Raw genomic sequence first — 144,179 nt, 5'->3', positions numbered from 1 at the left:
CCATAACACTTACCGGTCCCCGCGATCCCTCCTGCACTCTGTCTCCTGCCGCTATTCCATCCGATGATCGCTGAATCCTCCCGGTGACCGGCACTGCCAGCAGAGAAGCAGGACCTATCGTGACGTCAAAATAGCCATGTGACCAGTCACGTGGCTATTATCTCATTGGCTACAGACTGGTCACATGACTATGACACGTCATGTAGGACCTGCGAGTGCATCTCTCCGGTACACGGTGCACATTTGTGTATCGCCGTGTACCGGCGATATGCTCTAGCACACGGTCGACTCCCCGTTCCGTTAGGGACCGGCTGACACAGCCGGTCATTAACGGAGATCACCGTTGCCATAGCAACGCAGTTAGCGGTGACGTCACCGCTAACCGCGGCTCCTGGAGCACCGTTGCTATGGTAACGCGTTTGTCAGCGTTACCGCTGTTACCGCTAGCAGCACTGATCACTCACGGAGTGAAGGCTGCACGCTGCTTCCCGATTGTAGTGAGGATTGTAGTGAGGATGAGGTGCCCCAGCCCATGATGGGCTGGTGCACCTCATCCTCACTACAATCGTCACTACTACTACACTAGTGAGGATTGTAGTGAGGATGAGGTGCCCCAGCCCATCAAGTAATGGGCTGGGGCACCTCATCCTCACTACAATCCTCACTACAATCCTGAAGTGCAGTTTCTTCAAAATCATTTAAAGGCACTTGGAACGCTGAAATTGCTGCTTATAATTTAAGCCTCTATTAAAAACCTCTTATCAGCGCTGGTTTATTGGGGATTTATTGGGCTGACAGGGGGTAATAAAGATGGAGTCTCTAATGTGTCTGTGTATTTATTTCTATTAAAGTATTTTTTCTCTGTGTGGTGTCTTTTTTTTAACCCTTTATTGGAGATTCTTAATTGCCGGGTCAAACGTGCCTGACATTAAGAATCTCTGGCTTAATACTGGCTAGTAAAACAAAGCCAGTATTAACTCATGATTACCCAACAAGCCACCCGGCTCCAGGGCTGTTGGAAGAGTTGGATACAGCGCCAGATGATGGCGCTTCTATGAGAGCGACATTTTCTGGGACGGCTGCGGACTGAAATTCGCAGCCGAGGCGCCCAGAAACCTCGGGCTAACCTGTGCTGCGGATTCCAATCCCCAGCTGCCTAGTTGTACCCGGCTGGACACAAAAATGGGGCGAAGCCCACGTCATTTGTTTTTTAATTATTTCATGAAATAAGTGAAATAATTAAAAAAAAAAGGGCTTCCCTATATTTTTGGTTCCCAGCCGGGTACAAATAGGCAGCTGGGGGTTGGAGGCAGCTCGTGGCTGCATGCTGTACCTGGCTAGCATACAAAAATATGGCGAAGCCCACGTCATTTTTTTGGTGGGCAAAAAACTTCTGCATACAGTCCTGGATGGAGTATGCTGAGCCTTGTAGTTCTGCAGCTGCTGTCTGCTCTTCTCCATACAGACACACAGCAGCTGCAGAACTACAAGGCTCAGCATACTCAGCATACTCCATCCAGGACTGTATGCAGAAGTTTTTTGCTGAAAAAATTATGTGGGCTTCGCCATATTTTTGTATGCTAGCCAGGTACAGCAGGCAGGTACGGCTGCCCCCAACCCCCAGTTGCCTATTTGTACCCGGCTGGGAACCAAAAATAAAGGGAAGCCCTTTTTTTATTATTTCATGAATTTCATGAAATAATTAGAAAACAAATGACGTAGGCTTCGCTCCATTTTTGTGTCCAGCCAGGTACATCTAGGCAACTGGGGATTGGAATACGCAGCACAGGTTGGCCTGAGCTTTCTGGGCCCCACTGCTGCGAATTGCAGTCTGCAGCCGCCTCAGAAAATGGCACTTTCATAGAAGCGCCATCTTCTGGCGCTGTATCCAACTCTTCCAGCACCTGCCTGATATACCTGGCTAGCATACAAAAATATGGCGAAGCTCACGTCCTTTTTTTGTAGTTTTTTGGCCAAAAAATTAAAAAATACTTCCCTGGATTTTCCATTGCCAGTGAAGGTAACACCAAGCAGTGGGGGTTAGCAGCCAGTAGCTGCTTGGATTACCCTTAGCTAGCAATACAAAAAATGCAGCGGGAGCCCATATATATTTTTTTTAATTATTTATTTAAATAACTAAAAACAAAATGGGCTTCCCTGTATTTTGATTGCTGGACATCACAGTGCTGTAAAAATAAATCTTTAAAAAAAATGACATAGCGCTCCGCGGTATTTTTGATTCTCAGCGCAGATAAAGCAGACAGCTATGGGTTGCCACCCCCATCTGCCTGTCGTTACCTTGGTTGGCAATCAAAATACAGGGAAGCCCATTAATGTTTTCTATTTAAAAAATAGTTAAAAAAAAAATGACGTTGGGTCCCCCCATTTTTGATAGCCAGCTAGGGTAAAGCAGACGTCTGTAGCCTGAAAACCACAGCTGGCAGCTTTACCGTGGTTGGGGATCCAATGTGGAGGTCCCCCCAGGCTCTTTTTTTATAATTATTTTATAAATATTAATAATTACAAAAAAAAGTAGGGTCCCCTCCAAATTGGATCACCAGCCAAGGTAAAGCGGACAGCTGTGGTCTGGTATTTTCAGGGTGGGAAGGTCCATAGTTATTGGGCCTTCACAGCCTAAAAATAGCAGGTCGCAGGCACCCCAGACGTGGCGCATCCACTAGATGCGCCAATCCTGGCGCTTCACCCCAGCTCATCCCGTGCCCTGGTGCAGTGGCAAACGGGGTAATAAATCGGGTTGATACTAGCTGTAAAGTCACCTGAGATCAAGCCCAGCAGTTTGTGATGTCATGGCGTCTATTAGATACCCAACATCATAAACTGTCAGTACTAACAAAAACAAAAAATCGACAAAAGAAATTTATTTGAAAAAACAGTCCCCAAAACATTTCCTCTTTCACCAATTTATTGGAATATAAAAAATAAAGGGGTCCCACGACGACTCTGGACCGTCTAGAATATGGGGGGAGACACTCAGGGAACGTATCCCCCATTTTCTAGGAGTGCGGACCCTTCATGTGAGGAGTGTGGGTGCAATGAATCTGCACTCACTCTCCCCGGGTCCACAGCAGCAGAGTCCATGTCGTAATGGTTGCCACCAAAGCTGCAATGCCCTGCTCATGAGGTAAGGGCATGCCTAATCAGGAGAACTACTGTAGAGGAATCTCTGCTCACTGGTATATAGGTGCTCAGAGGTAATAATAGATAAAATTAGTGAGTAACCTCGGCACTCTAAATCTCCCAGACTAAGTCAGTAAGTCACAACGGATAGTAATGCAAAATCACTCTTTATTGGTCCGTATTAAGAAAAAAAAAATTTTCATAAGCATATATGTTTTTGTCCAAAACAAGTTACAAATGACGTTTCGGCCTGAGCCTTCGTCAGATTGGACTTATCTGCATGTAATCATGAAAAATGACAATAATCAGTATCACATTAATGTGAGAGAACAATAACATAAACTCGAACAATGTAGAGGTACAATTGGGATGCAGCAAAAAAATTGCAACACAGCAAGAAATGAAACACATGATACAAATGTCATAATACAGTACAAGGACAATATAGTAATGACAAATATGGGGTCAGAGTAGGCTTAGACAGCTCTGGTACGAAAGAGATGTCAATCATAAAGTAACATGTGCAGTAGGTGTAGAGCTACACTATGCATGGCAGAGCTAATGGGTAGACCGACCATAGAAAAAGAACGGAGAAAAAGTGGAGAAAAAGGTGAGAAAAAGTGGAGAAAAAGTGGAGAAAAAATGGAGAAAAAGTGGAGAAAAAGTGGAGAAAAAGTGGAGAAAAAATGGAGAAAAAGTGGAGAAAAAGTGGAGAAAAAGTGGAGAAAAAAGTGGAGAAAAAGTGGAGAAAAAAGTGGAGAAAAAATGGAGAAAAAGTGGAGAAAAAGTGGAGAAAAAAGTGGAGAAAAAGTGGAGAAAAAGTGGAGATAAAAGTGGAGAAAAAGTGGAGAAAAAATGGAGAAAAAGTGGAGAAAAAGTGGAGAAAAAGGTGGAGAAAAAGTGGAGAAAAAATGGAGAAAAAGTGGAGAAAAAGTGGAGAAAAAATGGAGAAAAAGTGGAGAAAAAATGGAGAAAAAATGGTGAAAAAGTGGAGAAAAAGTGGAGAAAAAATGGAGAAAAAGTGGAGAAAAAGTGGAGAAAAAGTGGAGACAAAAAGGAGAAAAAGTGGAGAAAAAGTGGAGAAAAAGTGGAGAAAAAATGGAGAAAAAGTGGAGAAAAAGTGGAGAAAAAGTGGAGAAAAAAGTGGAGAAAAAGTGGAGAAAAAAGTGGAGAAAAAGTGGAGAAAAAAGTGGAGAAAAAGTGGAGAAAAAGTGGAGAAAAAAGTGGAGAAAAAGTGGAGAAAAAATGGAGAAAAAGTGGAGAAAAAGTTGAGAAAAAGTGGAGAAAAAATGGAGAAAAAGTGGAGAAAAAGTGGAGAAAGAGTGGAGAAAAAATGGAGAAAAAGTGGAGAAAAAGTGGAGAAAAAGTGGAGAAAAAAGTGGAGAAAAAGTGGAGAAAAAGTGGAGAAAAAGTGGAGAAAAAGTGGAGAAAAAATGGAGAAAAAGTGGAGAAAAAGTGGAAAAAAAAGTGGAGGAAAAAGTGGAGAAAAAATGGAGAAAAAGTGGAGGAAAAGTGGAGAAAAAGTGGAGAAAAAGTGGAGAAAAAGTGGAGAAAAAAGTGGAGAAAAAGTGGAGAAAAAGTGGAGAAAAAGTGGAGAAAAAAGTGGAGAAAAAGTGGAGAAAAAGTGGAGAAAAAGTGGAGAAAAAGTGGAGAAAAAATGGAGAAAAAGTTGAGAAAAAGTGGAAAAAAAAGTGGAGGAAAAAGTGGAGAAAAAATGGAGAAAAAGTGGAGGAAAAGTGGAGAAAAAGTGGAGAAAAAGTGGAGAAAAAGTGGAGAAAAAAGTGGAGAAAAAGTGGAGAAAAAGTGGAGAAAAAATGGAGAAAAAAATGGAGAAAAAGTGGAGAAAAAGTGGAGAAAAAATGGAGAAAAAGTGGAGAAAAAGTGGAGAAAAAGTGGAGAAAAAGTGGAGAAAAAAGTGGAGAAAAAGTGGAGAAAAAGTGGAGAAAAAAGTGGAGAAAAAGTGGAGAAAAAATGGAGAAAAAGTGGAGAAAAAGTGGAGAAAAAGTGGAGAAAAAAGTGGAGAACAAGTGGAGAAAAAGTGGAGAAAAAGTGGAGAAAAAAGTGGAGAAAAAGTGGAGAAAAAATGGAGAAAAAGTGGAGAAAAAGTGGAGAAAAAATGGAGAAAAAGTGGAGAAAAAGTGGAGAAAAAGTGGAGAAAAAATGGAGAAAAAGTGGAGAAAAAGTGGAGAAAAAGTGGAGAAAAAGTGGAGAAAAAAGTGGAGAAAAAGTGGAGAAAAAATGGAGAAAAAGTGGAGAAAAAGTGGAGAAAAAAGTGGAGAAAAAGTGGAGAAAAAGTGGAGAAAAAATGGAGAAAAAGTGGAGAAAAAGTGGAGAAAAAGTGGAGAAAAAATGGAGAAAAAGTGGAGAAAAAGTGGAGAAAAAGTGGAGAAAAAGTGGAGAAAAAAGTGGAGAAAAAGTGGAGAAAAAATGGAGAAAAAGTGGAGAAAAAGTGGAGAAAAAAGTGGAGAAAAAGTGGAGAAAAAGTGGAGAAAAAGTGGAGAAAAAAGTGGAGAAAAAGTGGAGAAAAAGTGGAGAAAAAATGGAGAAAAAATGGAGAAAAAGTGGAGAAAAAGTGGAGAACAAATGGAGAAAAAGTGGAGAAAATGTGGAGAAAAAGTGGAGAAAAAAGTGGAGAAAAAAAGGAGAAAAAGGTGAGAAAAAGTGGAGAAAAAGTGGAGAAAAAATGGAGAAAAAGTGGAGAAAAAGTGGAGAAAAAGTGGAGAAAAAATGGAGAAAAAGTGGAGAAAAAGTGGAGAAAAAGTGGAGAAAAAAGTGGAGAAAAAGTGGAGAAAAAAGTGGAGAAAAAATGGAGAAAAAGTGGAGAAAAAGTGGAGAAAAAAGTGGAGAAAAAGTGGAGAAAAAATGGAGGAAAAAGTGGAGAAAAAGTGGAGAAAAAAGTGGAGAAAAAGTGAAGAAAAAGTGGAGAAAAAGTGGAGAAAAAGTGGAGAAAAAGTGGAGAAAAAGTGGAGAAAAAATGGAGAAAAAATGGAGAAAAAGTGGAGAAAAAGTGGAGAAAAAATGGAGAAAAAGTGGAGAAAAAGTGGAGAAAAAGTGGAGAAAAAAGTGGAGAAAAACGTGGAGAAAAAGTGGAGAAAAAGTGGAGAAAAAGTGGAGAAAAAAGTGGAGAAAAAGTGGAGAAAAAGTGGAGAAAAAGTGGAGAAAAAAGTGGAGAAAAAGTGGAGAAAAAATGGAGAAAAAGTGGAGAAAAAGTGGAGAAAAAAGTGGAGAACAAGTGGAGAAAAAGTGGAGAAAAAGTGGAGAAAAAAGTGGAGAAAAAGTGGAGAAAAAATGGAGAAAAAGTGGAGAAAAAGTGGAGAAAAAGTGGAGAAAAAATGGAGAAAAAGTGGAGAAAAAGTGGAGAAAAAGTGGAGAAAAAATGGAGAAAAAGTGGAGAAAAAGTGGAGAAAAAGTGGAGAAAAAGTGGAGAAAAAGTGGAGAAAAAGTGGAGAAAAAGTGGAGAAAAAGTGGAGAAAAAAGTGGAGAAAAAGTGGAGAAAAAATGGAGAAAAAGTGGAGAAAAAGTGGAGAAAAAAGTGGAGAAAAAGTGGAGAAAAAGTGGAGAAAAAGTGGAGAAAAAAGTGGAGAAAAAGTGGAGAAAAAGTGGAGAAAAAATGGAGAAAAAATGGAGAAAAAGTGGAGAAAAAGTGGAGAAAAAATGGAGAAAAAGTGGAGAAAATGTGGAGAAAAAGTGGAGAAAAAAGTGGAGAAAAAAAGGAGAAAAAGTGGAGAAAAGTGGAGAAAAAGTGGAGAAAAAATGGAGAAAAAGTGGAGAAAAGTCGGAGAAAAAGTCGAGAAAAAATGAAGAAAAAGTGGAGAAAAAAGTGAAGAAAAGAAAGCAGATAGGAGCAAAGAAAACAGAAGAGAAGAGAAAGCAAGAAAAGAAAAGAAGAAAGAAAAAGAGAAGAAAAAAGAAAGAAAAGAAGAAAGTGGAGAAAAAGTGGAGAAAAAAGTGGAGAAAAAGTGGAGAAAAAAGTGGAGAAAAAATGGAGAAAAAGTGGAGAAAAAGTGGAGAAAAAAGTGGAGAAAAAGTGGAGAAAAAATGGAGGAAAAAGTGGAGAAAAGTGGAGAAAAAAGTGGAGAAAAAGTGAAGAAAAAGTGGAGAAAAAGTGGAGAAAAAAGTGGAGAAAAAGTGGAGAAAAAGTGGAGAAAAAATGGAGAAAAAATGGAGAAAAAGTGGAGAAAAAGTGGAGAAAAAATGGAGTAAAAGTGGAGAAAAAGTGGAGAAAAAGTGGAGAAAAAAGTGGAGAAAAACGTGGAGAAAAAGTGGAGAAAAAGTGGAGAAAAAGTGGAGAAAAAAGTGGAGAAAAAGTGGAGAAAAAGTGGAGAAAAAAGTGGAGAAAAAGTGGAGAAAAAATGGAGAAAAAGTGGAGAAAAAGTGGAGAAAAAGTGGAGAAAAAATGGAGAAAAAGTGGAGAAAAAGTGGAGAAAAAGTGGAGAAAAAATGGAGAAAAAGTGGAGAAAAAGTGGAGAAAAAATGGAGAAAAAGTGGAGAAAAAAGTGGAGAAAAAGTGGAGAAAAAGTGGAGAAAAAAGTGGAGAAAAAGTGGAGAAAAAGTGGAGAAAAAGTGGAGAAAAAATGAGAAAAAGTGGAGAAAAAGTGGAGAAAAAATGGAGAAAAAGTGGAGAAAAAGTGGAGAAAAAGTGGAGAAAAAAGTGGAGAAAAAGTGGAGAAATAAAGGAGAAAAAGTGGAGAAAAAGTGGAGAAAAAGTGGAGAAAAAATGGAGAAAAAGTGGAGAAAAAGTGGAGAAAAAGTGGAGAAAAAGTGGAGAAAAAATGGAGAAAAAGTGGAGAAAAAGTGGAGAAAAAAGTGGAGAAAAAGTGGAGAAAAAGTGGAGAAAAAGTGGAGAAAAAAGTGGAGAAAAAGTGGAGAAAAAGTAGAGAAAAAAGTGGAGAAAAAGTGGAGAAAAAGTGGAGAAAAAATGGAGAAAAAATGGAGAAAAAGTGGAGAAAAAGTGGAGAAAAAATGGAGAAAAAGTGGAGAAAATGTGGAGAAAAAGTGGAGAAAAAAGTGGAGAAAAAAAGGAGAAAAAGTGGAGAAAAAGTGGAGAAAAAGTGGAGAAAAAATGGAGAAAAAGTGGAGAAAAAGTGGAGAAAAAGTGGAGAAAAAATGGAGAAAAAGTGGAGAAAAAGTGAAGAAAAAGTGGAGAAAAAGTGGAGAAAAAAGTGGAGAAAAAATGGAGAAAAAGTGGAGAAAAAATGGAGAAAAAATGGAGAAAAAGTGGAGAAAAAGTGGAGAAAAAATGGAGAAAAAGTGGAGGAAAAAGTGGAGAAAAAGTGGAGAAAAAAGTGGAGAAAAACGTGGAGAAAAAGTGGAGAAAAAGTGGAGAAAAAGTGGAGAAAAAAGTGGAGAAAAAGTGGAGAAAAAGTGGAGAAAAAGTGGAGAAAAAAGTGGAGAAAAAGTGGAGAAAAAATGGAGAAAAAGTGGAGAAAAAGTGGAGAAAAAATGGAGAAAAAGTGGAGAAAAAGTGGAGAAAAAGTGGAGAAAAAATGGAGAAAAAGTGGAGAAAAAGTGGAGAAAAAGTGGAGAAAAAATGGAGAAAAAGTGGAGAAAAAGTGGAGAAAAATGTGGAGAAAAAGTGGAGAAAAAGTGGAGAAAAAGTGGAGAAAAAAGTGGAGAAAAAGTGGAGAAAAAGTGGAGAAAAAGTGGAGAAAAAAGTGGAGAAAAAGTGGAGAAAAAGTGGAGAAAAAATGGAGAAAAAATGAGAAAAAGTGGAGAAAAAGTGGAGAAAAAATGGAGAAAAAGTGGAGAAAAAGTGGAGAAAAAGTGGAGAAAAAAGTGGAGAAAAAGTGGAGAAATAAAGGAGAAAAAGTGGAGAAAAAGTGGAGAAAAAGTGGAGAAAAAATGGAGAAAAAGTGGAGAAAAAGTGGAGAAAAAATGGAGAAAAAGTGGAGAAAAAGTGGAGAAAAAGTAGAGAAAAAGTGGAGAAAAAAGTGGAGAAAAAGTGGAGAAAAAAGTGGAGAAAAAGTGGAGAAAAAAGTGGAGAAAAAGTGGAGATAAAGTGGAGAAAAAATGGAGAAAAAGTGGAGAAAATGTTGAGAAAAAGTGGAGAAAAAATGGAGAAAAAGTGGAGAAAAAGTGGAGAAAAAGTGGAGAAAAAAAGTGGAGAAAAAGTGGAGAAAAAGTGGAGAAAAAGTGGAGAAAAAATGGAGAAAAAGTGGAGAAAAAGTGGAGAAAAAGTGGAGAAAAAAGTGGAGAAAAAGTGGAGAAAAAATGGAGAAAAAGTGGAGAAAAAGTGGAGAAAAAAGTGGAGAAAAAGTGGAGAAAAAATGCAGCCTAAAAATAGCAGGCCGCAGCTGCCCCAGAAGTGGCGCATCCATTAGATGCGCCAATCCTGGTGCTTCGCCCCAGCTCATCCCGCGCCCTGGTGCGGTGGCAAACGGGGTAATATATGGGGTTAATACCAGATGTGTAATGTCACCTGGCATCAAGCCCTGGGGTTGGTGAGGTCAGGCGTCTATCAGATACCCGACATCACCAACCCAGTCAGTAATAAAAAAAAATAGACGACAAACACATTTTTATTTGAAAAAACACTCCCCAAAACATTCCCTCTTTAACCAATTTATTAGAAAGAAAAACAAATCCAGGTCTGGTGTAATCCAAGGGGTTGCCATGACGATCCACACTGTCCCAGTCAATGAAGAGCAGGATGTTCCCCATTGGCTGGGAGAGCAGTGCAGTGACCTGAGCTAACATCAATGGGTCAGCCCAGGTCACTGCAGGGGATGACAAGTGCTGCTGTCAGCGAGGTACATTACCTGCGCTGATCTCCAGCACACTGACAGCCCCTGTCACTGAGTTCAATGACCGGCGCCTTCACACCAAGTATCGCGAGAGGCCCATGACGTCACCGCTAGTCAGTCTCGGGTCGGAAGCGAGAGAAGGTGATGTGACAAGCGGCGGCCATGGAGGACAGTGACAGCGCTGAGGTCGGGATGGCGGGACTTCATCACCGCAGGTAAGCCGAGTGGGACCATGTGTGTGTGTGTGTGTGTGTGTGTGTGTGTGTGTGTATGTGTACATGCCGCGGGCAGGAGGGGGCGGAGCGAGCTGATCGGGGAAGTGTGGGCTTCCTGCACTTAACTAGGATAAACATCGGGTTACTAACCAAAGCGCTTTGGTTGGATACCCGATGTTTATCTTGGTTACCAGCTTCTGGCAGGCTGCCAGCGATGGCTCCTGCACACTGTAGCTGTAAAAAGCCCTGCTTTTTGCTGCTAGAACCGTTCTCGAACGTATCTAGAACTATCGAGCTTTTGCAAAAAGCTCGAGTTCTAGTTCGATCTCGAACAGCCCCCAAAATCACTCGAGCCTAGAACTGGAGAACCTCGAACCACGAACCGCGCTCAACTCTAATCAGGAGGAATGCAACTTTTTGGCATTGCAGAACTTACATGATGATTTGGTGTTGGAATTCCCTTGGTTGCAGTCCCATAATCCGGTCCTAGATTGGAGATCTTTGTCTGTTGTTAGTTGGGGCTGTCAGTGTATGCATAATGACCTGTTTTGTCTATTTCTTCTAAACTAGATGGAGTACCTGAATTTTTGGTGCAGGCTTTTTCTTTGTGGCCAAGAAGGATGGATCATTAAGACCCTGCATTGATTATTGCCTGCTTAATAAAGTCAATTTGAAATATCGGTATCCATTGCCTCTTGTGTCAGACTTTTTCTCTAGAGTAAAGGGTGCTAAATGGTTTACCAAACTTGACCTTAGGGGGTGTATAATCTTATTCAAATTAAGGAGGGTGATGAATGGAAGATGACTTTTAACACCCCTGAGGGGCATTTTCAGTGCCTAGTGATGCATTTTGGGCTCACTAATGCCAGTCATTCGTGAATGATATTTTGTGGGAGTTTATTGGTAAATTTCTGGTTGTAAATTTGGATGATATTTTGATCTTCTCTGATGACTAGGGGTCTCATGTTAAACAGGTTCGTATGGTTTTTCAGGTACTCAGGGAAAATGCATTGTATGTTAAGGGGTCTAAATGTCTCTTTGGCGTACAAAATATTTTCTTTTTGGGGTTTATTTTGTCCCCGTCTTTTATTGCGATGGATCCAGTCACGGTTCAGGCCATTTATGACTGGGTTCAGCCCACATCTTTGAAGTCCCTTCAGAACTTTTTGGGCTTTGCTAATTTCTATCGAAGATTTATAGAAAATGTCTCTAGTATTGTCAAGCCTTTGACTGATTTGACTAAGAAGGGGGAGAATGTTGAGAATTGGACTCTGGAGGCTATTAAAGCCTTTCAAGAGCTTAAGGAGAGGTTCTCCTCTGTTCCAGTCCTGAGGCAACCTGATACTTCTCTTCCATTTCAAGTGGAGGTTGATGCTTCAGAGATTGGAGCAGGAGCTGTTTTGTCTCAAAGAGATCCTGTAAGTTCTAAAATGAAACCTTGTGCTCTTTTTTCCTCATAAATTTTCTCCATCTGAACAAAACTATGATGTGGGTAATCGGGAATTATTGGCCATGAAGTGGACTTTTGAAGAATGGATATATTGGCTGGAAGGGGTGAGACATCAAATTGTGGTGCTCACCGATCATAAAAATCTGACTTATCTTAAATCAGCTAAGAGACTAAATCCTAGGCAGGCTAGGTGGGCCTTATTTTTTACTCGCTTTGATTTTGTGGTCTTTTTTCTTCCGGGTAGCAAGAATGTTAAAGCTGATGTTCTCTCTATAACTTATTTGGCTGATTCACTCGATGTCGGTGAGCCATCTGCCATCTTGAGATTTAAGGTTAGAACTTGAAAAATTCCAGAGGAAAAACCTGAGAGATGTCCTGTAGGAAAATTGTATGTTCCTGATCAGTGGAGGAGTAGAGTTATGTCCGAGGTTCATTGTTCGGTTTTGGCTGGTCATCCAAGGATTTTTGCTACTAGGGATTTGGTGAGCAGGTCTTTTTGGTGGCCTTCTTTATCTAAGGATGTTAGGGGTTTTGTGCAATCTTGTGAGATTTGCTCAAGATCCAAGCCTTGTTGCTCACGTTCTAGTGGGTTGTTGTCACCATTGCCTGTACCCAGGAGACCTTGGACTCAAATTGCTATGGATTTTATTTCAGATCTTCTGGTTTCTCAAAGGATGACAGTTATTTGGGTTATTTGTAATAGATTTTCTAAGATGGCCCATTTGGTACCAATTGCCCAAGTTACCGTCTTCTTCAGAGTTGGTTCCTTTGTTTTTTCAACATGTGGTTCGTTTCCATGGGATTCCTGAGAACGTTGTGTTAGATAGAGGGGTTCAGTTTGTGTAGGTTTTGAGAGCATTTTGTTCCAAATTGGGAATTGAGTTGTCCTTCTCTTCTGATTTTCATCCTCAGACCAATGGTCAGACTGAGAGAACAAACCAGACTTTGGAAACTTTTTTGAGGTGTTTTGTACCGGCGGATCAGGATGACTGGGTTTCTTTTTTGCCATTGGCAGAGCTTGCTCTTAATGATAGGGCTAGCTCTGCTACTTTGATGTCTCCTTTTTTCTGTAATTTTGGTTTTCACCCTAGGTTCTCTTCCGGGCAGGTTGAGGCTTCAGCCTGTCCGGGAGTTGATACTGTGGTCAACAGAATGAAACAGATTTGGGATCAAGTAATGGACAATTTTTTTTGTCCGAGGAGAATGCTCAAAGGTTTGCCAACCGGCGTAGGACTTTTGGTCCCCGGTCTAAAATGGGGGACATGGTTTGGCTTTCCTCTAAAAATATTCCTATGAGGGTTTCTTCTCCTAAATTCAAGCCAAGATTTATTGGTCCTTACAAAATTTTGGAAATCATTAATCCTATATCTTTTCATTTGGCTCTTCCCGAGTCTTTTAAGATTCATAACGTTTTTGCAAGTCTTTGTGGAAGAGACATGTTGAACCTGCAGTTCCTACTGCTGCAACTCCTGACCCTGTGTTGGTAGAGGGAGATCTGGAGTATAAAGTGGAGAACATTTTGGATTCCCGTTTTACTAGACAGAGGCTTCAGTACTTTGTTAAGTGGAAAGGTTACGGCCAGGAGGACAATTCTTGGGTATTCGTTTCGGACATTCATGCTGACAGATTGATTTGTGCCTTCCATCATGCCCATCCTGAGAGGTCTGATTGCTCTAGTGAGGGTTCGTTGAGCCCTCTTTAAGGGAGGGTACTGTTGTGAATATCATCAGAGATGGTGCTGTTCCCAGGAGTGTTTCTCGGCTCCCTCTGGTGGCTAGTGCTCGTAGTGAGTCTGATTCTGCATCTGTCGCTCAGACAGGTGTTGGAGATGATTGCTGTTTCAGGAAGCCTATGGAGTCCAGCCTTGGTGGGATTTTGGAAGGCATTCTCTGTTTAACCTTTTCCGGTGAGAATTTTTTCTGCTCCATGTTAAGATATCCTGAATTTGTCCTCCAGCCTTTAGGCTTTTGCCTTTTCCTGTAGGTTTTGTTTTGCCTTTTTTCAGAGCCTTTTTGGATATTCCAGGAATGATTTCCATAGTGGTTTTTCATTCCTTTGTATCAGTTTTGTTTCCATGTCATCCTGAGTCTGCAGCTATGCCTGATAAGTATTTTATTCTTTTAGTCTGGGCTTGGTTAAAGGCTGAATTTGCACTGAAGGGCGTTTCTGCTTAATCTATGTATGTTTCTAAATCTGTGTTTGAGAATATTTTGTTTCTTGCAAGTGAATAAGTGCTCTTCCTGCATTATTTTTTGAAGACTATTTATTACCAGCAAGAAAGGGAGTTTTTACTCCCTGTTTGATCAGGAGTTTGGTATTTTTGTATCTCATTTGCTTTTGTAGTTAAGATATTTTCTATTATGTCTGCATTTTCTATTTAAATGTATTTGCACAAGAATTTATGATATAGTGGGAGTAAGATCGTGTGATCTTTAGGGCTCATTCACATGACCGTTCCGTCTATCCTGGTCAGTTCCTGTTTTTTTTGAGGACCCACGGACAGGACCATCTTTTCAATGTCTTTTGTGTAGGACCGGATGGCATACGGTAGCACTTCCGTGTGCATCCGATTCTACAAAAAAAAATACATCGGATGCCGTATGTCAGTTCCGTTATTATGGAACATGTCCTATTTTGTTCCGTAATAATGGACCATGATTCAATACAAGTCAATGGGCCCGCAAAATCTCTGGAAGCCACAAGGAAGCACTTCCGTGTGACCTCCGTCGGGTGCCCCTGGAGTCTGTGTCCCACTCCCCCACCAGCCCCGTGGCTGTTCGCACTACAGTTTGTCAGCATCTGCCCACACTGCAGTGTGTCAACATCTGCCCGCACTGCATTGTCATCAGCTGCCCGCACTGCAGCGTGTCAGCGTCTGCCCACACTGCAGTGTGTCAGCATCTGCCCGCACTGCAGTGAGTCAGCAACTGCCCGCACTGCAGCGTTTCAGCATCTGCTCGCACTGCAGCATGTCAGCATCTGCTGCCGGAATGCAGCGTGTCAGCATCTGCCTGCACTGCAGCGTGTCAGCATCTGTCCGCACAGCAGTGTGTTCGCAGCTGCCCGCACAGCAGTGTCAGTCGCAGGGATTATGAGCATTGCCATCAAGATATTAGTAAAGTTCATTACCTGCAGTGATGAACTCCTGCACTCCTGACATCAGCGCTCATCACTGATAGCCACATTCTCACATCACCTCTCGCGGGCGGCCCGAGACTGTGACTAGCGGTGATGTCATGTGCAGTTCGCGAGAGGTGATCTGAAAACGCGGCAGACATAGAAGTCAGTGACCAGCACTGACATCAGGAGTGCAGCTGCTACTATCACCGCAGGTAATGTACCTCGCTAACCTCCTGAAGTCATCACTGGTCATGCCCTGCAGTGACCTGGGCTGACCTATTGATGTTAGCTCAGGTCAGTGCACTGCACTCCCAGTCAATGGGGAACGTTATATTCTTCATTAACTGGGACAATAAGAATGGATCATCGTGGGCCCCCTTATTGGATTACACCGGACCTGGATTTGTTTTTTCTTTTCAATAAATTGGTGAAAGAGGGAATGTGTTGGGGAGAGTTTTTTTCCAAATAAAAATTTGTTTGTCATCTATTGTTTTTTTTTATTACTGACTGGGTTAGTGATGTTGGGTATCTGATAGACGCCGTGACATCACTAATGCCAGGGCTTAATCCCAGGTGACATTACACATCTGGAAACAACCCCATATATTACCCCGTTTGCCACCGTACCAGGGCATCGGGATGAGCTGGGACAAAGCACCAGGATTGGTGCATCTAATGGATGCGCCACTTCTGGGGCGGCTGTGGCCTGCTATTCTTAGGCTGGGGAAGGTCCAAGAACTGTGGACCTCCCTAGTCTGAGAATACCAGGCCACAGCTGTCCGCTTTACCTTGGCTGGTGATCCAATTTGGAGGGGACCCCACGTGTTTTGTTTTAAATTATTTATTTAATTTAAAATAACAGTGTGCGGTTCCCTCTGTATTGGATTACTAGCCAAGGTGAAGCTGCCAGCTGTGGTCTGCAGGCTGCAGCCATCTGCTTTACCCGAGCTAGCTATAAAAAATAGGGGGGCCCCATGTCTTTTTTTTAATTATTTATTTATTTTTTGGCTAAATAGAAGGCTAAGCACTGTTTTGTCCCACATGAAAAGGCACTAAAGGGTGCAAGAATTCAAAATGCTGGGGAGTGGAACATTATATATGTCTTTCTCATATATTATCTATCTATCTATCCATCTAGCTATTTCTCTATCTATCTCTCTATTCATTCATTCATTCATCCCTCTATTTATCCCTCTATCTATCTCTGTCTATCTAGCCCTTCATCTATCCCTCTATATATCTATATCTATTCATCTATTATCTATCTAGCTACTTCCGTGTTTTGTGGTCCACAAAAAAAACGGAAGGCACACGGATGACACAGATGACACACGGCCCATATACGGAATCGAACGGATGTCATACGATTACCACACGAAAACATCCGTGAAAAAACAGCACCGTTTTTTGCGGACCGCAAAAATGGGACAGTCGTGTGAATGTAGCCTCAAGGGAATTTTTGATTATTAGGTGTTGGAATTATTCATGCTTTTTACTGGCAGCAACCAGCAATCTATCATATACTTTTGTATCTAGCTAGCAGGGCCTCACTTTGCTTAATTCTATATCTACTATCTGTGTGTTGTTTTTTTCTTACATCACCGTCATTACATGTTGGGCATTTGCTTTCCTTTGGGGCTGCTCTAAGGCAAGTCAGGATTCCTCATTTCATCTTTGAGGTTAGTTAGTTCTCCTGCGGTGATGAGGCGTCTAGGTTTGTTATGAACACTCCACCACTACATCTAGTTGTGTTTGTGTAGTCAGTGGATTGCAGCCAGCTAAGTTTCCAACTACTCTTGTGTATTATCTTCTACCATTTTTATGGGATTTTTTCAATATCTTTTGTTGTCTCCTGACCATAACAGGTTGGCATACGATGGTGCACACCGTACCCCCATTGCAGTACTAGATATTTTTTCTATAGTAGAAAGATATAGGTCAAAGATAAAATAATTTTTTTTCTAATACCAGAAAAACGTCCAAAAGCAAGCAATCATGTTTTCTATTTCCAGTTGCATATTATTCTAAGAAATCTCATGCTTTAATACCCAAATCATGCTGGAAACTTGTATATAGTGACACCACATCAAGTATAACCAAGATAGTATTGGGAGTAGAGACAAGCAAATCGTCTGAGGCTCGGTTCTGATTCGCCAAGCTCACCTATGTTCGCCGAATGGATTGATGAACCTAGCCAAACCCATTGAATTCAATGGGAGGCAAAACATAGATATAGACAACACCTTTTGGGCGGGGCCCAAAAGCTACCAAAACAGCTCAAACTGTTTTACAGTGGAGCCACACTGTTGTAGCACAGCCATTAACCTCCTAGACTATTAACATAATAAATATTAGATGAGTGACAGGCGTAGGCCTGTTGCTCTGAGAACCCTCCCATTACAGACAAGATACAACTTTGAGACCCATATTGGAGTCACCAGAGGCCCCCAGTGTCCAGCGAGCAACATGTAATACCCTTGGCTATGCTTGCTCGTCCAGGTTTTAGTGGTAAAATACACCGTGTCAGTCATAGAGTTTTTGGAGGAACGGGTGAAGTTGTCTGCGACATGCTGGTGTAGCACAGGCAGAGCTTTATTAGAGAAGTAATGGTAACTGGGAAAATGGTATTGAAGGACTGCCACAGCCATCAGATTTTGGAAACCGTCTGTATACACCAGGCGGAAAGGCAGCACCAATAGTTTAAATATGATAAAGTTCAAGCTCTTAGCTTTGGCATATGTAGGAGGATGTTTGTAAAGGAATCCAGCTCACCCACGTCTGACCTCACCGCACCTCAGACTCGGATCACTCAGCTGGATCGCTTTCCTTCATTTCTCATATGTAGGAGGAAATGGTCTTTTACATGACCACAATTGCGGACCCTTGAAATAAACTCGGCACTCAAATAGTAAATTCTGAAAAAAATATATATATTTTTTTATTTCTGCAATCACAAATAGTCGATGTTTCAGCTATTACAACATAGCCTTCATCAGAACATACAGTAACTGACCGGGAACGTCATCAGACTGGGAGGGAGAGGAGAGCGCCGACACTACTCACCCCGAGAAGGGGTTTCCTGGTGAGCACACGCAGCGGAGGGGAAGTCCCGAAGCGTGGTCACGGTGAGCGGAGCTTCTGCAGAAGCCGGTGCAGTACTCTGGAGGAGGGTAACGAGCGGGTGCCCTGAGAACAGCGGCGAGGAGCGGCAGTCTGAGGCCCTGAGAGAGGAGGAATGCCGACACCACTCACCCTGAAAAGGCCTGGTCTCCTGGTGAGCACATGCGGTGGAGGGGAAGTCCTGGAGCATGGTTGCAGTGAGTGGAGCTTCTGAGGTAGCCGGTGCAGTGATCCAGAGGAGGGGAGCGAGCATGTGCCCTGAGAGCAGCGGCGAGGAGCAGCAGTGTGAGGCCCTGAGCGGGGTAGAGAAGAGCTGCGGTGCGGCTGTCTGCCATCCTGACCTGGGGGCCTGAGCATAATCTCATAGCGGTACAGGGAGAGGGGCGCTCCAGCTCCCTCTTCCCTGATATAAGTGAGGAGAAGAGAAGGAGGAGAACTCGGGGCAGTGCCACAGAAGTGTTTTTCAGAGCCCGCCATTTCTATATATAAAAACTCCTCACTTTCTGCATCATACTCTACTGCCACCTGGTGGTCATTGGAACACTAGCCTGCTGTAAAGAGATTACCACAGGAGGGAGCTATGAAGGAGATATACACCCCTGTATAATGTCTGCGTAGAGGGGGGGGCTCACCTTACCGCCCATATAGAGGACATAAGTGGACAGCTACAGTTTTAATAGTCTTACATAAATAAGCAATATTAAAAGGAGATATATCACACTGCACAGACTGGGTGACGATCTGACTGGGCTAAGGAGGAGAAGAGGTCCAGGCTGGTCGTACAGATTAAGAAGGGGGCAGCCGTTTGTGACCCATCTGGACAAGTTTCTTACTAAGAGAGACTGTGTTGCGAGTGACCCCTAAAAATAAAACTGCGTGGACGGATGCATTGGATATGGACCTAAACTCTACGCCCTCACTATCTGCTATAGTGTCTCAGCAGGAGGACTGGGGAGGGTCACGTGACTCCCCATCAGAGACTGAGTTGGTAGATATGGAACACCACTTTGACCATAGAAGATTAAACAAGTATCTGGATCTCCTTCCTACCAAGGAAGACTTCAAATCCCGGATCTCAGAAGTGAAAGAAACCTGTAAGTCAGAAATTAACTCAATCCGCCAAGATGTTGGGCTACTAGCAGATAGAGTAGACTCAGTGGAAAGGGATCACTATGCCACTAGACAGTACATTATCAAATTACAGAAAAACGTGACTTCCTATGCTCAAGCTCTGAGTGAACCTAACAAACATCTGGAAGACCTGGATAACAGAGGACGCCGTAACAATATCCGAGTGAGAGGTATCCCTGAGGCCATGGGTAATAAGGTTGTCCATGCCATACTTGAAACCATATTCAACACTGTGTTGGAGCGCCCTACAACCCACAGGATAAAATTGGACAGAGCACATAGAGCATTACACCCCAAGGGGCCTCAAAATCAGTCTCGTGACATTATTTGCTGTGTCCATGACTTCCAACTAAAAGAGTCCATTATGGCTAAAGCCCGTACTTAAGAGAGAATTGAATATCAAGGGACTCGGATCCAATTATTCCCTGATCTATCTTGGATTACCCTACAGAAAAGGAGACACCTGCAGCCACTCCTTGCATCCTTAAAAGACAAGGGCATCCGATATCGCTGGGGGTTCCCATTTGCCCTCATAGCCTCAAAAGATGGTTGTACGGCTGTGCTACGCTCTACTCGGGATTTCCCAACCTTCTGCACTGACCTGGGAATCCCTCGACCCTCCCTGGTAGACTGGGAATTACAGATGCCATCCAATCCACCCCATCCGGTCTGGCAGCAAGTGGACCCTAGTGGGGGGATCTCCCTCATCCCAGCCTAAGGCACAACCGGCTCTGACCTGAGATGACTATTTTTTTTTTTTCTGGGAACTGGAGCCCCTTTTCTGAATCTCTGGTTTCAAGCTGCGGCCCCCTTTGGGGTAATGGGGGGGTGGGTTCATGCCCTCCCTTGTTTATTACAGGGACTCTGGTTTGTCCTTCTTTTATAAGTAGATGTTCACTTTCTTTTTTTTTTATATTAATATATCTGGTTATGACTCCTCATAATATTTGCATTGGTTTGCTAATAGGGCGGCGAGAATTGAATACTCCCCTCTCTTAGATATTATGAATTTAGCCTCCGACACTGACTGTGATGGTAGAGTGTCCATAGCTGCAAACCTCTTTTAAGGGTTAGAGTTAACCTGGTTCCTCCTACAGAAGAGTCGGTAAAGGAGGTTAGGGTTTAGATATTGGTAAAGTTTTATGTTATGCCAAGTTTTTCTTCTTTGACCCTGGCCAGAGAGGACGGTGGCGGACGTGAAGGCTTTTGCCCGTGGCCTCATTCCTCTCCGATAACATTTGTGACATGTAAATGTTATGCTCTATGTGTTATGTATTTTGTCATTGTATTTTCCCATTCCTTATGTGTCTACCCTGATTGTGGTGAGGGAATCTTCTGTACCCTATTGAGAGCCATCCAGCATGGGCCTTTGGGCAATTTTGAGATGGGCAATATCTGGTTAGCCTTTGTATGTAATGCTAATTTTGCTTTATTCTACTACAACTTAAAATATGGTTAAAATTTTAACGTTAAATGTTAAGGGTTTAAACTCAAACATTAAGAGGCATATGGCACTTGGTGAGATGCGGACCCAATGAGCTGATGTGGTTTTCTTGCAGGAAACGCACTTGAATCTCAATGGAAACTGCAATTTTGCTAAACATCTATACCCTACGATTTTTTTAGCCTTCCAGGAAAGGAAAAAAGCCTGTGTGGCAATTTTGATATCAAGGACTTGTCCCAATCAAGTTACTACCTCCTTGGCCGACCCACAGGGTAGGTACTTAATCCTACAAGGGGCATATGAGTATGTTTCGATCATTTTGTGTAACGTTTACGCCCCTAATACCTCCCAGATCCTCTTTTTGAACTGGGTATTCCTCAAACTAACACGCCTTCCCTCCTCAGCGTGGATTGTGGGAGGAGATTTTAACACTATTTTCTCTGACTCTTTAGACAGGTTGACCATTAACAATCAATTGTCGAGCCCGTCTCAGCGTAAATTGACAGCTGCCTTTCGAAGACTGATCCGCAGGTTTGCCTTATTTGATTTGTGGTGAGTTAATATCTCTCAGAAAAAAACTTTACCTTCTACTCTCCCCCTCATGGTACACACAGCAGGATCGATTTCCTCTTTGGTAACATTCAAGCCCTTAGATTGACGAGCAATGTGGATATTGGTACAATAACGTGGTCAGACCACGCGCCAATGACTCTCACCCTAGATCAGACAACTTCACATACAAGAGTCTGCCACTGGAGGCTCAATGAGTCCCTCCTCAAGAGAACACCCTACAGAGACAAACTGGAAGCAGGGCTGATAGAATACTTCGAGAATAATGAGGGGTCAGTGCCTAATTTTTCTACTGTTTGGGAAGCCCATAAGGCCGTCTTTAGAGGGCAATGCATAGAATTCAGCTCCCGTATCAAAAAAGATAGACTATATCAAAGAGATCAGCTTCTCAGAAGTCTCAGAGACTTAGAAAATAGGATGGCCCTTAACCCATCAATACGTACCCTTAGAGGTAAAGTAAAGACTCGTGTCCAACTGAAAGACCTAGCGGTCAATACAACAGAAAAATGACTACTTTATAGCAGGCATAAATACTATGACAAAGAAAATAAATCTCACTCCCTTTTAGCTCGCCAACTTAGAGATGATAGTGGGAACTCATCCGTTTATGCTTTGAGAGATTCGGGGGGGAATATTTTCTATGACCCCACTAAAGTTGCAAAGATCTTTCAAGATTATTTGTCGAGACTGTACTCCTTGCCTAGCTCTCTTCCTGCAGCCCCAGGAAAACAGAGGGAGCTGATCCACTCTTTTCTTGAGCAGTGTAAGCTGCCTACTCTTACTAAGAGTGCTGTAAATACACTGAATAAAGAAATCACGTGGGAAGAGGTAGGAGAGGTGCTCCAGTTACTTCCTAATGGAAAATCAGTGGGCCCAGATGGTCTGACATACTTTTACTACAAGGCATTCGCGGATCGACTCACCCCCTATTTAGTTAAATTATTTAATAGCATTGCATCATTTTGGAAATTCGGGTGCATTTATTACTGCCCTGAAAAGTTTATATTTATGCCCCTCAGCATCGGTCAAGCTTCCTTATGCCACATCTCAATCCTTTCAAATACACAACAGCACTCGTCAGGGATGCCCTTTGCCCCCCCTTCTCTTTGTTATGTGCATTGAGTCATTGGCTGCTGCTATTCACATTGACCCTAATATACATGGAGTAATGGTGCGAGACAAGGATTTTAAGCTATCTTTATATGCGGATGATGTCTTATTGATTTTGTCCCAACCACATATCACCCTCCCGAATTTGCATTCCCTACTACTACATTTGGGAGGCTGTCAGGGTATAAGGTCAACCAGAGCAAAACGGAAGCTCTGCCTCTTAATTAGAGTTGAGCGCGGTTCGTGGTTCGTGGTTCTCCAGTTCGAGGCTCGAGTGATTTTGGGGGCTGTTCTAGATCGAACTAGAACTCGAGCTTTTTGCAAAAGCTCGATAGTTCTAGATACGTTCGAGAACGGTTCTAGCAGCAAAAAAAACAGCTAATTCATAGCTGGCTTTCCGCTGTAATAGTGTAAGTCACTCTGTGACTCACACTATTATGACATTTCAGTGTAGTATAGTGTGCGGGAACAGCGCATTCAGATCACTGCTGTTTGGATAATGGCTATCGCCATTTTTTTTTCCTTGTCTTCCTTCCCTAAGCGCACGCGTGTAGTGGGGAGGGCCAGCATGTCAGCCAATCCCAGACACACACACAGCTAAGTGGACTTTTAGCCAGAGAAGCAACAGCATGTGTGACAGGATGTCCATGTCACATGTCCCTGCATTATAAAAACGGACATTTTCCTCCAGCACGCCATTATCTGCCTTCTGCGTCCTTGGTGTCAGACATCACTGGCGCAGCTCCTATCGCCGATACAGCTGTATTACGCTCCATACACAGCGCTGGACAGCATAGGGATAGCACTTTCTATCAGTCCTTTTAAGGGCTCATACCGGCAGGGTCAGAGCCATAGGTGACAGGTCCTGAAAACAGAGTTTAACAGCTACACAAGATGACAGCGTCTGTGTAGCTAAGGTCAGGGATTTCCTCGCTGCATTTCCCCATTAGGAGGGATAGAAAGGCAGGCTTCCTTTCCTCTACCCAGAGACCCACAACCCTGCCACTGTACCCTCCTGCCCTTTGCACACTCCAACTCATTGTTACTAAGCCATTATACTAGCAAACACTGAGTGAACTTAGTGGCATCCTTAACGTGGCTGTTGGACTGCTGTATTGCCCCAGTAGTGCACAGATATTTGCAGCACGTCTGCCTGCATTGCACATTCAAACTCATTGTTACTAAGCCATTATACTAGCAAACACTGAGTGAACTTAGTGGCATCCTTAACGTGGCTATTGGACTTCTGTATAGTCCCACTAGTGCAAAGATATTTGCAGCACGTCTGCCTGCATTGCACACTCAAACTCATTGTTACTAAGCCATTATACTAGCAAACACTGAGTGAACTTAGTGGCATCCTTAACGTGGCTGTTGGACTGCTGTATTGCCCCAGTAGTGCACAGATATTTGCAGCACGTCTGCCTGCATTGCACATTCAAACTCATTGTTACTAAGCCATTATACTAGCAAACACTGAGTGAACTTAGTGGCATCCTTAACGTGGCTATTGGACTTCTGTATAGTCCCACTAGTGCAAAGATATTTGCAGCACGTCTGCCTGCATTGCACACTCAAACTCATTGTTACTAAGCCATTATACTAGCAAACACTGAGTGAACTTAGTGGCATCCTAAACGTGGCTATTGGACTTCTGTATAGTCCCAGTAGTGCACAGATATTTGCAGCACGTCTGCCTGCATTGCACACTCAAACTCATTGTTACTTACTAAGACATTATAATACCAAAAATTGAGTAAGCTTAGTGGCATACAAGAAGTGGCTGTTGTACTCCATTAGTGCCCCACTGGTGCAAATCTATGTGCAGCACCTGTGCAGGACACCCTCCTGCTCTGTTTTTAATAAGCTATATTGATAGCAAAAAATACTGCCATTTAGTGGCATCATAGAACTGGATGTTGTATTCCATTATTGTCCCACTGGTGCCAAGCTATTTCTAGCACCTGTGCAGGACACCCTCATGCACATTTTGCTACGCTAATGTTATAGCAAACTCAGGGAATTCATTGCTGCATTTGATCATTCGGAGGGATAGAAAGTGGGCTTTCTTTAGCTTTTCCTTCTGTTCATAGACAGCATCTCCAAGTCCACACCCGAAGAGCAATTTCTCCTCCACGTCTAAGTGTGGAGAGGCAGCTAGTGCGAATGCGTGTGCCGATTTACCCCAGCTGCAGCCTAACTACAGTGTTTCACCTAGTGAGTATGCTCAGCCTGACTGTGCCATTCCTGAGGCTAAGTCTTCATTTCGGGATACCTTGCATGCTCCCACACTTAGTGTGAAAAGCCTCTTTGCACAGGTACTTGCATTCCGTGCCGGGTCTAAGTCCTGTTTTGTGCCGAGACACCATGCTAAAGCTGATAGTCTTTTTATAGAGACTCTATTTCATGCAACTGACCATGCTCAGGCACTTACTGCATCAGAAACTAGGTCCGGTAATGAACTCTTTGGCCCTGCCCCTGATGTGGGGGGCCCATATAGACCACAGGGCATCAGGTGTCCTGACGATGTGGCCAGGCCACTCCCAAATGGCTTGCAGAGGCCCGCCCCTATGACTTGTCACCTCATTATTGATGGTCAGACGATGACTGGTGAGGTGTTTGTGTCGTGGCAGCCATGAGGTTGTCACGCTCCCCGTGTCCCAGCACCACTCCTTACCCACTGATCCAGTCCATGTGTCCACCAGTCATGGCTGCCGCTCCCGCTCTTGCTCCCCTGAGTCCTGTTCCTGGTCTCAGGAGTCTGACTCTGAGTCTTAGCCACATGGTTCTGTATAGGACCAGGCCGCGCCCACTCTCCTGGTCTTATAGGCCCAGCACACCTGCAGCAGGAAGTGACATAGGGCTGTGCTGGGTATATAAGACTTGCCTTTCCATGTGGGCGGGGCCTGATCAACGTGTCTTGTAGCTAGTCTTATGAGCTAGGTGCTCAGGTCCCCTGGTACCGTGTCCTACTGACTTCTTGTCCTTGCACTCTGGTACCTGTGCCTGTTTACATTATTGTCCTAAAGAACTCTGTGACTCTGATGACCTGCTTATACTCGTCCCTGCCACGTCAGTGCTCCGGCTGCCGTGTGCCCTGCCCTCCGGTGGGGTGCAAGGTCCAGTGGATCCACCTCCTGGGCCCACCAGTACTCCCGGCCCTGACAGTTTGATCAGGCCATGGATCCCGCTGGAGCACAAACATCGGAGCTGGCTGAGCTGCGCCAGGAGCTGGCACAACAGCGTGAAACCCTGAACCGGATGCTGAAATTCATGACGTCCGTGGACCACCGGTTGTATACGCTGCAGACTGCCGTCTCGTCCACGCAGCAACCACTCTCCAGGTCCGAACCAGTTTCTTCCACGGCCTCGCAACTTCGCCTCGCTGCTCCGCCTCGCTATGCAGGGGATCTCAAGTCCTGCCGCGGTTTCCTGAACCAGTGCTCCCTGCACTTCCAGTTGCTCCCGCACTTGTTTGCCTCAGACCAGGCCAAGGTGGCGTTCCTGATGTCACACCTGGAAGGCGAAGCCCTGGCCTGGATTAACCCCCTGTGGGAAAACGAGGATCCAATGATCACCGACATCCAGGAGTTCCTGCGAGCCTTCAGAGGCATCTTCGACGAACCCGGACGAACTACCGCAGTGACCTCTACGCTCCTCCGGCTACGCCAAGGGACCCAAACAGTCGGCCAATACGCCATCCAGTTCCGCAAGCTCGCTTCGGAGCTGGGCTGGAACAATGAGGCCTTAACAGCGGCCTTTTGGGAGGGTCTCTCTGGTCGTATTAAAGACGAACTAGCCGGCCGTGATGTCCCTCACACCCTGGACACTTTGATTTCCCTGGCCACCCGGATTGATCTTCGCTTTCAGGAGCGTACCAAAGAGAGAGTCCGGGAGAAGCGACCACCTTGCCATGCCTTGCCCTCGCAGAGACCTACCGTTCCCTCGTCCCTGCCTTTCCGTGACTTATCGCCAGAACCCATGCAGGTGGACCGTCTGACCCAGGCCAAGCAACGCCGTGCAGAACGGCTTGCCCGGGGCCTGTGCTTCTATTGCGGAGACGGGTCACATATGCTACGTTCTTGCCCGGAGAAACCTGGTAGACCCCAGGTCCAAGGGGAGGTGGGAACCGCCACCCTTGGCACCGGAATCCCCTCCGTTCCAGTTACGCAGACTGTCCAGGTGACGACGGAGAAGATCAGGTTCACAGCAGAGGCCCACATTGATTCTGGGGCAGCGGGTAATTTCATACACCAGTCTGCAGTGAACCGATACCAGGTACCTGTGATCCCACTTGCCAAGCCCCTCTGGTTCGCCTCCGTGGATGGTAAACCACTATACGAACCTGTCCGGTATACCACTGAACCCGTGAGACTCCAGGTTGGCACTTTGCATACTGAGACCATTGCCTTCTATGTCATCCCAAGAATGGCTCCTGAGCTCCTGCTGGGTCTGCCCTGGCTTCAAATCCATGACCCTGCCATTAGTTGGCGCTCTGGCGCTATTACTCGCTGGGGGCCCTTGTGTCATGACCACTGCCTACAGCCCGTTCCTCGGCCCCTGTCACCTGAACCTGTTATGCCGCAGGAAGAGGAAGAGGTGACGACGCAGTCCAGTGCCGTACCACAACTCCTGTCACTTGTACCTGTGGTGCCACCGGAACCAGAGGAGACGACGCACTCCAGCGACGTTCCACCATCCCTGACGATTGAGACTGTGGTGCCACCGGAACCAGAGGAGGCGACGCACTCCAGCGACGTTCCACCGTCCCTGACAACTGAGACTGTGATGCCACCGGCTACCGAGGAAGAGACATTGTCCTGTATCGGGTCCGAGGCGCCCAATCCGGTCGTCCAGGACTCCAGTCCTGTTTCTGACTGTCTCCCCCCGCTTCCCGTTGCCCCCGTTGCCACTGCTGGTAGATCGGCTAGGCGTCGTGCGGCCAGGAAGGCGGTACGGGATCAGCGGTCCTTCCCTGCCTTTGTGTTGGATCCTGGTCCGGTGACTCGATCCGGGGTGCCCCTGGGGTTCTGTGCACGGAGGGGGGGGCATAGAGGGGGGGTACTGTCACGCTCCCCGTGTCCCAGCACCACTCCTTACCCACTGATCCAGTCCATGTGTCCACCAGTCATGGCTGCCGCTCCCGCTCTTGCTCCCCTGAGTCCTGTTCCTGGTCTCAGGAGTCTGACTCTGAGTCTTAGCCACATGGTTCTGTATAGGACCAGGCCGCGCCCACTCTCCTGGTCTTATAGGCCCAGCACACCTGCAGCAGGAAGTGACATAGGGCTGTGCTGGGTATATAAGACTTGCCTTTCCATGTGGGCGGGGCCTGATCAACGTGTCTTGTAGCTAGTCTTATGAGCTAGGTGCTCAGGTCCCCTGGTACCGTGTCCTACTGACTTCTTGTCCTTGCACTCTGGTACCTGTGCCTGTTTACATTATTGTCCTAAAGAACTCTGTGACTCTGGTGACCTGCTTATACTCGTCCCTGCCACGTCAGTGCTCCGGCTGCCGTGTGCCCTGCCCTCCGGTGGGGTGCAAGGTCCAGTGGATCCACCTCCTGGGCCCACCAGTACTCCCGGCCCTGACAGAGGTCATTATTGAAGTTGCGGTTCCAAATAGGACGCTAGTTATGCCACTCATGACGTGTCACTCTGCTTTTGTCTCCAGGAGGTGCATTGTGGTCCACCCTGGTTTGGGGCAGACCCAGGTTATAAAACGGGCTGGAGCCAACAAGGAGGTGCGCAGTCTTCTATTATGCTCCGAAAGAGCACACCTCCATGTGTTGAACCCATTGCGGCTTTAGGCCAGAGGTAGGCAGGGATAGGGCGTCGATGCAGGCCTCCACCACAGTTGGTAACGCAGAACGGTTAAGACCAGCTCCTGTCCTACAAGTCCTGCTTGTGCAGCCCAGTGGCATTAACAGGCCTGCTGATGCGCCTGCTGTCCACAGGTGTGGCCCCAATGCACACGGTCAGCGTACTGAATGGCCCCTGTGATGTTAACAGGGAGTTCCTGGGCTGGGTGGGCGTGTGGACCCAGTGACGCTAACAGGGCTCCCAGTCTCAAGATCCGAGTGGCAACTAACTCGGTTCAGGCAACTATTAGTTTCATAGCCACACAGATCTGTATCCTCCACCTAACCTTCCAGTTGCCAACCTCTCCTTTTCCATCTGGGAGCACGGTGGACATTGACTGCTGATGGGGATATATACCTTTCTCTTTCTTTTCTTATTAATTTTCGTTATATAGAGGTAACATAGTATATACCACCTTATCCAAATCTGCCAGTCCCACCGTAACAGATGGTGTTTCTTCATCAAATGTTACTTTTGCTTAACCACCAAACCCACGGACAAAAACTTTTTTCCCCTTTCCAACACACCTGTTCCCCTTTCCACCAGCATTTGTCCTTTTTCAACTCATTTGGTATATGACCAAAAGTGCAACTCTGCAGGGACACCGTACTCAATGCCATCTCAGCACAGCAGCCAGCCCTCGGTCCCTCAGATGTGGACAAGTAAAAGACCATTTCCTCCTATCCATGAGAAAGCGTTGAGATTCACTCTGTGCAGCACTAGTGTTTACTGGAAAAGCAGATCTAAGAATCCGTACCACCTTCTGCAGATACTCCTGTATACGTGCGTCCCTTTCTATGGCAGGAATTATTTCGCCAAATTTTGTCTTGTACCGGGGATCTAACAGTGTGGCAACCCAGTAGTTAGCATTACTTCGAATTCGTACAATCCGAGGGTCATGTTGTAGGTAGTGCAGCAAGAAGGCGCTCATGTGTCTTGTGCATCCAGGAGGACCAAGTCCTTGGTGTGTTGGTGGAAGAGAGGTGAGAATCGTGCCTCCTTCCTCTGCCCTCTCCCCCCAACCTCGCACAACCGAAATGTGAGCAAGCTCTCACTCATCTGCTGAGTCTTCCATGCCCATCGCCAGTTCGTCCTCCATTTCTTCATGGGCTCCTGCACCTTCCTCAACAATTTTTGCTGATACTATGCGCCCTTGTTAATCCCTATCCCCCACCATGACTGCCGCCTAGGTGCCACTCAACGTATGGACCTTGTACATCTTATTATCCCTTCTGCATATGACTCCTCCTGTACTTCCTCCCCTTCCTCTTGGACCAACACCTGACTCCGAATAATGCTTACAGTGTGCTCCATCTTGTAGATGACCAGAATTGTCACGCTGAGAATGGCATCGCTAGTGCTAAACATTTTCGTCGACATTTGTAAACTGTGTAGAAGGGTGCATAGGTCCTTGATCTGACACCACTCCAGCAGCGTGATCTGCACCACCTCTGGATCAAGTTAACCCAGGGTATACATCATACCGTATTTCAGCAGGGCTCTGCGGTGCTGCCACAGACGCTGCAACATGTGCAGATTCCAATTCCTGCGTGTTGGAACATCGCATTTCCGGCGTTTAACCGCCAGACCCTAAGACTTCAGGAGCGATGAAAGTTGTTGAGCTGCTGGGTGCGAAGGATGAAAGTGAGCACATAGCAGCGTGCCCGCTGCACAAGGCCATGTAGGCCGGGATGGTATTTTAAAAATTGCTGGAGAATCAGATTCAACACGTGAGCCATACAAGGCACGTGTGTCACATTGCCCTGACGAAGGGCCGCAGACAGGTTTGCATCATTGCCGCACACAGCTGTTAAGTCACCAACGTAGTCCACTCAATCAATTTGTACTCCGGTCGCCAGGTGACAACGTGTTCCTTTCGTGCATAGTGCTGATGATGGGAAAGGAGTCGATGCCAGCGGCGCAGGTGGACGCAGGTTATGGTCACCCACTGGGTTGCGTTACCTTGACAGATACAGAACCACAGGCTGAATGTAGGTGGTGGGTATCTCACAGATGAAGTACCATCATTCAGCTACAACCAATGGGAAGACACCACACCCTTTTTTAGGCCCCTCCTGTCTGCAGACCACTGCCAGACAAAGCTATGAACCTTTTGTTACTGTTACCCCCAGTTCAGTTTTATGAGTTTGTGTGCTTGTTACCTGACTACTTTTCCTGCTTGCTGTTAATGTACCTCGTTGGCCGATCCGCATTTCACCTCTGCTTGTTTTCTGATTAAGTCCTGGCCATCCCATTCTGTTCCTCTTCCTCAATTAATGTTTTTGACCCTGCATGACTACTATTCTCTAGAACTGCAGCCTTCCACAGGTATTGATCAACTTGGGCCCTGTGTAATTCCAAATCACTGTATAGGGGTTAAAGGGTTTCAGGGTTCTGGGTGTCCAGCTTGGTGAGTGGCTTGCCTCTAGCCTATCCTTTACAGCCCATCTGAGTGTGTCGATCCAGGCAGGCGTTACACCGTGCCCTGGTCAGAAGGCCATGTAGGCTGGGATAGTGTTTTAAAAATTGCTGGACAACCAGGTTCAACACGTGAGCCATACAAGGCACGTGTTCCACATTGCCCTGAAGAAGGGTCGCAGACTGGTTTGCATCATTGTCGCACCCGACCTTCCCTGGCTGCTGGTTGAGTGGAGAAAACCATTGATGAAACTCGGTCTCGCTCTCCAGAGCTAACCGTCCACAATTCCTCAGCGGTGTCTCACATTTCCCCTACATTTCAAAGTAAACATTTGACCGCCTGATGGCCTTGAGCTGTGCTGCCAGCATAGTAAGGAGGTGTGTGGGATTCCTTGGGCGCAGTTACAAGGAAGGGTGGACTGACCACACAGGGTTTGGGCCCAGGTGGAGGACCCACACGAGGTTGAGGAGGCAGAAGCAGTGGAGGAACTTGTACATACAGAGGAAGGATTGACACACAAGTCGTGGGGACGGCAAGACTTGTACAGCAAACCCTTCTCCATCTCTCACCATAGTTACCCAGTGCCCAGTCAGCAACATGTAACTCCCCTGTCCATGCTTACTGGTCCAAGTATCTGTGTTGAAATGCACCCTGTCACACACAGAGTTTCTCAAGGAATCGGTGAGGTTGTGTGCGACCTACTGTGGTAGCGCGGGCACGCCTTTCTTGGAGAAGGAGTGACGACTGGCCATCGGCTCTTGGGGCACTGCAATGGGCATAAGGTCTTGAAAATCCTCGGTCTCAAAAGGGTGTAAAGGCAGCCTTTCTGTTGCCAACAAGTTGCAGATGATGAAACTCTACCTCTTAGGCATGTCATGCCCTTCGAAAATCATGTAAAACACAGTGAGGGGACTCCAAACACAGTCTCCCTCAATGCCACTAATTGAGCCACACACACCCCACTTGACTGACATCAGTTGACCCCCCTTTTTTTGAAAAAGAAAAAGATGCTTTGCATGAAGCACTCTCAAAAATACGCGTGCCTTTCCCGTCCCCTGGCTGACCCAGGGGAAGAAAAGTCCTCTGAGAGCCATGACTTGTTCATCTTGGTTCTTTTAGAAACACAGCGAGGGGACTCCAACCACAGTCTCCCTCGTTGCCACTAATTGGGCCACACACACCCCACTTGACTGGCATCAGTTGACCCCCCTTTTGAAAAAGAAAAAGATGCTTTGCATGAAGCACTCTCAAAAATACGCGTGCCTTTCCCGTCCCCTGGATGACCCAGGGGAAGACAAGTCCTCTCATTGCCATGACTTGTTCATCTTGGTTCTTTTAGAAACACAGCGAGGGGACTCCAACCACAGTCTCCCTCGTTGCCACTAATTGGGCCACACACACCCCACTTGACTGGCATCAGTTGACCCCCCTTTTGAAAAAGAAAAAGATGCTTTGCATGAAGCACTCTCAAAAATACGCGTGCCTTTCCCGTCCCCTGGCTGACCCAGGGGAAGAAAAGTCCTCTGAGAGCCATGACTTGTTCATCTTGGTTCTTTTAGAAACACAGCGAGGGGACTCCAACCACAGTCTCCCTCGTTGCCACTAATTGGGCCACACACACCCCACTTGACTGGCATCAGTTGATGCCCCTTTTGAAAAAGAAAAAGATGCTTTGCATGAAGCACTCTCAAAAATACGCGTGCCTTTCCCGTCCCCTGGATGACCCAGGGGAAGACAAGTCCTCTCATTGCCATGACTTGTTCATCTTGGTTCTTTTAGAAACACAGCAAGGGGACTCCAACCACAGTCTCCCTTGTTGCCACTAATTGGGCCACACACACCCCACTTGACTGGCATCAGTTGACCCCCCTTTTGAAAAAGAAAAAGATGCTTTGCATGAAGCACTCTCAAAAATACGCGTGCCTTTCCCGTCCCCTGGATGACCCAGGGGAAGACAAGTCCTCTCATTGCTATGACTTGTTCATCTTGGTTCTTTTAGAAACACAGCGAGGGGACTCCAACCACAGTCTCCCTCGTTGCCACTAATTGGGCCACACACACCCCACTTGACTGACATCAGTTGATGCCCCTTTTGAAAATGAAAAAGATGCTTTGCATGAAGCACTCTCAAAAATACGCGTGCCTTTCCCGTCCCCTGGATGACCCAGGGGAAGAAAAGTCCTCTCAGAGCCATGACTTGTTCATCTTGGTTCTTTTAGAAACACAGCGAGGGGACTCCAACCACAGTCTCCCTCGTTGCCACTAATTGGGCCACACACACCCCACTTGACTGACATCAGTTGATGCCCCTTTTCAAAATGAAAAAGATGCTTTGCATGAAGCACTCTCAAAAATACGCGTGCCTTTCCCGTCCCCTGGCTGACCCAGGGGAAGAAAAGTCCTCTGAGAGCCATGACTTGTTCATCTTGGTTCTTTTAGAAACACAGCGAGGGGACTCCAACCACAGTCTCCCTCGTTGCCACTAATTGGGCCACACACACCCCACTTGACTGACATCAGTTGATGCCCCTTTTCAAAATGAAAAAGATGCTTTGCATGAAGCACTCTCAAAAATACGCGTGCCTTTCCCGTCCCCTGGCTGACCCAGGGGAAGAAAAGTCCTCTGAGAGCCATGACTTGTTCATCTTGGTTCTTTTAGAAACACAGCGAGGGGACTCCAACCACAGTCTCCCTCGTTGCCACTAATTGGGCCACACACACCCCACTTGACTGGCATCAGTTGACCCCCCTTTTGAAAAAGAAAAAGATGCTTTGCATGAAGCACTCTCAAAAATACGCGTGCCTTTCCCGTCCCCTGGCTGACCCAGGGGAAGAAAAGTCCTCTGAGAGCCATGACTTGTTCATCTTGGTTCTTTTAGAAACACAGCGAGGGGACTCCAACCACAGTCTCCCTCGTTGCCACTAATTGGGCCACACACACCCCACTTGACTGGCATCAGTTGACCCCCCTTTTGAAAAAGAAAAAGATGCTTTGCATGAAGCACTCTCAAAAATACGCGTGCCTTTCCTGTCCCCTGGATGACCCAGGGGAAGACAAGTCCTCTCATTGCCATGACTTGTTCATCTTGGTTCTTTTAGAAACACAGCAAGGGGACTCCAACCACAGTCTCCCTCGTTGCCACTAATTGGGCCACACACACCCCACTTGACTGGCATCAGTTGACGCCCCTTTTGAAAAAGAAAAAGATGCTTTGCATGAAGCACTCTCAAAAATACGCGTGCCTTTCCCGTCCCCTGGATGACCCAGGGGAAGACAAGTCCTCTCATTGCTATGACTTGTTCATCTTGGTTCTTTTAGAAACACAGCGAGGGGACTCCAACCACAGTCTCCCTTGTTGCCACTAATTGGGCCACACACACCCCACTTGACTGACATCAGTTGATGCCCCTTTTGAAAATGAAAAAGATGCTTTGCATGAAGCACTCTCAAAAATACGCGTGCCTTTCCCGTCCCCTGGATGACCCAGGGGAAGAAAAGTCCTCTCAGAGCCATGACTTGTTCATCTTGGTTCTTTTAGAAACACAGCGAGGGGACTCCAACCACAGTCTCCCTCGTTGCCACTAATTGGGCCACACACACCCCACTTGACTGACATCAGTTGATGCCCCTTTTCAAAATGAAAAAGATGCTTTGCATGAAGCACTCTCAAAAATACGCGTGCCTTTCCCGTCCCCTGGCTGACCCAGGGGAAGAAAAGTCCTCTGAGAGCCATGACTTGTTCATCTTGGTTCTTTTAGAAACACAGCGAGGGGACTCCAACCACAGTCTCCCTCGTTGCCACTAATTGGGCCACACACACCCCACTTGACTGACATCAGTTGATGCCCCTTTTCAAAATGAAAAAGATGCTTTGCATGAAGCACTCTCAAAAATACGCGTGCCTTTCCCGTCCCCTGGCTGACCCAGGGGAAGAAAAGTCCTCTCAGAGCCATGACTTGTCACTTTCCCATGTGTTTGTGTTGTGTTGTGAGTTGTTTGTCACCTTTTGGACACCTTTGAGGGTGTTTTCTAGGTGTTTTTATGTGTTTGTGAATGCCTGCCATTGTTTCCTATGCGGTTCAAGTTCGGTTCGTCGAACGTTCGACGAACCGAACTCGAACGGGACCTCCGTTCGACGAACCGTCCTCGAGCCGAACCGGGACCGGTTCGCTCATCTCTACTCTTAATATCCCACAGGGGCGAGTTTCCTCTTTACAGAAAAACTACAACAATAAATGGAAAAATATATCCTTGACATACCTGGGGATACAATTAACATCTAAGTATAAGCTTTTATACCAGCAAAACTATCCTAGCTTATTTACTGAGCTAAAAAGACTCCTACTCAATTGGAACAAGCTCCCATTGTCTCTGTTTGGAAGAATCTCTACAGTCAAAATGTCTGTTCTGCCAAAGCTACTTTATTTATTTGAGACCCTTCCGGTGTGTGTACCATACAAAGAGTTGTGCAACATTCAGTCCATTATACTTCAATTTGTTTGGGCCCCCAAGAGACCTAGAATTAAGAAAACGACTTTGTTTGACAGTAAACTGAGAGGAGGCTTAGAGGTCCCTGATATTACTAGGTACTACTGGGCAGCACACTTACGTCACATCCCTGCATGGTCTAATCGCTGTGCCTTCTCTAGATGGATGGAAATAGAGAAGTTAAGGCTCGTCCCAATACACCCCATCTCTTACCTTTGGGGCACCTCATCTAACAAGCCTGACCCACATACCCTGGGCCCTATAGCCTTCACTAAGAGGATATGGGACTGTTGTGTTAAAAAGTTTCCACTTAAATCTGAACACTCTCCTTTGACTTCTTTTCTATTTAACGCCAGAATGCCAGACGGTATGCAGGGTACAGCGACTAAAACATGGTTTGACAGGAAACTCTTTTGCTTTGCTGACATAGTAGACACACACTCCAGGGTCCTTCTCCCCTACGCCACCATATCTGCTAAATTTAATCTCCCTGGCAATTCCCAATATCGGTACTTACAAGTTAGACACCTGATGCACTCCCTTTTTACCTCCCTAGAAGGCTCTATCCCTACACTTTTTGAAAGATTATGCAGAGTTGGGGAGCCACTAAAGGCCTCATCTCAGATAAATATCGTATTTTAATTACCTCCCACCCAGAAGACAAGCCAAATCATATATATATGAGGAAATGGGAAGATTTCCTTGGTGAGACCATTCCCTTGTGTATGTGGAGACGGATCTGGGATACTGCCTCAAAGACATCTTCGTGCTATGTCTATAAGGAAAATTAGTACACATTATTCATGTACTGGTACCACACCCCTTCATTACTACATAAACTAAATCCAGCTATACCCGACAATTGTTGGAGGTGTGGAACTACAGGAGGAGACATACCGCACATATTCTGGGTATGCCATAATATTCAGTGCTTCTGGAGGTTGGAGCAATCTCTTATCTATAAAGTAATTGACCTTCAGGTACCCCTGGATCCTAAATTCTATCTATTAAATATACAATTTAGTGATGAGCGAGTACTAAAAAGCTCAGGTGCTCGAGGTTCGGGCCGAGCATCCCAAGATACTCGTGTACTCGGCCCGAGCACCGAGCCCAATGTTATCCTATGGGAGACCCGAGTATTTTTATGAAATGACCCCCGGCAGCATGTAGAAACCCTAAAAATGTCACAAAAGTCTCAGAAGAGTGCTCAAATGACATGGCAACAGCATGGGGAACACCCCTTGAAGCATTTATCACTCAAAAGTCACAGCTGTGAACAATTTTGTCCGCGTTTTACGCCATTTTTACGGACTCACCAGAAAACCTTCAAAAATGACACCAAAATGAATTTTCATGGCGGAAATGTTAAGGGCACATACCCAATAGTGAGATAGAGCTGGTGTATGTTACTTTTGGAGATTACATGAAAGATTTTACGTGAAAACATTGTGTGGCACTCCGATGTCCCTGAGAAGAGACGTACATGAAGGCCTCTTGAGTCTAATGTGCCCATTTTGAGGAAGTGAGTCTTTGTAGTATTTTCCTTTGCCAGGGCAGTCCAAAATTGTGAAGTTCACCAATGCCCCTGCATACAGACGTGCATGAGGGCCTGTAAACCTGAAGTGCTCATTGTAAGGAAGTGGGTCTATTGTAGTACAGCCCTTTGGCAGGGCAGCCAAAAATTGGGAGGCTCCACATTGTCCCTGGATAGAGACCTGTTAGGTTCTTAGTGCATCTGTGCTTGCATTTAAAAACCGCACGTGTGTGCCTGTTGGTGGCAGCGTTCAGGTGCACTTGTGTGCGTTTTGCACAAACTTGGATATAACGCACAAGTCTAGTGAATACACATCAGCACAGCATTGCAAAATGCGCAAGGGCGTTGGCAACGAACAAGGAAGTGGACGTGATGGTGGTGCAGGCAGAGACCGAGGTCGTGTGTAAGCTCTAATTTCGCCACAACAAAGGGCCACATCTACTCGCTCGCACGTCCTGTCCCAAATTCTTGGGGACCGCAGCAGTACACCGCTCTTGAACCAAGACCAGTGTCAACAGGTTGTTAGTTGGATAGCGGATAATGCTTCCAGTCAGATTGGCACCACCACAAACACTCTGTCTTCCACACGGTCAAGTGTCAGTAGCCGTGATACTGCACCGCACATTTCAGAACCTGATCCTCCTTCCTACCACCAGGCCGAGTACACGTCCACGGACATTACTGATCCCACACTTGGACACTCGGAAGAGCTGTTCACGTTTCCATTCATACATTCTGGCCTCTCGCCAGCTCCTGTTGAAGTGGGCCATGACGAGATTGTATGTACAGATGCCCAAATATTTGAGCAGCCACGTTCTCACGAAGTTGGCAACGTGTCTCAACAAAGGGTGGACGATGATGAGACACAATTGTCAGGAAGTCAGGAGGAGGAGCAGGGTGCGGAAGAGGAAGACGATGTGGTGGATGATCCAGTAACTGACCCAACCTGGCAGGAGGATATGCAGAGCGAGGACAGCAGTGCACAGGGGGAGGGAGGCGTAGCATCCCAACAGGCAGTTAGAAGCAGGGTGGTGGCCCCAGGCAGACGTCAGGCAACCGTTCCCCGGAACAACAACACGACACAAGGTGCCTGTACAAATGTTAGGTCTTCCCGAGTCTGGCAGTTTTTTAAGTTGGCTCCAGATGATTCTAAAAAGGCCATTTGCAACACCTGCCATGCCAGCATCAGCAGTGGTACCAAAACTAGCAGCCTGACCACCACCAGCATGATCAGGCACATGTCAGCCAAGCACCCGACTTTGTGGGATGTACAACAGAGTCGAGAAGCAGTGCTTGCTGATGTCACTGCTACGTCTTCGCTTGTTGTGCATGCGAGCCAATCCCCTGTCCATGCTGCCCGCGAACAAGCCTCCTCCGGCCCTGCACCTGCAGTTGCCCACGCAGAAATAACACCATCATCAAGCACGTCCTTGTCCCAGCGCAGCGTTCAGTTATCCATTCAGCAAACCTTTGAATGCAGGCGCAAATACACTGCCAACGGCCCACATGCCACACTTCTAAATGCTAACATTTCGCGACTGCTTGCGCTGGAAATGTTGCCTTTTAGGCTGGTGGAGACAGAAGCATTCTGCGACCTGATGGCGGCAGCTGTCCCACGTTACTCGGTCCCCAGCCGCCACTATTTCTCCCAGTGTGCCGTCCCCGCATTGCATAACCACGTGTCACAAAACATCACACGTGCCCTGAACAACGCTGTTTCAGCCAAAGTCCACCTAACCACAGACACGTGGACAAGTGCTTGTGGGCAAGGCCGCTACATCTCGTTGACGGCACACCGGGTTAATATTGTGGAAGCTGGGACCCAGTCTGAGCGAGGGACGGAACACGTCCTTCCCACACCAAGGTTTGCAGGCCCTACCTCAGTCAGGGTTTCACCTACACTCTACAGCTCCGGAATGTCATGCTCCTCAGCCTCCTCCTCCTCCTGCGCATCCTCATCCACTTTACCCTCCACACCAGTCCCAAGCTGGAAGCACTGCAGCACTGCCTCGGCGAAGCAGCAACAGGCTGTGCTGAAGCTAATCTGCATAGGTGACAAACCCCACAATGCAAGAGGTGTGGACAGCTCTGAAACAGCAGGCAGATCACTGGCTCACACCTCTGAACCTAAAGCCAGGAAAGGTCGTGTGTGACAATGGCCGGAACCTGGTGGCGGCTTTGAGGCGAGGCCAGCTGACACATGTTCCATGCGTGGCCCATCTGCTCAACCTCGTGGTTCAGCGGTTTCTAAAGTCATACCCAGAGCTGTCTGATCTGCTGGTAAAAGTTCGCCACCTGTCTGCACATTTTCGAAAGTCACCTAATGCTTCAGCCGGCCTTGCCGGCTTTCAGCGCCATTTGCATCTTCCGGCTCACAGACTGGTGTGTGATGTCCCCACGCGTTGGAATTCAACTCTGCACATGTTGGTCAGGATATGTGAGCAGAAGAGGGCAGTTGTTGAGTACCTGCATCACCTAAGCCGTCGGGAAATGGGTCAAACTCCACACATAACACCTGAGGAGTGGAGATGGATGTCCGACCTATGTACCATCCGCCAAAACTTTGAGGACTCCACTAAGATGGTGAGCGGCGATGACGACATTATTAGCGTCACCATACCGCTTCTCTGCCTTCTAAAATGGTCTCTGCTCAAAAACAAACATGATGCATTGCAGGCGGAGCGCGATGAGTTGGAGCAAGAAACAGTAGTGGGTGTGGGTGATAACACACAGCCCAGCCTCGTCTCATCACAACGTGCAGTGGAGGACTATGACGAGGAGGAGGATGAAGACATGGAGCAACTCTCCGGCCAAATTGAGGATATGACATGCAGTCATATCCTCGGTTCAGCGTGGCTGGCCAGAGGACAGGGTAGATGATGATGAGGAGGAGGAGGAGGACAGCATGTTCAGTCATCGTGTTAGTCAGGATACTGAAGTGATGGCTGTTAAGAGTCTGGCGCACATGGCTGACTTTATGGTAAGCTGCCTGTCTCGTGACCCTCGCGTTAAGAACATCTTGGCCGACAATCATTACTGGTTGGTAACACTGTTAGACCCATGCTAACAGGAGAACTTTATGTCTCTTATTCCCGAGGCGGAGAGGTCAGGCAAAATGCAGCAGTTCCAGAAGGCCATAGTCACGGAAGTAGGCAAAGCATTCCCCTCACAAAACGCTAGCGGCATAGGTCAGGAATCAGTGGACAACCAAGGCGTACAGCCGAGAGGGGCACAAGTCCAATCCGCCAGAGGTAGGGAACAGTCTTTAAGATGTGGGACAGTTTTCTCAGCCCCTCACATACCACAGCCCCTGAGGTGCGGGGTAGTGCCACAAGAAATTCTAAGTTTGCCCAGATGCTCAAGGAGTACCTTGCAGATCGAACAACTGTACTCCGACATTCCTCTGTGCCTTACAATTAATCGGGTATCCAAGCTGGACACGTGGCATGAATTGGCTCTCTACGCCTTGGAAGTCCTGGCCTGCCCTGCCGCTAGCGTTTTGTCAGAGCGTGTTTTTAGTGCCGCAGGTGGAATCATTACAGATAAACGCACCCGCCTGTCAACTGAAAATGCTGACAGGCTGACTCTGATCAAGATGAACAAGGGTTGGATTGGGCCAGACTTCACCAGCAAATGACAGCGGAATTTAAAGTTTGCAACGGGAATTTGACATGTACCTCCACTCACCCATGGGTACACACTTCTGGACTTTGGCTAATCGCTGGACTGCTCCTCCTTCTCCTCATGCGCCACCATGATGACCGTTACAATAGTTAGGCCGTTGTTTCAGATATAACCCAGTGGTAAATTTTTTCGCCCATTCTTTCAGAATGGGCATTACAATGACAGCAGACCCGCTCCTTTGCAATGGGAACAATGTTTTGAGGCCCTCATGCACGTCTCTATCCAGGGACAATGTGGAGCCTCCCAATTTTTGGCTGCCCTGCCAAAGGGCTATACTACAATAGACCCACTTCCTTACAATGGGCACTTCAGGTTTACAGGCCCTCATGCATGTCTCTATTCAGGGACAATATGGAGCCTCCAAATTTTTGGCTGCCCTGCCTAAGGGCTATACTACAATAGACCCACTTCCTTACAATGGGCACTTCAGGTTTACAGGCCATCATGCACGTCTCTATCCAGGGACAATGTGGAGCCTGACGCTGCCACCGACTGCCACACACGTGCGGTTTTTAAATGCAAGCACGGACGGAATAAGAACCTAACAGGTTTTTAGGAGCGACAATTACTGAGAAGTCTGACACTATCAGACACTGCTGACGTGTATTATTCACTAGACTTGTGCGTTATATACTAGTTTGTGCAAAACGCACACAAGTGCACCTGTACGCTGCCACCGACAGGCACACACGTGCGGTTTTTAAATGCACGCACGGACGCACTAAGAACCTAACAGCTTTTTAGGAGCGACAATTACTGAGAAGTCTGACACTATCAGGACTGTTTTAGACTGTGTACACCAGCCCCAGATATGATGAAGGCTGGTATACGGTCACCACTAGGAATGGCTATATACCCTGCCTGCCTGCCTGTATACAGCTTCAATAGTCCTGAGAAGGACTCTTCTGGTCACTAGCCTGTATTCCGACCTGGCTATACCCTGCCTGCCCTGCCTGTATACAGCAACAATAGTCCTGAGAAGGACGCTGCTCCTGTACTCCGACCTGGCTATACCCTGCCTGCCTGTATACAACTACAATAGTCCTGAGAAGGACTTCTGGTCACACTGTTTGCAGCCCTGCTACGGAAATAACTATAAAGGGCCGCAAACCTTTCCCTGAAGCAGCAACACTCTCCCTGCACTGACTGTCTGGATGGCTGTGTGCAGAGCACAGCACGCCCGCCGGTATAAAGGCTCGGTCACGCTGTGCAGGCCGGCCAATCACTGCAATTCCACAACTAACAGGGCTGTGGCATTGCAGTGCTCTGCCAGCCAATCCCTGCATGAGGGCTGGCTCTCAAAAGAGCGCCAACATGCAGGGATGAAGACCACGAGTACAGCACGAGTATCGCGAGATTACTTGGTCCCCGCCAATAGCCCGAGTACAGTGATACTCGTGCGAGTACCGAGTAGTGACAAGCATACTCGCTCAACACTAATACCATTTATTCAGCTGGGGAAAAGAGTGAAGGTTACTGTTACACATAACTACAGCAGCTAGGTGTCTAATTGCCCATAACTGGAGGCTGGCCCATCCACCCTCACTTACCGCTCTGCATTCTCGGATCCAAGATGTGAAAAGGATGGAGTATCTATCTGCCTTGTCAAATAATTATACGGTGGATCATTTTGAGAGTGTTTGGTCATTTTGGGACACTTATTGGGCCAATAAAGAATAATAGCGAGGTATGGTCTTGATGGAAGTCTGATATACTCACCCTCCCCACTCCATTCCCTCCTTCCTTATATATCCCTGTCTAGTATTGTATTGTTTGTCTTGTCACATTCCCTGTTTTTATTGTATCAGTGAATAATAAGATATGTATCCTGATTTTTGGTTTACAGTCATTGCTCACATGCTTGTGGGACATATCCATGTATTTTTTCCGTGTTTGTTTAAAAAAAATTAATTAAACATTCAGTTATAAAAAAAGAACATGCTGTAACTGAAACTGAAACAAAATAATATATACAAATAAATAAAAAGTGCAAGTATGAGTCTGGATATAATGAACATAGAAATAATGATAAATTATTTCACTAGACTATTTCAAACAGAGCTTGCCCTTTTATCTTTCATGATTAGGGCTGAGCGGACCCAGACTGTTATTGTCCGAATCCACACAGTTTCAAAGATGCCCGGGATTCCAGGTATATGATCTGGATTCGGCACTGGGGAAATTAAAGAAAAATTAAAGAAAATAAGGAAAAAAGAATTAAGTGAGCGTTTCATACTTACGGAGACTTGGTGTCATGGCGGCAAACTGCTTCCGGGTCGCACATTCACTTCCTGTACTGCGCATTAGGCTCATCGCCTACACACAGCCTTCCGTGCTTTTCCCACCCACCGACCATCCTGTCGTCTGTGATTGGTTGCAGTCAGACGCACTCCCAGCCTGTGACAGTGTCTGCCTGCAGTCATCGCTCATCGCGGCTCAGTCATTGTCTACACTCACAGCTGGCAGTCATGTTCTATGGTCGCTCGCTGTGCAATGTAGCAGAGCTGGAAGCGGCGTGGGATCTCGTGTGGATTAAGCTGGATCTGCAGGGTGTGTTGGGGGTTAATAAAGTGGTGAAAGAGGGTGTGTTTTTGTATTTTATTCCAAATAAAGGATTTTTTTTCTCTGTTTTGTACTTATTTACTTTCATTTACAGGTTAGTGATGCAGGTATCTCATGGACAACTGTGCCATCATAAACCTAGGGCTTAGTAGCCCTAACAGCTGTGCACTGTTATTAACACCTGCTATTACCCCGATTGCCACCACATCAGGGTAATGGGAAGAGCCGGTAAAGCTCCGAAATTGTCACATTTAATGGATGCAGCAATACCGGGCGGCTGCGGGCTGAGAATACCAGCCCCCAGCTGGCTTTATCTTGGCTGGGTATCAAATTTGGGGGACTGCACACCGTTTTTGTTAATTGTTTATTTATATTACTGTATGATATAGACCCACCCACCGGCAGCTGTGAATGGTTGCAGTCAGACAGCTGTCACTCAGCGTGGGGGCGCATATGACTTCAACCAATCACAGTTGTTGATGACTGGGGGAAGCAGTTAATAAGTATGAGCCTAATGAGCGACCGGCTCAGGAAGAACAAACAGCTGCCGCGGGAGCAGTGTGGCAGCCGCCCCAGTGATTGGTGAGTATTTAGCACTTGGAGAGAGAGAGACACCGACCCCCTAAAATCACTCCAGCATTGATTTTGTAACGCTGGAACTAAGCTTGTGAACTGCATTTTTGTTTAAAAAAACGCGGGTAAAATGTAGGCAAAGCGCAAACAATTTGTAACAATGAGTTTTGCCATGTGTTTTTCATTCTCTGATTGATATTAATGGATGACAAAAGTTGACAAAAACGCCAGAAGAATGAACATGCTGCTTCTTTTTTGTCACAAAATTTGGTAAAAAAAAAACTGCTGACAAACTGCAACGTGCGCAAAGCAAATCTGACTTCTCATAGACTTTGCTGGGAAGTGAAAGTGAGAAAGTTCTGACAACAAAAGTGCACCAAAAAACGCTACAAACACTGCAGCGTGTGCATGTAGCCTAAAGGTGGCTTTACACGCTACGATATCGCTAAAGCGATCTCGTTAGGGTAACGGAATTTGTGACGCACATCCGGCCGCTTTAGCAATGCCGTTGCGTGTGACACCTATGAGCGTTCAAAATCGCTCATCAGTGACATCCCCCCCTCTTCCCAATTATCGTTGCTGCTGCAGTAACGATGTTGTTTGTCATTCCTGCGGCAGCACACATTGCTATGTGTGACGCCGATGGAACGACAAACATCTCCTTACCTGCGTCCACCGGAAAAGGAGAAAGGAAGGAGGTGGGCGACATGTTCAGGCCGCTCATCTCCGCCCCTCCTTTTCTATTGGGTGGCGCTTCAGTGACGCTGCTGTGATTTCGCTGTGACGCTGAACGAACCGCCCCCTTAGAAAGGAGGCGGTTCGGCGATCACAGCGACGTAGCAGAGCAGGTATGTGCGTGTGACGCTGCCATAGCGATAATGTTTGCTACGGCAGCGATCACCACATATCGTGCCACCGACGGGGGCAGGTGTTATCGCACGCGACATCGCTAGCCGATGCTAGCGATGTCGCAGCGTGTAAAGCGGCCTTAAGGCTATGTGCCCACGGGACCTTGTACCTGCTGATATATCAGCAGGTATGTCCGCAGGTTTCCCGCAGCAGCTCCCCGGAATCCGCAGCTATCCATAGCTGCAGGATTCCAGCAAAATATCTGCGGAAAACCTGTGGACATTCATGCGACTTACCTGCGGATGTCCTGGCCTTTAACCCCATAGTGGAGAGCCGGGATTTCCGCAGGAAAATCCGCATGAATAATTGACATGCAGTTACGTGCGGCTGCAGGACATCTGCAGCATATTCCGCAGCCGCACATTCCGCAGCATGGCACAGCACTCCCCATGTCCCCATAGGGTAACATGGGGAGTGTCTGTACTTGCTAAAACCTGCGCATTTAGCTGGAAAATCCAGATAAATCCGCAGGTACTAGGTCCCGTGGGCACATAGCCTAAAGCCTGCTTTACACGGTACGACCGATTGTGCGATTTCACAATCGATCGTACCCGCCCCCGTCCTTTTTGCGTCACGGGCAAATCGCTGCCCGTGTCGCACAAAGTTAGTAAACGCCGTCACACATACTTACCTCTCGTGCGACCTCGCTGTGGGCGGCGAACGTCCACTTCCTGGAGTGGGAGGGACGTTCGGCGTCACAGCGACGTCACACGGGCGCCGGCCAATAGAAGCGGAGGGGCGGAGATGAGCGGGACGTAAACATCCCGCCCACCTCCTTCCTTCCACATAGAGACGGCGGCGGCCGCGGGAGGCAGGTGAGCTGATCATCGTTCCCGTGGTGTCACACGGAGCGACGTGTGCTACCATGGAAACGATGGTCAACTAAAGTAACCGATATTATGGAACCTAACGAGCAGTACCCGACTCACGATTTGTGAGCGATACTGCGTCGCTAGGAGGTGTCACACAGGCCGGCATCGCCAGCGATGCCGGATGTGCGTCACAAAATCCGTGACCCCGACGATCTATCGCACGATAGATTGCCTGGTGTAAAGCAGGCTTAACACTTCTGATGCTTGCTCTATTAAAAATGTGAGCAATTCTCTTAAAAATCATTAAAAACCCATGAGATCACTATGATTAGGCAATGTGCGCACGTTGAGTATTTGGTGCAGAAATTTCTGCATCTCTTGGCAGGAAAAACACTGTGCTTTTTCAGCATTTTCAGTACATTTTTATTTATATGCGCTTTTCATGCATGTGGGGTGGAAAAAGCTGAAAATATTCCTGCAGGTTTTTTCAACTAAAATTCTGCATGTAAAAAACGACAAAACAAAAAACACCGTTCACAAAACTTCAGGATTCTCATTGACTTTGCTGGCATAAGGATTTATTGCAGGTTTGTGACAAAAGTGCATCAAGAAACACAATAAGGCTGCATTCACATCAGCGTTTTTTTGCTGCTCGGCAAAAAAAACACAAAACGCATATGACTGGATCCTTTACATTGTGTTGTCATTTCAATGCATTTGAATGGAATAGCGGCAATATGCGGTCACTTTCGGTTACGTGAGGCACACACTGAATCCGGTAAGGGTACTTTCACACTTGCGTTCAGCGCAATCCGCCGCTTTGGAAAATAGTGCTGTCCATTAACGGACTGCGCTATTCTCCATAGACTTTTCTTGGCGACGCACTGTGGCGCAAGTGTCTGCGTTGTATCCACTGGCCGACGCTGAGTTGTTTATTTTAAAGCAGCACCGGGCGGATGGAACTCTGCATGTAGCATTTTTGAGCTCATTAAAACAACGCATCGTGGCAGATTCCGTTGGAGTCCGCCAAGGTGTCTAATGAGTGTCTATGGTGGCGGATTCTGCCGCTATGCATTAAGTGGCGGAATCCGGTAACGGATTCCGTTAATTCTTTTTAAAAGAATGCCAATTATCTTGTTAGCTCCAAATTAGGAAAGGGCTATATATATATATATATAAGGCCAAATGTCAGACACAGACAATGCTCTATGAACCTGCTACTGAGAAGGACACCCCAGGACCATCCCAGACAAGGAGACCCGGAGCATCCCAGACAAGGAGACCCGGAGCATCCCAGACAAGGAGACCCGGAGCATCCCAGACACGCGGAGGAACAAGGATTGACTGGGTGAACAAAATCTGAGACCCATGGTCTGTCATTTGATCTCTCCTTTTCTTTTAATTTCTAATGTATGCCTTCATTAATGAATTTTATAAAATAAAGAACTTTTTGCTCCTTTTTTTACGCTTTAAAAAAAAAATATATATTTTTTACATAGTTACTTAGGTTGAAAAAAGACCTAAGTCCATCTAGTTCAACCTTCCTCAACCAGCTCTACATTTGGTCACTAAGTCATTTATAACCAACAATGTAGTGTGTACTGAGGAAATCATCCAGCCCTTTTTTAATAGCTGTTCTAGTATCTGCCATTACTACCTCTTGTGATAGGGCATTCCACAGTCAGACTGCAGATAAAAATCTTACCAATTTGTGTAGGTTGCCTAATTTTCTGTCTGTTTAGCTGTATTATTTGATGTAAATTCTGTTTTTTTATGCATTTATCCCCATGTGTGGAAATTGATGTGTTAATTTAAAATTTCAGAGGAATTAAAATGTGGGTTAGGGAGGGGGATATTGAGTGGTAATGGAACTACTGGTGGAGGTGAGTTTTGATGGGGATTTTTAATGGTCTTGGGTTATTGGGGTACTTAGGTTTGGGATATTGAGTGGTAATATGATTATTAGGGTTAGCTGGGTTATAATAGGGATATTGAATGGCAATGAAACTATTAGAAGGTGGGGGGATTTTGAGTGGTAGTCGATTAGGGTACTTGTTATATTTTTTGTTATGTTTTTGTTTGCTTTTCCTGATTTTTTTTTTTTAAACTTTTATAAATTATTTACAATTACCCTGTATTTACTAGTTACCTTTTTGTTTTCTTTTTCCAAATAGCAAACAGTTAATCCCACAAGCCAAAACTTGATAAATTAATTGCAGTTAACAGACATGTAAGTACATTTTACTGTCAATTTTAACTGTTTAGTAGTAAGAAGCTTTTTTTCTAATTTTTTTTATTTTTTTTTTTCCCAATAGCTCACACGGATTAATCATGTCTTCTTCTGATAACCCCCCTCCAAGGCGTCAGCGATTGCAGGTAATTTCCACTACATTTATTATTTTTAATGTGTTAACAGAAAATCCTAATAAATTTTTTTTTTTTGGATTTAGGAGGAAGCTGCAGCAGAGGAGCTATCAGAAGAAGGCGAACGGGGTGGAGAAATGCGTGGAGATGGCTCGCAGGATGTAAGTATATCCACTTGATTGATATCACAAACATTACAACACACAATACAGCAGACGACACAACACACATCCCAAAACCATAGCCAAGGTGCTTCCCTTACCATACGCTTGTGTTAAGTTGTGAACATGTATCACAGTACATACATGCCTGCACAACACATAAAGAAAACTAGATAACAAAATTTACTAAACAATTAGAAAATGTCTTTGCGTAGTTAATGTTTTCATTTTATTTTCAGGTCGAAGTTCCTGAACAACATAGAGATCCTTCAAGCTGCTCCCAGGGTCGTTGTGCACGCAGCGGTGGTCGCAGGCGTGTGAGTATAATTTTTTTTATTTTTTTCTATTTTTTTTTACTTGTATTTAAAATGTAGAAAATGCATTACTACTGAAAGTATTGTGTATTTAATTTAAATTGTGTTCATTCCACAGGTCTCACAGCGCAGGCAGGACGAGGAATCTGATGGGGAGGAATCCGGAATAGACGTGGAGCTCCTCATCAACTTCGTCCATGCTTGGCAGCCATTGTGGGACATGCAAGACCACCGCCATCCTGATTCTGTAATAACCCGGCGGCTCTGGGAAGAAGTTGCAGTTGAACTTATTGATGGATGGGAGGATCTCAATACTAGGAACAAAAAGAATGCACGGAAGTATAACTAGTTAACCAAAACTGTTCACATTCAATGATTCAATGTTCTATGATTAACCTTTTGTCTTTATCTCTTTTCAGTTATACGTGTGACGACCTGATGGCGGTCCCTACGTGATTGCTTCAGGAGGGACTACAACAATGAGATGCAGGCTCCAAGTGGATCTGCAGGACGTAAGGGCTCACAATACAGACATGGCAGAGCCCTTGCGTTTCTGAGAAGCACCATGATACCAAGAAGGTAATTACACTGTCTTTTGTTCAATTTGTAATGTAGTTATTTGAAATATATTTCTCCAACAGCATGTTAGTGAAAAGTTAAAGAAAATATTTTAATATTTTTTTTTCCTCCCACAGAACCTTCAGTAACACCACATAGCCTCATCAGTCCGGAACCCTCCTGGAGTGATTCCTGAAGAGACCGTCACCGGTGACCCCTCCAATAGGCCCTGTGATCCCTCTACTTCTGCTCCCTCCCTCCCTCCCACCTCTACTTGTGATCCCTCCCATCCACCTCTACCTCCAATCCCCCACCCTCTTCCATCCCTTCTATCCCACCTTACCCCCCCGCCCAGCAGCATACTGGCAGTCCTCATTATATGAGGCTGGTCAGCGAGTAGGTGTTCCCTTATCCAACCCCTCTGATGCTCCTGAAACTCGAACACCGTTTAGTTCGGTGCAACAGCGTCAGAGGGGACAGGATAAGGGCAGCCCCGAGTTCTTACACATGAATGCATCTATCCATAGTTTTATTAAAGTAATATCAGACCAAATAATTGCTGGCTTCAACCTGATAAACCATAGTTTACAAGTGTTGACCAGCAAGATGGATGAGGTGCTTTCAGCTGTAAGACAAACACCTAGCCAGCATTATTTCCGTTCTGTGATCGGAGAGCTGGAAAACCTACCGTCTGATCAGCAAATACATGGGATGAGGGCTTTCCAGAATGCTATTCTGCAGCTGAATCCACATCCCCCTCCCACCACATCTGTCCACAGCCCCTCTGCCTCCACCCCCTGTTCCTTTACAGCTTGCTGCCCAGATTCATCCACCTGTCCAGCCCCCTGCCCATTACCAACCTTCAATACCCATACCCATCCCTTCACCCATCCCACAAAAACTGCCCAGCATACTTCGTCTGTCCAAACATCCCTTCATTCCCCGTCTCCACTTTCCACCCCACATTTCATCCCTGCCACAACTCCATCCCCTTCCTCACTGTCTGCTCCACCTACACTCCCTTACCCCTACCAGCATTCTGCTTCTTCATCCCTCCAAACCCACCCATCTTTTCCAACACCCACCTTTCAATTTTCCATCCCTCAGCCAACTCCCAGCCCTCAGCCATCTTCCAGCCCTCAGCTATCTTCTGTCTCAACCCTTTTCTTCCAACTACTTCTTTGTTTTTCCACACCCTCACCTTTAACTACTTGCCAACCTTCCCCTTCCCCATCCTCTCTTTATACCCCACCTGTTGAAGGGGACAGTCCTGTGAGCATCTCCAGTGATATCTCCATTCCTCGATACCATAATTTATAATGTTTTCTAAAATAAATTCTGTTTTAAGTTATTTTGTGTCATTTATTTTTTTTTTAATTTAAAAACTGAAAAAATAGTTATTTAACAATTGGTTTTATTACTAATCTTAAAATGGGTTTTCTATAACAGCTTACAAATACCATGTTCCAAAATTTACATACAAAAAACACATGACAAACATAACATTTTACATATTGTAAAATATATAAATACATTATAAACAGTAACAAAGTCTCAGAAAATGTGCGAATGAAAGTAGTAAATCAGATCATTCTGTCCTGCCACTCCAATCTGTCGATTGGAGATACAAAATAATCCGCAAATTGGTCCCAAATTGCCATCACCTCTCTAGTGCTGCGGAAGGTTATGTTGCTGTATTGCGGTAATGGACTGTTGGTAAGTTCCTCGTCAACAGGAATTACACCATTTGACAAAAGGTAGTTGTGTAACACCAAGCAAGCTTTAATTAGTTCGTCAACAGTTTCAACTTATTTATTATGATTTATGGCTGTTGCCAAGATTCTCCATTTAGCGGTGGAGTCCAAATGCGCACTCCACCATGCGCCTTGCTCGACTTAATCAGTAATTAATTTTTTTTTTCTTGTGTGTTAAACCATAGCTCGAATATGGTTTAAGTAAATGTTTGTCCAATTGAAATGCCTCGTCACCAACGCAAACAAAGTGCAGTGGTGGTCCGTCAGTTTGTGGAAGTGGTCTGGGTGGTGGGAAACGGAAACAATCTCCATAGAGATTGCGGCCCATTGCAGAGGTTTTCAGTACCTGGGAGTCGTTCGCTCTTCCATATGCTCCAATATCGACTAATAAGAATTTATACTGGACATCTGCAATCCCCATGAGGACCACAGAAAAATATTTTTTGTAGTTGTAGTACTCTGATCCTGTGCTTTGGGGCTTGACAATTCTGATGTGTTTGCCGTCCACGGCCCCACAGCAATTTGGGAAGTTGCAGAAGTCCTGGAACTTAGCTGCAGTCTCCATCCATTGTTGTTCCATGGGTTGAGGCAGAAATTCATCCTTCATGGATTCCCACAATGCCCGGCAGGTGGTGTTCACTATCCCAGATATTGTGGATATTCCAACATGGAATTGAAAATGCAAGGAGGAAAAGGTCTCCCCTGTTGCAAGAAATCTGTAAAAGAAAATTAATTATCAATCCCAAACAGGACAACAATTACATTATATTATGGGTAGCACCCATGCTACTATACAATCGGCTCACCTCAGAGCAGGGCCGGCCTTAGCCTGTATGGCGCCTTGTGCAAAACTGCCCTTTGGTGCCCCCCTACTGATTTTGTACCCAGTTTCCAGGAAACAAATGACGACCAGAGGCCATTTTTTTTTATATCCTAAGAAAATTGATTTCTTCAAATGTACAATAAAGTCCTCCAGATTTGTGCTGGAGAATCTGATTCTCAATCCACATTAATTCCACCACATCTAAAATTATTGTTATTGGGGTCTTCTCATCTTGTACATGTTGTATGCCTGGATATAACATTATGGATGGTACATATGGATCCCCCCCAATGGGGCGCACATGTATCTGCAGAATGAGGTGCTGCTGCTCTTTGTGGAGAGATGGTATAAATTCCTATACACTTAGAGTGGCGCAGGTCGTGGCCCCATTGGTGGGATCAACATCTACTATACAAATCCTGAGAATAAATGTACCAGATGATAGCAGACAAAGCACCATGGAGTCGGCGGCCGATGCTGTGTGTACGCCGGACCAAAAAGTCCAAAATACAGATGTTAAAGGGGAATGTACGAAATTAGAAAAAAATCTCTGCTTTCTACATAATAAAGAGTCCTCAGGTTATATGTGTCGCTGTCTCTCAGCTCCAATGACCTGAAAAGACTGAGGTGCAGCGCCACATACACACCATGAGGATGGGGGGCGCTGTGTATGTGTCGCTGCCTCTCAGCTCCACTGACCTGAACAGACTGAGGTGCAGCACCACATACACACCATGAGGGAGGGTAAAAACGTGGTAAACATGTGTCAAAAACACATTTCGTTTTTTTATGCGTTTTTGCCGGGGTGCATTTTTGGTGCATTCTTGGGACAAAAACACTGCATATTTGTGGTAAAAAAAGATGCCCCGTGTGAACATCCCCTAAACCAGGGGTCAGGAACCTTTTTGGCTAAGAGAGCCGTAAACGCCACATATTTTGAAATATAATTCCGCGAGAGCCGTACAATATGTTTAAAGGGCCATTGACAGATCAATCGCTCCAATGTTCACTTAGTACAGCAAGGAATGCTCCTCCCTGCTGTATAAAGCCACAACTGGACTGAAACAATGGTAATTAGCAGTAAAAAAATCAAATAAATAACTTACATTGTGAACTTGCGATGCATGACATCAGTCCAGCAGTCTGGCTTCTTCTTTTTCCTGCGCATGACTGGAAGCTGGCATTCTTCCCACCTGATGTTGAGAGAATGCCAGCTTTGAGGCATTCGCAGAAGAAAGAAGCTGGAATATTGGACATGTCGCACAACGCATTGTCAGTTATGTCAATTATCTATTTTATTATTTTACAGCGAATTATTGTTTAGGTCCAGCGGTGGCTTAGTGCAGCAGAGAGGAACACTCCTTTGTGTACTAAGTGACCGCTGGAGCAATTGTATCTGTCAGTGGCCCAGACACCCTGCTTCCCATACAGCCTGCACCCCCCATATCACACACACACACTGCTCCCCATACAGCCTGCACCCCCCATATCTCACACACACACACACTGCTTCCCATACAGCCTGCACCCCCCAGATCTCACACACTACACCCCCATATGTCACATACCCTGCTTCCCATACAGCCTGCACCCCCCATATCACACACACACACTGCTCCCCATACAGCCTGCACCCCCCATATCCCACACACTACACCCCCATATGTCGCATACCCTGCTCCCCATACAGCCTGCACCCCCATATCACACACACTACACCCCCATATCTCACACACCCTGCTTCCCATACAGCCTACACCCCCATATCTCTCACACCCTGCTTCCCATACAGCCTGCACCCCCCATATCACACACACACACACTGCTCCCCATACGGCCTGCACCCCCCATATCCCACACACACACACACACTGCTTCCCATACAGCCTGCACCCCCCAGATCTCACACACTACACCCCCATATGTCACATACCCTGCTTCCCATACAGCCTGCACCCCCCATATCACACACACACACACACACTGCTCCCCATATGGCCTGCACCCCCCATATCCCACACACACACACTGCTTCCCATACAGCCTGCACCCCCCAGATCTCACACACTACACCCCCATATGTCACATACCCTGCTTCCCATACAGCCTGCACCCCCCATATCACACACACACACACTGCTCCCCATACGGCCTGCACCCCCCATATCCCACACACACACACACACACTGCTCCCCATACAGCCTGCACCCCCCAGATCTCACACACTACACCCCCATATGTCACATACCCTGCTTCCCATACAGCCTGCACCCCCCATATCACACACAATACACCCCCATATCTCACACACCCTGCTCACATATCTCACCCTGCCTGTACCCCAACTTACCCCTCTCAAACACTGTGCACCCCTTCACATCCTTCTGTCAGTCTGCAGCCCTCATATGCCCCTCACCATGCAGCCTCCTTTCCCCTCATGTCCCCTCTTTTCTTATTACCAGTCATGTGTCCAAATCTCCTTCAGGATTCAGTTTTCTTGCTTTCTGCCCGGCAACCTGTGTCTCCTCCCACACAGTCACATGGGCGTGACGTCATCGCAGGTCCTGCAGGATGGAGATTCCGTCTGCTGTGCAGGTCAGGAGCACTCCTGCAGCTCAGACATGGCTGGTGGCCTCTCCAGGTCAGGGGCCCCTCTACTGACACTGGGCTCCCCTGACTCACAGGCCGGCCACTACACAGCAGCACTACACATAGACGCAGAGCGGCTGCCGGGCCCCTATGTGTACTAGTGCCGCTGTGTAGTGGCCGGCCTGTGAGTCAGGGGAGCCCAGTGTCAGTAGAGGGGCGGCTCACTCGTTCCCCCGCTGATCCGGTCTCCTCGGCGCATCGTCCATTGCTGTCGCTCGCTGACCTCTCAGCAGGCGCGCAGTGATGACGTCACCGCGCTCGCTGCAGAGCTGTCAGAAGAACGCCGACAGTCACAGCGGGGAGAATGATAAGAGAGAGAGCGCCGCTCACTCTCTCATCATTGCTCTCAATTGTGCTGGCGCCGGCCCTGATCCTTCCCATAGACAGGTAGGAGCCCTGTCTGCGAGCCAGATACGGCCATCAAAAGAGCCATATCTGGCTCGCGAGCCATAGGTTCCCGACCCCTGCCCTAAACCATTCCATGTGATGTGCAGACGGCAGTGACGCCATGTAACATATGAGACTCCACTGTTATTTTCTACCAGGTAAAGAATCTGACAGCCGATTCCTCCTGCACAACCCCCGCGTGGAAGGAATCAGACACCGGCTCCATTATTGCAGTCATGTATATTTTACTCTGATGCTTCCACATTTCAGATAAAACACATTTTATCTCTGCCGAGGTCGATGCAGTCAGGCTGAGGAGCCTGGGAGGCCGGTGCCCAATGGCTTCTCCCTGCTCTGCTGCACATTGACTGGTCGAACCCCCAAAATGTGTAATACACGCTGTTAGAATTTCAGTTGCCAATGAAATCACTCACAAGTGATTTGCAGACTCGGGGTCATCTTCTGAATGACGTCTCCTCCTGCGTCTCTCATTGTTATCATTTTCAATTTGAGAGGAACAGGATGAGACGTCATTCTGCAGATGACCACACATTGTAAATCGCATGTGAGCGATCAGGTGACAACTACTCGAATCAGCAAGTGACATTCTAACAGAGTGCATATTACACACCTATAGGATATGGCAGGTCAATATTCAGAATTACATTACACACTATACATGACATGTACAGGGCATATGTAGGGTGTATAATCTAATATATAAAGGCGTGTGTGTGTGTGTGTGTGTGTGTGTGTGTGTGTGTGTGTCCGTCCGTTCAATAAAGGAATTCGCACCGTCACATTTACAATCATGAAATTTTGCACAGACGTCTCATGTGACTCAGGGAACGTCATAGACTATGTTTTAATGAGAAATTTTAACCCTGCACTTTACAGTTATTCGCCGCAAAAACATGCTTACACTAAAATCAATGGCGCTGGGAACTACAGGTCATTAATAAGAGCTGTAATTGGTTGCTATAGGAACCAAACACATTCTTTTTTTAAGACAGGTAATGTGTCAGATAATATGATGTCAATAGAGACAAACACAGACACACACAGAGACAGACACACAGTCACACACAGGGACACAGAGTCTGATACAGAGACAAAGACACACAAACACAGAGACAGACACAGAGAGAGAGACACACACAGACACACACACACACACACACACACACACAGACTGATGCAGAGACACATACAGGGACACACACAGGGACAGGGACACAGACTGAAAGAGACACACAGAAACAGACACACAGAGACATAGACATAGAATCACAGAGACTGATATAGAGACAGAGAGGAGACACACAGAGACAAAGAGAGAGAGAGAGACACAGAGACACACAGAGACTGATACAGAGACACACAAACAGACTGATACAGAGACACACAAAGACACACACAGAGACAGACGGATACAGAGACAGACTGATACAGAGACTGATAAAGGGACACACAGAGACAGACACACAAAGACTGATTCAGAGACACAGAGGCACAGAGAAAGAGATGGAGACACAGACATAGACACAGACACACAGACAGAAACACACACACAGGGACACACAGAGGCACACATACAGAGACAAAGACATGGACACACACAGAAACACAGACACATACAGAGACACAGAGGCAGAGACACACAGAGACAGACACATAGACAGATACACAGACAGACACACACAGAGACCCACAAAGACAGAAACACACAGGGACAGACACAGAGACACAGATATAGTCACAGAGATACACACAGACAGAGACACACAGAGATACATACAAACACAAGCACAGACAGGCAGAGACAGAAACACAGAGAGGGAGAGAGGGAGACAGACAGAAAGGGACACAGAGCGTGGAGAGAGAGAGAGAGGGAGAGAGACAGTTACTATCCCGGGCACCGCCAGGTACTACAGCTAGTAAATATATATATGTATCTATTACCCCTACACATGCTCTGCACCCACTCTGGCCGCAGCTGCGGGGCCCACTGGCATCACGTCACAGGCTCCCCCTGATGTTATTACACCTATCCAGGGCCCACAGCTGCAGAGCAAAGGCGAAACAGGGAGCCAGTGGCCATCCAGTCCTCAATGGTGTTCAACCATGCATCCAAGAAAATAGCAATGGGCCCCATCACCCACAGGCCCCGTCATTTTGCCACTGCGTAAATTACACCATATACATGACACACACATAGATACTATAGAAAAGATAGATGGGTTGGACTGGGGTGTGTGGGGTCCACAGGAGGAGTTAATTCTAGAGGCCACACAACTATATGCAAATTGCTGCAGGAGCCTCCACACAGCCTCCTACACACAGCAGGAGCCCTCACACAGCCTCCTACACACAGCAGGAGCCCTCACACAGCCTCCTACACACAGCAGGAGCCCTCACACAGCCTCCTACACACAGCAGGAGCCCTCACACAGCCTCCTACACACAGCAGGAGCCCCCACACAGCCTCCTACACACAGCAGGAGCCCCCACACAGCCTCCTATACACAGCAGGAGCCCCCACACAGCCTCCTATACACAGCAGGAGCCCCCACACAGCCTCCTGCACACAGCAGGTGCCCCCACACAGCCTCCTGCACACAGCAGGAGCCCCCACACAGCCTCCTGCACACAGCAGGAGCCCCCACACAGCCTCCTACAGACAGCAGGAGCCCCCACACAGCCTCCTATACACAGCAGGAGCCCCCACACAGCCTCCTGCACACAGCAGGATCCCCCACACAGCCTCCTGCACACAGCAGGATCCCCCACACAGCCTCCTGCACACAGCAGGAGCCCTCACACAGCCTCCTGCACACAGCAGGAGCCCTCACACAGCTTCCTACACACAGCAGGAGCCCCCACACAGCCTCCTGCACGCAGCAGGAGCCCCCACACAGCCTCCTGCATGCAGCAGGAGCCCCCACACAGCCTCCTGCACACAGCAGGAGCCCCAACACAGCCTCCTGCACACAGCTGGAGCCCCCATACAGCCTCCTGCACACAGCAGGTGCCCCCACACAGCCTCCTGCACACAGCAGGTGCCCCCACACAGCCTCCTGCACACAGCAGGTGCCCCCACACAGCCTCCTATACACAGCAGGAGCCCCCACACAGCCTCTTATATACAACAGGAGCCCTCACAGATCCCATATAGACATAAAAAAAATTTATACTCACCTAATCCTGATTCCCAGCACCGCAGCCTCCATCTTCTCTTATATGGTGGCCTGCGGAGGCAGCGCAATGCAATGATGTCACTGCTCTGCCCTTGTGGATATACGGTCTCCTAAGACACAGGCCTGCAGCGGTCTGTGGCTTAGGAGATGGGCAGTGATAGAGCATGGAGCTCTTGCTCTGTCACAGGATTGAACTGTATCGGGGTGACGCCGACATAGTTCAGTGCGGTGGTTGCAGAAGACTCGGGGCTCCGGCCAAGAAGTTCTGAGTTGGAGCTCTGGATCTTTGATGCCAGTGGTGCCCCTGCCGGTGGGTCCCTTGTTCAGTTAGGCTGCTTTCACACATCCGGTTTTTGCTGAGCGGCACAATAAGGCGCTTTGCAGAAAAAACGCAAACGGTTTTTTTTTTGCCGCCGGTTGCGTTTTTTCCGCATAGACTTGCATTAGCGCCGTATTGTGCCGCATGGCCTTGCGTTGTGTCCATTTTTTGCTGGATGCGGCATATTTAGCCCATGCGACGGCCGGATGGAACGTGCGGTTTTTTTACACTGTGCATGCTCAGTATCAAGCCGCATCCGTCAAAAAACGGATGGGCCGCATGGAAAAACTTATGCAACGGATCCGTTTTTTTCGCCGCATCTGTTGCATAGGTTTTGGAGCCGGATTGAGCCGCACTGCAAAAACCAGATGTGTGAAAGCAGCCTAAGGCTATGTGCGCACTAGAAATGTGAAGTTTCTCAAGAAAATTTCTTGAGAAACTTCTGCCAGTGAAAGATTTCCGGACCTGCGGAAAAAATCCGCACCAAATCCGCATGCGTTTTTGCCGCGGATTTGCCGCGGATTTACCGCGGATTTACCGCAGGTTTGTCCCTGCAATAAATAATAAAGATAATCGATAGACAGATAATGGATAGAGGGAAAGATGGATAGATGAATAGATAGATAGATAGAGGGATGAATAGATAGAGGGATAGATAGATAGAGGAATAGATAGATAGATAGAGGGATAGATAGATAGATGAATAGATAGATAGAGGGATAGATAGATAGATAGATAGATAGATAGATAGAGGGATAGATAGATAGATAGATAGATAGATAGATAGATGAGAAAAACCTATATAATGTTCCACCTCCCTGCATTTTCTAAGCTGGCACCCTTTAGTGACTTTCATGTGGCACTTAGGCTACTTTCACACCTCCGGTTTTTGCTATGCGGCACAATCCGGCACTTTGCATGAAAATCGCAACCGTTTTTTTTTGCTGCCGGTTGCGATTTTCCTGCATAGACTTTAATTAGTGCCGCATTGTGCCGCATGGCCTTGCGTTCCGTCCGGTTTTTGCCGCATGCGGCAGATGTAGCCGATGCGGCGGCCGGATGGAACGTTGCCTGGCACGTTTTTTCGTGCGGCAAAAAAAACCGCATCGCGCCGCATTCGGCCGATGCGGCGCATTTTTCAATGCATGCCCATGGCGGCCGGATGCGGCGCGATGCGGCAATAACCGCATCCGGCCGCCGCATGCGGTTTTTGCCACTGCGCATGCTCAGTAGCATGCCGCAAGCGGCAAAAACCGGACTGGCCGCACAGGAAAAACTTATGCAAAGGATGCGGTGTTTTCACCGCATCCGTTGCATAGCTTGCACAGCCGGATTGAGCCGCAGAGCTCAAGCCGGATGTGTGAAAGTAGCCTAAAGGGTGCTTAGCCTTGTATTTAGCCATAAAATAAATAAATAATTAAAAAAAAAAATGACGTGAGGTCCCCCCATTTTTTGTAGCCAGCTAGGGTAAAGCAGACGGCTGCAGCCTGCAGACCACCGCTGGCAGCTTCACCTTGGCTGATAATCCAAAACAGTGGGCACCCCACGCTGTTATTTTAAATTATATAAATAATTTAAAACAAAAAACGTGCGGTCCCCCCCATATTGGATCACCAGCCAAGGTAAAGCGGACAGCTGGGGTCTGATATTCTCAGACTAGGGAGGTCCACTGTTATTGGACACTCCCCAGCCTAAAAATAGCAGGCCGCAGCCGCCCCAGAAGTGGCGCATCCATTAGACGTGCCAATCCTGGCGCTTTGCCCCAGCTCATCCCGCGCCCTGGTGCGTTGGCAAACGGGGTAATATATGGGGTTGATGCCAGATGTGTAATGTCACCTGGCACCAAGCCCTGGGGTTGGTGAGGTCAGGCGTCTATCAGATACCCGACATCACCAACCCAGTCAGTAATAATTAAAAAATAGACAACAAAAAAAGTTTTATTTGAAAAAACACTCCCCAAAACATTCCCTCTTTAACCAATTTATTGAAAAGAGCACAATCAATTCCACGTCCGGCGTAATCCAATAAGGGGGGGGGGGCACGGCGATCCATACCATAGTCGCTGTCCCAGTCAATGAAAAACAGAATGTTCCCCATTGGCTGGGAGAGCAATGCAGTGACCTGAGCTAACATCAATAGGTCAGCCCAGGTCACTGCAGGGGATGCCGAGCGCTGCCATCAGGAGCATAGATGAGATCATTACCTTCTGTGATCATCTCCTGTACTGCTGACGTCAGCGCTGTCACTGACTTATCGCGAGAGCCCGTGACGTCACCGCTAGTGACAGTCTCGGGCCGCTCGCGAGACAGGCATAGACAGCGGTGACGTCAGGAGGCAGGAGATCGTCACAGCAGGTAATGATCTCACCTCCTGACAGCAGCGATCGTCATCCCCGCGGCTCCCAGCACTGCAGGATGTCAGTGTCTGCCTGCGCTGCCGCGTGACAGGCTGCTGACACTACGGGCAGACACTGACACCCTGCAGTGCAGGCAGCCGCGAGGCCGGAGCAGGACACAGACTGCACGGGCACCTGGAGGTCGCACGGAAGTGCTTCTGTGCGGCGTCCAGGGAGTGTGACGTGTGTTTACTCTGCTCCTCTTCCTGGCATAATGACATCGCTTCCTGCAAAACCGCAGGCAGCGATGGGCATTACCGCAGGTAAATCGCGGCTATTCCGGTGGTATACCGCACATCATTGCTACCTGCGGAATACCCCCGGAATACCGCAGGTACCTGCGGAAATTAATGGACATGCACATTTTCTCAAGAAAGTTTCTCGAGAAAATTTTCTCAAGAAATTTTCTTGAGAAAAATCCGCACAGTGCGCACAGCTATTTTTTTTTCTCATTGAATTTCATGGGAAATGTCTGCACAAAGATTGCAGACATTTCTCAAGAAATTTCTGGGGCAAATCCGCGGGTAAATCCGCGGGAAAAACGGTCTAGTGCGCACATAGCCTAAAGCTGGTGTCACACACAGCGACAACGACAACGACGTCGCTGCTACGTCACCATTTTCTGTGACGTTGCAGCGACGTCCTGTCGCTGTGTGTGACATTCAGCAACGACCTGGCCCCTGCTGTGAGGTCGCCGGTCGTTGCTGAATGTCCAGCTTCATTTTTTGGTCGTCACTCTCCCGCTGTGACACACACATCGCTGTGTGTGACAGCGAGAGAGCGACGAAATGAAGCGAGCAGGAGCCGGCACTGGCAGCTGCGGTAAGCTGTAACCAGCGTAAACATCGGGTAACCAAGGGAAGACCTTTCCCTAGTTACCCGATGTTTACGCTGGTTACCAGCCTCCGCCGCTCTTGCTGCCAGTGCCGGCTCCTGCACTGTGACATGTGGCTGCAGTATGCATCGGGTAATTAACCCGATGTATACTGTAGCAAGGAGAGCAAGGAGCCAGCGCTAAGCAGTGCGCGCGGCTCCCTGCTCTCTGAACTGTGACATGTAGCTGCAGCACACATCGGGTTAAGTAACCCGATGTGTGCTGCAGGAGAGCAAGGAGCCAGCGCTAAGCGCGGCTCCCTGCTCTCTGCACATGTAGCACAGCGACGTTATGATCGCTGCTTCTGCTGTGTTTGACAGCTAAGCAGTGATCATAACAGCGACTTACAAGGTCGCTGTTACGTCACCGAAAATGGTGACGTAACAGCGACGTCGTTGTCGCTGTCGTTTAGTGTGAACCCAGCTCAAGAGAGCTTTCTGGGGCATTGACTGGTGTCTGTGTACCAGACCGAGGCTGGATAGATGATAGGCAAATAGATATCAGACAGATAGATAGATAATAGAGAGATAGATAGATAATAGAAAGATAGATAGATAGATACAGTGCCTACAAGTAGTATTCAACCCCCTGCAGATTTAGCAGGTTTGATAAGATGCAAATAAGTTAGAGCCTGCAAACTTCAAACAAGAGCAAGATTTATTAACAGATGCATAAATCTTACAAACCAACAAGTTATGTTGCTCAGTTAAATTTTAATAAATTTTCAACATAAAAGTGTGGGTCAATTATTATTCAACCCCTAGGTTTAATATTTTGTGGAAAAACCCTTGTTTGCAATTACAGCTAATAATCGTCTTTTATAAGACCTGATCAGGCCGGCACAGGTCTCTGGAGTTATCTTGGCCCACTCCTCCATGCAGATCTTCTCCAAGTTATCTAGGTTCTTTGTGTGTCTCATGTGGACTTTAATCTTGAGCTCCTTCCACAAGTTTTCAATTGGGTTAAGGTCAGGAGACTGACTAGGCCACTGCAACACCTTGATTTTTTCCCTCTTGAACCAGGCCTTGGTTTTCTTGGCTGTGTGCTTTGGGTCGTTGTCTTGTTGGAAGATGAAATGACGACCCATGGATGGAGGAGCGGAGGTTCTTGGCCAAAATCTCCAGGTAGGCCGTGCTATCCATCTTCCCATGGATGCGGACCAGATGGCCAGGCCCCTTGGCTGAGAAACAGCCCCACAGCATGATGCTGCCACCACCATGCTTGACTGTAGGGATGGTATTCTTGGGGTCGTATGCAGTGCCATCCAGTCTCCAAACGTCACGTGTGTGGTTGGCACCAAAGATCTCGATCTTTGTCTCATCAGACCAGAGAACCTTGAACCAGTCTGTCTCAGAGTCCTCCAAGTGATCATGAGCAAACTGTAGACGAGCCTTGACATGACGCTTTGAAAGTAAAGGTACCTTACGGGCTCGTCTGGAACGGAGACCATTGCGGTGGAGTACGTTACTTATGGTATTGACTGAAACCAATGTCCCCACTGCCATGAGATCTTCCCGGAGCTCCTTCCTTGTTGTCCTTGGGTTCGCCTTGACTCTTCGGACAAGCCTGGCCTCGGCACGGGTGGAAACTTTCAAAGGCTGTCCAGGCCGTGGAAGGCTAACAGTAGTTCCAAAAGCCTTCCACTTCCGGATGATGCTCCCAACAGTGGAGACAGGTAGGCCCAACTCCTTGGAAAGGGTTTTGTACCCCTTGCCAGCCTTGTGACCCTCCACGATCTTGTCTCTGATGGCCTTGGAATGCTCCTTTGTCTTTCCCATGTTGACCAAGTATGAGTGCTGTTCACAAGTTTGGGGAGGGTCTTAATTAGTCAGAAAAGGCTGGAAAAATAGACAATTAATCCAAACATGTGAAGCTCATTGTTCTTTGTGCCTGAAATACTTCTTAATACTTTAGGGCAACCAAACAGAATTCTTGTGGTTTGAGGGGTTGAATAATAAATGACTCTCTGAATAAACTTTTCACAATTTTAAAAAAATAAATAAAAAAAGAAATAACATTCTTTTTTGCTGCAGTGCATTTCACACTTCCAGGCTGATCTACAGTCCAAATGTCACAATGCCAAGTTAATTCCGAATGTGTAAACCTGCTAAATCTGCAGGGGGTTGAATACTACTTGTAGGCACTGTAGATAGATAGATAGATAGATAGATAGATATAGGAGATATATAGACAGATATCTAAAAGCAAGATAGGCAGACAGACGGATAATAGACGGACAGACAGATACACGGACAGACATTGCACAGTATACAGGACACACACGTTATACATAACACACAGACAGCACATAATACATTACAGATGACACAGCATGTTATACTCACAGTCACTTCCTGGGCTCCAGGAGTTCAGTGGGGCTTTTGTAACTGCATCTTCGGCATTGCTGCTGCCCCTCCCCCTCTCTATGGTAAAGACAGGAGGACACAGCGGAGAGCAGGTGAGGGCACCCCCTGCCTGAGGCCTCTGCCACACTCACGTGAATTTCACGCACGTGCCGAGAGACACGTATTTTCCCTGCGTGTTGTGTGCAGGTAAGTACGTGTCTCTGGTACGTGCGTGACACGTGTGTTCTACGTGTGCTATCCGCGATAGCACACGTAGAATCAGTAATTATCATACTCACCTGGTCCTTCCTGATGTCCGCGCTGCTGTCCGTGGTGCTGATCCTCAGGCTCCAGCCCTCCCGTCTCCCCGCTGCTGCTGCTGCCAGGCTGTGAAGTGAATATTCAATGAGAATAATGAGCGGCGGTCGGCAGCAAGAGGCAGCAGCGGCAGAGACAGGAGGGCTGGAGAAGGTGAGTTAATGTTTTTTTTTTTTTTAACTGACATGTGTGTTTTCTCCGGCGCGTGTCACACGGGACCGCATCCACACTACACCCGTGTGGTGCGGGTGCGGGCCGTGTGACACCCGTGCTGCCGGCGAAAAACCGGACATGTCAGCGCTTTGAAAATCGCACACACGTACAAACGCACACGGACACACGTTCCGTGTGGTTTTACGTGTGTGTGCCTGCTACAATAGGGTAGCATTGGTTAAAGTGTCTCCGTGCCGCCGGTACGTGTAAAAAATGACAAACACGTGCCGGAGGCACGGATGTGTGGCACAGGCCTGAGGCTGTGCCGAGCGGGAGGAGACCAGACGCAGGGCACAGAGGAGGGGGAGGGGCGCTCTCTGCAGGAGGCTGTGTAGGGAGAGGAGGGCGCCCCCTGCCTGAGGCTGTGCCGAGCGGGAGGAGACAAGACGCACGGAACAGAGGAGGGGGAGGGGCGCGAGCAGCAAAGTGAAAGTAAACAGCTGCTCCCTAGGCGCCCCCTCTGCTGTCGGCCTGCCGGCGCCCTGTGCGGCCGCACAACTCGCACATGCCTAAAGCCAGCTATGCCTCAGAGTAATCATGAGCAGCTCTGCTGGAGTAATTGCCAGCTGGCAAAAGGTGTTGCTGCATCTGATCAGAGGCTCCACACGCTCCACCAAATGGTCAAACATTTCTTCTGACATGCGGACATAATTTAAAAATTTGTCTGGGTGCCTCCTCAATTCCACGTACAGTGTGGTGAAAACACCACGAGAACTTCGGACTTGGTTAATGGGGTGAGCCCAAAACTGGCGAATACGACGCCAATGACGTTGCTGTTCCTTTGCGCAAAATGTATAAGACAAAAGATTGGCTTGGTACGAATATTTTATGTACGCCTGCACAATTTTCCCTGTAACGACATTCATTCTTCTCTTTCTCTAAATTCTGTCACAGATCCTGTGCAAAATCATATATATATATTATATATATATATATATATATATCTATATATATCCTAAAAAATTGCGGGAACACCCATTGGGCGGTCCCAATTTAAAAAAAAACGATTGTGACAGATTCCAGCAAAATAACGCATCCGCTAGATCCGTTGCAACACAAAAATTGACGGATGCGTCGTTTTGACGCAGCAACGGACCTGGCGGATGAGACACAACGCTAGTGTTAAAGTACCCTAAGATGCAGTATTTTATCTTTTTTCAAAAACTCTACTTGTGGCATTTTTGACCTCGCATAAAATAGTGCATCTCACTGGATCCTTCATATTGCGGCGGTACCTGCAATGCTTTTCAATGAGCCGGATCCTGCTCTACCGGAAGTCAACACATTCTGTTAGGCAGGATCTTGTTTTCAGTACTGAGCATGCCCAGAAAGCAGTTCCTCCCCCGTGCTTTCTTGTGGAGCTGCATCAGATGAAAAAAGAAGACAGAAAACCAGAATCGTGGAGGGGTGAGAGGGAGTAAGGCTATGTGCAAACGTTGCGTAATTGCATGCAGTTACACTGCGATCTGCACCGCAGCGTACTGCATGCGTCCTGCGTCCCCAGCACAATCTATGGAGATTGTGCAGGAGCCGTGCGCATGTGGCATATTAGAGTGCAGCACTTTGGCTGCTGCCAGAAGCGCGAGTTCTAAAAAGTGACATGTCACTTCTTTCGTGCGCTCTGCATGAAGTCCCTGCTCTGTCTAAAGGAGGGGGCTGGGAGGGGCTACATGCAGATCGCATGAAATCGGCTTTTGTTTCTGCAGCAATTTGAAGCGCACGTGTGCTCTTTAAATCGCTGCAGAAATTTCTGCAGGGCCAGTACGCAACGTGCGCACATAGCCTTATAAAGATGGAGTCTCTGTGTGTCTGTGTATTTATTTCTAATAAAGTATTATTTCTCTGTGTGATGTCTTTTTTTAACCGTTTATTTGAGATTCTTAATGGTTGGGTCAAACGTGGCCTGACATTAAGAATCTCGGGCTTTATATCAGCTGGTAAAACAAAGCTGGTAATAACCCCTTATTACCCAGCGTAAAAGATTCCCCCTCTGCAGCTCCTGGGCTGCATTCTAGCAATGTTCCTGTTGTTCTTGTGCCCCCTTTCTGACCAAAATAAAGACTTTATAAAGTGGTACCTTTTTGTATGCAGATACTGTAAATGGGACACGGGGGCGGGCTGCCTGGTGTCCGTTATTCTGCCCCCTGCCGCTTTAGGCCATCCCCCATCGCTCATTTCCATAGCTGTGTACGCCGCCCAGTGCTCCAGAGGTCCCCGCGCATGGCCAGTGCCTATTTCTCGTGGATGAGCACTGTGCCCAGTGTCACCGCTGGTGACGTGTGCGCAGGCTTTAGATTATGGGCGGCGCTTTGATTTTCATTACTAAGTAACCGCCCAGAATCGCGTGACCGCGCTTTCCCCCTTGCCACCTGCGTCTAATCCTGATCGGTGGTGTGCTGCTCCGCGCTCCTCCCATCTATTTCCTGCCTCAGGGTAGGATGGGAAAGAGGTAACATGGGTCAGCAGGCCCGCGCTTGCGCAGAACGAAGCAGGCAGAGGGGGAAAGAGTGGTCACGCGATTATGGGCGGTTACTTGGTAATGAAAATCAAAGCGCCGCCCATAATATAAAGCTTGTGCACACGTCACCAGTGGTGACACTGGGCACAGTGCTCATCCACGAGAAATAGGCACTGGGCATGCGCGGGGACCTCTGGAGCACTGGGCGGCGTACACAGCTATGGAAATGAGCGATGGGGGATGGCCTAAAGCGGCAGGGGGCAGAATAACGGACACCAGGCAGCCCGCCCCCGTGTCCCATTTACAGTATCTGCATACAAAAAGGTACCACTTTATAAAGTCTTTATTTTGGTCAGAAAGGGGGCACAAGAACAACAGGAACATTGCTAGAATACAGCCCAGGAGCTGCAGAGGGGGAATCTTTTATGTTTAGTGCAAAATTTCTGCTGACAGGTTCCCTTCAAAAACGCAGCTAAAAAAAAAAAGCTGTGTGCTGACAGCAATAATGAAAAGTCCTAATGGCTCTTCCCTCCCAGGAGTCCTGACACATTGGATTGGGTGTTAATTTTTGAGGCTCCCCTCAGCCCCTCCCCTCTAGACCGTTCAGGAGTGAGGTCCTCAAACCTCAGCCCCAGTCTGGACGCCTCATCACTGCCACCACTACAATGATAACAGTCTGCAGTCAGTGAGTCCAGAGACATTTCTGATCTCCGCGGAGAGTGCAGAGACTTGGGACTGTCACCAACAGGAGGTAAGAAGGGAAAGCTGAAGCAGGAGCGTCTTCATGTGTGCCTCAAGTGGGGAGTAAGAAGGGATTGTAGGCAATGGCTTTCTGGGTGCACTAGCTGCAAGTGCCAGGTGCTGCAGATGCAATGTTTTGCCATGTTCTGTGCATGCACGTTCTTTGGTTGCACATGTTCTATGTATACCTTAGTGTGCAATGCTCTGCAAGGTGCTGTGGGTGCATTAGGTTACAATGTTCTGTGCATGCACATGTTCTATGTATACCTTAGTGTGCAATGCTCTGCAAGGTGCTGTGGGTGCACCAGGTTACAATGTTCTGTGCATGCACATGTTCTATGTATACCTTAGTGTGCAATGCTCTGCAAGGTGCTGTGGGTGCATTAGGTTACAATGTTCTGTGCATGCACATGTTCTATGTATACCTTAGTGTGCAATGCTCTGCAAGGTGCTGTGGGTGCATTAGGTTACAATGTTCTGTGCATGCACATGTTCTATGTATACCTTAGTGTGCAATGCTCTGCAAGGTGCTGTGGGTGCATTAGGTTACAATGTTCTGTGCATGCACATGTTCTATGTATACCTTAGTGTGCAATGCTCTGCAAGGTGCTGTGGGTGCACCAGGTTACAATGTTCTGTGTATGCACATGTTCTATGCATATCTTAGTGTGCAATGCTCTGCAAGGTGCTGTGGGTGCATTAGGTTACAATGTTCTGTGCATGCACATGTTCTTTATATACCTTAGTGTGCAATGCTCTGCAAGGTGCTATGGGTGCACCAGGTTACAATGTTCTGTGCATGCACGTGTTCTATGCATATCTTAGTGTGCAATGCTCTGCAAGGTGCTGTGGGTGCACCAGGTTACAATGTTCTGTGTATGCACATGTTCTATGTATACCTTAGTGTGCAATGCTCTGCAAGGTGCTGTGGGTGCATTAGGTTACAATGTTCTGTGCATGCACATGTTCTTTATATACCTTAGTGTGCAATGCTCTGCAAGGTGCTGTGGGTGCACCAGGTTACAATGTTCTGTGCATGCACATGTTCTATGCATATCTTAGTGTGCAATGCTCTGCAAGGTGCTGTGGGTGCATTAGGTTACAATGTTCTGTGCATGCACATGTTCTATGTATACCTTAGTGTGCAATGCTCTGCAAGGTGCTGTGGGTGCATTAGGTTACAATGTTCTGTGCATGCACATGTTCTATATATACCTTAGTGTGCAATGCTCTGCAAGGTGCTGTGGGTGCACCAGGTTACAATGTTCTGTGCATGCACGTGTTCTATGCATACCTTAGTGTGCAATGCTCTGCAAGGTGCTATGGGTGCACCAGGTTACAATGTTATGTGTATGCACATGTTCTATGTATACCTTAGTGTGCAATGCTCTGCAAGGTGCTGTGGGTGCATTAGGTTACAATGTTCTGTGCATGCACATGTTCTATGTATACCTTAGTGTGCAATGCTCTGCAAGGTGCTGTGGGTGCACCAGGTTACAATGTTCTGTGCATGCACGTGTTCTATGCATATCTTAGTGTGCAATGCTCTGCAAGGTGCTGTGGGTGCACCAGGTTACAATGTTCTGTGTATGCACATGTTCTATGTATACCTTAGTGTGCAATGCTCTGCAAGGTGCTGTGGGTGCACCAGGTTACAATGTTCTGTGTATGCACATGTTCTATGCATATCTTAGTGTGCAATGCTCTGCAAGGTGCTGTGGGTGCACCAGGTTACAATGTTCTGTGCATGCACGTGTTCTATGCATATCTTAGTGTGCAATGCTCTGCAAGGTGCTGTGGGTGCATTAGGTTACAATGTTCTGTGCATGCACATGTTCTATGTATACCTTAGTGTGCAATGCTCTGCAAGGTGCTGTGGGTGCATTAGGTTACAATGTTCTGTGTATGCACATGTTCTTTATATACCTTAGTGTGCAATGCTCTGCAAGGTGCTGTGGGTGCACCAGGTTACAATGTTCTGTGCATGCACGTGTTCTATGTATACCTTAGTGTGCAATGCTCTGCAAGGTGCTGTGGGTGCACCAGGTTACAATGTTCTGTGCATGCACGTGTTCTATGCATATCTTAGTGTGCAATGCTCTGCAAGGTGCTGTGGGTGCACCAGGTTACAATGTTCTGTGCATGCACGTGTTCTATGCATACCTTAGTGTGCAATGCTCTGCAAGGTGCTGTGGGTGCATTAGGTTACAATGTTCTGTGCATGCACATGTTCTATATATACCTTAGTGTGCAATGCTCTGCAAGGTGCTGTGGGTGCACCAGGTTACAATGTTCTGTGTATGCACATGTTCTATGTATACCTTAGTGTGCAATGCTCTGCAAGGTGCTGTGGGTGCATTAGGTTACAATGTTCTGTGCATGCACATGTTCTTTATATACCTTAGTGTGCAATGCTCTGCAAGGTGCTGTGGGTGCACCAGGTTACAATGTTCTGTGGCTGCAGCAGGACGCAATGCTCTGCAATATTCTGTGGACTGCAAACAGAGCTGGTTGCAGAGGTGTTTATCTTATATAGGACCACACTATGGGCACATGTTGTGGTCCTGCAGATGGCTCAGCCTCCAGCTCACAGGCAGAAAAGGTTGTAATATTATTGCAATGAAGCAGAGCTCAGGAAGCTGCAAAACAATGATGCTGAAGTTGGTTTCTTAGGCTACTTTCACACATCAATTTTTTGGCAACAGGCAGAATCCGGCATGTGCCCAGGCTAGTTTCACACTTGCGTTGAACGGTATCCGTTGCATTGCATTGTGTGACGGATGCAACGGATGCTGTAAAACAACGCAATCCGTTTTGGTTTTTTTTTACCGTCGGCAGACTATTGTGACCGATCAGCCGATCACTCACAGTAGCCGGGTGATCAGCCGATCACTCACAGTAGCCGGCAGCCGGGTGATCAGCTGATCGCTCCCTGCAGCCGGACGCCGGGTCTTCAGCTGATCGCTACCTGCAGCCGGACGCCGGGTCTTCAGCTGATCGCTCCCTGCAGCCGGCCGCCGGGTGAGCAGCTGATCGCTCCCAGCCGCCGGGTAGGCAGCTGATCGCTCCCAGCCGCCGGGTGAGCAGCTGATCGCTCCCAGCCGCCGGGTGAGCAGCTGATCGCTCCCAGCCGCCGGGTGAGCAGCTGATCGCTCCCAGCCGCCGGGTGAGCAGCTGATCGCTCCCAGCCGCCGGGTGAGCAGCTGATCGCTCCCTGCAGCCGGCCGCCGGGTGATCAGCTGAGCGCTGTCACTTGCCGGCGGCCGGGCGCTCAGCTGAACGTTCGGCCACCGCAAGACAAAATAAAGTTTGTGATTAAAAAAAAAAAAAGAGCATGCGCAGTGAAATCCTGAGGATTCCGCCCTTTTGGCACAATCCGTCAACCATACAAGTCTATGGGAAACAGCGGAATCCGTTAACGGATTCCGCTGTTCTCCAAAAGGGCGGATTGTAACGGAAGGAAAACAACGCAAGTGTGAAAGTGCCCTTATGCAACGATCCGTCGCAGATTGTGTAAAAACTGATGCGACGGATCCAGCAAAAAAACGGATTTGTTGTGTTTTTTTTTTTTTTCATGCCAAGAGAGAAATCCCATCATCACGGCACACACCCCGGCATTACGACCCCCCCATCATCACGGCACACACCCCGGCATTACGACCCCCCATCATCACGGCACACACCCCGGCATTACGACCCCCCCATCATCACAGCACACACCCCGGCATTACGACCCCCATCATCACGGCACACACCCCGGCATTACGACCCCCATCATCACGGCGCACACCCCGGCATTACGACCCCCATCATCACGGCGCACACCCCGGCATTACGACCCCCATCATCACGGCGCACACCCCGGCATTACGACCCCCATCATCACGGCGCACACCTCGGCATTACGACCCCCATCATCACGGCGCACACCCCGGCATTACGACCCCCATCATCACGGCGCACACCCCGGCATTACGACCCCCATCATCACGGCGCACACCCCGGCATTACGACCCCCATCATCACGGCGCACACCCCGGCATTACGACCCCCATCATCACGGCGCACACCCCGGCATTACGACCCCCATCATCACGGCGCACACCCCGGCATTACGACCCCCATCATCACGGCGCACACCCCGGCATTACGACCCCCATCATCACGGCGCACACCCCGGCATTACGACCCCCATCATCACGGCGCACACCCCGGCATTACGACCCCCATCATCACGGCGCACACCCCGGCATTACGACCCCCATCATCACGGCGCACACCCCGGCATTACGACCCCCATCATCACGGCGCACACCCCGGCATTACGACCCCCATCATCACGGCGCACACCCCGGCATTACGACCCCCATCATCACGGCGCACACCCCGGCATTACGACCCCCATCATCACGGCGCACACCCCGGCATTACGACCCCCATCATCACGGCGCACACCCCGGCATTACGACCCCCATCATCACGGCGCACACCCCGGCATTACGACCCCCATCATCACGGCGCACACCCCGGCATTACGACCCCCATCATCACGGCGCACACCCCGGCATTACGACCCCCATCATCACGGCGCACACCCCGGCATTACGACCCCCATCATCACGGCGCACACCCCGGCATTACGACCCCCATCATCACGGCGCACACCCCGGCATTACGACCCCCATCATCACGGCGCACACCCCGGCATTACGACCCCCATCATCACGGCACACACCCCGGCATTACGACCCCCATCATCACGGCGCACACCCCGGCATTACGACCCCCATCATCACGGCACACACCCCGGCATTACGACCCCCATCATCACGGCACACACCCCGGCATTACGACCCCCATCATCACGGCACACACCCCGGCATTACGTCCCCCATCATCACGGCACACACCCCGGCACTACCGCCCCCATCATCATGGCACACACCGCACTACCTCACCCATCATCACTGCACACTAGTGATGGGCAGTCCGGCTCTTTTTGGTGATCCGGTTCCCATGGCTCCGCTCACCAAAAAGAGACGGATCTTTCAGATCGTTCTCGGCTCCTTATTAAATATGTGTTCACCCCAGGTGAACACATATTTAAGATTATAGTAACGCCGCCAAACCCCCACCACCCGCAGCTAAGCCCCGCCCACTTACAAGCGCTCAATTAGATTCTTGAGTAGGCGGAGTTTAGCTGCAGGTGGGTGTGGTTTCAGTGGCGAAAAGAGCCGTTTAGAGATTTTAGTGGCTCACACTGGTGATGCGGCTCCTGTCAGTCACAGCAGGGAGCCGGATCTTTGTGTCGGATCGTTCACGACAGACACATCACTACTGCACACACCCTGGCACTACTGCCCCCATCATCACGGCACAAACGCAGGCACTACCGCCCCATCATCACTGCACACATCGGCACTACCTCACCCATCATCACGCACACACCGGCACTACCTCACCCATCATCACTGCACACACCCCGGCACTACCGCCCCCATCATCACCGCACACACGCAGGCACTACCGCCCCATCATCACTGCACACCCCGGCACTACCTCGCCCATCATCACCGCACACAGCGGAACTACTGCACACACCGGAACTACTGCACCCACCGGAACTACTGCACCCATCATCACCGCACACACCGGAACTACTGCACCCATCATCACCGCACACACCGGAACTACTGCACCCATCATCACCGCACACACCGGAACTACTGCACCCATCATCACCGCACACACCGGAACTACTGCACCCATCATCACCGCACACACCCATGCACTACCGTACCCATCATCACTGCACACACCGACACTACCGCCCCATCATCCCCTCACACACACAGGCACTACCGCATCCATCATCACCGCACACACATCGGCACTACCTGAGTGACGTCACCGCTGACAACGCGACTCATTTCAGTTCCTGCGTGGCGCTCACAGGAACGGCGGTGTTCTACTGCCGCTCCTGTCTGCTTCTGATGTAGCAGAGCTGAAAGCGTCGTTGGACCTCGTGTGGACCTGGGGGTTAATAAAGTGGTGAAAGAGGGTGTTTTTTGTCTTTTATTGCAAATTAAAGGGGTTGTCCGACATAACAAAAATTTTTGAGTTTAAGCTAATCTGTGCTGTATTGTCATATTAAACACCCCTACATTGTTATTTTTTGTTTGTTCACCTCTTCACCCTTTATTATCTGCAGCTTCTTGTTTACATTCAGCTCCAGCAAACTGACCACTTCCTGTGCTGAACCTCCTAGTCACAGCTGGCACTGCCCGGCCTCAGTGTCCAGCCCCACCCCAGTGTCCAGATCCACCCTCTGCACATACATTCCCTGTCAGTATTCTGTGCACCACCCACACACACACACACACACACACACACACACACACACACACACACACACACACACACACACACACACACACACATATATACAGTTAGGTCCAGAAATATTTGGACAGTGACACAATTTTCGCGAGTTGGGCTCTGCATGCCACCACATTGGATTTGAAATGAAACCTCTACAACAGAATTCAAGTGCAGATTGTAACGTTTAATTTGAAGGTTTGAACAAAAATATCTGATAGAAATTGTAGGAATTGTACACATTTCTTTACAAACACTCCACATTTTAGGAGGTCAAAAGTAATTGGACAAATAAACCAAACCCAAACAAAATATTTTTATTTTCAATATTTTGTTGCGAATCCTTTGGAGGCAATCACTGCCTTAAGTCTGGAACCCATGGACATCCCCAAACGCTGGGTTTCCTCCTTCTTAATGCTTTGCCAGGCCTTTACAGCCGCAGCCTTCAGGTCTTGCTTGTTTGTGGGTCTTTCCGTCTTCAGTCTGGATTTGAGCAAGTGAAATACATGCTCAATTGGGTTAAGATCTGGTGATTGACTTAGCCATTGCAGAATGTTCCACTTTTTTGCACTCATGAACTCCTGGGTAGCTTTGGCTGTATGCTTGGGGTCATTGTCCATCTGTACTATGAAGCGCCGTCCGATCAACTTTGCGGCATTTGGCTGAATCTGGGCTGAAAGTATATCCCGGTACACTTCAGAATTCATCCGGCTACTCTTGTCTGCTGTTATGTCATCAATAAACACAAGTGACCCAGTGCCATTGAAAGCCATGCATGCCCATGCCATCACGTTGCCTCCACCATGTTTTACAGAGGATGTGGTGTGCCTTGGATCATGTGCCGTTCCCTTTCTTCTCCAAACTTTTTTCTTCCCATCATTCTGGTACAGGTTGATCTTTGTCTCATCTGTCCATAGAATACTTTTCCAGAACTGAGCTGGCTTCATGAGGTGTTTTTCAGCAAATTTAACTCTGGCCTGTCTATTTTTGGAATTGATGAATGGTTTGCATCTAGATGTGAACCCTTTGTATTTACTTTCATGGAGTCTTCTCTTTACTGTTGACTTAGAGACAGATACACCTACTTCACTGAGAGTGTTCTGGACTTCAGTTGATGTTGTGAACGGGTTCTTCTTCACCAAAGAAAGTATGCGGCGATCATCCACCACTGTTGTCATCCGTGGACGCCCAGGCCTTTTTGAGTTCCCAAGCTCACCAGTCAATTCCTTTTTTCTCAGAATGTATCCGACTGTTGATTTTGCTACTCCAAGCATGTCTGCTATCTCTCTGATGGATTTTTTTCTTTTTTTTCAGCCTCAGGATGTTCTGTTTCACCTCAATTAGACCCCATGTTGTCTGGTCACAGCAACAGCTTCCAAATGCAAAACCACACACCTGTAATCAAGCCCAGACCTTTTAACTACTTCATTGATTACAGATTAACGAGGGAGACGCCTTCAGAGTTAATTGCAGCCCTGAGAGTCCCTTGTCCAGTTACTTTTGGTCCCTTGAAAAAGAGGAGGCTATGCATTACAGAGCTATGATTCCTAAACCCTTTCTCCGATTTGGATGTGAAAACTCTCATATTGCAGCTGGGAGTGTGCACTTTCAGCCCATATTATATATATAATTGTATTTCTGAACATGTTTTTGTAAACAGCTAAAATAACAAAACTTGTCACTGTCCAAATATTTCTGGACCTAACTAATATATATATATATTATACATACACACACACACACACACCGGGCTGTGCACCGCGCACACACACACACACACACACCGGGCTGTGCACCACGCATACACACACACACACACACTCACACACACACACACCAGGCTGTGCACCACACACACACACACACACACACACCAGGCTGTGCACCACACACACACACACACACCAGGCTGTGCACCACACACACACACACACACACACACACACACCAGGCTGTGCACCACACACACACACACACACACACCAGGCTGTGCACCCCACACACACACACACACACACACACACCAGGCTGTGCACCACACACACACACACACACACACACACACACACACCAGGCTGTGCACCACACACACACACACACACACACACAGACACACACACACACACACACCAGGCTGTGCACCACACACACACACACCAGGCTGTGCACCACACACACACACACCAGGCTGTGCACCACACACACACCAGGCTGTGCACCACACACACACCAGGCTGTGCACCACACACACACACACACACACACACCAGGCTGTGCACCACACACACACACACACACACACACCAGGCTGTGCACCACACACACACACACACACACCAGGCTGTGCACCACACACACACACACACACACCAGGCTGTGCACCACACACACACACACACACACACACACACACACACCAGGCTGTGCACCACACACACACACACACACACCAGGCTGTGCACCACACACACACACACACACACCAGGCTGTGCACCACACACACACACACACACACCAGGCTGTGCACCACACACACACACACCAGGCTGTGCACCACACACACACACACACCAGGCTGTGCACCACACACACACACACCAGGCTGTGCACCACACACACACACACACACCAGGCTGTGCACCACACACACACCAGGCTGTGCACCACACACACACACACACCAGGCTGTGCACCACACACACACACACACACCAGGCTGTGCACCACACACACACACCAGGCTGTGCACCACACACACACACACACACACAGGCTGTGCACCACACACACACACACACACCAGGCTGTGCACCACACACACACACACACACACACACACACCAGGCTGTGCACCACACACACACACACACACACACACCAGGCTGTGCACCACACACACACACACACACACACCAGGCTGTGCACCACACACACACACACACACACACCAGGCTGTGCACCACACACACACACACACACACACACACCAGGCTGTGCACCACACACACACACACACACACACCCACACACACACCAGGCTGTGCACCACACACACACACACACCAGGCTGTGCACCACACACACACACACACACACACCAGGCTGTGCACCACACACACACACACACCAGGCTGTGCACCACACACACACACACACACACACACCAGGCTGTGCACCACACACACACACACACACACACCAGGCTGTGCACCACACACACACACACCAGGCTGTGCACCACACACACACACACACACACACACACACACACACCAGGCTGTGCACCACACACACACACACACACACCAGGCTGTGCACCACACACACACACACACACACACACCAGGCTGTGCACCACACACACACACACACACACACACCAGGCTGTGCACCACACACACACACACACACCAGGCTGTGCACCACACACACACACACACACACCAGGCTGTGCACCACACACACACACACACACACACACACCAGGCTGTGCACCACACACACACACACACACCAGGCTGTGCACCACACACACACACACACCAGGCTGTGCACCACACACACACACACCAGGCTGTGCACCACACACACACACACACCAGGCTGTTCACCACACACACACACACACACACCAGGCTGTGCACCACACACACACACACACACACACACACACCAGGCTGTGCACCACACACACACACACACACACACACACACCAGGCTGTGCACCACACACACACACACACACACACACACACACCAGGCTGTGCACCACACACACACACCAGGCTGTGCACCACACACACAAACACACACACACACCAGGCTGTGCACCACACACACACACACACACACCAGGCTGTGCACCACACACACACACACACACACACACACCAGGCTGTGCACCACACACACACACACACACACACACACCAGGCTGTGCACCCCACACACACACACACACACACACACACCAGGCTGTGCACCCCACACACACACACACACACACACACACCAGGCTGTGCACCACACACACACACACACACACACACACCAGGCTGTGCACCACACACACACACACACACACACACACACCAGGCTGTGCACCACACACACACACACACACACACACACCAGGCTGTGCACCACACACACACACGCACACACACACCAGGCTGTGCACCACACACACACACACACACACACACCAGGCTGTGCACCACACACACACACACACACACACACCAGGCTGTGCACCACACACACACACACCAGGCTGTGCACCACACACACACACACACACACCAGGCTGTGCACCACACACACACACACACACCAGGCTGTGCACCACACACACACACACACACCAGGCTGTGCACCACACACACACACACACACCAGGCTGTGCACCACACACACACACACACCAGGCTGTGCACCACACACACACACACACACCAGGCTGTGCACCACACACACACACACACCAGGCTGTGCACCACACACACACACACACACCAGGCTGTGCACCACACACACCAGGCTGTGCACCACACACACACACACACACACACACACACACACACACACACACACACACACCAGGCTGTGCACCACACACACACACACACCAGGCTGTGCACCACACACACACACACACACCAGGCTGTGCACCACACACACACACACACACACACACCAGGCTGTGCACCACACACACACACACACACACACACACCAGGCTGTGCACCACACACACACACACACACACCAGGCTGTGCACCACACACACACACACACACACACACACACACCAGGCTGTGCACCACGCACACACACACACACACCAGGCTGTGCACCACGCACACACACACACACACCAGGCTGTGCACCACGCACACACACACCAGGCTGTGCACCACACACACACACACACACACACACACACACACCAGGCTGTGCACCACACACACACACACACACACCAGGCTGTGCACCACACACACACACACCAGGCTGTGCACCACACACACACACACACACACACACACCAGGCTGTGCACCACACACACACACACCAGGCTGTGCACCACACACACACACACACACACACACACCAGGCTGTGCACCACACACACACACACACACACCAGGCTGTGCACCACACACACACACACACACACCAGGCTGTGCACCACACACACACACACACACACACACACACCAGGCTGTGCACCACACACACACACACACACACACCAGGCTGTGCACCACACACACACACACACACACACACCAGGCTGTGCACCACACACACACACACACACACACACACACACCAGGCTGTGCACCACACACACACACACACCAGGCTGTGCACCACACACACACACACACCAGGCTGTGCACCACACACACACACACACACACCAGGCTGTGCACCACACACACACACACACCAGGCTGTGCACCACACACACACACACACACACCAGGCTGTGCACCACACACACACACACCAGGCTGTGCACCACACACACACACACACACCAGGCTGTGCACCACACACACACACACACACACACCAGGCTGTGCACCACACACACACACACACACACACACCAGGCTGTGCACCACACACACACACACACACACACACCAGGCTGTGCACCACACACACACACACACACACACACCAGGCTGTGCACCACACACACACACACACACACACACCAGGCTGTGCACCACACACACACACACACACCAGGCTGTGCACCACACACACACACACACACACACCCACACACACACCAGGCTGTGCACCACACACACACACACACCAGGCTGTGCACCACACACACACACACACACACACACACACACCAGGCTGTGCACCACACACACACACACACCAGGCTGTGCACCACACACACACACACACACCAGGCTGTGCACCACACACACACACACACACACACCAGGCTGTGCACCACACACACACACACCAGGCTGTGCACCACACACACACACACACACACACACACACCAGGCTGTGCACCACACACACACACACACACACACACACCAGGCTGTGCACCACACACACACACACACACACACACACCAGGCTGTGCACCACACACACACACACACACACACCAGGCTGTGCACCACACACACACACACACCAGGCTGTGCACCACACACACACACACACACACACACCAGGCTGTGCACCACACACACACACACACACACACCAGGCTGTGCACCACACACACACACACACACACACCAGGCTGTGCACCACACACACACACACCAGGCTGTGCACCACACACACACACACACACCAGGCTGTTCACCACACACACACACACACACACCAGGCTGTGCACCACACACACACACACACACACACACACACCAGGCTGTGCACCACACACACACACACACACACACACCAGGCTGTGCACCACACACACACACACACACACACACACACACCAGGCTGTGCACCACACACACACACCAGGCTGTGCACCACACACACACACAAACATACACACACACCAGGCTGTGCACCACACACACACACACACACCAGGCTGTGCACCACACACACACACACACACACACACACACACCAGGCTGTGCACCACACACACACACACACACACACACACACACACCAGGCTGTGCACCACACACACACACACACACACACACCAGGCTGTGCACCACACACACACACACACACACACCAGGCTGTGCACCACACACACACACACACACACACACCAGGCTGTGCACCACACACACACACACACACACACACCAGGCTGTGCACCACACACACACACACACACCAGGCTGTGCACCACACACACACACACACACACACACCAGGCTGTGCACCACACACACACACACCAGGCTGTGCACCACGCACCACACACACACACACCAGGCTGTGCACCACACACACACACACACACACCAGGCTGTGCACCACACACACACACACACCAGGCTGTGCACCACACACACACACACACACCAGGCTGTGCACCACACACACACACACACACACACACCAGGCTGTGCACCACACACACACACACACACACCAGGCTGTGCACCACACACACACACACCAGGCTGTGCACCACACACACACACACACACCAGGCTGTGCACCACACACACCAGGCTGTGCACCACACACACACACACACACACACCAGGCTGTGCACCACACACACACACACACCAGGCTGTGCACCACACACACACACACACCAGGCTGTGCACCACACACACACACACACACACACACCAGGCTGTGCACCACACACACACACACACACACACCAGGCTGTGCACCACACACACACACACACCAGGCTGTGCACCACACACACACACACACACACACACACACCAGGCTGTGCACCACGCACACACACACACACACCAGGCTGTGCACCACGCACACACACACCAGGCTGTGCACCACGCACACACACACCAGGCTGTGCACCACACACACACACACACACACACACACACACACACACACACCAGGCTGTGCACCACACACACACACACACACCAGGCTGTGCACCACACACACACACACACACCAGGCTGTGCACCACACACACACACACACACACACACACACACCAGGCTGTGCACCACACACACACACACCAGGCTGTGCACCACACACACACACACACACACACACCAGGCTGTGCACCACACACACACACACCAGGCTGTGCACCACACACACACACACACACACACACACACACCAGGCTGTGCACCACACACACACACACCAGGCTGTGCACCACACACACACACACACACACACCAGGCTGTGCACCACACACACACACACACCAGGCTGTGCACCACACACACACACACACACACACACACACACACCAGGCTGTGCACCACACACACACACACACACACACACCAGGCTGTGCACCACACACACACACACACACACACCAGGCTGTGCACCACACACACACACACACACACACACCAGGCTGTGCACCACACACACACACACCAGGCTGTGCACCACACACACACACACACACACACCAGGCTGTGCACCACACACACACACACACCAGGCTGTGCACCACACACACACACACACCAGGCTGTGCACCACACACACACACACACACACACACACACACCAGGCTGTGCACCACACACACACACACACACACACCAGGCTGTGCACCACACACCCACACACACACACACCAGGCTGTGCACCACACACACACACACACACCAGGCTGTGCACCACACACACCAGGCTGTGCACCACACACACACACACACACACACACACACACACACACCAGGCTGTGCACCACACACACACACACACCAGGCTGTGCACCACACACACACACACACCAGGCTGTGCACCACACACACACACACACACACCAGGCTGTGCACCACACACACACACACACACACACACACACCAGGCTGTGCACCACACACACACACACACACACCAGGCTGTGCACCACACACACACACGCACACACACACACACACCAGGCTGTGCACCACGCACACACACACCAGGCTGTGCACCACGCACACACACACCAGGCTGTGCACCACACACACACACACACACACACACACACACACACACACACACACACACCAGGCTGTGCACCACACACACACACACACACCAGGCTGTGCACCACACACACACACACCAGGCTGTGCACCACACACACACACACACACACACACACACACACCAGGCTGTGCACCACACACACACACACCAGGCTGTGCACCACACACACACACACACACACACCAGGCTGTGCACCACACACACACACACACCAGGCTGTGCACCACACACACACACACACACACACACACACACACCAGGCTGTGCACCACACACACACACACACACAGACACACACACACACCAGGCTGTGCACCACACACGCACACACACACACACACCTTGGCCCGCCAACGGGTATTGGTGTGTGCCGATGGCCCACCAACGGGTATTGGTGTGTGCTGATGGCCCGCCAACGGGTAATGGAGGACTCCGGTGGGCCGCCAACGGGTAATGGAGGGCTCCGGTGGCCCGCCAACGGGTAATGGAGGGCTCCGGTGGCCCGCCAACGGGTAATGGAGGGCTCCGGTGGCCCGCCAACGGGTAATAGAGGGCTCCGGTGGCCCGCCAACGGGTAATGGAGGGCTCCGGTGGCCCGCCAACAGGTAATGGAGGGCTCCGGTGGCCCGCCAACGGGTAATGGAGGGCTCCGGTGACCCGCCAACGGTTAATGGATGGCTCCGGTGGCCCGCCAACGGGTAATGGAGGGCTCCGATGGCCCGCCAACGGGTAATGAAGGGCTCCGGTGGCCCGCCAACGGGTAATGGAGGGCTCCGGTGGCTCGCCAACGGGTAATGGAGGGCTCCGGTGGCCCGCCAACAGGTAATGGTGTGTGCCGATGGCCCGCCAATGGATAACGGAGAGCTCCAGTGGCCCACCAACGGGTCATGGTGAGTGCCGATAGCCCGTCAACGGGTAATGGCGGGCCACCGGAGCCCTCCATAACCTGTTGGCGTGCCACCGGAGCCCTCCAACGGGTAATGGAGTGCTCCGGGTGGCCCGCCAACGGGTAATGGTGTGTGCCGATGGCCCGCCAACGGGTAATGGTGTGTGCCGATGGCCCGCCAATGGATAACGGAGAGCTCCGGTGGCCCGCCAATGGGTAATGGTGAGTGCCGATAGCCCGTCAACAGGTAATGGCGGGCCACTGGAGCCCTCCATAACCTGTTGGCGTGCCACCGGAGCCCTCCAACGGGTAATGGAGTGATCCTGGTGGCCCGCCAACGGGTAATGGAGGGCTCCCTTGGCCCGCCAACGGGTAATGGAGGGCTCCGGTGGCCCGCCAACGGGTAATGGAGGGCTCCGGTGGCCCGCCAACGGGTAATGGAGGGCTCCGGTGGCCCGCCAACGGGTAATGGAGGGCTCCGGTGGCCCGCCAACGGGTAATGGAGGGCTCCGGTGGCCCGCCAACGGGTAATGGAGGGCTCCGGTGGCCCGCCAACGGGTAATGGAGGGCTCCGGTGGCCCGCCAACGGGTAATGGTGTGTGCCGATGGCCCGCCAACTGGTAACGGTGTGTGCCGATGGCCCGCCTATGGATAACGGAGAGCTCCGGTGGCCCGCCAATGGGTAATGGTGAGTGCCGATAGCCCGTCAACGGGTAATGGCGGGCCACTGGAGCCCTCCATAACCTGTTGGCGTGCCACCGGAGCCCTCCAACGGGTAATGGAGTGCTCCTGGTGGCCCGCCAACGGGTAATGGAGGGCTCCGTTGGCCCGCCAACGGGTATTGGTGTGTGCCGATGGCCCACCAACGGGTATTGGTGTGTGCCGATGGCCCGCCAGCGGGTAATGGAGGACTCCGGTTGCCCGCCAGCGGGTAATGGAGGACTCCGGTTGCCCGCCAACGGGTAATGGAGGGCTCCGGTGGCCCGCCAACGGGTAATGGAGGGCTCCGGTGACCCGCCAACGGGTAATGGAGGGCTCCGGTGGCCCGCCAACGGGTAATGGAGGGCTCCGGTGGCCCGCCAACGGGTAATGGAGGGCTCCGGTAGCCCTCCAACGGGTAATGGAGTGCTCCTGGTGGCCCGCCAACGGGTAATGGAGGGCTCCCTTTGCCCGCCAACGGGTATTGGTGTGTGCCGATGGCCCGCCAACGGGTATTGGTGTGTGCCGATGGCCCGCCAACGGGTAATGGAGGGCTCCGGTGGCCCGCCAACGGGTAATGGAGGGCTCCGGTGGCCCGCCAACGGGTAATGGAGGGCTCCGGTGGCCCGCCATCGGGTAATGGAGGGCTCCGGTGGCCCGCCAACGGGTAACGGTGTGTGCCGATGGCCCGCCAACGGATAACGGAGAGCTTCGATAGCCCGTCAACGGGTAAAGGAGGGCTCCGGTGGGCCGCCAACGGGTAACGGAGGGCTCCGGTGGCCCGCCAACGGGTAACTGTGTGTGCCGATAGCCCGTCAACGGGTAATGGCGGGCCACCGGAGCCCTCCATAACCTGTTGGCGTGCCACCGGAGCCCTCCAACGGGTAATGGAGTGCTCCGGGTGGCCCGCCAACGGGTAATGGAGGGCTCCGGTGGCCCGCCAACGGGTAATGGTGTGTGCTGATGGCCCGCCAACGGGTAACGGTGTGTGCCGATGGCCCGCCAATGGATAACGGATAACCTGTTGGCGTGCCACCGGAGCCCTCCAACGGGTAATGGAGTGCTCCGGGTGGCCCGCCAACGGGTAACGGTGTGTGCCGATGGCCCGCCTATGGATAACGGAAAGCTCCTTTTGCCCGCCAACGGGTATTGGTGTGTGCCGATGGGCCGCCAACGGATAACGGAGAGCTCCGATAGCCCGTCAACGGGTAAAGGAGGGCTCCGGTGGGCCGCCAACGGGTAATGGTGAGTGCCAATAGCCCGTCAACTGGTAATGGCGGGACACCGGAGCCCTCCATAACCTGTTGGCGTGCCACCGGAGCCCTCCAACGGGTAATGGAGTGCTCCGGGTGGCCCGCCAACGGGTAATGGAGGGCACCGGTGGCCCGCCAACGGGTAATGGTGTGTGCTGATGGCCCGCCAATGGATAACGGAGAGCTCCGGGTGGCCCGCCAACGGGTAATGGTGTGTGCCGGTGGCCCGCCAACGGGTAACGGTGTGTGTCGATGGCCCGCCAACGGGTAACGGTGTCTGCCGATGGCCCGCCAATGGATAACGGAGAGCTCCGGTGGCCCGCCAATGGGTAATGGTGAGTGCCGATAGCCCGTCAACGGGTAATGGCGGGCCACTGGAGCCCTCCATAACCTGTTGGCGTGCCACCGGAGCCCTCCAACGGGTAATGGAGTGCTCCTGGTGGCCCGCCAACGGGTAATGGAGGGCTCCGTTGGCCCGCCAACGGGTATTGGTGTGTGCCGATGGCCCGCCAACGGGTATTGGTGTGTGGCGATGGCCCGCCAACGGGTAATGGAGGGCTCCGGTGGCCCGCCAACGGGTAATGGAGGGCTCCGGTGGCCCGCCAACGGGTTATGGAGGGCTCCGGTGGCCCGCCAACGGGTAATGGAGGGCTCCGGTGGCCCGCCAACGGGTAATGGAGGGCTCCGGTGGCCCGCCAACGAGTAATGGAGGGCTCCGGTGGCCCGCCAACGGGTAATGGAGGGCTCCGGTGGCCCGCCAACGGGTAATGGAGGGCTCCGGTGGCCCGCCAACGGGTAATGGTGAGTGCCGATAGCCCGTCAACGGGTAACGGAGGGCTCCGGTGGCCCGCCAATGGGTAACGGTGTGCGCCGATGGCCCGCCAACGGATAACGGAGACCTCCGGTGGCCCGCCAACGGGAAATGGTGAGTGCCGATAGCCCGTCAATGGATAACGGAGAGCTCCGGTGGCCCGCCAATGGGTAATTGTGAGTGCCGATAGCCCGTCAACGGGTAATGGCGGGCCACTGGAGCCCTCCATAACCTGTTGGCGTGCCACCGGAGCCCTCCAACGGGTAATGGAGTGCTCCTGGTGGCCCGCCAACGGGTAATGGAGGGCTCCGTTGGCCCGCCAACGGGTATTGGTGTGTGCCGATGGCCCACCAACGGGTATTGGTGTGTGCCGATGGCCCGCCAGCGGGTAATGGAGGACTCCGGTTGCCCGCCAGCGGGTAATGGAGGACTCCGGTTGCCCGCCAACGGGTAATGGAGGGCTCCGGTGGCCCGCCAACGGGTAATGGAGGGCTCCGGTGGCCCGCCAACGGGTAATGGAGGGCTCCGGTGGCCCGCCAACGGGTAATGGAGGGCTCCGGTGGCCCGCCAACGGGTAATGGAGGGCTCCGGTGGCCCGCCAACGGGTAATGGAGGGCTCCGGTGGCCCGCCAACGGGTAATGGAGGGCTCCGGTGGCCCGCCAACGGGTAATGGAGGGCTCCGGTGACCCGCCAACGGGTAATGGATGGCTCCGGTGGCCCGCCAACGGGTAATGGAGGGCTCCGGTGGCCCGCCAACGGGTAATGGAGGGCTCCGGTGACCCGCCATCGGGTAATGGATGGCTCCGGTAGCCCGACAACGGGTAATGGAGGGCTCCGGTGTCCCGCCAACGGGTAATGGAGGGCTCCGGTGGCCCGCCAACGGGTAATGGAGGGCTCCGGTGGCCCGCCAACGGGTAATGGAGGGCTCCGGTGGCCCGCCAACGGGTAATGGAGGGCTCCGGTGGCCCGCCAACGGGTAATGGAGGGCTCCGGTGGCCCGCCAACGGGTAATGGAGGGCTCCGGTGGCCCGCCAACGGGTAATGGAGGGCTCCGGTGGCCCGCCAACGGGTAATGGAGGGCTCCGGTGACCCGCCATCGGGTAATGGAGGGCTTCGGTGGCCCGCCAACGGGTAATGGAGGGCTCCGGTGGCCCGCCAACGGGTAATGGAGGGCTCCGGTGGCCCGCCAACGGGTAATGGAGGGCTCCGGTGGCCCGCCAACGGGTAATGGAGGGCTCCGGTGGCCCGCCAACGGGTAATGGAGGGCTCCGGTGGCCCGCCAACGGGTAATGGAGGGCTCCGGTGGCCCGCCAACGGGTAATGGAGGGCTCCGGTGGCCCGCCAACGGGTAATGGAGGGCTCCGGTGGCCCGCCAACGGGTAATGGAGGGCTCCGGTGGCCCGCCAACGGGTAACGGTGCGTGCCGATGGCCCGCCTATGGATAACGGAGAGCTCCGTTGGCCCGCCAATGGGTAATGGTGAGTGCCGATAGCCCGTCAACGGGTAATGGCGGGCCACTGGAGCCCTCCATAACCTGTTGGCGTGCCACCGGAGCCCTCCAACGGGTAATGGAGGGCTCCGGTGGCCCGCCAACGGGTAATGGAGGGCTCCGGTGGCCCGCCAACGGGTAATGGAGGGCTCCGTTGGCCCGCCAACGGGTAATGGAGGGCTCCGGTGGCCCGCCAACGGGTAATGGAGGGCTCCGGTGGCCCGCCAACGTGTAATGGAGGGCTCCGGTGGCCCGCCAATGGGTAATTGTGAGTGCCGATAGCCCGTCAACGGGTAATGGCGGGCCACTGGAGCCCTCCATAACCTGTTGGCGTGCCACCGGAGCCCTCCAACGGGTAATGGAGTGCTCCTGGTGGCCCGCCAACGGGTAATGGAGGGCTCCGTTGGCCCGCCAACGGGTATTGGTGTGTGGCGATGGCCCGCCAACGGGTATTGGTGTGTGGCGATGGCCCGCCAACGGGTAATGGAGGGCTCCGGTGGCCCGCCAACGGGTAATGGAGGGCTCCGGTGGCCCGCCAACGGGTAATGGAGGGCTCCGGTGGCCCGCCTTCGGGTAATGGAGGGCTCCGGTGGCCCGCCAACGGGTAACGGTGTGTGCCGATGGCCCGCCAACGGATAACGGAGAGCTTCGATAGCCCGTCAATGGGTAAAGGAGGGCTCCGGTGGGCCGCCAACGGGTAACGGAGGGCTCCGGTGGCCCGCCAACGGGTAACGGTGTGTGCCGATGGCCCGCCAATGGATAACGGAGAGCTCCGGTGGCCCGCCAATGGGTAATGGTGAGTGCCGATAGCCCGTCAACGGGTAATGGCGGGCCACTGGAGCCCTCCATAACCTGTTGGCGTGCCACCGGAGCCCTCCAACGGGTAATGGAGTGCTCCTGGTGGCCCGCCAACGGGTATTGGTGTGTGCCGATGGCCCGCCAACGGGTAATGGAGGGCTCCGGTGGCCCGCCAACGGGTAATGGAGGGCTCCGGTGGCCCGCAAACGGGTAATGGAGGGCTCCGGTGACCCGCCAACGGGTAATGGTGTGTGCCGATGGCCCGCCAACGGGTAACGGTGTGTGCCGATGGCCCGCCAACGGGTATTGATGTGTGCCGATGGCCCGCCAACGGGTAATGGAGGGCTCCGGTGACCCGCCAACGGGTAACGGAGGGCTCCGGTGGCCCGCCAACGGGTAACGGTGTGTGCCGATGGCCCGCCAATGGATAACGGAGAGCTCCGTTGGCCCACCAACGGGTAATGGTGAGTGCCGATAGCCCGTCAACGGGTAATGGCGGGCCACTGGAGCCCTCCATAACCTGTTGGCGTGCCACCGGAGCCCTCCAACGGGTAATGGAGTGCTCCTGGTGGCCCGCCAACGGGTATTGGTGTGTGCCGATGGCCCGCCAACGGGTATTGGTGTGTGCCGATGGCCCGCCAACGGGTAATGGAGGGCTCCGGTGGCCCGCCAACGGGTAATGGAGGGCTCCGGTGGCCCGCCAACGGGTAATGGAGGGCTCCGGTGGCCCGCCATCGGGTAATGGAGGGCTCCGGTGGCCCGCCAACGGGTAACGGTGTGTGCCGATGGCCCGCCAACGGATAACGGAGAGCTTCGATAGCCCGTCAACGGGTAAAGGAGGGCTCCGGTGGGCCGCCAACGGGTAACGGAGGGCTCCGGTGGCCCGCCAACGGGTAACTGTGTGTGCCGATAGCCCGTCAACGGGTAATGGCGGGCCACCGGAGCCCTCCATAACCTGTTGGCGTGCCACCGGAGCCCTCCAACGGGTAATGGAGTGCTCCGGGTGGCCCGCCAACGGGTAATGGAGGGCTCCGGTGGCCCGCCAACGGGTAATGGTGTGTGCTGATGGCCCGCCAACGGGTAACGGTGTGTGCCGATGGCCCGCCAATGGATAACGGATAACCTGTTGGCGTGCCACCGGAGCCCTCCAACGGGTAATGGAGTGCTCCGGGTGGCCCGCCAACGGGTAACGGTGTGTGCCGATGGCCCGCCTATGGATAACGGAAAGCTCCGTTTGCCCGCCAACGGGTATTGGTGTGTGCCGATGGGCCGCCAACGGATAACGGAGAGCTCCGATAGCCCGTCAACGGGTAAAGGAGGGCTCCGGTGGGCCGCCAACGGGTAATGGTGAGTGCCAATAGCCCGTCAACTGGTAATGGCGGGACACCGGAGCCCTCCATAACCTGTTGGCGTGCCACCGGAGCCCTCCAACGGGTAATGGAGTGCTCCGGGTGGCCCGCCAACGGGTAATGGAGGGCACCGGTGGCCCGCCAACGGGTAATGGTGTGTGCTGATGGCCCGCCAACTGGTAACGGTGTGTGCCGATGGCCCGCCAATGGATAACGGAGAGCTCCGGGTGGCCCGCCAACGGGTAATGGTGTGTGCCGGTGGCCCGCCAACGGGTAACGGTGTGTGTCGATGGCCCGCCAACGGGTAACGGTGTCTGCCGATGGCCCGCCAATGGATAACGGAGAGCTCCGGTGGCCCGCCAATGGGTAATGGTGAGTGCCGATAGCCCGTCAACGGGTAATGGCGGGCCACTGGAGCCCTCCATAACCTGTTGGCGTGCCACCGGAGCCCTCCAACGGGTAATGGAGTGCTCCTGGTGGCCCGCCAACGGGTAATGGAGGGCTCCGTTGGCCCGCCAACGGGTATTGGTGTGTGCCGATGGCCCGCCAACGGGTATTGGTGTGTGGCGGTGGCTCGCCAACGGGTAATGGAGGGCTCCGGTGGCGCTCCAACGGGTAATGGAGGGCTCCGGTGGCCCGCCAACGGGTAATGGAGGGCTCCGGTGGCCCGCCAACGGGTAATGGAGGGCTCCGGTGGCCCGCCAACGGGTAATGGAGGGCTCCGGTGGCCCGCCATCGGGTAATGGAGGGCTCCGGTGGCCCGCCATCGGGTAACGGTGTGTGCCGATGGCCCGCCAACGGATAACGGAGAGCTTCGATAGCCCGTCAACGGGTAAAGGAGGGCTCCGGTGGGCCGCCAACGGGTAACGGAGGGCTCCGGTGGCCCGCCAACGGGTAACTGTGTGTGCCGATGGCCCGCCAACGGATAACGGAGAGCTCCGGTGCCCCGACAGTGGGTAATGGTGAGTGCCGATAGCCCGTCAACGGGTAATGGCGGGCCACCGGAGCCCTCCATAACCTGTTGGCGTGCCACCGGAGCCCTCCAACGGGTAACGGAGGGCTCCGGTGGCCCGCCAACGGGTAATGGTGTGTGCTGATGGCCCGCCAACGGGTAACGGTGTGTGCCGATGGCCCGCCAATGGATAACGGAGGGCTCCGGTGGCCCGCCAACAGGTAATGGAGGGCTCCGGTGGCCCGCCAACGGGTAACGGACGGCTCCGGTGGCCCGCCAACGGGTAATGGAGGGCTCCGGTGGCCCGCCAACGGGTAACGGTGTGTGCCGATGGCCCGCCAACGGATAACGGAGAGCTCCGGTGGCCCGCCAACGGGTAATGGTGAGTGCCGATAGCCCATCAACGGGTAATGGCGGGCCACCGGAGCCCTCCATAACCTGTTGGCGTGCCACCGGAGCCCTCCAACGGGTAATGGAGGGCTCCGGGTGGCCCGCCAATGGGTAATGGAGGGCTCCGGTGGCCCGCCAACGGGTAATGGTGTGTGCCGATGGCCCACCAACGGGTAACGGTGTGTGCTGATGGCCCGCCAATGGATAACGGAGAGCTCCGGTGGCCCGCCAATGGGTAATGGTGAGTGCCGATAGCCCGTCAACGGGTAATGGCGGGCCACTGGAGCCCTCCATAACCTGTTGGCGTGCCACCGGAGCCCTCCAACGGGTAATGGAGTGCTCCTGGTGGCCCGCCAACGGGTAATGGTGTGTGCCGATGGCCCGCCAACGGGTATTGGTGTGTGCCGATGGCCCGCCAACGGGTAATGGAGGGCTCCGGTGGCCCGCCAACGGGTAATGGAGGGCTCCGGTGGCCCGCCAACGGGTAATGGAGGGCTCTGGTGGCCCGCCAACGGGTAATGGAGGGCTCTGGTGGCCCGCCAACGGGTAATGGAGGGCTCCGGTGGCCCGCCAACGGGTAATGGAGGGCTCCGGTGGCCCGCCAACGGGTAATGGAGGGCTCCGGTGGCCCGCCAACGGGTAATGGAGGGCTCCGGTGGCCCGCCAACGGGTAATGGAGGGCTCCGGTGGCCCGCCAACGGGTAATGGAGGGCTCCGGTGGCCCGCCAACGGGTAATGGAGGGCTCCGGTGGCCCGCCAACGGGTAATGGAGGGCTCCGGTAGTCCGCCAACGGGTAATGGAGGGCTCCGGTGGCCCGCCAACGGGTAATGGTGAGTGCCGATAGCCCGTCAACGGGTAACGGAGGGCTCCCGTGGCCCGCCATTGGGTAACGGAGGGCTCCGGTGGCCCGCCAACGGGTAACGGTGTGTGCCGATGGCCCGCCAATGGATAACGGAGAGCTCCGGTGGCCCACCAACGGGTAATGGTGAGTGCCGATAGCCCGTCAACGGGTAATGGCGGGCCACCGGAGCTCTCCATAACCTGTTGGCGTGCCACCGGAGCCCTCTAACGGGTAATGGAGTGCTCCGGGTGGCCCGCCAACGGGTAATGGAGGGCTCCGGTGGCCCGCCAACGGGTAATGGTGTGTGCCGATGGCCCGCCAACGGGTAACTGTGTGTGCCGATGGCCCGCCAATGGATAACGGAGAGCTCCGGTGGCCCGCCAATGGGTAATGGTGAGTGCCGATAGCCCGTCAACGGGTAATGGCGGGCCACTGGAGCCCTCCATAACCTGTTGGCGTGCCACCGGAGCCCTCCAACGGGTAATGGAGTGCTCCTGGTGGCCCGCCAACGGGTAATGGAGGGCTCTGTTGGCCCGCCAACGGGTATTGGTGTGTGCCGATGGCCCGCCAACGGGTATTGGTGTGTGCCGATGGGCCGCCAACGGGTAATGGAGGGCTCCGGTGGCCCGCCAACGGGTAATGGAGGGCTCCGGTGGCCCGCCAACGGGTAATGGAGGGCTCCGGTGGCCCGCCAACGGGTAATGGAGGGCTCCGGTGGCCCGCCAACGGGTAATGGAGGGCTCCGGTGGCCCGCCAACGGGTAATGGAGGGCTCCGGTGGCCCGCCAACGGGTAATGGAGGGCTCCGGTGGCCCGCCAACGGGTAATGGAGGGCTCCGGTGGCCCGCCAACGGGTAATGGTGTGTGCCGATGGCCCGCCAACGGGTAACGGTGTGTGCCGATGGCCCGCCTATGGATAACGGAGAGCTCTGGTGGCCCGCCAATGGGTAATGGTGAGTGCCGATAGCCCGTCAACGGGTAATGGCGGGCCACTGGAGCCCTCCATAACCTGTTGGCGTGCCACCGGAGCCCTCCAACGGGTAATGGAGTGCTCCTGGTGGCCCGCCAACGGGTAATGGAGGGCTCCGTTGGCCCGCCAACGGGTATTGGTGTGTGCCGATGGCCCACCAACGGGTATTGATGTGTGCCGATGGCCCGCCAACGGGTAATGGAGGGCTCCGGTGACCCGCCAACGGGTAATGGAGGGCTCCGGTGGCCCGCCAACGGGTAATGGAGGGCTCCGGTGGCCCGCCAACGGGTAATGGAGGGCTCCGGTGGCCCGCCAACGGGTAATGGAGGGCTCCGGTGGCCCGCCAACGGGTAATGGAGGGCTCCGGTGGCCCGCCAATGGGTAATGGAGGGCTCCGGTGGCCCGCCAATGGGTAATGGAGGGCTCCGGTGGCCCGCCAACGGGTAATGGAGGGCTCCGGTGGCCCGCCAACGGGAAATGGAGGGCTCCGGTGGCCCGCCAACGGGAAATGGAGGGCTCCGGTGGCCCGCCAACGGGTAATGGAGGGCTCCGGTGGCCCGCCAACGGGTAATGGTGTGTGCCGATGGCCCGCCAACGGGTAACGGAGGGTTCCGGTGGCCCGCCAACGGGTAACGGAGGGCTCCGGTGGCCCGCCAACGGGTAACTGTGTGCCGATGGCCCGCCAATGGATAACGGAGAGCTCCGTTGGCCCACCAACGGGTAATGGTGAGTGCCGATAGCCCGTCAACGGGTAATGGCGGGCCACCGGAGCCCTCCATAACCTGTTGGCGTGCCACCGGAGCCCTCCAACGGGTAATGGAGTGCTCCGGGTGGCCCACCAACGGGTAATGGAGGGCTCCGGTGGCCCGCCAACGGGTAATGGTGTGTGCCGATGGCCCGCCAACGGGTAACGGTGTGTGCCGTTGGCCCGCCAATGGATAACGGAGAGCTCCGTTGGCCCGCCAATGGGTAATGGTGAGTGCCGATAGCCCGTCAGCGGGTAATGGCGGGCCACTGGAGCCCTCCATAACCTGTTGGCGTGCCACCGGAGCCCTCCAACGGGTAATGGAGTGCTCCTGGTGGCCCACCAACGGGTAATGGAGGGCTCCCTTGGCCCGCCAACGGGTATTGGTGTGTGCCGATGGCCCGCCAACGGGTAATGGAGGGCTCCGGTGGCCCGCCAACGGGTAATGGAGGGCTCCGGTGGCGCGCCAACAGGTAATGGAGGGCTCCGGTGGCCCGCCAACGGGTAATGGAGGGCTCCGGTGGCCCGCCAACGGGTAATGGAGGGCTCCGGTGGCCCGCCAACGGGTAATGGAGGGCTCCGGTGGCCCGCCAACGGGTAATGGAGGGCTCCGGTGGCCCGCCAACGGGTAATGGAGGGCTCCGGTGGCCCGCCAACGGGTAATGGAGGGCTCCGGTGGCCCACCAACGTGTAATGGAGGGCTCCGGTGTCCCGCCAACGGGTAATGGTGTGTGCCGATGGCCCGCCAACGGGTAACGGTGTGTGCCGATGGCCCGACTATGGATAACGGAGAGCTCCGGTGGCCCGCCAATGGGTAATGGTGAGTGCCGATAGCCCGTCAACGGGTAATGGCGGGCCACTGGAGCCCTCCATAACCTGTTGGCGTGCCACCGGAGCCCTCCAACGGGTAATGGAGTGCTCCTGGTGGCCCGCCAACGGGTAATGGAGGGCTCCGTTGGGCCGCCAACGGGTATTGGTGTGTGCCGATGGCCCACCAACGGGTATTGATGTGTGCCGATGGCCCGCCAACGGGTAATGGAGGGCTCCGGTGACCCGCCAACGGGTAATGGAGGGCTCCGGTGGCCCGCCAACGGGTAATGGAGGGCTCCGGTGGCCCGCCAACGGGTAATGGAGGGCTCCGGTGGCCCGCCAACGGGTAATGGAGGGCTCCGGTGGCCCGCCAACGGGTAATGGAGGGCTCCGGTGGCCCGCCAACGGGTAATGGAGGGCTCCGGTGGCCCGCCAACGGGTAACGGAGGGCTCCGGTGGCCCGCCAACGGGTAACGGAGGGCTCCGGTGGCCCGCCAACGGGTAACAGTGTGTGCCGATGGCCCGCCAATGGATAACGGAGAGCTCCGTTGGCCCACCAACGGGTAATGGTGAGTGCCGATAGCCCGTCAACGGGTAATGGCGGGCCACTGGAGCCCTCCATAACCTGTTGGCGTGCCACCGGAGCCCTCCAACGGGTAATGGAGTGCTCCTGGTGGCCCGCCAACGGGTAATGGAGGGCTTCGTTGGCCCGCCAACGGGTATTGGTGTGTGCCGATGCCCCACCAACGGGTATTGGTGTGTGCTGATGGCCCGCCAACGGGTAATGGAGGACTCCGGTGGCCCGCCAACGGGTAATGGAGGGCTCCGGTGGCCCGCCAACGGGTAATGGAGGGCTCCGGTGGCCCGCCAACGGGTAATGGAGGGCTCCGGTGGCCCGCCAACGGGTAATGGATGACTCCGGTGGCCCGCCAACGGGTAATGAAGGGCTCCGGTGGCCCGCCAACGGGTAATGGAGGGCTCCGGTGGCCCGCCAACGGGTAATGGAGGGCTCCGGTGGTCCGCCAACGGGTAATGGTGAGTGCCGATAGCCCGTCAACGGGTAACGGAGGGCTCCGGTGGCCCGCCAACGGGTAACGGAGGGCTCCGGTGGCCCGCCAACGGGTAACGGTGTGTGCCGATGGCCCGCCAATGGATAACGGAGAGCTCCGGTGGCCCACCAACGGGTAATGGTGAGTGCCGATAGCCCGTCAACGGGTAATGGCGGGCCACCGGAGCCCTCCATAACCTGTTGGCGTGCCACCGGAGCCCTCCAACGGGTAATGGAGTGCTCCGGGTGGCCCGCCAACGGGTAATGGAGGGCTCCGGTGGCCCGCCAACGGGTAACGGTGTGTGCCGATGGCCCGCCAACGGGTAACGGTGTGTGCCGATGGCCCGCCAATGGATAACGGAGAGCTCCGGTGGCCCGCCAATGGGTAATGGTGAGGGCCGATAGCCCGTCAACGGGTAATGGCGGGCCACTGGAGCCCTCCATAACCTGTTGGCGTGCCACCGGAGCCCTCCAACGGGTAATGGAGTGCTCCTGGTGGCCCGCCAACGGGTAATGGAGGGCTCCGGTGGCCCACCAACGTGTAATGGAGGGCTCCGGTGGCCCGCCAACGGGTAATGGTGTGTGCCGATGGCCCGCCAACGGGTAACGGTGTGTGCCGATGGCCCGCCTATGGATAACGGAGAGCTCCGGTGGCCCGCCAATGGGTAATGGTGAGTGCCGATAGCCCATCAACATGTAATGGCGGGCCTCTGGAGCCCTCCATAACCTGTTGGCGTGCCACCGGAGCCCTCCAACGGGTAATGGAGAGCTCCTGGTGGCCCGCCAACGGGTAATGGAGGACTCCGGTGGCTCGCCAACGGGTAATGGATGGCTCCGGTGGCCGGCCAACGGGTAATGGAGGGCTCCGGTGGCCCGCCAACGGGTAATGGAGGGCTCCGGTGGCCCGCCAACGGGTAATGGAGGGCTCCGGTGGCCCGCCAACGGGTAATGGAGGGCTCCGGTGGCCCGCCAACGGGTAATGGAGGGCTCCGGTGGCCCACCAACGGGTAATGGAGGGCTCCGGTGACCCGCCAACGGGTAATGGAGGGCTCCGGTGGCCCGCCAACGGGTAATGGTGTGTGCCGATGGCCCGCCAACGGGTAACGGTGTGTGCCGATGGCCCGCCAATGGATAACGGAGAGCTCCGTTGGCCCGCCAATGGGTAATGGTGAGTGCTGATAGCCCGTCAGCGGGTAATGGCGGGCCACTGGAGCCCTCCATAACCTGTTGGCGTGCCACCGGAGCCCTCCAACGGGTAATGGAGTGCTCCTGGTGGCCCGCCAACGGGTAATGGAGGGCTCCGGTGGCCCGCCAACGGGTAATGGAGGGCTCCGGTGGCGCGCCAACAGGTAATGGAGGGCTCCGGTGGCCCGCCAACGGGTAATGGAGGGCTCCGGTGGCCCGCCAACGGGTAATGGAGGGCTCCGGTGGCCCGCCAACGGGTAATGGAGGGCTCCGGTGGCCCGCCAACGGGTAATGGAGGGCTCCGGTGGCCCGCCAACGGGTAATGGAGGGCTCCGGTGGCCCGCCAACGGGTAATGGAGGGCTCCGGTGGCCCACCAACGTGTAATGGAGGGCTCCGGTGGCCCGCCAACGGGTAATGGTGTGTGCCGATGGCCCGCCAACGGGTAACGGTGTGTGCCGATGGCCCGACTATGGATAACGGAGAGCTCCGGTGGCCCGCCAATGGGTAATGGTGTGTGCCGATGGCCCGCCAACGGGTAACGGTGTGTGCCGATGGCCCGACTATGGATAACGGAGAGCTCCGGTGGCCCGCCAATGGGTAATGGTGAGTGCCGATAGCCCGTCAACGGGTAATGGCGGGCCACTGGAGCCCTCCATAACCTGTTGGCGTGCCACCGGAGCCCTCCAACGGGTAATGGAGTGCTCCTGGTGGCCCGCCAACGGGTAATGGAGGGCTCCGTTGGGCCGCCAACGGGTATTGGTGTGTGCCGATGGCCCACCAACGGGTATTGATGTGTGCCGATGGCCCGCCAACGGGTAATGGAGGGCTCCGGTGACCCGCCAACGGGTAATGGAGGGCTCCGGTGGCCCGCCAACGGGTAATGGAGGGCTCCGGTGGCCCGCCAACGGGTAATGGAGGGCTCCGGTGGCCCGCCAACGGGTAATGGAGGGCTCCGGTGGCCAGCCAACGGGTAATGGAGGGCTCCGGTGGCCCGCCAACGGGTAATGGAGGGCTCCGGTGGCCCGCCAACGGGTAATGGAGGGCTCCGGTGGCCCGCCAACGGGTAACGGAGGGCTCCGGTGGCCCGCCAACGGGTAACGGAGGGCTCCGGTGGCCCGCCAACGGGTAACAGTGTGTGCCGATGGCCCGCCAATGGATAACGGAGAGCTCCGTTGGCCCACCAACGGGTAATGGTGAGTGCCGATAGCCCGTCAACGGGTAATGGCGGGCCACTGGAGCCCTCCATAACCTGTTGGCGTGCCACCGGAGCCCTCCAACGGGTAATGGAGTGCTCCTGGTGGCCCGCCAACGGGTAATGGAGGGCTTCGTTGGCCCGCCAACGGGTATTGGTGTGTGCCGATGCCCCACCAACGGGTATTGGTGTGTGCTGATGGCCCGCCAACGGGTAATGGAGGACTCCGGTGGCCCGCCAACGGGTAATGGAGGGCTCCGGTGGCCCGCCAACGGGTAATGGAGGGCTCCGGTGGCCCGCCAACGGGTAATGGAGGGCTCCGGTGGCCCGCCAACGGGTAATGGAGGGCTCCTGTGACCCGCCAACGGTTAATGGATGACTCCGGTGGCCCGCCAACGGGTAATGAAGGGCTCCGGTGGCCCGCCAACGGGTAATGGAGGGCTCCGGTGGCCCGCCAACGGGTAATGGAGGGCTCCGGTGGTCCGCCAACGGGTAATGGTGAGTGCCGATAGCCCGTCAACGGGTAACGGAGGGCTCCGGTGGCCCGCCAACGGGTAACGGAGGGCTCCGGTGGCCCGCCAACGGGTAACGGTGTGTGCCGATGGCCCGCCAATGGATAACGGAGAGCTCCGGTGGCCCACCAACGGGTAATGGTGAGTGCCGATAGCCCGTCAACGGGTAATGGCGGGCCACCGGAGCCCTCCATAACCTGTTGGCGTGCCACCGGAGCCCTCCAACGGGTAATGGAGTGCTCCGGGTGGCCCGCCAACGGGTAATGGAGGGCTCCGGTGGCCCGCCAACGGGTAACGGTGTGTGCCGATGGCCCGCCAACGGGTAACGGTGTGTGCCGATGGCCCGCCAATGGATAACGGAGAGCTCCGGTGGCCCGCCAATGGGTAATGGTGAGGGCCGATAGCCCGTCAACGGGTAATGGCGGGCCACTGGAGCCCTCCATAACCTGTTGGCGTGCCACCGGAGCCCTCCAACGGGTAATGGAGTGCTCCTGGTGGCCCGCCAACGGGTAATGGAGGGCTCCGGTGGCCCACCAACGTGTAATGGAGGGCTCCGGTGGCCCGCCAACGGGTAATGGTGTGTGCCGATGGCCCGCCAACGGGTAACGGTGTGTGCCGATGGCCCGCCTATGGATAACGGAGAGCTCCGGTGGCCCGCCAATGGGTAATGGTGAGTGCCGATAGCCCATCAACATGTAATGGCGGGCCTCTGGAGCCCTCCATAACCTGTTGGCGTGCCACCGGAGCCCTCCAACGGGTAATGGAGAGCTCCTGGTGGCCCGCCAACGGGTAATGGAGGACTCCGGTGGCTCGCCAACGGGTAATGGATGGCTCCGGTGGCTCGCCAACGGGTAATGGAGGGCTCCGGTGGCTGGCCAACGGGTAATGGAGGGCTCCGGTGGCCCGCCAACGGGTAATGGAGGGCTCCGGTGGCCCGCCAACGGGTAATGGAGGGCTCCGGTGGCCCGCCAACGGGTAATGGAGGGCTCCGGTGGCCCACCAACGGGTAATGGAGGGCTCCGGTGACCCGCCAACGGGTAATGGAGGGCTCCGGTGGCCCGCCAACGGGTAATAGTGTGTGCCGATGGCCCGCCAACGGGTAACGGTGTGTGCCGATGGCCCGCCAATGGATAACGGAGAGCTCCGTTGGCCCGCCAATGGGTAATGGTGAGTGCTGATAGCCCGTCAGCGGGTAATGGCGGGCCACTGGAGCCCTCCATAACCTGTTGGCGTGCCACCGGAGCCCTCCAACGGGTAATGGAATGCTGCTGGTGGCCCGACAACGGGTAATGGAGGGCTCCGGTGGCCCACCGTGTAATGGAGGGCTCCGGTGGCCCGCCAACGGGTAATGGTGTGTGCCGATGGCCCGCCAACGGGTAACGGTGTGTGCCGATGGCACGCCTATGGATAACGGAGAGCTCCGGTGGCCCGCCAATGGGTAATGGTGAGTGCCGATAGCCCGTCAACGTGTAATGGCGGGCCACTGGAGCCCTCCATAACCTGTTGGCGTGCCACTGGAGCCCTCCAACGGGTAATGGAGGACTCCGGTGGCTTGCCAACGGGTAATGGATGGCTCCGGTGGCCCGCCAACGGGTAATGGAGGGCTCCGGTGGCCGGCCAACGGGTAATGGAGGGCTCCGGTGGCCGGCCAACGGGGAATGGAGGGCTCCGGTGGCCCGCCAACGGGTAATGGAGGGCTCCGGTGGCCCGCCAACGGGTAATGGAGGGCTCCGGTGGCCCGCCAACGGGTAATGGTGTGTGCCGATGGCCCGCCAACGGGTAACGGTGTGTGCCGATGGCCCGCCTATGGATAACGGAGAGCTCCGGTGGCCCGCCAATGGGTAATGGTGAGTGCCGATAGCCCGTCAGCGGGTAATGGCGGGCCACTGGAGCCCTCCATAACCTGTTGGCGTGCCACCGGAGCCCTCCAACGGGTAATGGAGTGCTCCTGGTGGCCCGCCAACGGGTAATGGAGGGCTCCCTTGGCCCGCCAACGGGTATTGGTGTGTGCCGATGGCCTGCCAACGGGTATTGGTGTGTGCCGATGGCCCGCCAACGGGTAATGGAGGGCTCCGGTGGCCCGCCAACGGGTAATGGAGGGCTCCGGTGGCCCGCCAACGGGTAATGGAGGGCTCCGGTGGCCCGCCAACGGGTAATGGAGGGCTCCGGTGGCCCGCCAACGGGTAATGGAGGGCTCCGGTGGCCCGCCAACGGGTAATGGAGGGCTCCGGTGGCCCGCCAACGGGTAATGGAGGGCTCCGGTGGCCCGCCAACGGGTAATGGAGGGCTCCGGTGGCCCGCCAACGGGTAATGGAGGGCTCCGGTGGCCCGCCAACGGGTAATGGAGGGCTCCGGTGGCCCGCCAACGGGTAATGGAGGGCTCCGGTGGCCCGCCAACGGGTAATGGAGGGCTCCGGTGGCCCGCCAACGGGTAATGGAGGGCTCCGGTGGCCCGCCAACGGGTAATGAAGGGCTCCGGTGGCCCGCCAACGGGTAATGGAGGGCTCCGGTGGTCCGCCAACGGGTAATGGAGGGCTCCGGTGGTCCGCCAACGGGTAATGGTGAGTGCCGATAGCCCGTCAACGGGTAACGGAGGGCTCCGGTGGCCCGCCAACGGGTAACGGAGGGCTCCGGTGGCCCGCCAACGGGTAACGGTGTGTGCCGATGGCCCGCCAATGGATAACGGAGAGCTCCGGTGGCCCGCCAACGGGTAATGGAGGGCTCCGGTGGCCCGCCAACGGGTAACGGTGTGTGCCGATGGCCCGCCAACGGGTAACGGTGTGTGCCGATGGCCCGCCAATGGATAACGGAGAGCTCCGGTGGCCCGCCAATGGGTAATGGTGAGGGCCGATAGCCCGTCAACGGGTAATGGCGGGCCACTGGAGCCCTCCATAACCTGTTGGCGTGCCACCGGAGCCCTCCAACGGGTAATGGAGTGCTCCTGGTGGCCCGCTAACGGGTAATGGAGGGCTCTGTTGGCCCGCCAACGGGTATTGGTGTGTGCCGATGGCCCGCCAACGGGTATTGGTGTGTGCCGATGGCCCGCCAACGGGTAATGGAGGGCTCCGGTGGCCCGCCAACGGGTAATGGAGGGCTCCGGTGGCCCGCCAACGGGTAATGGAGGGCTCCGGTGGCCCGCCAACGGGTAATGGAGGGCTCCGGTGGCCCGCCAACGGGTAATGGAGGGCTCCGGTGGCCCGCCAACGGGTAACTGTGTGTGCCGATGGCCCGCCTATGGATAACGGAGAGCTCCGGTGGCCCGCCAACGGGTAATGGAGGGCTCCGGTGGCCCGCCAACGGGTAATGGAGGGCTCCGGTGGCCCGCCAACGGGTAATGGAGGGCTCCGGTGGCCCGCCAACGGGTAATGGAGGGCTCCGGTGACCCGCCAACGGGTAATGGAGGGCTCCGGTGGCCCGCCAACGGGTAATGGAGGGCTCCGGTGGCCCGCCAACGGGTAATGGAGGGCTCCGGTGGCCCGCCAACGGGTAATGGTGTGTGCCGATGGCCCGCCAACGGGTAACGGAGGGCTCCGGTGGCCCGCCAACGGGTAACGGAGGGCTCCGGTGGCCCGCCAACGGGTAACGGAGGGCTCCGGTGGCCCGCCAACGGGTAACAGTGTGTGCCGATGGCCCGCCAATGGATAACGGAGAGCTCCGGTGGCCCACCAACGGGTAATGGTGAGTGCCGATAGCCCGTCAACGGGTAATGGCGGGCCACCGGAGCCCTCCATGACCTGTTGGCGTGCCACCGGAGCCCTCCAACGGGTAATGGAGCTCTCCGGGTGGCCCGCCAACGGGTAATGGAGGGCTCCGGTGGCCCGCCAACGGGTAATGGTGTGTGCCGATGGTCCGCCAACGGGTAACGGTGTGTGCCGATGGCCCGCCAATGGATAACGGAGAGCTCCGTTGGCCCGCCAATGGGTAATGGTGAGTGCTGATAGCCCGTCAGCGGGTAATGGCGGGCCACTGGAGCCCTCCATAACCTGTTGGCGTGCCACCGGAGCCCTCCAACGGGTAATGGAGTGCTCCTGGTGGCCCGCCAACGGGTAATGGAGGGCTCCCTTGGCCCGCCAACGGGTATTGGTGTGTGCCGATGGCCCGCCAACGGGTATTGGTGTGTGCCGATGGCCCGCCAACGGGTAATGGAGGGCTCCGGTGGCCCGCCAACGGGTAATGGAGGGCTCCGGTGGCCCGCCAACGGGTAATGGAGGGCTCCGGTGGCCCGCCAACGGGTAATGGAGGGCTCCGGTGGCCCGCCAACGGGTAATGGAGGGCTCCGGTGGCCCGCCAACGGGTAATGGAGGGCTCCGGTGGCCCGCCAACGGGTAATGGAGGGCTCCGGTGGCCCGCCAACGTGTAATGGAGGGCTCCGGTGGCCCGCCAACGGGTAATGGTGTGTGCCGATGGCCCGCCAACGGGTAACGGTGTGTGCCGATGGCCCGCCTATGGATAACGGAGAGCTCCGGTGGCCCGTCAATGGGTAATGGTGAGTGCCGATAGCCCGTCAACGTGTAATGGCGGGCCACTGGAGCCCTCCATAACCTGTTGGCGTGCCACCGGAGGCCTCCAACGGGTAATGGAGTGCTCCTGGTGGCCCGCCAACGGGTAATGGAGGACTCCGGTGGCTCGCCAACGGGTAATGGATGGCTCCGGTGGCCCGCCAACGGGTAATGGAGGGCTCCGGTGGCCGGCCAACGGGTAATGGAGGGCTCCGGTGGCCGGCCAACGGGGAATGGAGGGCTCCGGTGGCCCGCCAACGGGTAATGGAGGGCTCCGGTGGCCCGCCAACGGGTAATGGAGGGCTCCGGTGGCCCGCCAACGTGTAATGGAGGGCTCCGGTGGCCCGCCAACGGGTAATGGTGTGTGCCGATGGCCCGCCAACGGGTAACGGTGTGTGCCGATGGCCCGCCTATGGATAACGGAGAGCTCCGGTGGCCCGCCAATGGGTAATGTTGAGTGCCGATAGCCCGTCAACGGGTAATGGCGGGCCACTGGAGCCCTCCATAACCTGTTGGCGTGCCACCGGAGCCCTCCAACGGGTAATGGAGTGCTCCTGGTGGCCCGCCAACGGGTAATGGAGGGCTTCGTTGGCCCGCCAACGGGTAATGGAGGGCTCCGGTGGCCCGCCAACGGGTAATGGAGGGCTCCGGTGGCCCGCCAACGGGTAATGGAGGGCTCCGGTGGCCCGCCAACGGGTAATGGAGGGCTCCGGTGGCCCGCCAACGGGTAATGGAGGGCTCCGGTGGCCCGCCAACGGGTAATGGAGGGCTCCGGTGGCCCGCCAACGGGTAATGGAGGGCTCCGGTGGCCCGCCAACGGGTAATGGAGGGCTCCGGTGGCCCGCCAACGGGTAATGGAGGGCTCCGGTGGCCCGCCAACGGGTAATGGAGGGCTCCGGTGGCCCGCCAACGGGTAATGGATGGCTCCGGTGGCCCGCCAACGGGTAATGGAGGGCTCCGGTGGCCCGCCAACGGGTAATGGAGGGCTCCGGTGGCCCGCCAACGGGTAATGGAGGGCTCCGGTGGCCCGCCAACGGGTAATGGTGTGTGCCGATGGCCCGCCAACGGGTAACGGAGGGCTCCGGTGGCCCGCCAACGGGTAACAGTGTGTGCCGATGGCCCGCCAATGGATAACGGAGAGCTCCGGTGGCCCACCAACGGGTAATGGTGAGTGCCGATAGCCCGTCAACGGGTAATGGCGGGCCACCGGAGCCCTCCATAACCTGTTGGCGTGCCACCGGAGCCCTCCAACGGGTAATGGAGTGCTCCGGGTGGCCCGCCAACGGGTAATGGAGGGCTCCGGTGGCCCGCCAACGGGTAATGGTGTGTGCCGATGGCCCGCCAACGGGTAACGGTGTGTGCCGATGGCCCGCCAATGGATAACGGAGAGCTCCGTTGGCCCGCCAATGGGTAATGGTGAGTGCCGATAGCCCGTCAGCGGGTAATGGCGGGCCACTGGAGCCCTCCATAACCTGTTGGCGTGCCACCGGAGCCCTCCAACGGGTAATGGAGTGCTCCTGGTGGCCCACCAACGGGTAATGGAGGGCTCCCTTGGCCCGCCAACGGGTATTGGTGTGTGCCGATGGCCCGCCAACGGGTATTGGTGTGTGCCGATGGCCCGCCAACGGGTAATGGAGGGCTCCGGTGGCCCGCCAACGGGTAATGGAGGGCTCCGATGGCCCGACTATGGATAACGGAGAGCTCCGGTGGCCAGCCAATGGGTAATGGTGAGTGCCGATAGCCCGTCAACGGGTAATGGCGGGCCACTGGAGCCCTCCATAACCTGTTGGCGTGCCACCGGAGCCCTCCAACGGGTAATGGAGTGCTCCTGGTGGCCCGCCAACGGGTAATGGAGGGCTCCGTTGGCCCGCAAACGGGTATTGGTGTGTGCCGATGGCCCACCAACGGGTATTGGTGTGTGCCGATGGCCCGCCAACGGGTAATGGAGGACTCCGGTGGCCCGCCAACGGGTAATGGAGGGCTCCGGTGGCCGGCCAACGGGTAATGGAGGGCTCCGGTGGCCGGCCAACGGGTAATGGAGGGCTCCGGTGGCCCGCCAACGGGTAATGGAGGGCTCCGGTGGCCCGCCAACGGGTAATGGAGGGCTCCGGTGGCCCGCCAACGTGTAATGGAGGGCTCCGGTGGCCCGCCAACGGGTAATGGTGTGTGCCGATGGCCCGCCAACGGGTAATGGCGGGCCACCGGAGCCCTCCATAACCTGTTGGCGTGCCACCGGAGCCCTCCAACGGGTAATGGAGTGCTCCGGGTGGCCCGCCAACGGGTAATGGAGGGCTCCGGTGGCCCGCCAACGGGTAACGGTGTGTGCCGATGGCCCGCCAACGGGTAACGGTGTGTGCCGATGGCCCGCCAATGGATAACGGAGAGCTCCGGTGGCCCGCCAATGGGTAATGGTGAGGGCCGATAGCCCGTCAACGGGTAACGGCGGGCCACTGGAGCCCTCCATAACCTGTTGGCGTGCCACCGGAGCCCTCCAACGGGTAATGGAGTGCTCCTGGTGGCCCGCCAACGGGTAATGGAGGGCTCTGTTGGCCCGCCAACGGGTATTGGTGTGTGCCGATGGCCCGCCAACGGGTATTGGTGTGTGCCGATGGCCCGCCAACGGGTAATGGAGGGCTCCGGTGGCCCGCCAACGGGTAATGGAGGGCTCCGGTGGCCCGCCAACGGGTAATGGAGGGCTCCGGTGGCCCGCCAACGGGTAATGGAGGGCTCCGGTGGCCCGCCAACGGGTAATGGAGGGCTCCGGTGGCCCGCCAACGGGTAATGGAGGGCTCCGGTGGCCCGCCAACGGGTAATGGAGGGCTCCGGTGGCCCGCCAACGGGTAATGGAGGGCTCCGGTGGCCCGCCAACGGGTAACGGTGTGTGCCGATGGCCCGCCTATGGATAACGGAGAGCTCCGGTGGCCCGCCAATGGGTAATGGTGAGTGCCGATAGCCCGTCAACGGGTAATGGCTGGCCACTGGAGCCCTCCATAACCTGTTGGCGTGCCACCGGAGCCCTCCAACGGGTAATGGAGTGCTCCTGGTGGCCCGCCAACGGATAATGGAGGGCTCCGTTGGCCCGCCAACGGGTATTGGTGTGTGCCGATGGGCCACCAACGGGTATTGATTTGTGCCGATGGCCCGCCAACGGGTAATGGAGGACTCCGGTGGCCCGCCAACGGGTAATGGAGGGCTCCGGTGGCCCGCCAACGGGTAATGGAGGGCTCCGGTGGCCCGCCAACGGGTAATGGAGGGCTCCGGTGGCCCGCCAACGGGTAATGGAGGGCTCCGGTGGCCCGCCAACGGGTAATGGAGGGCTCCGGTGACCCGCCAACGGTTAATGGAGGGCTCCGGTGACCCGCCAACGGGTAATGGAGGGCTCCGGTGGCCCGCCAACGGGTAATGGAGGGCTCCGGTGGCCCGCCAACGGGTAATGGAGGGCTCCGGTGGCCCGCCAACGGGTAATGGTGTGTGCCGATGGCCCGCCAACGGGTAACGGTGTGTGCCGATGGCCCGCCAATGGATAACGGAGAGCTCCGTTGGCCCGCCAATGGGTAATGGTGAGTGCCGATAGCCCGTCAGCGGGTAATGGCGGGCCACTGGAGCCCTCCATAACCTGTTGGCGTGCCACCGGAGCCCTCCAACGGGTAATGGAGTGCTCCTGGTGGCCCGCCAACGGGTAATGGAGGGCTCCCTTGGCCCGCCAACGGGTATTGGTGTGTGCCGATGGCCCGCCAACGGGTATTGGTGTGTGCCGATGGCCCGCCAACGGGTATTGGTGTGTGCCGATGGCCCGCCAACGGGTAATGGAGGGCTCCGGTGGCCCGCCAACGGGTAATGGAGGGCTCCGGTGGCCCGCCAACGGGTAATGGAGGGCTCCGGTGGCCCGCCAACGGGTAATGGAGGGCTCCGGTGGCCCGCCAACGGGTAATGGAGGGCTCCGGTGACCCGCCAACGGGTAATGGAGGGCTCCGGTGGCCCGCCAACGGGTAATGGAGGGCTCCGGTGGCCCGCCAACGGGTAATGGAGGGCTCCGGTGGCCCGCCTATGGATAACGGAGAGCTCCGGTGGCCCGCCAACGGGTAACGGTGTGTGCCGATGGCCCGCCAACGGGTAATGGAGGGCTCCGGTGGTCCGCCAACGGGTAATGGAGGGCTCCGGTGGCCCGCCAACGGGTAATGGAGGGCTCCGGTGGCCCGCCAACGGGTAATGGAGGGCTCCGGTAGTCCGCCAACGGGTAATGGAGGGCTCCGGTGGCCCGCCAACGGGTAATGGTGAGTGCCGATAGCCCGTCAACGGGTAACGGAGGGCTCCCGTGGCCCGCCAATGGGTAACGGAGGGCTCCGGTGGCCCGCCAATGGGTAACGGTGTGTGCCGATGGCCCGCCAATGGATAACGGAGAGCTCCGGTGGCCCGCCAACGGGTAATGGTGAGTGCCGATAGCCCGTCAACGGGTAATGGCGGGCCACCGGAGCCCTCCATAACCTGTTGGCGTGCCACCGGAGCCCTCTAACGGGTAATGGAGTGCTCCGGGTGGCCCGCCAACGAGTAATGGAGGGCTCCGGTGGCCCGCCAACGGGTAATGGTGTGTGCCGATGGCCCGCCAACGGGTAACGGTGTGTGCCGATGGCCCGCCAATGGATAACGGAGAGCTCCGGTGGCCCGCCAATGGGTAATGGTGAGTGCCGATAGCCCGTCAACGGGTAATGGCGTGCCACTGGAGCCCTCCATAACCTGTTGGCGTGCCACCGGAGCCCTCCAACGGGTAATAGAGTGCTCCTGGTGGCCCGCCAACGGGTAATGGAGGACTCTGTTGGCCCGCCAACGGGTATTGGTGTGTGCCGATGGCCCGCCAACGGGTATTGGTGTGTGCCGATGGGCCGCCAACGGGTAATGGAGGGCTCCGGTGGCCCGCCAACGGGTAATAGAGGGCTCCGGTGGCCCGCCAACGGGTAATGGAGGGCTCCGGTGGCCCGCCAACGGGTAATGGAGGGCTCCGGTGGCCCGCCAACGGGTAATGGAGGGCTCCGGTGGCCCGCCAACGGGTAATGGAGGGCTCCGGTGGCCCGCCAACGGGTAATGGAGGGCTCCGGTGGCCCGCCAACGGGTAATGGAGGGCTCCGGTGGCCCGCCAACGTGTAATGGAGGGCTCCGGTGGCCCGCCAACGGGTAATGGTGTGTGCCGATGGCCCGCCAACGGGTAACGGTGTGTGCCGATGGCCCGCCTATGGATAACGGAGAGCTCCGGTGGCCCGCCAATGGGTAATGGTGAGTGCCAATAGCCCGTCAACGGGTAATGGCGGGCCACTGGAGCCCTCCATAACCTGTTGGCGTGCCACCGGAGCCCTCCAACGGGTAATGGAGTGCTCCTGGTGCCCCGCCAACGGGTAATGGAGGGCTCCGTTGGGCCGCCAACGGGTATTGGTGTGTGCCGATGGCCCACCAACGGGTATTGATGTGTGCCGATGGCCCGCCAACGGGTAATGGAGGGCTCCGGTGACCCGCCAACGGGTAATGGAGGGCTCCGGTGGCCCGCCAACGGGTAATGGAGGGCTCCGGTGGCCCGCCAACGGGTAATGGAGGGCTCCGGTGGCCAGCCAACGGGTAATGGAGGGCTCCGGTGGCCAGCCAACGGGTAACGGAGGGCTCCGGTGGCCCGCCAACGGGTAACGGAGGGCTCCGGTGGCCCGCCAACGGGTAACGGAGGGCTCCGGTGGCCCGCCAACGGGTAACGGAGGGCTCCGGTGGCCCGCCAACGGGTAACGGAGGGCTCCGGTGGCCCGCCAACGGGTAACGGAGGGCTCCGGTGGCCCGCCAACGGGTAACGGAGGGCTCCGGTGGCCCGCCAACGGGTAACGGAGGGCTCCGGTGGCCCGCCAACGGGTAACAGTGTGTGCCGATGGCCCGCCAATGGATAACGGAGAGCTCCGATGGCCCACCAACGGGTAATGGTGAGTGCCGATAGCCCGTCAACGGGTAATGGCGGGCCACTGGAGCCCTCCATAACCTGTTGGCGTGCCACCGGAGCCCTCCAACGGGTAATGGAGTGCTCCTGGTGGCCCGCCAACGGGTAATGGAGGGCTTCGTTGGCCCGCCAACGGGTATTGGTGTGTGCCGATGGCCCACCAACGGGTATTGGTGTGTGCTGATGGCCCGCCAACGGGTAATGGAGGACTCCGGTGGCCCGCCAACGGGTAATGGAGGGCTCCGGTGGCCCGCCAACGGGTAATGGAGGGCTCCGGTGGCCCGCCAACGGGTAATGGAGGGCTCCGGTGGCCCGCCAACGGGTAATGGAGGGCTCCTGTGACCCGCCAACGGTTAATGGATGGCTCCGGTGGCCCGCCAACGGGTAATGAAGGGCTCCGGTGGCCCGCCAACGGGTAATGGAGGGCTCCGGTGGCCCGCCAACGGGTAATGGAGGGCTCCGGTGGTCCGCCAACGGGTAATGGTGAGTGCCGATAGCCCGCCAACGGGTAACGGAGGGCTCCGGTGGCCCGCCAACGGGTAACGGAGGGCTCCGGTGGCCCGCCAACGGGTAACGGTGTGTGCCGATGGCCCGCCAATGGATAACGGAGAGCTCCGGTGGCCCACCAACGGGTAATGGTGAGTGCCGATAGCCCGTCAACGGGTAATGGCGGGCCACCGGAGCCCTCCATAACCTGTTGGCGTGCCACCGGAGCCCTCCAACGGGTAATGGAGTGCTCCGGGTGGCCCGCCAACGTGTAATGGAGGGCTCCGGTGGCCCGCCAACGGGTAATGTTGAGTGCCGATAGCCCGTCAACGGGTAATGGCGGGCCACTGGAGCCCTCCATAACCTGTTGGCGTGCCACCGGAGCCCTCCAACGGGTAATGGAATGCTGCTGGTGGCCCGCCAACGGGTAATGGAGGGCTCCGGTGGCCCACCGTGTAATGGAGGGCTCCGGTGGCCCGCCAACGGGTAATGGTGTGTGCCGATGGCCCGCCAACGGGTAACGGTGTGTGCCGATGGCCCGCCTATGGATAACGGAGAGCTCCGGTGGCCCGCCAATGGGTAATGGTGAGTGCCGATAGCCCGTCAACGTGTAATGGCGGGCCACTGGAGCCCTCCATAACCTGTTGGCGTGCCACCGGAGCCCTCCAACGGGTAATGGAGTGCTCCTGGTGGCCCGCCAACGGGTAATGGAGGACTCCGGTGGCTCGCCAACGGGTAATGGATGGCTCCGGTGGCCCGCCAACGGGTAATGGAGGGCTCCGGTGGCCGGCCAACGGGTAATGGAGGGCTCCGGTGGCCGGCCAACGGGGAATGGAGGGCTCCGGTGGCCCGCCAACGGGTAATGGAGGGCTACGGTGGCTGCCAACGTGTAATGGAGGGCTCCGGTGGCCCGCCAACGGGTAATGGTGTGTGCCGATGGCCCGCCAACGGGTAACGGTGTGTGCCGATGGCCCGCCTATGGATAACGGAGAGCTCCGGTGGCCCGCCAATGGGTAATGGTGAGTGCCGATAGCCCGTCAGCGGGTAATGGCGGGCCACTGGAGCCCTCCATAACCTGTTGGCGTGCCACCGGAGCCCTCCAACGGGTAATGGAGTGCTCCTGGTGGCCCGCCAACGGGTAATGGATTGCTCCCTTGGCCCGCCAACGGGTATTGGTGTGTGCCGATGGCCCGCCAACGGGTATTGGTGTGTGCCGATGGCCCGCCAACGGGTAATGGAGGGCTCCGGTGGCCCGCCAACGGGTAATGGAGGGCTCCGGTGGCCCGCCAACGGGTAATGGAGGGCTCCGGTGGCCCGCCAACGGGTAATGGAGGGCTCCGGTGACCCGCCAACGGGTAATGGAGGGCTCCGGTGGCCCGCCAACGGGTAATGGAGGGCTCCGGTGGCCCGCCAACGGGTAATGGAGGGCTCCGGTGGCCCGCCAACGGGTAATGGAGGGCTCCGGTGGCCCGCCAACGGGTAATGGAGGGCTCCGGTGGCCCGCCAACGGGTAATGGAGGGCTCCGGTGGCCCGCCAACGGGTAATGGAGGGCTCCGGTGGCCCGCCAACGGGTAATGGAGGGCTCCGGTGGCCCGCCAACGGGTAATGGAGGGCTCCGGTGGCCCGCCAACGGGTAATGGAGGGCTCCGGTGGCCCGCCAACGGGTAATGGAGGGCTCCGGTGGCCCGCCAACGGGTAATGGAGGGCTCCGGTGGCCCGCCAACGGGTAATGGAGGGCTCCGGTGGCCCGCCAACGGGTAATGGAGGGCTCCGGTGGCCCGCCAACGGGTAATGGAGGGCTCCGGTGGCCCGCCAACGGGTAATGGAGGGCTCCGGTGGCCCGCCAACGGGTAATGGAGGGCTCCGGTGGCCCGCCAACGGGTAATGGAGGGCTCCGGTGGCCCGCCAACGGGTAATGGAGGGCTCCGGTGGCCCGCCAACGGGTAATGGAGGGCTCCGGTGGCCCGCCAACGGGTAATGGAGGGCTCCGGTGGCCCGCCAACGGGTAATGGTGTGTGCCGATGGCCCGTCAACGGATAACGGAGAGCTCCGGTGGCCCACCAACGGGTAATGGTGAGTGCCGATAGCCCGTCAACGGGTAATGGCGGGCCACCGGAGCCCTCCATAACCTGTTGGCGTGCCACCGGAGCCCTCCAACGGGTAATGGAGTGCTCCGGGTGGCCCGCCAACGGGTAATGGAGGGCTCCGGTGGCCCGCCAACGGGTAATGGTGTGTGCCGATGGCCCGCCAACGGGTAACGGTGTGTGCCGATGGCCCGCCAATGGATAACGGAGAACTCCGTTGGCCCGCCAATGGGTAATGGTGAGTGCCGATAGCCCGTCAGCGGGTAATGGCGGGCCACTGGAGCCCTCCATAACCTGTTGGCGTGCCACCGGAGCCCTCCAACGGGTAATGGAGTGCTCCTGGTGGCCCGCCAACGGGTAATGGAGGGCTCCCTTGGCCCGCCAACGGGTATTGGTGTGTGCCGATGGCCCGCCAACGGGTAATGGTGAGGGCCGATAGCCCGTCAACGGGTAACGGCGGGCCACTGGAGCCCTCCATAACCTGTTGGCGTGCCACCGGAGCCCTCCAACGGGTAATGGAGTGCTCCTGGTGGCCCGCCAACGGGTAATGGAGGGCTCTGTTGGCCCGCCAACGGGTATTGGTGTGTGCCGATGGCCCGCCAACGGGTATTGGTGTGTGCCGATGGCCCGCCAACGGGTAATGGAGGGCTCCGGTGGCCCGCCAACGGGTAATGGAGGGCTCCGGTGGCCCGCCAACGGGTAATGGAGGGCTCCGGTGGCCCGCCAACGGGTAATGGAGGGCTCCGGTGGCCCGCCAACGGGTAATGGAGGGCTCCGGTGGCCCGCCAACGGGTAATGGAGGGCTCCGGTGGCCCGCCAACGGGTAATGGAGGGCTCCGGTGGCCCGCCAACGGGTAATGGAGGGCTCCGGTGGCCCGCCAACGGGTAATGGAGGGCTCCGGTGGCCCGCCAACGGGTAACGGTGTGTGCCGATGGCCCACCTATGGATAACGGAGAGCTCCGGTGGCCCGCCAATGGGTAATGGTGAGTGCCGATAGCCCGTCAACGGGTAATGGCTGGCCACTGGAGCCCTCCATAACCTGTTGGCGTGCCACCGGAGCCCGCCAACGGGTAATGGAGTGCTCCTGGTGGCCCGCCAACGGGTAATGGAGGGCTCCGTTGGCCCGCCAACGGGTATTGGTGTGTGCCGATGGCCCACCAACGGGTATTGATTTGTGCCGATGGCCCGCCAACGGGTAATGGAGGACTCCGGTGGCCCGCCAACGGGTAATGGAGGGCTCCGGTGGCCCGCCAACGGGTAATGGAGGGCCACTGGAGCCCTCCATAACCTGTTGGCGTGCCACCGGAGCCCTCCAACGGGTAATAGAGTGCTCCTGGTGGCCCGCCAACGGGTAATGGAGGACTCTGTTGGCCCGCCAACGGGTATTGGTGTGTGCCGATGGCCCGCCAACGGGTATTGGTGTGTGCCGATGGGCCGCCAACGGGTAATGGAGGGCTCCGGTGGCCCGCGAACGGGTAATGGAGGGCTCCGGTGGCCCGCCAACGGGTAATGGAGGGCTCCGGTGGCCCGCCAACGGGTAATGGAGGGCTCCGGTGGCCCGCCAACGGGTAATAGAGGGCTCCGGTGGCCCGCCAACGGGTAATGGAGGGCTCCGGTGGCCCGCCAACGGGTAATGGAGGGCTCCGGTGGCCCGCCAACGGGTAATGGAGGGCTCCGGTGGCCCGCCAACGGGTAATGGAGGGCTCCGGTGGCCCGCCAACGGGTAATGGAGGGCTCCGGTGGCCCGCCAACGGGTAATGGAGGGCTCCGGTGGCCCGCCAACGGGTAATGGAGGGCTCCGGTGGCCCGCCAACGGGTAATGGTGTGTGCCGATGGCCCGCCAACGGGTAACGGTGTGTGCCGATGGCCCGCCTATGGATAACGGAGAGCGCCGGTGGCCCGCCAATGGGTAATGGTGAGTGCCGATAGCCCGTCAACGGGTAATGGCGGGCCACTGGAGCCCTCCATAACCTGTTGGCGTGCCACCGGAGCCCTTCAACGGGTAATGGAGTGCTCCTGGTGGCCCGCCAACGGGTAATGGAGGGCTCCGTTGGGCCGCCAACGGGTATTGGTGTGTGCCGATGGCCCAACAACGGGTATTGATGTGTGCCGATGGCCCGCCAACGGGTAATGGAGGGCTCCGGTGACCCGCCAACGGGTAATGGAGGGCTCCGGTGGCCCGCCAACGGGTAATGGAGGGCTCCGGTGGCCCGCCAACGGGTAATGGAGGGCTCCGGTGGCCAGCCAACGGGTAATGGAGGGCTCCGGTGGCCAGCCAACGGGTAATGGAGGGCTCCGGTGGCCCGCCAACGGGTAATGGAGGGCTCCGGTGGCCCGCCAACGGGTAACGGAGGGCTCCGGTGGCCCGCCAACGGGTAACGGAGGGCTCCGGTGGCCCGCCAACGGGTAACGGAGGGCTCCGGTGGCCCGCCATCGGGTAACAGTGTGTGCCGATGGCCCGCCAATGGATAACGGAGAGCTCCGTTGGCCCACCAACGGGTAATGGTGAGTGCCGATAGCCCGTCAACGGGTAATGGCGGGCCACTGGAGCCCTCCATAACCTGTTGGCGTGCCACCGGAGCCCTCCAACGGGTAATGGAGTGCTCCTGGTGGCCCGCCAACGGGTAATGGAGGGCTTCGTTGGCCCGCCAACGGGTATTGGTGTGTGCCGATGGCCCACCAACGGGTATTGGTGTGTGCTGATGGCCCGCCAACGGGTAATGGAGGACTCCGGTGGCCGCCAACGGGTAATGGAGGGCTCCGGTGGCCCGCCAACGGGTAATGGAGGGCTCCGGTGGCCCGCCAACGGGTAATGGAGGGCTCCGGTGGCCCGCCAACGGGTAATGGAGGGCTCCGGTGGTCCGCCAACGGGTAATGGTGAGTGCCGATAGCCCGTCAACGGGTAACGGAGGGCTCCGGTGGCCCGCCAACGGGTAACGGAGGGCTCCGGTGGCCCGCCAACGGGTAACGGTGTGTGCCGATGGCCCGCCAATGGATAACGGAGAGCTCCGGTGGCCCACCAACGGGTAATGGTGAGTGCCGATAGCCCGTCAACGGGTAATGGCGGGCCACCGGAGCCCTCCATAACCTGTTGGCGTGCCACGGGAGCCCTCCAACGGGTAATGGAGTGCTCCGGGTGGCCCGCCAACGGGTAATGGAGGGCTCCGGTGGCCCGCCAACGGGTAATGGAGGGCTCCGGTGGCCCGCCAACGGGTAATGGAGGGCTCCGGTGGCCCGCCAACGGGTAATGTTGAGTGCCGATAGCCCGTCAACGGGTAATGGCGGGCCACTGGAGCCCTCCATAACCTGTTGGCGTGCCACCGGAGCCCTCCAACGGGTAATGGAATGCTGCTGGTGGCCCGCCAACGGGTAATGGAGGGCTCCGGTGGCCCACCGTGTAATGGAGGGCTCCGGTGGCCCGCCAACGGGTAATGGTGTGTGCCGATGGCCCGCCAACGGGTAACGGTGTGTGCCGATGGCCCGCCTATGGATAACGGAGAGCTCCGGTGGCCCGCCAATGGGTAATGGTGAGTGCCGATAGCCCGTCAACGTGTAATGGGGGGCCACTGGAGCCCTCCATAACCTGTTGGCGTGCCACCGGAGCCCTCCAACGGGTAATGGAGTGCTCCTGGTGGCCCGCCAACGGGTAATGGAGGACTCCGGTGGCTCGCCAACGGGTAATGGATGGCTCCGGTGGCCCGCCAACGGGTAATGGAGGGCTCCGGTGGCCGGCCAACGGGTAATGGAGGGCTCCGGTGGCCGGCCAACGGGGAATGGAGGGCTCCGGTGGCCCGCCAACGGGTAATGGAGGGCTACGGTGGCTGCCAACGTGTAATGGAGGGCTCCGGTGGCCCGCCAACGGGTAATGGTGTGTGCCGATGGCCCGCCAACGGGTAACGGTGTGTGCCGATGGCCCGCCTATGGATAACGGAGAGCTCCGGTGGCCCGCCAATGGGTAATGGTGAGTGCCGATAGCCCGTCAGCGGGTAATGGCGGGCCACTGGAGCCCTCCATAACCTGTTGGCGTGCCACCGGAGCCCTCCAACGGGTAATGGAGTGCTCCTGGTGGCCCGCCAACGGGTAATGGAGGGCTCCCTTGGCCCGCCAACGGGTATTGGTGTGTGCCGATGGCCCGCCAACGGGTATTGGTGTGTGCCGATGGCCCGCCAACGGGTAATGGAGGGCTCCGGTGGCCCGCCAACGGGTAATGGAGGGCTCCGGTGGCCCGCCAACGGGTAATGGAGGGCTCCGGTGGCCCGCCAACGGGTAATGGAGGGCTCCGGTGGCCCGCCAACGGGTAATGGAGGGCTCCGGTGGCCCGCCAACGGGTAATGGAGGGCTCCGGTGGCCCGCCAACGGGTAATGGAGGGCTCCGGTGGCCCGCCAACGGGTAATGGAGGGCTCCGGTGGCCCGCCAACGGGTAATGGTGTGTGCCGATGGCCCGCCAACGGGTAACGGTGTGTGCCGATGGCCCGCCTATGGATAACGGAGAGCTCCGGTGGCCCGCCAATGGGTAATGGTGAGTGCCGATAGCCCGTCAACGGGTAATAGCGGGCCACTGGAGCCCTCCATAACCTGTTGGCGTGCCACCGGAGCCCTCCAACGGGTAATGGAGTGCTCCTGGTGGCCCGCCAACGGGTAATGGAGGGCTCCGTTGGGCCGCCAACGGGTATTGGTGTGTGCCGATGGCCCACCAACGGGTATTGATGTGTGCCGATGGCCCGCCAACGGGTAATGGAGGGCTCCGGTGACCCGCCAACGGGTAATGGAGGGCTCCGGTGGCCCGCCAACGGGTAATGGAGGGCTCCGGTGGCCCGCCAACGGGTAATGGAGGGCTCCGGTGGCCAGCCAACGGGTAATGGAGGGCTCCGGTGGCCCGCCAACGGGTAATGGAGGGCTCCGGTGGCCCGCCAACGGGTAATGGAGGGCTCCGGTGGCCCGCCAACGGGTAACGGAGGGCTCCGGTGGCCCGCCAACGGGTAACGGAGGGCTCCGGTGGCCCGCCAACGGGTAACGGAGGGCTCCGGTGGCCCGCCAACGGGTAACGGAGGGCTCCGGTGGCCCGCCAACGGGTAACGGAGGGCTCCGGTGGCCCGCCAACGGGTAACAGTGTGTGCCGATGGCCCGCCAATGGATAACGGAGAGCTCCGTTGGCCCACCAACGGGTAATGGTGAGTGCCGATAGCCCGTCAACGGGTAATGGCGGGCCACTGGAGCCCTCCATAACCTGTTGGCGTGCCACCGGAGCCCTCCAACGGGTAATGGAGTGCTCCTGGTGGCCCGCCAACGGGTAATGGAGGGCTTCGTTGGCCCGCCAACGGGTATTGGTGTGTGCCGATGGCCCACCAACGGGTATTGGTGTGTGCTGATGGCCCGCCAACGGGTAATGGAGGACTCCGGTGGCCCGCCAACGGGTAATGGAGGGCTCCGGTGGCCCGCCAACGGGTAATGGAGGGCTCCGGTGGCCCGCCAACGGGTAATGGAGGGCTCCGGTGGCCCGCCAACGGGTAATGGAGGGCTCCTGTGACCCGCCAACGGTTAATGGATGGCTCCGGTGGCCCGCCAACGGGTAATGAAGGGCTCCGGTGGCCCGCCAACGGGTAATGGAGGGCTCCGGTGGCCCGCCAACGGGTAACGGAGGGCTCCGGTGGCCCGCCAACGGGTAACGGAGGGCTCCGGTGGCCCGCCAACGGGTAACGGTGTGTGCCGATGGCCCGCCAATGGATAACGGAGAGCTCCGGTGGCCCACCAACGGGTAATGGTGAGTGCCGATAGCCCGTCAACGGGTAATGGCGGGCCACCGGAGCCCTCCATAACCTGTTGGCGTGCCACCGGAGCCCTCCAACGGGTAATGGAGTGCTCCTGGTGGCCCGCCAACGGGTAATGGAGGACTCCGGTGGCTCGCCAACGGGTAATGGATGGCTCCGGTGGCCCGCCAACGGGTAATGGAGGGCTCCGGTGGCCCGCCAACGGGTAATGGAGGGCTCCGGTGGCCCGCCAACGGGTAATGGAGGGCTCTGGTGGCCCGCCAACGGGTAATGTTGAGTGCCGATAGCCTGTCAACGGGTAATGGCGGGCCACTGGAGCCCTCCATAACCTGTTGGCGTGCCACCGGAGCCCTCCAACGGGTAATGGAATGCTGCTGGTGGCCCGCCAACGGGTAATGGAGGGCTCCGGTGGCCCACCGTGTAATGGAGGGCTCCGGTGGCCCGCCAACGGGTAATGGTGTGTGCCGATGGCCCGCCAACGGGTAACGGTGTGTGCCGATGGCCCGCCTATGGATAACGGAGAGCTCCGGTGGCCCGCCAATGGGTAATGGAGGACTCCGGTGGCTCGCCAACGGGTAATGGATGGCTCCGGTGGCCCGCCAACGGGTAATGGAGGGCTCCGGTGGCCGGCCAACGGGTAATGGAGGGCTCCGGTGGCCGGCCAACGGGGAATGGAGGGCTCCGGTGGCCCGCCAACGGGTAATGGAGGGCTACGGTGGCTGCCAACGTGTAATGGAGGGCTCCGGTGGCCCGCCAACGGGTAATGGTGTGTGCCGATGGCCCGCCAACGGGTAACGGTGTGTGCCGATGGCCCGCCTATGGATAACGGAGAGCTCCGGTGGCCCGCCAATGGGTAATGGTGAGTGCCGATAGCCCGTCAGCGGGTAATGGCGGGCCACTGGAGCCCTCCATAACCTGTTGGCGTGCCACCGGAGCCCTCCAACGGGTAATGGAGTGCTCCTGGTGGCCCGCCAACGGGTAATGGAGGGCTCCCTTGGCCCGCCAACGGGTATTGGTGTGTGCCGATGGCCCGCCAACGGGTATTGGTGTGTGCCGATGGCCCGCCAACGGGTAATGGAGGGCTCCGGTGGCCCGCCAACGGGTAATGGAGGGCTCCGGTGGCCCGCCAACGGGTAATGGAGGGCTCCGGTGGCCCGCCAACGGGTAATGGAGGGCTCCGGTGGCCCGCCAACGGGTAATGGAGGGCTCCGGTGGCCCGCCAACGGGTAATGGAGGGCTCCGGTGGCCCGCCAACGGGTAATGGAGGGCTCCGGTGGCCCGCCAACGGGTAATGGAGGGCTCCGGTGGCCCGCCAACGGGTAATGGAGGGCTCCGGTGGCCCGCCAACGGGTAATGGAGGGCTCCGGTGGCCCGCCAACGGGTAATGGAGGGCTCCGGTGGCCCGCCAACGGGTAATGGAGGGCTCCGGTGGCCCGCCAACGGGTAATGGAGGGCTCCGGTGGCCCGCCAACGGGTAATGGTGTGTGCCGATGGCCCGCCAACGGATAACGGAGAGCTCCGGTGGCCCACCAACGGGTAATGGTGAGTGCCGATAGCCCGTCAACGGGTAATGGCGGGCCACCGGAGCCCTCCATAACCTGTTGGCGTGCCACCGGAGCCCTCCAACGGGTAATGGAGTGCTCCGGGTGGCCCGCCAACGGGTAATGGAGGGCTCCGGTGGCCCGCCAACGGGTAATGGTGTGTGCCGATGGCCCGCCAACGGGTAACGGTGTGTGCCGATGGCCCGCCAATGGATAACGGAGAGCTCCGTTGGCCCGCCAATGGGTAATGGTGAGTGCCGATAGCCCGTCAGCGGGTAATGGCGGGCCACTGGAGCCCTCCATAACCTGTTGGCGTGCCACCGGAGCCCTCCAACGGGTAATGGAGTGCTCCTGGTGGCCCGCCAACGGGTAATGGAGGGCTCCCTTGGCCCGCCAACGGGTATTGGTGTGTGCCGATGGCCCGCCAACGGGTATTGGTGTGTGCCGATGGCCCGCCAACGGGTAATGGAGGGCTCCGGTGGCCCGCCAACGGGTAATGGAGGGCTCCGGTGGCCCGCCAACGGGTAATGGAGGGCTCCGGTGGCCCGCCAACGGGTAATGGAGGGCTCCGGTGGCCCGCCAACGGGTAATGGAGGGCTCCGGTGGCCCGCCAACGGGTAATGGAGGGCTCCGGTGGCCCGCCAACGGGTAATGGTGTGTGCCGATGGCCCGCCAACGGGTAACGGTGTGTGCCGATGGCCCGCCTATGGATAACGGAGAGCTCCGGTGGCCCGCCAATGGGTAATGGTGAGTGCCGATAGCCCGTCAACGTGTAATGGCGGGCCACTGGAGCCCTCCATAACCTGTTGGCGTGCCACCGGAGGCCTCCAACGGGTAATGGAGTGCTCCTGGTGGCCCGCCAACGGGTAATGGAGGACTCCGGTGGCTCGCCAACGGGTAATGGATGGCTCCGGTGGCCCGCCAACGGGTAATGGAGGGCTCCGGTGGCCGGCCAACGGGTAATGGAGGGCTCCGGTGGCCGGCCAACGGGGAATGGAGGGCTCCGGTGGCCCGCCAACGGGTAATGGAGGGCTCCGGTGGCCCGCCAACGGGTAATGGAGGGCTCCGGTGGCCCGCCAACGTGTAATGGAGGGCTCCGGTGGCCCGCCAACGGGTAATGGTGTGTGCCGATGGCCCGCCAACGGGTAACGGTGTGTGCCGATGGCCCGCCTATGGATAACGGAGAGCTCCGGTGGCCCGCCAATGGGTAATATTGAGTGCCGATAGCCCGTCAACGGGTAATGGCGGGCCACTGGAGCCCTCCATAACCTGTTGGCGTGCCACCGGAGCCCTCCAACGGGTAATGGAGTGCTCCTGGTGGCCCGCCAACGGGTAATGGAGGGCTTCGTTGGCCCGCCAACGGGTATTGGTGTGTGCCGATGGCCCACCAACGGGTATTGGTGTGTGCTGATGGCCCGCCAACGGGTAATGGAGGACTCCGGTGGCCCGCCAACGGGTAATGGAGGGCTCCGGTGGCCCGCCAACGGGTAATGGAGGGCTCCGGTGGCCCGCCAACGGGTAATGGAGGGCTCCGGTGGCCCGCCAACGGGTAATGGAGGGCTCCGGTGGCCCGCCAACGGGTAATGGAGGGCTCCGGTGGCCCGCCAACGGGTAATGGAGGGCTCCGGTGACCCGCCAACGGTTAATGGATGGCTCCGGTGGCCCGCCAACGGGTAATGGAGGGCTCCGGTGGCCCGCCAACGGGTAACGGTGTGTGCCGATGGCCCGCCTATGGATAACGGAGAGCTCCGGTGGCCCGCCAATGGGTAATGGTGAGTGCCGATAGCCCGTCAACGGGTAATGGCTGGCCACTGGAGCCCTCCATAACCTGTTGGCGTGCCACCGGAGCCCTCCAACGGGTAATGGAGTGCTCCTGGTGGCCCGCCAACGGGTAATGGAGGGCTCCGTTGGCCCGCCAACGGGTATTGGTGTGTGCCGATGGCCCACCAACGGGTATTGATTTGTGCCGATGGCCCGCCAACGGGTAATGGAGGACTCCGGTGGCCCGCCAACGGGTAATGGAGGGCTCCGGTGGCCCGCCAACGGGTAATGGAGGGCTCCGGTGGCCCGCCAACGGGTAATGGAGGGCTCCGGTGGCCCGCCAACGGGTAATGGAGGGCTCCGGTGGCCCGCCAACGGGTAATGGAGGGCTCCGGTGGCCCGCCAACGGGTAATGGAGGGCTCCGGTGGCCCGCCAACGGGTAATGGAGGGCTCCGGTGGCCCGCCAACGGGTAATGGAGGGCTCCGGTGGCCCGCCAACGGGTAATGGTGTGTGCCGATGGCCCGCCAACGGGTAACGGTGTGTGCCGATGGCCCGCCAATGGATAACGGAGAGCTCCGTTGGCCCGCCAATGGGTAATGGTGAGTGCCGATAGCCCGTCAGCGGGTAATGGCGGGCCACTGGAGCCCTCCATAACCTGTTGGCGTGCCACCGGAGCCCTCCAACGGGTAATGGAGTGCTCCTGGTGGCCCGCCAACGGGTAATGGAGGGCTCCCTTGGCCCGCCAACGGGTATTGGTGTGTGCCGATGGCCCGCCAACGGGTATTGGTGTGTGCCGATGGCCCGCCAACGGGTATTGGTGTGTGCCGATGGCCCGCCAACGGGTAATGGAGGGCTCCGGTGGCCCGCCAACGGGTAATGGAGGGCTCCGGTGGCCCGCCAACGGGTAATGGAGGGCTCCGGTGGCCCGCCAACGGGTAATGGAGGGCTCCGGTGGCCCGCCAACGGGTAATGGAGGGCTCCGGTGACCCGCCAACGGGTAATGGAGGGCTCCGGTGGCCCGCCAACGGGTAATGGAGGGCTCCGGTGGCCCGCCTATGGATAACGGAGAGCTCCGGTGGCCCGCCAACGGGTAACGGTGTGTGCCGATGGCCCGCCAACGGGTAATGGAGGGCTCCGGTGGCCCGCCAACGGGTAATGGAGGGCTCCGGTGGCCCGCCAACGGGTAATGGAGGGCTCCGGTGGCCCGCCAACGGGTAATGGAGGGCTCCGGTGGCCCGCCAACGGGCAATGGAGGGCTCCGGTGGCCCGCCAACGGGCAATGGAGGGCTCCGGTGGCCCGCCAACGGGTAATGGAGGGCTCCGGTGGCCCGCCAACGGGTAATGGAGGGCTCCGGTGGCCCGCCAACGGGTAATGGAGGGCTCCGGTGGCCCGCCAACGGGTAATGGAGGGCTCCGGTGGCCCGCCAACGGGTAATGGAGGGCTCCGGTGGCCCGCCAACGGGTAATGGAGGGCTCCGGTGGCCCGCCAACGGGTAATGGAGGGCTCCGGTGGCCCGCCAACGGGTAATGGAGGGCTCCGGTGGCCCGCCAACGGGTAATGGAGGGCTCCGGTGGCCCGCCAACGGGTAATGGAGGGCTCCGGTGGCCCGCCAACGGGTAATGATGTGTGCCGATGGCCCGCCAACGGATAACGGAGAGCTCCGGTGGCCCACCAACGGGTAATGGTGAGTGCCGATAGCCCGTCAACGGGTAATGGCGGGCCACCGGAGCCCTCCATAACCTGTTGGCGTGCCACCGGAGCCCTCCAACGGGTAATGGAGTGCTCCGGGTGGCCCGCCAACGGGTAATGGAGGGCTCCGGTGGCCCGCCAACGGGTAATGGTGTGTGCCGATGGCCCGCCAACGGGTAACGGTGTGTGCCGATGGCCCGCCAATGGATAACGGAGAGCTCCGTTGGCCCGCCAATGGGTAATGGTGAGTGCCGATAGCCCGTCAGCGGGTAATGGCGGGCCACTGGAGCCCTCCATAACCTGTTGGCGTGCCACCGGAGCCCTCCAACGGGTAATGGAGTGCTCCTGGTGGCCCGCCAACGGGTAATGGAGGGCTCCCTTGGCCCGCCAACGGGTATTGGTGTGTGCCGATGGCCCGCCAACGGGTATTGGTGTGTGCCGATGGCCCGCCAACGGGTAATGGAGGGCTCCGGTGGCCCGCCAACGGGTAATGGAGGGCTCCGGTGGCCCGCCAACGGGTAATGGAGGGCTCCGGTGGCCCGCCAACGGGTAATGGAGGGCTCCGGTGGCCCGCCAACGGGTAATGGAGGGCTCCGGTGGCCCGCCAACGGGTAATGGAGGGCTCCGGTGGCCCGCCAACGGGTAATGGAGGGCTCCGGTGGCCCGCCAACGGGTAATGGAGGGCTCCGGTGGCCCGCCAACGGGTAATGGTGTGTGCCGATGGCCCGCCAACGGGTAACGGTGTGTGCCGATGGCCCGCCTATGGATAACGGAGAGCTCCGGTGGCCCGCCAATGGGTAATGGTGAGTGCCGATAGCCCGTCAACGTGTAATGGCGGGCCACTGGAGCCCTCCATAACCTGTTGGCGTGCCACCGGAGGCCTCCAACGGGTAATGGAGTGCTCCTGGTGGCCCGCCAACGGGTAATGGAGGACTCCGGTGGCTCGCCAACGGGTAATGGATGGCTCCGGTGGCCCGCCAACGGGTAATGGAGGGCTCCGGTGGCCGGCCAACGGGTAATGGAGGGCTCCGGTGGCCGGCCAACGGGGAATGGAGGGCTCCGGTGGCCCGCCAACGGGTAATGGAGGGCTCCGGTGGCCCGCCAACGGGTAATGGAGGGCTCCGGTGGCCCGCCAACGTGTAATGGAGGGCTCCGGTGGCCCGCCAACGGGTAATGGTGTGTGCCGATGGCCCGCCAACGGGTAACGGTGTGTGCCGATGGCCCGCCTATGGATAACGGAGAGCTCCGGTGGCCCGCCAATGGGTAATATTGAGTGCCGATAGCCCGTCAACGGGTAATGGCGGGCCACTGGAGCCCTCCATAACCTGTTGGCGTGCCACCGGAGCCCTCCAACGGGTAATGGAGTGCTCCTGGTGGCCCGCCAACGGGTAATGGAGGGCTTCGTTGGCCCGCCAACGGGTATTGGTGTGTGCCGATGGCCCACCAACGGGTATTGGTGTGTGCTGATGGCCCGCCAACGGGTAATGGAGGACTCCGGTGGCCCGCCAACGGGTAATGGAGGGCTCCGGTGGCCCGCCAACGGGTAATGGAGGGCTCCGGTGGCCCGCCAACGGGTAATGGAGGGCTCCGGTGGCCCGCCAACGGGTAATGGAGGGCTCCGGTGGCCCGCCAACGGGTAATGGAGGGCTCCGGTGGCCCGCCAACGGGTAATGGAGGGCTCCGGTGGCCCGCCAACGGGTAATGGAGGGCTCCGGTGACCCGCCAACGGTTAATGGATGGCTCCGGTGGCCCGCCAACGGGTAATGGAGGGCTCCGGTGGCCCGCCAACGGGTAACGGTGTGTGCCGATGGCCCGCCTATGGATAACGGAGAGCTCCGGTGGCCCGCCAATGGGTAATGGTGAGTGCCGATAGCCCGTCAACGGGTAATGGCTGGCCACTGGAGCCCTCCATAACCTGTTGGCGTGCCACCGGAGCCCTCCAACGGGTAATGGAGTGCTCCTGGTGGCCCGCCAACGGGTAATGGAGGGCTCCGTTGGCCCGCCAACGGGTATTGGTGTGTGCCGATGGCCCACCAACGGGTATTGATTTGTGCCGATGGCCCGCCAACGGGTAATGGAGGACTCCGGTGGCCCGCCAACGGGTAATGGAGGGCTCCGGTGGCCCGCCAACGGGTAATGGAGGGCTCCGGTGGCCCGCCAACGGGTAATGGAGGGCTCCGGTGGCCCGCCAACGGGTAATGGAGGGCTCCGGTGGCCCGCCAACGGGTAATGGAGGGCTCCGGTGGCCCGCCAACGGGTAATGGAGGGCTCCGGTGGCCCGCCAACGGGTAATGGAGGGCTCCGGTGGCCCGCCAACGGGTAATGGAGGGCTCCGGTGGCCCGCCAACGGGTAATGGAGGGCTCCGGTGACCCGCCAACGGGTAATGGAGGGCTCCGGTGGCCCGCCAACGGGTAATGGAGGGCTCCGGTGGCCCGCCAACGGGTAATGGAGGGCTCCGGTGGCCCGCCTATGGATAACGGAGAGCTCCGGTGGCCCGCCAACGGGTAACGGTGTGTGCCGATGACCCGCCAACGGGTAATGGAGGGCTCCGGTGGTCCGCCAACGGGTAATGGAGGGCTCCGGTGGCCCGCCAACGGGTAATGGAGGGCTCCGGTGGCCCGCCAACGGGTAATGGAGGGCTCCGGTGGCCCGCCAACGGGTAATGGTGAGTGCCGATAGCCCGTCAACGGGTAACGGAGGGCTCCCGTGGCCCGCCAATGGGTAACGGAGGGCTCCGGTGGCCCGCCAATGGGTAACGGTGTGTGCCGATGGCCCGCCAATGGATAACGGAGAGCTCCGGTGGCCCGCCAACGGGTAATGGTGAGTGCCGATAGCCCGTCAACGGGTAATGGCGGGCCACCGGAGCCCTCCCATAACCTGTTGGCGTGCCACCGGAGCCCTCTAACGGGTAATGGAGTGCTCCGGGTGGCCCGCCAACGAGTAATGGAGGGCTCCGGTGGCCCGCCAACGGGTAATGGTGTGTGCCGATGGCCCGCCAACGGGTAACGGTGTGTGCCGATGGCCCGCCAATGGATAACGGAGAGCTCCGGTGGCCCGCCAATGGGTAATGGTGAGTGCCGATAGCCCGTCAACGGGTAATGGCGGGCCACTGGAGCCCTCCATAACCTGTTGGCGTGCCACCGGAGCCCTCCAACGGGTAATAGAGTGCTCCTGGTGGCCCGCCAACGGGTAATGGAGGACTCTGTTGGCCCGCCAACGGGTATTGGTGTGTGCCGATGGCCCGCCAACGGGTATTGGTGTGTGCCGATGGGCCGCCAACGGGTTAATGGAGGGCTCCGGTGGCCCGCCAACGGGTAATGGAGGGCTCCGGTGGCCCGCCAACGGGTAATGGAGGGCTCTGGTGGCCCGCCAACGGGTAATGGAGGGCTCCGGTGGCCCGCCAACGGGTAATAGGGGTCCGGTGGCCCGCCAACGGGTAATGGAGGGCTCCGGTGGCCCGCTAAGGGGTAATGGAGGGCTCCGGTGGCCCGCCAACGGGTAATGGAGGGCTCCGGTGGCCCGCCAACGGGTAATGGAGGGCTCCGGTGGCCCGCCAACGGGTAATGGAGGGCTCCGGTGGCCCGCCAACGGGTAATGGAGGGCTCCGGTGGCCCGCCAACGTGTAATGGAGGGCTCCGGTGGCCCGCCAACGGGTAATGGTGTGTGCCGATGGCCCGCCAACGGGTAACGGTGTGTGCCGATGGCCCGCCTATGGATAACGGAGAGCTCCGGTGGCCCGCCAATGGGTAATGGTGAGTGCCGATAGCCCGTCAACGGGTAATGGCGGGCCACTGGAGCCCTCCATAACCTGTTGGCGTGCCACCGGAGCCCTCCAACGGGTAATGGAGTGCTCCTGGTGGCCCGCCAACGGGTAATGGAGGGCTCCGTTGGGCCGCCAACGGGTATTGGTGTGTGCCGATGGCCCACCAACGGGTATTGATGTGTGCCGATGGCCCGCCAACGGGTAATGGAGGGCTCCGGTGACCCGCCAACGGGTAATGGAGGGCTCCGGTGGCCCGCCAACGGGTAATGGAGGGCTCCGGTGGCCCGCCAACGGGTAATGGAGGGCTCCGGTGGCCAGCCAACGGGTAATGGAGGGCTCCGGTGGCCCGCCAACGGGTAATGGAGGGCTCCGGTGGCCCGCCAACGGGTAACGGAGGGCTCCGGTGGCCCGCCAACGGGTAACGGAGGGCTCCGGTGGCCCGCCAACGGGTAACGGAGGGCTCCGGTGGCCCGCCAACGGGTAACAGTGTGTGCCGATGGCCCGCCAATGGATAACGGAGAGCTCCGTTGGCCCACCAACGGGTAATGGTGAGTGCCGATAGCCCGTCAACGGGTAATGGCGGGCCACTGGAGCCCTCCATAACCTGTTGGCGTGCCACCGGAGCCCTCCAACGGGTAATGGAGTGCTCCTGGTGGCCCGCCAACGGGTAATGGAGGGCTTCGTTGGCCCGCCAACGGGTATTGGTGTGTGCCGATGGCCCACCAACGGGTATTGGTGTGTGCTGATGGCCCGCCAACGGGTAATGGAGGACTCCGGTGGCCCGCCAACGGGTAATGGAGGGCTCCGGTGGCCCGCCAACGGGTAATGGAGGGCTCCGGTGGCCCGCCAACGGGTAATGGAGGGCTCCGGTGGCCCGCCAACGGGTAATGGAGGGCTCCTGTGACCCGCCAACGGTTAATGGAGGGCTCCGGTGGCCCGCCAACGGGTAATGGAGGGCTCCGGTGGCCCGCCAACGGGTAATGGAGGGCTCCGGTGGCCCGCCAACGGGTAATGGAGGGCTCCGGTGGTCCGCCAACGGGTAATGGTGAGTGCCGATAGCCCGTCAACGGGTAACGGAGGGCTCCGGTGGCCTGCCAACGGGTAACGGAGGGCTCCGGTGGCCCGCCAACGGGTAACGGTGTGTGCCGATGGCCCGCCAATGGATAACGGAGAGCTCCGGTGGCCCACCAACGGGTAATGGTGAGTGCCGATAGCCCGTCAACGGGTAATGGCGGGCCACCGGAGCCCTCCATAACCTGTTGGCGTGCCACCGGAGCCCTCCAACGGGTAATGGAGTGCTCCGGGTGGCCCGCCAACGGGTAATGGAGGGCTCCGGTGGCCCGCCAACGGGTAACGGTGTGTGCCGATGGCCCGCCAACGGGTAACGGTGTGTGCCGATGGCCCGCCAATGGATAACGGAGAGCTCCGGTGGCCCGCCAATGGGTAATGGTGAGGGCCGATAGCCCGTCAACGGGTAATGGCGGGCCACTGGAGCCCTCCATAACCTGTTGGCGTGCCACCGGAGCCCTCCAACGGGTAATGGAGAGCTCCTGGTGGCCCGCCAACGGGTAATGGAGGACTCCGGTGGCCCACCAACGTGTAATGGAGGGCTCCGGTGGCCCGCCAACGGGTAATGGTGTGTGCCGATGGCCCGCCAACGGGTAACGGTGTGTGCCGATGGCCCGCCTATGGATAACGGAGAGCTCCGGTGGCCCGCCAATGGGTAATGGTGAGTGCCGATAGCCCATCAACATGTAATGGCGGGCCTCTGGAGCCCTCCATAACCTGTTGGCGTGCCACCGGAGCCCTCCAACGGGTAATGGAGAGCTCCTGGTGGCCCGCCAACGGGTAATGGAGGACTCCGGTGGCTCGCCAACGGGTAATGGATGGCTCCGGTGGCTCGCCAACGGGTAATGGATGGCTCCGGTGGCTGGCCAACGGGTAATGGAGGGCTCCGGTGGCTGGCCAACGGGTAATGGAGGGCTCCGGTGGCCCGCCAACGGGTAATGGAGGGCTCCGGTGGCCCGCCAACGGGCAATGGAGGGCTCCGGTGGCCCGCCAACGGGTAATGGAGGGCTCCGGTGGCCCACCAACGGGTAATGGAGGGCTCCGGTGACCCGCCAACGGGTAATGGAGGGCTCCGGTGGCCCGCCAACGGGTAATGGTGTGTGCCGATGGCCCGCCAACGGGTAACGGTGTGTGCCGATGGCCCGCCAATGGATAACGGAGAGCTCCGTTGGCCCGCCAATGGGTAATGGTGAGTGCTGATAGCCCGTCAGCGGGTAATGGCGGGCCACTGGAGCCCTCCATAACCTGTTGGCGTGCCACCGGAGCCCTCCAACGGGTAATGGAGTGCTCCTGGTGGCCCGCCAACGGGTAATGGAGGGCTCCCTTGGCCCGCCAACGGGTATTGGTGTGTGCCGATGGCCCGCCAACGGGTATTGGTGTGTGCCGATGGCCCGCCAACGGGTAATGGAGGGCTCCGGTGGCCCGCCAACGGGTAATGGAGGGCTCCGGTGGCCCGCCAACGGGTAATGGAGGGCTCCGGTGGCCCGCCAACGGGTAATGGAGGGCTCCGGTGGCCCGCCAACGGGTAATGGAGGGCTCCGGTGGCCCGCCAACGGGTAATGGAGGGCTCCGGTGGCCCGCCAACGGGTAATGGAGGGCTCCGGTGGCCCGCCAACGGGTAATGGAGGGCTCCGGTGGCCCGCCAACGGGTAATGGAGGGCTCCGGTGGCCCGCCAACGGGTAATGGTGTGTGCCGATGGCCCGCCAACGGGTAACGGTGTGTGCCGATGGCCCGCCTATGGATAACGGAGAGCTCCGGTGGCCCGCCAATGGGTAATGGTGAGTGCCGATAGCCCGTCAACGTGTAATGGCGGGCCACTGGAGCCCTCCATAACCTGTTGGCGTGCCACCGGAGGCCTCCAACGGGTAATGGAGTGCTCCTGGTGGCCCGCCAACGGGTAATGGAGGACTCCGGTGGCTCGCCAACGGGTAAAGGATGGCTCCGGTGGCCCGCCAACGGGTAATGGAGGGCTCCGGTGGCCGGCCAACGGGTAATGGAGGGCTCCGGTGGCCGGCCAACGGGGAATGGAGGGCTCCGGTGGCCCGCCAACGGGTAATGGAGGGCTCCGGTGGCCCGCCAACGGGTAATGGAGGGCTCCGGTGGCCCGCCAACGTGTAATGGAGGGCTCCGGTGGCCCGCCAACGGGTAATGGTGTGTGCCGATGGCCCGCCAACGGGTAACGGTGTGTGCCGATGGCCCGCCTATGGATAACGGAGAGCTCCGGTGGCCCGCCAATGGGTAATATTGAGTGCCGATAGCCCGTCAACGGGTAATGGCGGGCCACTGGAGCCCTCCATAACCTGTTGGCGTGCCACCGGAGCCCTCCAACGGGTAATGGAGTGCTCCTGGTGGCCCGCCAACGGGTAATGGAGGGCTTCGTTGGCCCGCCAACGGGTATTGGTGTGTGCCGATGGCCCACCAACGGGTATTGGTGTGTGCTGATGGCCTGCCAACGGGTAATGGAGGACTCCGGTGGCCCGCCAACGGGTAATGGAGGGCTCCGGTGGCCCGCCAACGGGTAATGGAGGGCTCCGGTGGCCCGCCAACGGGTAATGGAGGGCTCCGGTGGCCCGCCAACGGGTAATGGAGGGCTCCGGTGGCCCGCCAACGGGTAATGGAGGGCTCCGGTGGCCCGCCAACGGGTAATGGAGGGCTCCGGTGACCCGCCAACGGTTAATGGATGGCTCCGGTGGCCCGCCAACGGGTAATGGAGGGCTCCGGTGGCCCGCCAACGGGTAATGAAGGGCTCCGGTGGCCCGCCAACGGGTAATGGAGGGCTCCGGTGGCCCGCCAACGGGTAATGGAGGGCTCCGGTGGCCCGCCAACGGGTAATGTTGAGTGCCGATAGCCCGTCAACGGGTAATGGCGGGCCACTGGAGCCCTCCATAACCTGTTGGCGTGCCACCGGAGCCCTCCAACGGGTAATGGAATGCTGCTGGTGGCCCGACAACGGGTAATGGAGGGCTCCGGTGGCCCACCGTGTAATGGAGGGCTCCGGTGGCCCGCCAACGGGTAATGGTGTGTGCCGATGGCCCGCCAACGGGTAACGGTGTGTGCCGATGGCACGCCTATGGATAACGGAGAGCTCCGGTGGCCCGCCAATGGGTAATGGTGAGTGCCGATAGCCCGTCAACGTGTAATGGCGGGCCACTGGAGCCCTCCATAACCTGTTGGCGTGCCACTGGAGCCCTCCAACGGGTAATGGAGTGCTCCTGGTGGCCCGCCAACGGGTAATGGAGGACTCCGGTGGCTCGCCAACGGGTAATGGATGGCTCCGGTGGCCCGCCAACGGGTAATGGAGGGCTCCGGTGGCCGGCCAACGGGTAATGGAGGGCTCCGGTGGCCGGCCAACGGGGAATGGAGGGCTCCGGTGGCCCGCCAACGGGTAATGGAGGGCTACGGTGGCTGCCAACGTGTAATGGAGGGCTCCGGTGGCCCGCCAACGGGTAATGGTGTGTGCCGATGGCCCGCCAACGGGTAACGGTGTGTGCCGATGGCCCGCCTATGGATAACGGAGAGCTCCGGTGGCCCGCCAATGGGTAATGGTGAGTGCCGATAGCCCGTCAGCGGGTAATGGCGGGCCACTGGAGCCCTCCAATAACCTGTTGGCGTGCCACCGGAGCCCTCCAACGGGTAATGGAGTGCTCCTGGTGGCCCGCCAACGGGTAATAAAGGGCTCCCTTGGCCCGCCAACGGGTATTGGTGTGTGCCGATGGCCCGCCAACGGGTATTGGTGTGTGCCGATGGCCCGCCAACGGGTAATGGAGGGCTCCGGTGGCCCGCCAACGGGTAATGGAGGGCTCCGGTGGCCCGCCAACGGGTAATGGAGGGCTCCGGTGGCCCGCCAACGGGTAATGGAGGGCTCCGGTGGCCCGCCAACGGGTAATGGAGGGCTCCGGTGGCCCGCCAACGGGTAATGGAGGGCTCCGGTGGCCCGCCAACGGGTAATGGAGGGCTCCGGTGGCCCGCCAACGGGTAATGGAGGGCTCCGGTGGCCCGCCAACGGGTAATGGAGGGCTCCGGTGGCCCGCCAACGGGTAATGGAGGGCTCCGGTGGCCCGCCAACGGGTAATGGAGGGCTCCGGTGGCCCGCCAACGGGTAATGGAGGGCTCCGGTGGCCCGCCAACGGGTAATGGAGGGCTCCGGTGGCCCGCCAACGGGTAATGGAGGGCTCCGGTGGCCCGCCAACGGGTAATGGAGGGCTCCGGTGGCCCGCCAACGGGTAATGGAGGGCTCCGGTGGCCCGCCAACGGGTAATGGAGGGCTCCGGTGGCCCGCCAACGGGTAATGGAGGGCTCCGGTGGCCCGCCAACGGGTAATGGTGAGTGCCGATAGCCCGTCAACGGGTAACGGAGGGCTCCGGTGGCCCGCCAACGGGTAACGGAGGGCTCCGGTGGCCCGCCAACGGGTAACGGTGTGTGCCGATGGCCCGCCAATGGATAACGGAGAGCTCCGGTGGCCCACCAACGGGTAATGGTGAGTGCCGATAGCCCGTCAACGGGTAATGGCGGGCCACCGGAGCCCTCCATAACCTGTTGGCGTGCCACCGGAGCCCTCCAACGGGTAATGGAGTGCTCCGGGTGGCCCGCCAACGGGTAATGGAGGGCTCCGGTGGCCCGCCAACGGGTAACGGTGTGTGCCGATGGCCCGCCAACGGGTAACGGTGTGTGCCGATGGCCCGCCAATGGATAACGGAGAGCTCCGGTGGCCCGCCAATGGGTAATGGTGAGGGCCGATAGCCCGTCAACGGGTAATGGCGGGCCACTGGAGCCCTCCATAACCTGTTGGCGTGCCACCGGAGCCCGCCAACGGGTAATGGAGGGCTCCGGTGGCCCACCAACGGGTAATGGAGGGCTCCGGTGGCCCGCCAACGGGTAATGGAGGGCTCTGTTGGCCCGCCAACGGGTATTGGTGTGTGCCGATGGCCCGCCAACGGGTATTGGTGTGTGCCGATGGCCCGCCAACGGGTAATGGAGGGCTCCGGTGGCCCGCCAACGGGTAATGGAGGGCTCCGGTGGCCCGCCAACGGGTAATGGAGGGCTCCGGTGGCCCGCCAACGGGTAATGGAGGGCTCCGGTGGCCCGCCAACGGGTAATGGAGGGCTCCGGTGGCCCGCCAACGGGTAACTGTGTGTGCCGATGGCCCGCCTATGGATAACGGAGAGCTCCGGTGGCCCGCCAACGGGTAATGGAGGGCTCCGGTGGCCCGCCAGCGGGTAATGGAGGGCTCCGGTGGCCCACCAACGGGTAATGGAGGGCTCCGGTGACCCGCCAACGGGTAATGGAGGGCTCCGGTGGCCCGCCAACGGGTAATGGAGGACTCCGGTGGCCCGCCAACGGGTAATGGAGGGCTCCGGTGGCCCGCCAACGGGTAATGGTGTGTGCCGATGGCCCGCCAACGGGTAACGGAGGGCTCCGGTGGCCCGCCAACGGGTAACGGAGGGCTCCGGTGGCCCGCCAACGGGTAACAGTGTGTGCCGATGGCCCGCCAATGGATAACGGAGAGCTCCGGTGGCCCACCAACGGGTAATGGTGAGTGCCGATAGCCCGTCAACGGGTAATGGCGGGCCACCGGAGCCCTCCATGACCTGTTGGCGTGCCACCGGAGCCCTCCAACGGGTAATGGAGCTCTCCGGGTGGCCCGCCAACGGGTAATGGAGGGCTCCGGTGGCCCGCCAACGGGTAATGGTGTGTGCCGATGGCCCGCCAACGGGTAACGGTGTGTGCCGATGGCCCGCCAATGGATAACGGAGAGCTCCGTTGGCCCGCCAATGGGTAATGGTGAGTGCTGATAGCCCGTCAGCGGGTAATGGCGGGCCACTGGAGCCCTCCATAACCTGCTGGCGTGCCACCGGAGCCCTCCAACGGGTAATGGAGTGCTCCTGGTGGCCCGCCAACGGGTAATGGAGTGCTCCTGGTGGCCCGCCAACGGGTATTGGTGTGTGCCGATGGCCCGCCAACGGGTATTGGTGTGTGCCGATGGCCCGCCAACGGGTAATGGAGGGCTCCGGTGGCCCGCCAACGGGTAATGGAGGGCTCCGGTGGCCCGCCAACGGGTAATGGAGGGCTCCGGTGGCCCGCCAACGGGTAATGGAGGGCTCCGGTGGCCCGCCAACGGGTAATGGAGGACTCCGGTGGCTCGCCAACGGGTAATGGATGGCTCCGGTGGCCCGCCAACGGGTAATGGAGGGCTCCGGTGGCCGGCCAACGGGTAATGGAGGGCTCCGGTGGCCGGCCAACGGGGAATGGAGGGCTCCGGTGGCCCGCCAACGGGTAATGGAGGGCTCCGGTGGCCCGCCAACGGGTAATGGAGGGCTCCGGTGGCCCGCCAACGTGTAATGGAGGGCTCCGGTGGCCCGCCAACGGGTAATGGTGTGTGCCGATGGCCCGCCAACGGGTAACGGTGTGTGCCGATGGCCCGCCTATGGATAACGGAGAGCTCCGGTGGCCCGCCAATGGGTAATGTTGAGTGCCGATAGCCCGTCAACGGGTAATGGCGGGCCACTGGAGCCCTCCATAACCTGTTGGCGTGCCACCGGAGCCCTCCAACGGGTAATGGAGTGCTCCTGGTGGCCCGCCAACGGGTAATGGAGGGCTTCGTTGGCCCGCCAACGGGTATTGGTGTGTGCCGATGGCCCACCAACGGGTATTGGTGTGTGCCGATGGCCCGCCAACGGGTAATGGAGGGCTCCGGTGGCCCGCCAACGGGTAATGGAGGGCTCCGGTGGCCCGCCAACGGGTAATGGAGGGCTCCGGTGGCCCGCCAACGGGTAATGGAGGGCTCCGGTGGCCCGCCAACGGGTAATGGAGGGCTCCGGTGGCCCGCCAACGGGTAACTGTGTGTGCCGATGGCCCGCCTATGGATAACGGAGAGCTCCGGTGGCCCGCCAACGGGTAATGGAGGGCTCCGGTGGCCCGCCAGCGGGTAATGGAGGGCTCCGGTGGCCCACCAACGGGTAATGGAGGGCTCCGGTGACCCGCCAACGGGTAATGGAGGGCTCCGGTGGCCCGCCAACGGGTAATGGAGGACTCCGGTGGCCCGCCAACGGGTAATGGAGGGCTCCGGTGGCCCGCCAACGGGTAATGGTGTGTGCCGATGGCCCACCAACGGGTAACGGAGGGCTCCGGTGGCCCGCCAACGGGTAACGGAGGGCTCCGGTGGCCCGCCAACGGGTAACAGTGTGTGCCGATGGCCCGCCAATGGATAACGGAGAGCTCCGGTGGCCCACCAACGGGTAATGGTGAGTGCCGATAGCCCTTCAACGGGTAATGGCGGGCCACCGGAGCCCTCCATGACCTGTTGGCGTGCCACCGGAGCCCTCCAACGGGTAATGGAGCTCTCCGGGTGGCCCGCCAACGGGTAATGGAGGGCTCCGGTGGCCCGCCAACGGGTAATGGTGTGTGCCGATGGCCCGCCAACGGGTAACGGTGTGTGCCGATGGCCCGCCAATGGATAACGGAGAGCTCCGTTGGCCCGCCAATGGGTAATGGTGAGTGCCGATGGCCCGCCAACGGGTATTGGTGTGTGCCGATGGCCCGCCAACGGGTAATGGAGGGCTCCGGTGGCCCGCCAACGGGTAATGGAGGGCTCCGGTGGCCCGCCAACGGGTAATGGAGGGCTCCGGTGGCCCGCCAACGGGTAATGGAGGGCTCCGGTGGCCCGCCAACGGGTAATGGAGGGCTCCGGTGGCCCGCCAACGGGTAATGGAGGGCTCCGGTGGCCCGCCAACGGGTAATGGAGGGCTCCGGTGGCCCGCCAACGGGTAATGGAGGGCTCCGGTGACCCGCCAACGGTTAATGGATGGCTCCGGTGGCCCGCCAACGGGTAATGGAGGGCTCCGGTGGCCCGCCAACGGGTAATGAAGGGCTCCGGTGGCCCGCCAACGGGTAATGGAGGGCTCCGGTGGCCCGCCAACGGGTAATGGAGGGCTCCGGTGGCCCGCCAACGGGTAATGTTGAGTGCCGATAGCCCGTCAACGGGTAATGGCGGGCCACTGGAGCCCTCCATAACCTGTTGGCGTGCCACCGGAGCCCTCCAACGGGTAATGGAATGCTGCTGGTGGCCCGCCAACGGGTAATGGAGGGCTCCGGTGGCCCACCGTGTAATGGAGGGCTCCGGTGGCCCGCCAACGGGTAATGGTGTGTGCCGATGGCCCGCCAACGGGTAACGGTGTGTGCCGATGGCCCGCCTATGGATAACGGAGAGCTCCGGTGGCCCGCCAATGGGTAATGGTGAGTGCCGATAGCCCGTCAACGTGTAATGGCGGGCCACTGGAGCCCTCCATAACCTGTTGGCGTGCCACCGGAGGCCTCCAACGGGTAATGGAGTGCTCCTGGTGGCCCGCCAACGGGTAATGGAGGACGCCGGTGGCTCGCCAACGGGTAATGGATGGCTCCGGTGGCCCGCCAACGGGTAATGGAGGGCTCCGGTGGCCGGCCAACGGGTAATGGAGGGCTCCGGTGGCCGGCCAACGGGGAATGGAGGGCTCCTGTGGCCCGCCAACGGGTAATGGAGGGCTCCGGTGGCCCGCCAACGGGTAATGGAGGGCTCCGGTGGCCCGCCAACGTGTAATGGAGGGCTCCGGTGGCCCGCCAACGGGTAATGGTGTGTGCCGATGGCCCGCCAACGGGTAACGGTGTGTGCCGATGGCCCGCCTATGGATAACGGAGAGCTCCGGTGGCCCGCCAATGGGTAATATTGAGTGCCGATAGCCCGTCAACGGGTAATGGCGGGCCACTGGAGCCCTCCATAACCTGTTGGCGTGCCACCGGAGCCCTCCAACGGGTAATGGAGTGCTCCTGGTGGCCCGCCAACGGGTAATGGAGGGCTTCGTTGGCCCGCCAACGGGTATTGGTGTGTGCCGATGGCCCACCAACGGGTATTGGTGTGTGCTGATGGCCCGCCAACGGGTAATGGAGGACTCCGGTGGCCCGCCAACGGGTAATGGAGGGCTCCGGTGGCCCGCCAACGGGTAATGGAGGGCTCCGGTGGCCCGCCAACGGGTAATGGAGGGCTCCGGTGGCCCGCCAACGGGTAATGGAGGGCTCCGGTGGCCCGCCAACGGGTAATGGAGGGCTCCGGTGGCCCGCCAACGGGTAATGGAGGGCTCCGGTGGCCCGCCAACGGGTAATGGAGGGCTCCGGTGACCCGCCAACGGTTAATGGATGGCTCCGGTGGCCCGCCAACGGGTAATGGAGGGCTCCGGTGGCCCGCCAACGGGTAATGGAGGGCTCCGGTGGCCCGCCAATGGGTAATGGAGGGCTCCGGTGGCCCGCCAACGGGTAATGGAGGGCTCCGGTGGCCCGCCAACGGGTAATGTTGAGTGCCGATAGCCCGTCAACGGGTAATGGCGGGCCACTGGAGCCCTCCATAACCTGTTGGCGTGCCACCGGAGCCCTCCAACGGGTAATGGAATGCTGCTGGTGGCCCGACAACGGGTAATGGAGGGCTCCGGTGGCCCACCGTGTAATGGAGGGCTCCGGTGGCCCGCCAACGGGTAATGGTGTGTGCCGATGGCCCGCCAACGGGTAACGGTGTGTGCCGATGGCACGCCTATGGATAACGGAGAGCTCCGGTGGCCCGCCAATGGGTAATGGTGAGTGCCGATAGCCCGTCAACGTGTAATGGCGGGCCACTGGAGCCCTCCATAACCTGTTGGCGTGCCACTGGAGCCCTCCAACGGGTAATGGAGTGCTCCTGGTGGCCCGCCAACGGGTAATGGAGGACTCCGGTGGCTCGCCAACGGGTAATGGATGGCTCCGGTGGCCCGCCAACGGGTAATGGAGGGCTCCGGTGGCCGGCCAACGGGTAATGGAGGGCTCCGGTGGCCCGCCAACGGGTAATGAAGGGCTCCGGTGGCCCGCCAACGGGTAATGGAGGGCTCCCGTGGCCCGCCAACGGGTAATGGAGGGCTCCGGTGGTCCGCCAACGGGTAATGGTGAGTGCCGATAGCCCGTCAACGGGTAACGGAGGGCTCCGGTGGCCCGCCAACGGGTAATGGTGTGTGCCGATGGCCCGCCAACGGGTAACGGTGTGTGCCGATGGCCCGCCAATGGATAACGGAGAGCTCCGGTGGCCCACCAACGGGTAATGGTGAGTGCCGATAGCCCGTCAACGGGTAATGGCGGGCCACCGGAGCCCTCCATAACCTGTTGGCGTGCCACCGGAGCCCTCCAACGGGTAATGGAGTGCTCCGGGTGGCCCGCCAACGGGTAATGGAGGGCTCCGGTGGCCCGCCAACGGGTAACGGTGTGTGCCGATGGCCCGCCAACGGGTAACGGTGTGTGCCGATGGCCCGCCAATGGATAACGGAGAGCTCCGGTGGCCCGCCAATGGGTAATGGTGAGGGCCGATAGCCCGTCAACGGGTAATGGCGGGCCACTGGAGCCCTCCATAACCTGTTGGCGTGCCACCGGAGCCCTCCAACGGGTAATGGAGTGCTCCTGGTGGCCCGCCAACGGGTAATGGAGGGCTCTGTTGGCCCGCCAACGGGTATTGGTGTGTGCCGATGGCCCGCCAACGGGTATTGGTGTGTGCCGATGGCCCGCCAACGGGTAATGGAGGGCTCCGGTGGCCCGCCAACGGGTAATGGAGGGCTCCGGTGGCCCGCCAACGGGTAATGGAGGGCTCCGGTGGCCCGCCAACGGGTAATGGAGGGCTCCGGTGGCCCGCCAACGGGTAATGGAGGGCTCCGGTGGCCCGCCAACGGGTAACTGTGTGTGCCGATGGCCCGCCTATGGATAACGGAGAGCTCCGGTGGCCCGCCAACGGGTAATGGAGGGCTCCGGTGGCCCGCCAGCGGGTAATGGAGGGCTCCGGTGGCCCACCAACGGGTAATGGAGGGCTCCGGTGACCCGCCAACGGGTAATGGAGGGCTCCGGTGGCCCGCCAACGGGTAATGGAGGACTCCGGTGGCCCGCCAACGGGTAATGGAGGGCTCCGGTGGCCCGCCAACGGGTAATGGTGTGTGCCGATGGCCCACCAACGGGTAACGGAGGGCTCCGGTGGCCCGCCAACGGGTAACGGAGGGCTCCGGTGGCCCGCCAACGGGTAACAGTGTGTGCCGATGGCCCGCCAATGGATAACGGAGAGCTCCGGTGGCCCACCAACGGGTAATGGTGAGTGCCGATAGCCCTTCAACGGGTAATGGCGGGCCACCGGAGCCCTCCATGACCTGTTGGCGTGCCACCGGAGCCCTCCAACGGGTAATGGAGCTCTCCGGGTGGCCCGCCAACGGGTAATGGAGGGCTCCGGTGGCCCGCCAACGGGTAATGGTGTGTGCCGATGGCCCGCCAACGGGTAACCCGTGTGTGCCGATGGCCCGCCAATGGATAACGGAGAGCTCCGTTGGCCCGCCAATGGGTAATGGTGAGTGCCGATGGCCCGCCAACGGGTATTGGTGTGTGCCGATGGCCCGCCAACGGGTAATGGAGGGCTCCGGTGGCCCGCCAACGGGTAATGGAGGGCTCCGGTGGCCCGCCAACGGGTAATGGAGGGCTCCGGTGGCCCGCCAACGGGTAATGGAGGGCTCCGGTGGCCCGCCAACGGGTAATGGAGGGCTCCGGTGGCCCGCCAACGGGTAATGGAGGGCTCCGGTGGCCCGCCAACGGGTAATGGAGGGCTCCGGTGGCCCGCCAACGGGTAATGGAGGGCTCCGGTGGCCCGCCAACGGGTAATGGAGGGCTCCGGTGGCCCGCCTATGGATAACGGAGAGCTCCGGTGGCCCGCCAATGGGTAATGGTGAGTGCCGATAGCCCGTCAACGTGTAATGGCGGGCCACTGGAGCCCTCCATAACCTGTTGGCGTGCCACCGGAGGCCTCCAACGGGTAATGGAGTGCTCCTGGTGGCCCGCCAACGGGTAATGGAGGACTCCGGTGGCTCGCCAACGGGTAATGGATGGCTCCGGTGGCCCGCCAACGGGTAATGGAGGGCTCCGGTGGCCGGCCAACGGGTAATGGAGGGCTCCGGTGGCCGGCCAACGGGGAATGGAGGGCTCCGGTGGCCCGCCAACGGGTAATGGAGGGCTCCGGTGGCCCGCCAACGGGTAATGGAGGGCTCCGGTGGCCCGCCAACGTGTAATGGAGGGCTCCGGTGGCCCGCCAACGGGTAATGGTGTGTGCCGATGGCCCGCCAACGGGTAACGGTGTGTGCCGATGGCCCGCCTATGGATAACGGAGAGCTCCGGTGGCCCGCCAATGGGTAATATTGAGTGCCGATAGCCCGTCAACGGGTAATGGCGGGCCACTGGAGCCCTCCATAACCTGTTGGCGTGCCACCGGAGCCCTCCAACGGGTAATGGAGTGCTCCTGGTGGCCCGCCAACGGGTAATGGAGGGCTTCGTTGGCCCGCCAACGGGTATTGGTGTGTGCCGATGGCCCACCAACGGGTATTGGTGTGTGCTGATGGCCCGCCAACGGGTAATGGAGGACTCCGGTGGCCCGCCAACGGGTAATGGAGGGCTCCGGTGGCCCGCCAACGGGTAATGGAGGGCTCCGGTGGCCCGCCAACGGGTAATGGAGGGCTCCGGTGGCCCGCCAACGGGTAATGGAGGGCTCCGGTGGCCCGCCAACGGGTAATGGAGGGCTCCGGTGGCCCGCCAACGGGTAATGGAGGGCTCCGGTGGCCCGCCAACGGGTAATGGAGGGCTCCGGTGACCCGCCAACGGTTAATGGATGGCTCCGGTGGCCCGCCAACGGGTAATGGAGGGCTCCGGTGGCCCGCCAACGGGTAATGAAGGGCTCCGGTGGCCCGCCAACGGGTAATGGAGGGCTCCGGTGGCCCGCCAACGGGTAATGGAGGGCTCCGGTGGCCCGCCAACGGGTAATGTTGAGTGCCGATAGCCCGTCAACGGGTAATGGCGGGCCACTGGAGCCCTCCATAACCTGTTGGCGTGCCACCGGAGCCCTCCAACGGGTAATGGAATGCTGCTGGTGGCCCGACAACGGGTAATGGAGGGCTCCGGTGGCCCACCGTGTAATGGAGGGCTCCGGTGGCCCGCCAACGGGTAATGGTGTGTGCCGATGGCCCGCCAACGGGTAACGGTGTGTGCCGATGGCACGCCTATGGATAACGGAGAGCTCCGGTGGCCCGCCAATGGGTAATGGTGAGTGCCGATAGCCCGTCAACGTGTAATGGCGGGCCACTGGAGCCCTCCATAACCTGTTGGCGTGCCACTGGAGCCCTCCAACGGGTAATGGAGTGCTCCTGGTGGCCCGCCAACGGGTAATGGAGGACTCCGGTGGCTCGCCAACGGGTAATGGATGGCTCCGGTGGCCCGCCAACGGGTAATGGAGGGCTCCGGTGGCCGGCCAACGGGTAATGGAGGGCTCCGGTGGCCGGCCAACGGGGAATGGAGGGCTCCGGTGGCCCGCCAACGGGTAATGGAGGGCTACGGTGGCTGCCAACGTGTAATGGAGGGCTCCGGTGGCCCGCCAACGGGTAATGGTGTGTGCCGATGGCCCGCCAACGGGTAACGGTGTGTGCCGATGGCCCGCCTATGGATAACGGAGAGCTCCGGTGGCCCGCCAATGGGTAATGGTGAGTGCCGATAGCCCGTCAGCGGGTAATGGCGGGCCACTGGAGCCCTCCATAACCTGTTGGCGTGCCACCGGAGCCCTCCAACGGGTAATGGAGTGCTCCTGGTGGCCCGCCAACGGGTAATAAAGGGCTCCCTTGGCCCGCCAACGGGTATTGGTGTGTGCCGATGGCCCACCAACGGGTATTGGTGTGTGCCGATGGCCCGCCAACGGGTAATGGAGGGCTCCGGTGGCCCGCCAACGGGTAATGGAGGGCTCCGGTGGCCCGCCAACGGGTAATGGAGGGCTCCGGTGGCCCGCCAACGGGTAATGGAGGGCTCCGGTGGCCCGCCAACGGGTAATGGAGGGCTCCGGTGGCCCGCCAACGGGTAATGGAGGGCTCCGGTGGCCCGCCAACGGGTAATGGAGGGCTCCGGTGGCCCGCCAACGGGTAATGGAGGGCTCCGGTGGCCCGCCAACGGGTAATGGAGGGCTCCGGTGGCCCGCCAACGGGTAATGGAGGGCTCCGGTGGCCCGCCAACGGGTAATGGAGGGCTCCGGTGGCCCGCCAACGGGTAATGGAGGGCTCCGGTGGCCCGCCAACGGGTAATGGAGGGCTCCGGTGGCCCGCCAACGGGTAATGGAGGGCTCCGGTGGCCCGCCAACGGGTAATGGAGGGCTCCGGTGGCCCGCCAACGGGTAATGGAGGGCTCCGGTGGCCCGCCAACGGGTAATGGAGGGCTCCGGTGGCCCGCCAACGGGTAATGGAGGGCTCCGGTGGCCCGCCAACGGGTAATGGTGAGTGCCGATAGCCCGTCAACGGGTAACGGAGGGCTCCGGTGGCCCGCCAACGGGTAACGGAGGGCTCCGGTGGCCCGCCAACGGGTAACGGTGTGTGCCGATGGCCCGCCAATGGATAACGGAGAGCTCCGGTGGCCCACCAACGGGTAATGGTGAGTGCCGATAGCCCGTCAACGGGTAATGGCGGGCCACCGGAGCCCTCCATAACCTGTTGGCGTGCCACCGGAGCCCTCCAACGGGTAATGGAGTGCTCCGGGTGGCCCGCCAACGGGTAATGGAGGGCTCCGGTGGCCCGCCAACGGGTAACGGTGTGTGCCGATGGCCCGCCAACGGGTAACGGTGTGTGCCGATGGCCCGCCAATGGATAACGGAGAGCTCCGGTGGCCCGCCAATGGGTAATGGTGAGGGCCGATAGCCCGTCAACGGGTAATGGCGGGCCACTGGAGCCCTCCATAACCTGTTGGCGTGCCACCGGAGCCCTCCAACGGGTAATGGAGTGCTCCTGGTGGCCCGCCAACGGGTAATGGAGGGCTCTGTTGGCCCGCCAACGGGTATTGGTGTGTGCCGATGGCCCGCCAACGGGTATTGGTGTGTGCCGATGGCCCGCCAACGGGTAATGGAGGGCTCCGGTGGCCCGCCAACGGGTAATGGAGGGCTCCGGTGGCCCGCCAACGGGTAATGGAGGGCTCCGGTGGCCCGCCAACGGGTAATGGAGGGCTCCGGTGGCCCGCCAACGGGTAATGGAGGGCTCCGGTGGCCCGCCAACGGGTAACTGTGTGTGCCGATGGCCCGCCTATGGATAACGGAGAGCTCCGGTGGCCCGCCAACGGGTAATGGAGGGCTCCGGTGGCCCGCCAGCGGGTAATGGAGGGCTCCGGTGGCCCACCAACGGGTAATGGAGGGCTCCGGTGACCCGCCAACGGGTAATGGAGGGCTCCGGTGGCCCGCCAACGGGTAATGGAGGACTCCGGTGGCCCGCCAACGGGTAATGGAGGGCTCCGGTGGCCCGCCAACGGGTAATGGTGTGTGCCGATGGCCCGCCAACGGGTAACGGAGGGCTCCGGTGGCCCGCCAACGGGTAACGGAGGGCTCCGGTGGCCCGCCAACGGGTAACAGTGTGTGCCGATGGCCCGCCAATGGATAACGGAGAGCTCCGGTGGCCCACCAACGGGTAATGGTGAGTGCCGATAGCCCGTCAACGGGTAATGGCGGGCCACCGGAGCCCTCCATGACCTGTTGGCGTGCCACCGGAGCCCTCCAACGGGTAATGGAGCTCTCCGGGTGGCCCGCCAACGGGTAATGGAGGGCTCCGGTGGCCCGCCAACGGGTAATGGTGTGTGCCGATGGCCCGCCAACGGGTAACGGTGTGTGCCGATGGCCCGCCAATGGATAACGGAGAGCTCCGTTGGCCCGCCAATGGGTAATGGTGAGTGCTGATAGCCCGTCAGCGGGTAATGGCGGGCCACTGGAGCCCTCCATAACCTGTTGGCGTGCCACCGGAGCCCTCCAACGGGTAATGGAGTGCTCCTGGTGGCCCGCCAACGGGTAATGGAGGGCTCCCTTGGCCCGCCAACGGGTAATGGAGGGCTCCGGTGGCCCGCCAACGGGTAATGGAGGGCTCCGGTGGCCCGCCAACGGGTAATGGAGGGCTCCGGTGGCCCGCCAACGGGTAATGGAGGGCTCCGGTGGCCCGCCAACGGGTAATGGAGGGCTCCGGTGGCCCGCCAACGGGTAATGGAGGACTCCGGTGGCTCGCCAACGGGTAATGGATGGCTCCGGTGGCCCGCCAACGGGTAATGGAGGGCTCCGGTGGCCGGCCAACGGGTAATGGAGGGCTCCGGTGGCCGGCCAACGGGGAATGGAGGGCTCCGGTGGCCCGCCAACGGGTAATGGAGGGCTCCGGTGGCCCGCCAACGGGTAATGGAGGGCTCCGGTGGCCCGCCAACGTGTAATGGAGGGCTCCGGTGGCCCGCCAACGGGTAATGGTGTGTGCCGATGGCCCGCCAACGGGTAACGGTGTGTGCCGATGGCCCGCCTATGGATAACGGAGAGCTCCGGTGGCCCGCCAATGGGTAATGTTGAGTGCCGATAGCCCGTCAACGGGTAATGGCGGGCCACTGGAGCCCTCCATAACCTGTTGGCGTGCCACCGGAGCCCTCCAACGGGTAATGGAGTGCTCCTGGTGGCCCGCCAACGGGTAATGGAGGGCTTCGTTGGCCCGCCAACGGGTATTGGTGTGTGCCGATGGCCCACCAACGGGTATTGGTGTGTGCTGATGGCCCGCCAACGGGTAATGGAGGACTCCGGTGGCCCGCCAACGGGTAATGGAGGGCTCCGGTGGCCCGCCAACGGGTAATGGAGGGCTCCGGTGGCCCGCCAACGGGTAATGGAGGGCTCCGGTGGCCCGCCAACGGGTAATGGAGGGCTCCGGTGGCCCGCCAACGGGTAATGGAGGGCTCCGGTGGCCCGCCAACGGGTAATGGAGGGCTCCGGTGGCCCGCCAACGGGTAATGGAGGGCTCCGGTGACCCGCCAACGGTTAATGGATGGCTCCGGTGGCCCGCCAACGGGTAATGGAGGGCTCCGGTGGCCCGCCAACGGGTAATGAAGGGCTCCGGTGGCCCGCCAACGGGTAATGGAGGGCTCCGGTGGCCCGCCAACGGGTAATGGAGGGCTCCGGTGGCCCGCCAACGGGTAATGTTGAGTGCCGATAGCCCGTCAACGGGTAATGGCGGGCCACTGGAGCCCTCCATAACCTGTTGGCGTGCCACCGGAGCCCTCCAACGGGTAATGGAATGCTGCTGGTGGCCCGCCAACGGGTAATGGAGGGCTCCGGTGGCCCACCGTGTAATGGAGGGCTCCGGTGGCCCGCCAACGGGTAATGGTGTGTGCCGATGGCCCGCCAACGGGTAACGGTGTGTGCCGATGGCCCGCCTATGGATAACGGAGAGCTCCGGTGGCCCGCCAATGGGTAATGGTGAGTGCCGATAGCCCGTCAACGTGTAATGGCGGGCCACTGGAGCCCTCCATAACCTGTTGGCGTGCCACCGGAGGCCTCCAACGGGTAATGGAGTGCTCCTGGTGGCCCGCCAACGGGTAATGGAGGACGCCGGTGGCTCGCCAACGGGTAATGGATGGCTCCGGTGGCCCGCCAACGGGTAATGGAGGGCTCCGGTGGCCGGCCAACGGGTAATGGAGGGCTCCGGTGGCCGGCCAACGGGGAATGGAGGGCTCCGGTGGCCCGCCAACGGGTAATGGAGGGCTCCGGTGGCCCGCCAACGGGTAATGGAGGGCTCCGGTGGCCCGCCAACGTGTAATGGAGGGCTCCGGTGGCCCGCCAACGGGTAATGGTGTGTGCCGATGGCCCGCCAACGGGTAACGGTGTGTGCCGATGGCCCGCCTATGGATAACGGAGAGCTCCGGTGGCCCGCCAATGGGTAATATTGAGTGCCGATAGCCCGTCA

The sequence above is a fragment of the Anomaloglossus baeobatrachus genome, chromosome 5 (genome assembly GCF_048569485.1).
Source record: "Anomaloglossus baeobatrachus isolate aAnoBae1 chromosome 5, aAnoBae1.hap1, whole genome shotgun sequence".
NCBI classification, from domain to species: domain Eukaryota; kingdom Metazoa; phylum Chordata; class Amphibia; order Anura; family Aromobatidae; genus Anomaloglossus; species Anomaloglossus baeobatrachus.
This window is presented reverse-complemented; position numbering follows the sequence as displayed.